This window comes from Oratosquilla oratoria, chromosome 17 (genome assembly GCF_046742065.1).
Source record: "Oratosquilla oratoria isolate Oo_2021 chromosome 17, ASM4674206v1, whole genome shotgun sequence".
NCBI classification, from domain to species: domain Eukaryota; kingdom Metazoa; phylum Arthropoda; class Malacostraca; order Stomatopoda; family Squillidae; genus Oratosquilla; species Oratosquilla oratoria.
In genome coordinates this window covers 61,851,355-61,995,533 of record NC_134793.1, presented here as the reverse complement: position 1 = coordinate 61,995,533, position 144,179 = coordinate 61,851,355, and the positions used below count along the sequence as shown (strand labels likewise).

At 40.5% G+C, this 144,179-nt stretch overlaps 1 protein-coding gene across 2 annotated transcripts; it reads right to left on the bottom strand.

Annotated features, from left to right (window-relative positions):
- Window positions 1–42,542: 42,542 nt before the first annotated feature.
- On the bottom strand, window positions 42,543–137,728 carry LOC143034672 (uncharacterized). Of its 2 annotated transcripts, XM_076201039.1 has the most exons (9): window positions 137,595–137,728; window positions 111,450–111,502; window positions 110,793–110,910; window positions 110,472–110,685; window positions 108,626–108,763; window positions 83,940–84,097; window positions 83,669–83,770; window positions 69,034–69,117; window positions 42,543–42,716 (listed from the first exon to the last, which is right to left on the bottom strand). In XM_076201039.1, the coding sequence occupies exons 1-9, from the start codon at window positions 137,645–137,647 to the stop codon at window positions 42,680–42,682; spliced, it is 957 nt and encodes a 318-aa protein (XP_076057154.1). In that variant the 5' UTR covers window positions 137,648–137,728; the 3' UTR covers window positions 42,543–42,679. The 2 variants fall into 2 exon arrangements, with proteins under 2 accessions (XP_076057154.1, XP_076057155.1); XM_076201040.1 differs by lacking the exon at window positions 69,034–69,117.
- Window positions 137,729–144,179: the final 6,451 nt, after the last annotated feature.

Below are 144,179 nucleotides of genomic sequence, written 5' to 3'. Positions count from 1 at the left end.
AAAATACATGAGTCTTTTTTTGGACAAAAGGTTGACATTCACTCATCACATGAGGTCATATGCAATGTTAAACAGCGACTTAATATACTAAAGGTCAGGTAAAATACTTTGGGTCTGTTTTTGGACAAAAGGTTGACATTCACTCATCACATGAGGTCATATGCAATGTTAAACAGTGACTTAATATACTAGAGGTAGTGTCTCACTTCAACTGGGGAGCAGATCATATAAATCTAATAAGGCTTTACCAAGCATTGTGTCTTAGCAAAATCGATTATGGATGTAAAATCTATGGATTGGCATGTAAAAGTTTATTAAAGAAGCTTGATGTAGTCCACAATATGGCTTTGCGGATTTGTTCGGGAGCTTATAGTACATCTCCAGTGGATAGCTTGTAGGTGGACACAGGAATTCTTCCCCTTTGTATTCCCAGGGAGGAATTAAGCCTTAGATATATATATCTCATGTGTTATCATCAAAACAAAATCCAAACTTCAAATATGTAAAGCAGCCGGTAGACAGAGCTCCAAGAAAAGGTACTCTGCCAAAACCTTTAGAAGTGAGATGTGAAGTTGGGGCAGAGGAGGTAGGAATTGTTCCTGTTACAATTGCTGAGGTTAAGCCTCCCAAATCCCTCCTTGGAACCGATCTCCCACTGTAATTTGTCCTTTTAAAAACAAGAAAAATAGAACTACTGTAGAGCTAAGGAGTGAATTTTTAGAACACTCATCAGTACATGCTGATTCAGTTTTTATTTATACTGATGGATCAAAATCCCAAGATGGCGTTGTGTCTGATAGCACGGTTTTAAAGAGGAAGTTGCCTAATTCTAGCTTGGTTTTTACTGCTGAACCCCAGAAAATGGAGGAACAGCAAAAGAGGAAGAAGTAGAGTTTGATGAGCAATTGATGGGAGACATGGTAGATAGGATTACGGTATCAGATGTTGAAGATACTCTAGTGAAAATGCGTAACAACAAAGCTACTGGATATGATGGTATACCTTGTGAAATATTTAAGTTTGGGGGGATGGCAGCAATTAATATACTCACTAGACTATTCATTGTAGCATGGGATGCTGGAGAAATACCACAAGACTGGAGTAAAGCTGTGATACACTCCTTCTTCAAAAAAGGTGACAGAACGAATTGCTCAAACTACAGAGGTATAGCTCTGCTTTTACATACAGGAAAAATTTATGAGAGAATTCTTGAGAAGAAATTACTAATTATAATGGAAGATGTATTACATGAAGCCCAGCACAGATTTAGACCAAGTCACGGGACGATGGATTTAGTTTTTGCCTTTAAAAATTATCTTGGAAAAATCCTAGGAATGGGACATCAAGAAGTATGTGGCCTTATTAGATCTAGAGAAAATGTTCAATAGAGTACCCAAGCAGATATTATGAAGGGTGATGAGGAAAGCCGAATATCAGATTCCCCCCAAACTGGAAAGAGCAATTAAAAGCTGGTATGTCAGCAACAAAACATTGGTAAGACCAGTTGCAAAGGAAGAAAAGTGGTTTGATGTAACATCTGATGTGAGGCAAGGTAGCATAATATCACCACTTCTATTTATACTGTTGTTGGATCAAGTTATGAAAGTGGTGGAGCAAAGAAGTGGAGACAGGGGGAACTATGCCACTTTTAGCTTTGCTGACGACGTGGGATTGGTGGAAGAAGATTTGCAGCAGTTTGCAAACATGATTAACCTCTGGAATAATGTATTAAAAGAACATGGCCTAAAAATGAACCTTGGGAAAATAGAGTTAATGCTAGCTGGGAAAGAATAGGAAGTGATTGACATACAAATAGAGGATGTGAAACTGAAGCAAATAACTGAAGTAAAATATCTGGGGTTGCATTTGATGAAGTTAGAAATGAGAAGACCATAAAAGATCATATTATCAGGTACAGTAAAAATGTTAACCTTCTCTATCCCCTACTTAAAGACTGGCATGTACAACACATTTTGTGCATATTCAAGGTCTAACCATAGCTTTAAAAAGCCATTTAAAGATGTTCAATTCCATGGTCTGAAATGTCCTCCTTATCATCCCCATAGTCTGATTGATTTGCATTACCTTAGACTGTATATTTCTCAAATCTTAGTTTACTATCTATGGTCACACCTAAATCTTTTTCCATCTCAGTCTTCTGTAGTATACAGTTCTCTTCTTCATTTACTCTTAGCATTATATACTGCCTTTCCTCTATTCTTTGTGTTTTTCCTTGAATCGCCATGTATTTACATTTATCAGGATGAAATCTTAACCATTTGTTCAACCATCTTGTATTGTGTTTAAATCTCTCTGTAACATTTTGCAATCTCCTGTTTCTCTACTTTTTCATATACCTTTACAGGTCTATGGTTACCGGCTTCTTTGCAGTTTCTTTTCTTAAAGATTGCATTTACATTAGTAGTCCTCCAATTATCTGGTATATCACTAGTTTGCAGTGCAATGTTGAAAATCAGTGTCATGGCATCAACAATTTCATACTTTAGTTCTTTAATCAATCTAGGGTGAAGGCTATCAGGCCCTGGTGATTTGTCTATCTTAATTTTATTCAAGATATCCATTACTTCATTTTTGCTAATGCTAACACCCTTCAAAGGATGCTCAATTTTCCATACAGTCAGGTTTGGTACATCATGAGCCTACTCTCTCACAAAAACCTTTGCAAAGAACTCTACTATTACTTCAGCTTTTTCCTGATCATTTGTAGTCATCTTCACTTGGCCATTTTCTTGTCTTTCTAAATCTGCAATATCTGAAGAAGTTTTAAGTCTTCCTTTAATGTATCTCCAAAATTTCTTGTTTTGTTTTGTATCTCTTGCTATTGCTAGTTCCTTTTCTCTTCTTATCTTTCTGGTTAAGCTTCTTACTTTATTTCTCTGTCTGGTGTAGTCTTGATATTTTTCAAAGCTTTTAGTTTCCATGTATCGCTGCCAGAGTCTATGTTTCTGACTTTGTCTACAGTTTTCTTATCTAACTGGGTTTCAAACTTCTTTTTTCTGTCTTGATCACTACATATCATGTTTGGTATGTACACTAATTCAGCTTCCATTGTAGTATCTTGCAGAATTCTCCACTGATTCTCCACAGACTTTCAGCATTTTAAGTCTATCAACATATTCTAAAATCATCTGCATCTAGCTCCTTTCCTATAAATGTTTTTGATATTTTGTCCAAATATGTCTGGTAACTGTAGAGGTCCATGGCATAGATCTATTAAAAATTTCAAGTCATCTTCTCTTTTCTTACCATCTGTGTTGGAATTTTCTTCAATTCTATGTACTACTAAATTGTTCTTCCTTAATTCTTCATATCTTAGCTCAAATCTAAGCTCTCTCTCCAATTCTAACTCATTCTTTGATGTAGTATCAGTGCTCCCTGTTGTATTTAAAGTAGAAACACGTACCTTTGCGGCCTTAGCCTCTAAGGAGTCCAGCCGCTTCTTAAATACCTTTCCTTTCCTCTAGATCCTTCTTAGCATTTTCTTTTACCATTGTTATTTGCTTTTCCAAGTTCTTTTGTTGGTTTACAAGTCCCTCTCTTGCATCATAATCTAATTCCATGTTAATCATGTTTCACTCTTTGTGTTTTGAAGATCCTAAAACATCATGCAACAAAGATGGATAGGAAACATTCAGGCTGCTCATCTACATTATCATACTTGCAGGTACATATGTATGTTATGATGTCAACACATCCAGCATAATGAGGATGGGATAGGAAACACACATGCTGCTCATTTAATACATTATCATACCCGCAGGTACGTATGTTGGAACAAGAAGGACAGGAGGAAATAGAAGGAAGGGTAGTGAATGGTGGGATGAGGAAACAAAGAAGGTTGTAGAAGAGAAGAAGCGAGCTTTCACAGATTGGTTACAAAATAGGACGAGGGAGTCATATGAGAGGTACAAAGAAAAGAGAAGTAAAGCAAAAGGTAAAGGAGGCAAAGAGGAGAGCAGATGTGAAATGGGGTAAGAGTATGACAGAAAATTTTGAAAGTAATAAAAAGATGTTTTGGAAAGAAATTAAGAGAGGAAGAGGAGGCAAATCAAGTAGAGAAGATAAGGTAAAAGGTGCAGATGGAGAGATGATAGTGGAGGAGAAGGCAGTAAGGGGAAGATGGGCAGAGTATTTTAGGGAGTTGCTAAATGTGAAGGAGGATAGGGAGGGAAAGATAGCTGCAGTGGGAAATACTAAGAGAATGAGTGTGATGAGTGAGGAAAATGGAGGAGAAATAAGGAAGGATGAAGTGAAGGCAGTTGCATGATGAGAGCAGGTAAGGCACCTGGTCTGGATGGATGCCATGCAGAATGTCTTAAAAAAGGAGGTACAGTGATGGTGGACTGGCTGGTGAGGTTATTTAATGTTTGCTGGAGAGAGGGTAGAGTGCCGGAGGACTGGAGGAGTGCCTGTATAGTTCCACTTTACAAGGGAAAAAGGGACAAGTGTGAATGAAGTAGGAGAGCAGATGTGAAGTGGGGTGAGAGTATGACAGAAAATTTTGAAAGTAATAAAAAGATGTTTTGGACAGAAATTAAGAGAGGAAGAGGAGGCGAATCAAGTAGAGAAGAAAAGGTAAAAGGTGCAGATGGAGAGATGATAATGGAGGAGAAGGCAGTAAGGGGAAGATGAGCAAAATATTTTAGGGAGTTGCTAAATGTGAAGGAGGATAGGGAGGGAAAGATAGTTACAGTGGGAAATGCTAAGAAAATGACCGTGATGAGTGAGGAAAATGGAGGAGAAATAAGGAAGGATGAAGTGAAGGCACTTGTTAAGATGATGAAAGCAGGTAAGGCACCCGGTCTGGATGGATGCCACATAGAATCTCTGAAAAAAGGAGGTACAGTGATGGTAGACTGGCTGGTGAGGTTATTTAATGTTTGCTGGAGAGAGGGTAGAGTGCCGGAGGACTGGAGGAATGCCTGTATAGTTCCACTTTACAAGGGAAAAGGGGACAAGTGTGAATGTAGTAGTTTAAGAGGGATTAGCTCGTTAAGTGTAGTTGGGAAGGCTTATGGGAGGATCTTGATTGAGAGGATTAGGAGAGGAAGAGAGGGAGTAATTGGTGAGGAACAGTGTGGATTTAGGACAGGTAGAGGTTGTGTAGATCAGATTTTTGTGGTAAGACAAATATGTGAGAAAGCTATAGGAAAGGGGAAGGATGTTTTTTGGGCTTTTATGGATCTGGAAAGGGCTTATGATAGGGTAGACAGAAAGGCACTGTGGGAGGTTATGCAGATATATGGGATAGGAGGAAAGCTTCTAGGAGCTGTCAAGAGTTATGAGAGTAGTAGAGCTTGTGTCAGGATTAGAAATGGAGAGAGTGAGTGGTTCGAGGTAAAGGTGGGACTTCTTCAAGGATGCGTTATGTCACCCTGGCTGTTCAACTTATACATGGATGGGGTGGTGCGAGAGGTAAATGCAAGAGTAGTGGGTCAGGGATTGGAGATGGTTAAAGAAAATGGAGAAAAGTGGGAGGTGAGACAGCTGTTGTTTGCTGACGACACTGCGCTTGTGGCAGGATCGGAGGAGGGATTGAGGAAGTTGGTGACAGAGTTTGGGAGAGTATGTGATAGAAGGAAGCTAAAGATAAATGTGGGTAAAAGTAAGGTGATGAGATGTATAAGGGGTGAAAGTGGCAGTAGACTGGAAGTGAGCATTAAGGGAGAGCGACTGGAGGAAGTGGATAGTTTTAGATACTTGGGTGCAAATGTGGCAGGAAAAGGTGGAGTGAAGGTGGAGGTAGAATGTAGATTGAGAGAAGCGGGTAAATGCCTTGGTGGATTAAAAAGTGTAATGAGGAAGAGACATTTGGGAATGGATGCTAAGAGGAGACTGTATGAAGGAGTGATTGTGCCAACAGCACTGTATGGGGCAGAAACATGGAACATAAGAGAGGAAGAGAAGGAGTTTCAATGTGTTTGAGATGAGATGTCTGAGAAGTATGATGGGGGTTACTAGGCTAGATAGAGTGAGAAATGAGGAGGCGAGGAGGAGAATGGGGGTGGAAAGGGAGTTGGGAGATAGGGTTGATGAAAGAGTATTAGGATGGTTTGGACACATGGAAAGAATGAGTGAAGAAAGACTAGTAAAAGAGGTATGGAAGGCAGATGTGGAGGGAGTGAACATGAGGGGACATCCTAGGATGAGGTGGATGAATGGGGTGAAGGGGGCTTTGGGGAAGAGGGGAATGTCTGTTGAGGAAGGACGGGAGAGGACAGAAGACAGGGGTGAATGGAGAATGGTTGTATATGAATGATGTTGTGATGCATGAGGTGGAATGGGTGGGGGGATGGGGGATGAGGTAGTATGTATTTACCTAGTTGTAATGTACGGGAGGGGAGCTATGCTCGTGGTGACCCGTCTTTGTATCTCTCTGCATCAAATTTTATATTAAAATCTTGTATAGTGTTTGCACATACTGTTTTGTTGTCTAATTTGTTCCATGTATTAATCGCTCTGTGTGGGAAACCGTTCTTTTTCAAGTTTTATCTATAGCTATCTTTTTTCAGTTTTTTTCCGTGTCCTCTCGTTTTACCGTTGTCCCACACTAACAGATCGTTCCTGTCTAAAACTTCCATTCCTTTCATTATTCTGTGGATAGTCAGCAAATCTCCTCTTTCTCTTCTTTGTTCCAGTGTTGGTAGGTTCAGTTTGGATAGTCTTTGCTCATATGTTAGTTTGGCAAGAGTTGGTGTTAGTTTGGTTGTTGCTCTTTGTAATCTTCCTAGTTTCTTAATATTCTTATTGGTGCTGGGTGTCCAAAGTGATGCTGCGTACTAAAGTTTTGGTCTTATTAGTGTAGTTAGTATTTTCTTTATCATTTCTTCATTCATATAAGTAAATGTCACTTTGATTGACCTCAATAAGTTGTAGGTTTCTTTGAATATTTTATTTATATGCTTATCAGGTTTCATGTCCTTTCCAATCATCACTCCAAGATCTTTTTCAGAGTTTGCTTTTTTTTTTTTTTCCAATTCTGTATTCTTTTGATATTCTGTTTTTACTCTTTCCAAATTCCATTATACTGCATGTCTTTATATTAAATTTCACTTCCCACTTTTGAGTCCAATTCCATATCGTGTCCAGATCTTGTTGCAATGAGTTGCAGTCCTCTTCCGTTTTTACCTTTTTAAGTAATTTTGCATCATCTGCAAAAAAATTCATATAGCACTCCACGCCTTCATTCATGTCATTAATGTATACGGCGAACATGATCGGGTCCAGTACCGATCCTTGCAGGACACCACTTTTTACTTCTTCCCAGTTGGTGAATTTTTCTCTAATTACAACTCTCATTTTCCTCCCAATCAGGAAGTCTTCCATCAATTCCAATAATTTTCCTCTGATTCCACCCTTTGATTCTATCTTATTTATTAATTTCTTAAGAGGTACCTTATCGAATGCCTTTTGCAGGTCCAGAAAAGCACAGTCCGCCCATCCATCTCTTTCTTGTATTATGTCTACTGATCTTGAGTATAAAAGCAGATCAGATTTGTTGTACATGATCTCCCTTGTCTGAATCCAAATTGATTTGGGTTCAGTACAGATTTTTCTTCCAGGTATTTAACCCATCTGTTTTTGACAACTATTTCACAAATTTTTGCTATTGTGCTTGTTAGCGAGACCGGTCTGTAGTTAGATGGATCTTCTTTATCACCTCCCTTATAAATTGGTACAATGTTTGCCTTTTTCCAGTCCAATGGTACTTTTCCTTCTTTAAGTGAGGATTTAATTATATTATATATTTTGTCAGTTAATTCTTCCATACATTCCTTCAGTATCCAGTTTGCAATTATGTCTGGGTCATGTGATTTTCTGACATCAAGGGTTTTAATTTGATCGCTGATTTCTTTTTGTGTTACGTTTATTTCTTTCATTGCTGGGGATAATTCTCTCTATCTACACTGTTAGGCGAGTTTTCTATTGTGAATACTGATCTGAAGTGGTTGTTCATAATTTCAGCCATTTCCAGTTCTTCTGTATTTTCCTTTTTATCTTGGCACAGTTTTTCTATTTCTTGTTTGTTTTTCAGTTTTCCATTTACATATTTGTAAAACAGTTTGGGTTCTTCCTTACATTTGTCTATTATCCTTTTTTCATAATTCCTCTTTTCATCCCTGCGTATTTTTAAATATTCGTTTCTTAGTTTGATGTACGTTTGCCATTTGCTTTGTTTCTTATCTCTTTTCCACTTTTTCCAAGCTTTGTCTCTTTTTTCCTTAGCTTCACTACATCTTTTGTTGTACCAGCTCTATATGTATGCCTTTTCCATTTTTTGTTGTGATGCGAGCAAAATCTGATGCAGCCCAAAGGGATTTCTTCCCGTCTTCTCCTTTTATGCATGGGGGGGATGGAGAGGGGGGGGGGTCGCCGATTTAATGAAGCGGCCTTCCTGTGGATGTGCTGTGTCTTGCGACACTGCCTCTGACCCAGGGCAGTGGACAAGATGCAGGGATGACCCGTCATCCAGGAGGTGCTAAGATAAGAGGGAGGTTGGAGGGGTGTGGAGTGTATTCAGGGATGGAATGGGTGGGAATGATTTTATGCCTTTTCCTTTTTGGCTACCTCCCTTGTAAGGGGGAAAAAGCCTTGGTATATGTATGTATGTACATATGTTGTGATGTCAACACATCCAACATTGGAGACAAATCAAGAGACGACTCCATGAGGCCAAACAATGACCCCAAGAGGCAGAGCAACAACCCCATGAGGTAGGGAGAAGACGAACCCGAGGTACAATCCCCACAAGGATACAAGGCGTGGACTGGCACCAAGGAGGCTTGGCAAGCTCACCAGTCAACAGAGAATAAGATGGTTTTGGACATCCTGGTTCCTCAGCCTTTTGTGGTCATGGTAGAAGCAGCTACAGAGGCTCAGTGATGGAAGAAATGCACCAAGTTTGAGTACTATCTTGTTGCCACAAGTATAAAAGACATAAGTCAAAGGAAAGCTTTTTTCTTGCATGTCACAGGTGAAGAAGTGCAAGACATTTTTGCCACACTAAAACCAACAAATAATAGTATAGAGGAAGCCAAAGTGTGCTTAAATCAATACCTTGGTCTACAAATTAACAAGTGGCACGAAAGGTTCCTATTTGGGGAATATAGACAGGAGCTAGGCAAATCAATAGATGCATTTATCATTAGGTTGCATGAGTTAGCACCTACATTGAATTCCATGACCCTAATGATGTATTTATAGATCAAATAATTGCCAAATGCAACTCCTTGGAGTTGAAGAGATTGCTGCAGGAAAAGGATTTAATGCTAAGCAAAGAACAAGAGATAGCTAGAGCTTTAGAAGGTGCAAGTATGCAAGAAAGTAGCATAGAAGGGAAACCTTGCTTAACCCAGCAGCACTTAAGCAAGCAATGGTACAACCAAAATCAAAACCAGTTTCAAAATGTTACCCACAGATAACCTAACCAGGTTCAGGGAAATAGACAGTCGAGTAGGATAGGTCCATGTAGCCATTGTAGTACAGAGGGTTATTACCCCAGTGAATATTATGTCTAGCCAGTGGGCAAAATGTGGCAAGTTAGGGCACTTTGATAAATTATGCAGAGCCAAGAAAGGGAATCTTAAATACAAACTGAAAAACAAGCAAGATTTGGAGAAATTAAGACAAGGAGGAGTTGAATATACAAAGGAAATAGAAATGGCGGAAATTATGAACAAGCATTTTAAATCAGTGTTTACAACCGGAAGTGGTCGAATGGAAAGAGAAAGTCCCCCCTATGAAAGAAATAGAAGTAACAAAGAATTAAATAATCACTTGAGTAATCTTGATGTCAGAAAATCGCATGGATCAGATGAAATAGCAAACTGGATTTTGAAAGAATGCAGGAATGAAGTGGCAGACAAAATACATAGCATAATAAGGAAAAGTTCCAAAAGATTGGAAAAAAGCTAATATAGTACCTATATATAAAGAGGGAAATAAAGAAGACCCTACCAACTATAGGCCAGTCTCTCTAACAAGCACAATAGCAAAAATTTGTGAAAGAATGATCAAAAGTAGATGGGTAAAGTATTTAGAAAAAACAAAACAAAAAACAAACAAACAAACAATGTGCTAAATCCAAGGCTAATAGATATAATACAAGAAAGAGATGGATGGGCTGATTGTGCATTTCTAGACCTAAAAAAAACTTTTGACAAAGTACCACATAAGAAGTTGCTTAAGAAATTATAAACCAAAGGAGGAATACACGGCAAACTGCTTAAATGGATGGAAGACTTTTGGCAAGAAAGAAAAATGAGAGTAGTGATAAGAGACAAACACTCAAATTGGGATGAAGTAATAAGTGGTGTTCCACAAGGAACAGTTTTGGCCCCAATAATGTTTGCTATATATATTAATGATATGGATGAAGAAATTGAAAGTTATATGAGCTTCTTTGCAGATGATGCAAAACTATTAAAAAAAGTGAACACGGAAGAAGATTGTGAATCACTATAGAGTGATCTAAATAAAGTATGGGAATGGAGTAGGAAGTGGGAGGTGGAGTTCAATACTAAAAAGTGTAGTATAATGGAATTTGGATCATGTAAATTGGGAGAAGAAAGTATAAAAAAGTTGAAAATGAGAAGGACCTGGGAGTCATTGTTATGAATAATATGTCACCTGAGAAACATATAAATAAGCTTTTTGGTGAAACTTATAATTTAATAAGAACAATCAAAGTGGCATTTACATACCTGGATGAAGCAATGGTGAAGAAAATACTAATCACTCTGATAAGATCAAGATTGGAATATGCAGCAACGATGTGGTCACCAAGTACAAAAAAAATGTATAAAAAAACTTGAAAGAATACAAAGGGCAATTACAAAATTGGCACCAACACTCTCAAAACTATCATATGAAGAGTGACTAGCAAAACTTGAACTACAGACACTAGAGCAAAGAAGAGAGAGAGGAGATTTGATAGCTATTTACAGAATCATGAAAGGCATAGAAATTATTGATAGAGAGGATCTAATAAAATGGGATGATAGAAATACAAGAGGACACGGAAAGAAAATCAAGAAAGACAGCTATAGAAGAGATCTGAAAAAGAACAGCTTTCCTCAAAGAGGAATAGACAGTTGGAGCAAGTTAGATGATAAAGTAGTGTGTGCAAAAACAATACATGAATTTAAAAATAGTTTAGATAAAATGAGATATGAAGACAGGACACTACGAGCATAGCTCCCCTTCCCGTAAAATACAACTAGGTAAATACAAGTATCAGACCCAAATGATCCATCAAACACCAGTGATAGTCAGACCAGGTCACATGACCAGGAAAGAGAATTTGCATTTCAAATTAATTTCATCAGTAGGGAAATACGATCATGATAATAGTACACAAACAACGAGCTAGTAGTTATGCAGATAGACATAGCAGCAAATACATCCATCATACCAGTAGTATTAGAGGAGGAGGAGTAGAGGAGAAGAAGAAAAACTACCATAGAAATAACACCTAGTAGCAAGGTATTTACAACAATCATTCTGTTGTTGTTGTTGTTCCCGAGACTGTCCGAGCAGTCCCGTCTCCCCAAGGAATGCCATAGCCGAAACTGGGTTTTCCCACAAATCCTTTATAGAGTGTATGTTGTGTTGTTTGCGTGCATGATTGTGTATAATGCAGTCTTCCATTATGTGTTGTATGGTATGGGGTGAAGTGTTACATCCTGGGCAGCTGTTCACAATGCGGTCATCCAGCCTCTTCTGGTAGCTTAGAAGTGCTGGGTGGTGGCCGCACCGCAGTCTGGACAGGTGGACTCTGTCCTTTCGTGGGAGAGAGGATTCAGAAGGGTGGATATCAGGGGGTCTGGTATGCAGCAGTGCGTTGTCTTTCAGTGTGTTAATGGAGCGGTGAGTGAAATGATTATGAATATGTTTCCGGAGGCTGGTATTTGGTGGTTGTGGAGGAAGAGAAGAGAGTATCTATGTGTGATACAGGTCTTTGGGTGTTGTTTTAATGTTTCTTGGTGTGTGTGGGTGTTCTGCTATGTAGTGTAGTGGGTGTGATGTGTTTGTGGTGGCTGCAGCAAGCGTTTGTGTGCCTCTCATGTCGAGGTGGTCCTTGACTTTGAGGACTTTTGTTTCATGGTGTAAATGGTCTGTAGGTGTTGTATTTGTGCAGCCTGTAATTGTTTTTAGGGCTTTGTTTTGTATGATTTGAAGGGTGTTGTGGTGTGTCTCACTGAGATTAGGAGCCCATGCAGGACTCGCATAATTCATCACTGAGCGTATGCATTGTTTGTATATTGTTGTATTAGTTTCTTTGTTCTGTCCAAATGTTGTTCCAGTGATTGACTTAAGTGCGTTAAGTCTAGGTGTGCATTTGTTTTTTATGTTTGTGATGTGTTGTTTGAAAGACATGGATGTATCGTATGTTACACCAAGAATTTTCAGTGTGTTTGTGTGTGGTATTAGAGTGTTGCTGATGTAGAGATGAGGTATGTATTTGTGTTCTTTTGTCCAGTTGGTGAAAAGTGTTGCTGTAGATTTGGTTGGAGCTATTTTGAGTCTGTTTGTGATGAACCATGTGTTGAGTGTATCAAGGTATGGCTGGATTATTTCTGCAGCTTTGTCTGTGTTACGATGTGTGCATGTGATTGTTATTTCGTCTGCGTAGGAAGAGATTTGTATTTCTGAGGTGTCTGGTGTGGGTAAGTCATGCATGTATAGATTAAAGAGCGTGGGGGATAGAACTGAGCCCTGTGGTACTCCATTCTTAATGTTTCTGATGTACGATGATTGGCCATTATATGACACGTAAGCATTCCTACCTGCCAGATAATTGGCCAGCCATCTTTTGGTGTTATTGTGCATGTCTGTGTTATATATTTTAATTGTTAGGTTGTGGCGGGGGATAGCATCAAAAGCTTTACTAATGTCTAATGTTATAAGAAGTATTCTGTGGTGGGGCCTATCTGAATTGATGCCATCTAAAATTCTTTGTGTGAGGTTTATCAGAAGAGTGTTTGTGGAGTGTTGTGGCCTAAAACCATGTTGTGAGTCAGCAAGGGGAATATGTGGTGTGACAAGTTTAAGTATTAGGCGTTCAATGACTTTAGAGGGGGTGCAGAGAAGTGTGATTGGGCGGTGCAATGTTGGGATTGCTGGGTCTTTGTTCGGTTTTGGAATGGTGATTATTTTACCATGCTTCCAGATGTCAGGTAGTGTTGTGTGAATAGCTGTAGTTTGCAACGTTTGTGAGTGCGTGTATACTTATGTTATCAGGGCCACAGGCGGATGAGTGCTTGAGATTATGTATTATGTAATTTGTCTGACTGTCTATGAAGGGTGTATAGTCTGAGTCTGTGGGAAAGTCTTTCTTACGTCGAATAGTGCGATAGTCGTCAGGGTGAGAAGTGAGATAGCTTGTCTGTCCAAAATGATTTATGAGTGTGTTTGCTTGTTGTCTGTTTGAGGGTAGATTGTCTGTTGTTGTGATTGTTGCTGTGTGAGAGCGTGTTGTGTTACTGTTGGATAGTGTAATGCTGTTGAGCGTTTCGTACAATTTGCTGGCGTTTGTTTTGTGATCAAGTGCATTGATAAAGTTTGTCCAATTTTGTGTTTTTTGTTTGTGTATTTTATTGGCAATCACAGTGTTTAGTGTTTGTATTTGGTATGCTATGTTTTGAGGGATGTGTGTGGGGGTATCGTGTTTAAGTGTGTCTCGTTGTTGTCTGATGAGGCCTTGATGTAACTGACTCAGCAAAGGTGGATGTTAAGTACGAGTCCCAGTTTGTGAAGGGTTTACCACTTACCCTTGTAAGGGGTATAGACAGACTTTAATGGGCGTCAATTGGCTGAGTAAAATCAAACTAGATCGGTCAAATACTTTTAAGGTTAAATTTTTTTTGACATGCTTCACTGACAAATTTGTTAATACAGTTCAAAAAAGTATTCACAGAAGGTGAAGGGACAGTAAAGAATGTGAAAGCTTCCCTGTCACTGAAGCCAGACACACAGCCAAAATTTTGTCCTAGGCAAATACCCTTGCTGTAGATGTGCTGTGTCTTGCGACACTACTTCTGACCCAGGGCAGTGGACAAGGTGCAGGGATAACCCGTCATCCAGGAGGTGCTAAGATAAGAGGGAGGGTGGAGGGGTGTGGAGTGTATTCAGGGATGGAATGGGTGGGAATGATTTTATGCCTTTTCCTTTTTGGCTACCTCCCTTGTAAGGGGGAAAAGCCTTGGTATATGTATGTATGTAAATGCTCTTTGCACTGAAGGCAGTTGTAGAACAAGATACACAGATCAGAAGCTACAGGAAGGTAAGAGTAACACACTCAGATTGAGGTACACCTCTAGTTCCAATAAAAAGGATGGAGGAATATGGTTGTGTGGTGATTACAAGGTAACACTGAACCCTTGGCTCCAAGTAACAGAGCACCCACTGCCAAACCCAACAGAAATGGTCTCTTGTTTGGGAAATTGCAAAATATTTTCAAAAATAGACTTAAAGCATGCTTTTCAGCAACTGATCATGGATGAGAAATCACAAGACGCGTGCACTCTTAGTACACACTTAGGACACTTTTGTCCTCAGAGATTGCCTTATGGATTACAAAGGAGGATCATTCTGACAGGAGACCTTTAGGTCCATAACTAGGTCAGATGCATTAAAAAAGGAGAAATAAAAATAATAATAATAAATAAATAAAATAAATAGAATAATATAAATGACAGTAATCAAATGAAAAATAAATAGGTAAAGTTAAATAATAAACAAACAGGTAAATAGCAAATAATAATAGACATGAATAATAATACAAAGGATTACAAAGGATTACAAAGGCGGAGCATGCCGACAGGAGACCTTTTGATCCATATCTAAGTCGGATGAAAAAAAAAAAAAAAATCATATTAGTAATAAAATAATAAATAAAAACTATAATAATGTAAATAACAAATAAAATACATAAATAAATGCATAGGTATAGTTAAAATGATAAACAAACAGGTACATACATACATACATATACCAAGGCTTTTTCCCCCTTCCAAGGGAGGTAGCCAAAAAGGGAAAGGCATAAAAACACTCCCACCCATTTCATCCCTAAATACACTCCACACCCCTCCCACCCTTCCTCTCATCTGAGCACCTCCTGGATGACGGGTCATCCCTGCACCCTGCCCACCGCCCTGGGTCAGAAGCAGTGTCGCAAGACACAGTACATCCACAGCGAGGCCGCTTCATTTAATCGGCGACCCCCCCTCTCCGTCCCCCTTTGCATATAAGGCGAGGACGGGGAGAAATCCCTTCGGGCTGCGTCAAAATTTACTCACACATACTACCCCACCCCCCACTTCCCCGCCCATTCCTCCTCATGCAGTCACAACATCATCCATATACAACCATTCTCCACTCACCTCTGTCTTCCGTCCTCTCCCTTCCTTCCTCAACAGACATTCCCCTCTTCCCCAAAGCCCCCTTCACCCCATCCATCCACCTCATCCTAGGACGTCCCCTCATGTTCACTCCCTCCACATCTGCCTTCCATACCTCTTTTACTAGTCTTTCTTCACTCATTCTTTCCATGTGTCCAAACCATCCTAATATTCTTTCATCAACCCCATCTCCCAAATCCTTTTTCACCCCTGTTCTCCTCCTCACCTCCTCATTTCTCACTCTATCTAGCCTAGTAACCCCCACCATACTTCTCAGACACCTCATCTCAAACACATTCAAACTCCTCTCTCTTCTTCTCTTATGTTCCACGTTTCTGCCCCATACAGTGCTGTTGGCACAATCACTCCTTCATACAGTCTCCTCTTCGCATCCATTCCCAAATGTCTATTCCTCATTACACTCTTTAAACCACCAAGGCATTTACTCGCTTCTCTCAATCTACATTCTACCTCCACCTTCACTCCACCTTTTCCTGCTACACTTGCACCCAAGTATCTAAAACTATCCACTTCCTCCAGTCGCTCTCCCTTAATGTTCACTTCCAGTCTACTGCCACTTTCACCCCTTGTACATCTCATCACCTTACTTTTACCCACATTTATCTTTAGCTTTCTTCTATCACATACTCTCCCAAACTCTGCCACCAGCTTCCTCAATCCCTCCTCTGACCCTGCCACAAGCGCAGTGTCGTCCGCAAACAACAGCTGGCTCACCTCCCACTTTTCTCCATTTTCTTTAACCATCTCCAATCCCTGACTCACTACCCTAGCATTCACCTCTCGCACCACCCCATCCATGTATAAGTTGAACAGCCAGGGCGACATAACGCATCCTTGACGAAGTCCCACCTTTACTTCAAACCACTCACTCTCTCCATTTCTAATCCTAACACATGCTCTACTACTCTCATAAAAACTCTTCACAGCTCCCAAAAGCTTTCCTCCTATCCCATAAATCTGCATAACCTCCCACAGTGCCTTTCTGTCTACCCTATCATAAGCCTTTTCCAGATCCATGAAAGCCCAAAAAACATCCTTCCCCTTTCCTATAGCTTTCTCACATATCTGTCTTACCACAAAGATCTGATCTACACAACCTCTACCCGTCCTAAATCCACACTGTTCCTCACCAATTACTCCCTCTGTTCCTCTCCTAATCCTCTCAATTAAGATCCTCCCATAAGCCTTCCCTACTACACTCAACAGGCTAATCCCTCTGAAATTACTACATTCACACTTGTCCCCTTTTCCCTTGTAAAGAGGAACTATACAGGCACTACTCCAATCCTCCGGTACTCTAACCCTCTCTCCAGCAAACATTAAATAACCTCACCAACCAGTCCACCATCACTGCACCTCCCTTTTTCAGACATTCTGTATGACATCCATCCAGCTGTAAAGATTCATCATCTTTACAGCTGCCTTCACCTCATCCTTCCTTATTTCTCCTCACTCATCACTCATTTTCTTCGCATTTCCCACTGCAGCTATCTTTCCTTCCCTATCCTCCTTCACATTCAGCAACTCCCTAAAATATTCTGCCCATCTTCCCCTCACTGCCATCTCTTCCATTATCAACTCTCCATCTGTACCTTTTACCTTTTCTTCCCTACTTGATTCGCCTCCTCTTCCTCTCTTAATTTCTTTCCAAAACATCTTTTTATTACTTTCAAAATTTTCTGTCATACTCCTACCCCATTTCACATCTGCTCTCCTCTTTGCCTCCTTTACCTTTTGCTTTACTTCTCTTTTCTTTTCTTTGTACGTCTCATATGACTCCCCTGTCCTCTTTTGTAACCAATCTGTGAATGCTCGCTTCTTCTCTTCTACAGCCTTCTTTGTTTCCTCATCCCACCATTCACTACCCTTTCTTCTATTTCCCCCTGTCCTTCTTGTTCCACACACCATCCTTGCACACTTTAAGACTCCCTCCTTGAACCATCCCCATTCCTCCTCCACACCCATCTCTGCTCTATCCTTTACTCCCTCCCACTCCTCCTTCAGCTTCTTTTCGTACTCCTTCTCCTTTTCCTTTTCATTCAAGGAGTTCACTCTTAAGAACCTCCCTAACTTTTGTCCCTTTCCTCCTTCTCCATCTATCCTCCACTCTCAGCTTACCTTCCACCAAAAAATGATCTGATATTCCCCCACCCTCTCCCCAGGTAAATAGTAAATAATAAATTAACATATAACTAATAATAAATTAAAATCACAGACAAATGATAAAACAAAAACAAATAATATAAGATAAATTATAATCATTACAGCATCTTACTTAAGTATTTATCTAAATGATTCTTAAAGCTTTGAACTGAACTACATTGTACTACCTGTGCAGGAAGTTTATTCCATTCATTAACTACACGGTTGGCAAAGTTGTTTCTACCTACTTCCAAATTGAATCTATTTCCGGACAGTTTGAGACCATTGTTTCTTGTCTGATTCTCATTCAATGTGAAAATTTTGTCACTTTTGATGTTGTCAATTCCCTTTAAAATCTTAAAGACCTGTATCAAGTCACCTCTGAGTCTACGCTTTTTTAGGGAAAACAGATTCATGTGCTTTAGTCGATTTTCGTATGATTTATTTTTGATATTTGGAATCAGTTTTGTGGCTCGCCGTTGTACTTTTTCTAGTCTGTCAATGTCTTTAACGAGATTCGGTGACCATACGGAAACAGCATATTCCAAATGTGGACGAACTAACGATTTATATAGCTTGTTAATGAGTGATGGACTTTTTAAATCAAAAGATCGCGCAATCAGTCCTAGAATCTTATTTGCTTTCTCAGAGGCTGAAATACATTGCTTGGATGATTTGAGGTCGTTACTGATAATTACGCCGAGATCTTTTTCACTATCCACTTTTGTTAACGAATTTCCAAATAACTTGTAATCGTACTTACTGTTATTTTTACCTATGTGCATTACCTTGCATTTACTTGTGTTATATTTCATTAGCCACTTTTCAGACCATTGCTGTAAATGATAAGCAAACAATAATAAACAGACAAATAATAATACATACATATACCAAAGGTTTTTCCCCACCTCCCTTACATGGGAGGTAGCCAAAAGACAAGGCATAGAAACCACTCCCACCCATTCCATCCCCTACATACTCCACTCAACTCTACCCTCCCTCTTACGTTGGCACCTCCTGGATGATGGGTCATCCCTGCATCTTGTCCACTGCCCTGGGTCAGAAGCAGCGTTGCAAGACACAGCACATCCACAGCAAGGGCGCTTCATTAATTTGGCAACCCCCCCCTCTCTGTCCCCTCATGCAGAAAAGGAGAAGACGGGGAGAAATCCCTTCAGGCTGTGTCAATTTATTTCTCATACATACTACCTCACCCCCCATCCCCCTCATCCTTCCACACAAATATAAAATAAATGGCAGGCATTATAGCATCTTGCTTGGGTATTTATCTAAATGAATCTTAAAGCTTCGAACTGAACTACATTGCGCTGCCTCTGCAGGAAGTTTATTCCATTCTTTAACTACATGGTTGGCAAAGTTGTTTCTACCCACTTCCAAATTAAATCTATTTCCTGACAGTTTGAGACCATTATTTCTTGCTGGATTCTCATTCGATGTGAAAATTTTGTCACTTTTGATGTCAATTCCCTGCATCAAGTCACCTCTGAGTCTACACTTTATTAGGGAAAACAGATTCATGCATTTTAAGTCAATTTTTGTATGATTTATTTTTTATATTTGGAGTTGGTTTTGTGGTTCACCATTGTACTTTCTCCAATCTGTCAATGTCTTTAATGAGATTTGGTGACCACACAGAAATAGCATATTCCAAATGTGGCCAAACTAACGATTTATATAGCTTGTTAATGAAAGATGGACTTTTGAAGTCAAAAGATCATGCAATCAATCCTAGAATCTTATTTGCTTTTTCAGAGGCTGAAATACATTTCTTGGATGATTTGAGATTGTTATTGCTAATTATGCTGAGATTCTTTTTACTATCCACTTTTGTTAACGAATTTCCAAATAACTTGTAATTGTACTTACTGTTATTTTTACCTATGTGGATAACCTTGCATTTATTTGTGTTAAATTTCATTATCCATTTTTCAAACCATTGCTGTAGTTTATGGCAGATTTTAAAAGGACTTAGCTACAATTGCTCATCCATTGCATGAACTGCTCAAAAAGAGAAGTGCCATGGTACTGGTCAGCACAATGTCAGGAAGCTGTTGAACAAATGAAAAGGAAAATATCTTCTCCATATTTTCTTGTAAATTATATATCAAAAGGATGTACCTGTCATATTGGTCTATGATGCATCATCAGTAAGTGTAGCCTTCCTGGTGCATACCATGCAAAATGAAAGTGAGAGACCAATAGCATTTGCTTCTAGGGTATTGAACAGAGCAGAAGCAAACTATCCTCAGATGGAGAAAGGGTTTAACATTAATGTATGGAATAAGGAAATTCCACAACAGTTTATACTAGTGACAGATCACAAGCCATTTTTGGCTATATTGGGTCCCAAAGTTTACCTACATTAGTAGCAGGTAGGTTACAGAGGTGGGCAGTTATACTATCAGCATACAATTATTCATTGGAGTACAGGCAAACTGCTCAAATGGGGAATGGAGATGCCCTCTCCACAAGGCTGCAGAAGTACATGAAAATAGCATTTTGTTGGTTGAAACATGTCATTTGCCTGTAAAGGCTGACACTAGCACAGAATACTTGTAAAGACCCAGTGTTGTCACAGATTTTACAGTCTTACTGCTGGAAGACCTTCAGTTATGAATGAGGCATGTAAACTATACAAAGGTGTGGTCAGAACTCAGCATTGAGCAAAATTGCATCTTAAAAGGTGCTTGAGTAGCCATACCACAATCAATGAGACAAAATATTACAGGATATTCATGCAGATCATTAAGGTTTTGTAAGATCTAAAGTCACTGCTAGATTGTTTGTATGGTGGCCAAGAGTTGACAGTGACATTGAAAATTTTGTAAAATATGTACAATGTGCAATACACCAGAATGAACCAGCAAGGTCCTGTTTGGATCCATGGGAATAACCCTACCCATGGCAAAGATTACACATAGCTTTATCCACTAATAGAGCTCTGATGCCAGTATTTGCCACACATGTACTGCTGGAATGCATTTATCTGACAATGAGCCCCAGTTTACTTCTCAGGAATTTCATGATCTCTTAACTGTAAATGGTATATCACACTTTGTGAGCACCTTATTATCCAGCCACTAATGGAGAGGGTGAAAGGTTTGTGCAATCTTTCCAAAACAATATGAAGTGTAGACAGGCCATCAAACATCACCTCATGTATATCCGTTTCTTTTAGCGTATAGAACTACTCCACATGCTACTACAGGAGTACTACCTTCACAGTTCTTGATGGGAAGAAGATTTAAAAATAAAACTGATTTACTGTTACCAAACTTTCAGAGTAAAATGGATCATGTAGGTTGGGAACAACTCAAGAGGCCAAAAGAAAGTAAGATTCCAAAGTCCTCACCAGTTGTGGTATAGTTTTATGGCACTGAGGAGAAATGGACTTCAGGTACAGTTACAGGTAGATTGGGGATCATGCATTATCAAGTACAAGCAAAAGGAAATTGGTAATGAGACATGTTAATCACTTCTTTCAGGTAGTAATAGCTATGATGCTTCTATATTAGTTGCTTAAAGCCTATGGCAGTTTCTGCTACCCCTGTACTACCTGTCAAGGCTAACAGTTACGCTCATGTCAATGAACCAGTTGCTTCCCCAGGTAATGCAGCTATCTTTCCCAAGGCTAAAAAGGGAGTTCCTCCCCCTCCTACTCACCTAGATCTGTACGCCATTAACATGTAATAGATTGGATTTCATATATTTTTGTATTCAGGGCTTCAACTTTTTTCAGGGGGAAGGAAGTGTTATGTATTAGAGATAACTGATACTCAAGCAGAGCTATTCGATCCAGTATAAATAGGATCAAATTAAATGGCCACAATACTCGTGCACTTCTCGGTATGTGTTGTATATTGTTTACCTCATTGTACTTATACTCCAACCAAAACAAACCACCAAAGAAACATGTTTTGAAGATCCTAAAACATCATGCAACAAAAATGGGATAGGGATAGAAAACACACAGGCTGCTCATCTAATACATTATCATACCCGCAGGTACGTATGTATGCTGTGATGTCAACATATCCAACTGGTTCCTCATTTATACGTTTCCCTTATAGTATACCAGACCAGGTGCCTTACCTGCTTTCATCATCTTAACAACTGCCTTCACCTCATCCTTCCTTATTTCTCCTCACTATCATTTTCTTCGCATTTCCCACTGCAGCTATCTTTCCTTCCCTATCCTCTTTCACATTTAGCAACTCCCTAAAATATTCTGCCCATCTTCCCTTTACTGCCTTCTCCTCCATTATATCTCTCCATCTGCACCTTTTACCTTTTCTTCTCTACTCGATTCGCCTCCTCTTCCTCTCTTAATTTCTTTCCAAAACATCTTTTTATTACTTTCAAAATTTTCTGTCATACTCTTACCCCACTTCACATCTGCTCTCCTTTTTGCCTCCTTTACCTTTTGCTTTACTTCTCTTTTCTTTTCTTTGTACCTCTCATATCACTCCCTCGTCCTATTTTGTAACCAATCTGTGAAAGCTTGCTTCTTCTCTTCTACAACCTTCTTTGTTTACTCATCCCACCATTCACTACCCTTTCTTCTATTTCCCCGTCCTTCTTGTTCCACACACCATCCTTGCACACTATATGACTCCCTCCTTGAACCATCCCCATTCCTCCTCCACACCTAACTCTACTCTTTTACTCCCTCCAACTCCTCCTTCAGCTTCTTTCCGTACTCCTCCTCCTTTTCATTCATAGTTCACTCTAAGAACCTCCCTAACCTTTGTCCCTTTCCTCTTTCTCCATCTATCCTCCACTCTCAACTTACCTTCCACCAAAAAATGATCTGATATTCCCCCACCCTCTCCCCTTAGCACATGTACATCCTTAACTCTTCCTATCATAATCCTATTTACCACTACATAATCCATTAGCGCTCTTGCGACACTGCTTCTGACCCAGGGCAGTGGGCAGGGTGCAGGGATGAACTGTCATCTAGGAGGTGCTCAGATAAGAGGGAGGGTGGGAGGGGTGTGGAGTGTATTCAGGGATGAAATGGGTGGAAATGATTTTATGCCTTTCCCTTTTTGGCTACCTCCCTTGTAAGGGGGAAAAAGCCTTGGTATATGTATGTATGTATGGAATACATATATATATATATATATATATATACCCATCTACCTACAATTCCACCAGGCAACAAGGGTGCCAGAATGTGCCAGACTCAATGCCCAGGCCTACACCTGGGGCATTCTGTGTTAACCTCTTGTATTGAACGGTTACACCCCTTTTTGGTGAAATAAGTATTGTGAATATCTTGCCACTACTAGCGTTTCACTCATCCATGCAGAGTTCCTCTCACCACATTTATCATGTCTGGGCAATGGGAAATATGTAATGCTTTTTTTCTTCTTCTTCCTCACTAAGAGAACGGGTAGTTCAGATTCCACCAATATTTAGTCCAGTGCAATACTGGGTGAATGAAACTTAAACTTACTTTTAATCAGAAATTATATTTATAATTCCCCCGAGAATCAGTTATGAAAATTTCACTAAAAATATTTGAATAACTTTGTGCTAGTAATGGTCTGAGGACATATGGTACTTGGAAATAAAGGAATTTTTTTTTTTTATTGAATATGGGGATAAATAAGCCAATCAAGTAAATTGTATAAGGAAATCAAGGAAGTGGGCCACTATGCATTAATGACCTGCCAGCCAGTCTTGAATCAAGGAAATTTTAATTATGCTACCATATATATATATATATATATATATATATATCACAGATTAACTACTACTATCAGACCTTGCCCAACACAACTTAACTTTGCATGAAATTTCACATTTACACGAATAGGTATAATATCACAGCATTTGCTGAACACAACACAATTCATGATAGCATGATTTATGTAGCTCACTGGGTTGTGTTGTGTGACAGTGTCCTCTTGGTGGCTGTATCATGCTGGGGCAATGGATCCCAAATTCACCCTATGTGGACACTGGATCACTGCAGGACTCTCCAAACAATTCCATTGTTTCACACATATTTTGGTGTATGATAATTACTGGGCGATGAATTATTAACACAGATTTCAAGGATTTCAATTTTCTAGTACAACTAATTGATATAGTTGTGCTAAGGTTTGGGTCCTCATGGGCTATTTTTTATCAATTGAGAAATATTTTTTTCTGTGGCCCAAATATCCAATTCACCATGTCCCAAACATCATAGGTCACACCCATGTCCAAAACATCCTAGATTCAGATGCTAGGCCATTGTCATTGTATTAGATTGATTGTTGGTTTAGATTAACAGGAGGCACCACTGCTCCCTTGGTCAGCATCTTGCCATTGTTGTGTATCATCTTATAATTCATATATGGGTCTGGGATAATGCCACCATCATCTATAAATTCCACATTAGTTTTCAATGAAAAATGATTGAATCCTTGATATAAATCTTCCAAATTTCAATACCTTGAAAGGTCAGTCCCCTGACTGCATAACTTGGATGGCTGCAAATAAATAAATCTCAAAAGCTGCCAGACTTGACTCACTATTGGTCAACCTTCACCCTGACCTCATCAAGGACATATAACCCGAGTCCCCCCTTTCCCTATTCCCCAAATGTACCCCTCTAAGCTATATTTACTCATGCATTCCACACTATGGATCAATCTGCTGAAGAGGACCACAGATAATGACCAAAATATACAGACCTTCTGTCTCTTATCTCATTCTCCTTATATGGGTCTTGTTTAAGGCATCCATGTGGGGTGTAGTTTTCTTTGGTTAAGGGAGTGTTGGTGCTTTGACTAAATTTTGTGAGGCCAAGAGTCGTTTTCTTTCCAAGTTGTGGACTTGACCTTTTCCTCCCTCATCTGAAGAATTTTGGAATTCCAAACCTCAGTGCTAAAGGAGAACCAGCTAATGACTTGAAGCTCAGTGGCCATTCTATCGAGGTGGCATCAATGGTTAGTCCCTTTACTGAGAAAAGGTAATTGCAAACACATAGGATGAAACCGCTTACATGTGAATGTGTGTGGGGGTTGTACATGATGGCTGAATGGCAACACAGGGCTTTGGTGGACCTGCAGAGGGCTGCTGCTCCCTCCCCTCACCTATTACTTGGTTTGTTCCATTTTGTGCATGCAGACTGTGTAACCTTGCTGGAGACAGTTTCCCAGTCAGGTGGAGAAAGGGCCACCATTTAAGGCACCTTTCCCCTACCACAGTGCACCATCATTGTGGGACTTTTGATTAGTATGAGGAAAAGTCATTGGTGACTTAGCATTGCAAGTCCATAGCTACCTCATACTTTGCACTGATTTCTTTGGTGGGAGTGGATCCCATGGGGGCACAAAGTGACAAGGAAGCAGTTCTCCATCCTCGGGGAAGGAGACCCTACAACTCCCCTCCCCCATGAAACCACCTCAGCTTATTTCTAAGGAAGAAAAGCGAACAAATTGTTCTTGTCAGCTTTATTTTTATAAATGAAATTAAATTTCTGGTTGGTTGTATTATGTACTAAAAACATCTGGATGCTATAATACAAGAGCATTACTATTTGAAGAAGACAGCAGAATCTGCAACTAAGCTAACCAGTAACAAATTATAATGATAGCTTTCTGCACACAACACACAAACAGAAAAAACTACAACTCAACTTCCATATAGTATTGTGCAAATCCATCTTAATTCTATTACAGATTCTGTGGTCACAAACTAGAAAAAATAAATAATAATGAAGAGAGAGAAAAAAAAAAAAAAAAAAAAAAAAAAAAAAAAAATCCTCCTCAAATTCCTTCAACATGGCAGAATGCAAGGACTGCCCATTCTACTGAGGTGTGAATCTGTAACTTGTCTCCATTATGTAACATGTTTCATTCCACTTACATAATTTTTTGACTCTACAACTAGTCATCCAAGGATGTGAGCAATGCATGGTTCTAAATTTACCTGTTATACAGAATTTTTACATTCTCTTTACAGATGAACTAACTGATCTAATCATGCAAACCATACCAATGTTTCAGCTTATCAAAATATTTTGCACCTATCTCTCTACCCAGGATATGAAAACTATAACCAAATAGCTGGCCAGTCATAATGTTCAGTTCTGTATATTATAATACTTACTTTAAATTAACTTGGGGAAAATGAACTGCTTACACATTCTTTTTTTGTTCAAGAGAATGTGTAGGCAAGCATAATAATGAACTTAATTTCATTTTACCATAATTATATTCACTTCAAAGAAGGCATCTTGATAGCCTTATTAATTACATTTTCTTTACACTACAGAATTACAAAAGTAATCATAAACAAAGGTGTTTCAAGTCTAATTATTACAATGCTAACTACACTATTGATATGTTTACCATATAATGGACACTTAAGTAAAAGCATGCATGATGTAGGTACTTATAAAGCAAGCCCCTTTTCTATAGGTGAAATGCAGCAAAATGTGCCTTAAATCTTTTAACCCCGAGATTAATTCGAGTCAAATCTCAACATTTAACAGTTTACCTTTTTCTGCATGCTATAAAATTTAATTTGCAACAAGGTGTGTATACAAGCAGCAAAACAAGTTATAAAAACACAAAAAGCATCCCATTTGTGGCATACAACCACCTTCACTTTCAACACTTGAAACTCTATTTTTAAAGGAGAGGCTACCATGGATTGGCTGACAATTAAAACACAAGGACAAATTTTCCATCCACTTTAATGTAAATAACTAAGGACAACATCAACTGCATTTATAAAAATACAATGCACCCCTTTAATGTTAAATGCAATTTATCTTGCCCCACAAATGAGAGAGAGAAAAACATATTGGTTATGTTTGTGTGTTTGTGTGTGTGCGTGTGTATTTTTTACCTAGTTGCATTTCACGTGATGAGAGCTATGCTCATAGTGACCCATTTTTGTATCTCTCCACATCCAGTTTGTTCTTAAAATCTTGTTTAGTTTTGGCACTCACTGTTTCCCCGTTTAGTTTGTTCCAGACAATCACTCTATGTGGGAAGCTATTCTTTAACAAATCTCTTCTGTAACTGTCCTTTTTTAGCTTCTCGTGTCCTCTTGTTTCTCTTCTGTCCCATTTTAATAAGTCGTCTCTATCAAGAACTTCCATCCCTTTCATAATTCTGTAAGTGGTCAGCAAATCAGCTCTTTCTCTTCTCTCTGTTCCAGTGTTGATAGATATAATTCATCCAATCTTTGTTCTTATGTCAAATTTGATAGTGTAGGTGCCATTTTTGTCGCTGCTCTTTGAATTTGTCTAATTTCCTATGTTTTTTTTGGTACTAGGTGCCTATAGTGTTGCAACATACTCTAATATAGGTCTTTTCAGTGCAACCATTATTTTCTTTACCATTTCTTCATCCATGTAATCGAAGGCCACTTTCATTGATCTTAACAAATTAAAAGTCTCTCCAACTAATTTATTGACATGTTTATCAGATGTCAAGTCACTTGAGATAATCACTCCCTGGTCTTTCTGCGTCAACTTTTTTTTTACTTCCTTGGTACCAATTTTATATTGACCCGATAATCTATTTTTGTTTTTTCCAAATTCCATTATACTACATTTCTTGATGTTAAAGTTCACTTCACACCGCTGACTCCATTCCCATATTTTGTCCAGGTCTTCTTGTAGGGATCTGCAGTCTTCTTCTGTGCTTACTCTCTTGAATAATTTGTATTTACCTAGTTGTATTATACGGGAAGGGAGCTATGCTCGTGGTGACCCGTCTTTGTATCTCTGAGCATCAAGTTTTTTCTTAAAATCTTGAATAGTGTTTGCAAGTATCTATCACTCTGTGTGGGAAGCTGTTCCTTTTCAGAGCTCTTCTATAACTATCCTCTTTTAGTTTCTTTTCGTGTCCTCTTGTTTTACCATTATCCCATATTGACAAGCAATTCTTATCTAAGACTTCCATTCCTTTCATTATTCTATAGTCAGCAAGTCTCCTCTTTTCCTTCTTTGTTACAAAGTTGGTAATTCTAGTTTGGACAGTCTGCTCATAATTCAGTTCGGAAAGAGCTGCTGCTCATTTTGTTGTTGCTCTTTGTATTCTTTCTAATTTTTTTATATTCTTTTTGGTACTGGGTGTCCATAGTGTTGCTGCGTACTCAAGTTTTGGTCTTATTAGTGTAGTTAGAATTCTTTTCATCATTTCCTCATCCAAATAAGCAAACGCCACTTTAATTGACCTCAATAAATTGTAGGTTTCTCCGAATATTTTATCAATATGCTCATCCAGTGTCATGTCCTTGCTGATCATCACTCCAAGATCTTTCTCCGAGTTTACTTTTTTCACCTCTTCTTCACCAATTTTGTAATCTTCCCTGTCTGAATCTAAATTGCCTTGGATTTAATATATTAGTATCCTCCTTCACTAATTTTAACTATTGTACTCATTAGGGACACCAGTCTATAATTTGTTGGGTCTTCCTTATTTCCCCCCTTATATATTGGCATTTTTCCAGTCTCCTGGTTGTTTTCCTTCTTTAGTGAGCATTCAATTATCTTGTATATTTTTCCTGTTAGTTTGTCTATACATTCCTTTAGTATCCACATGTGCATGTATTTACCTAGTATCTTACAGGAAGGGGAGCTACACTTGTGGTGTCCCATCTTTGCATCTTGCAGTATCTAGTTTGCTCTTAAATTCATGTATGGTGTTTGCACACTATTATTTCATCCAATTTGTTCCAGACATCCACCATTCTGTGTGAAAAGCTGTTTGTTCTTTTCCATGTCTCTTCTATAACTATCCTTTTTGAATTTCTTTTCATGTCCTCTTGTATTTCTATTATCCCAATTTAGTTAAGTCTTCTCTATCAAGGATTTCCATGCTTCTCATGACTCTATAGATGGTCAATAGGGCACCTCTTTGGTTGGTAATTCCAGCTTTGATAATCACTCCTCATATGACAGTTTTGAAAGTGTTGGGGCCATCTTCATAACTGCTCTTTGGATTCTTTCAATTTTTTTTTTATATTCTTTTTAGTACTGGGTGTCCATAGTGTTGCTGCATACTCCAGTCTTGGCCTTATCAGTGTGACTAGTACTTTCTTCACCATTTCTTCGTCCAAGTTTTAGGTTTCTCCAACAATTTTATTGATCTGTTCATCAGCTGTCATGTCTTTTGTGATAATTACTTCCAGGTCTTTTTCAGAACTCTCTTTACTAGTATCCTTTGTACCAATTCTTTATTGTCTTGATATTCTGTGATACTTTTTCCAAATTCCATTATGCTACATTTCTTTATGTTGAAGTCCACTTCCCACTTCCAACTCCATTCCCAATCCCTATTCAGATCTCTGTTATGACTTCCTTCTTTCACACACCTTCCCAAACTGTCACTAACTTCCTTAATCCCTCTGATCCCACCACAAAGTGTCATCAGTAAACAACTGAATTATCTCCCACTTTTCTCCATAATAATAAATATATACCATACATAAATATACCAAGGGCTTTTTCCCCTTTGCAAGAGAGGTAGCCTAAGTCAAAAGGCACAAATCCACTCCCACCCATTTCATCCCCACATACTCCACTCCCATTCACCACCACTCCTTCTCTCTTCTCTTGGCTCCTCCTGGATGATGAGTCATCCCTGCATCTTGCCCACTGCCCTGGGTCAGAAGCAATGCAGCTTGACACAGCACATCCACAGCAAGGCTGCTTCATCTAATTGGGGACCTTACCACTCCATCCCCTCATGCAGAAAACCAAACCTTTATATATATATATATATATATATATATATATATATATATATATATATATATATATATATATATATATACACACACACATCACTTCCTCTTTCTAACACCTCTCCTCAGAGACTCGTACTCCATTTTCTCATTTATTCCTACCCCATCCTTTTCAAACCTCTTCACCTTTCTATCCTTCTCTACACACTTCCTCTCCTCTTCTGATCACCTGACCAGCACTTCACTAGGCATTCAAAAATATATCTTTAACCAAAGGACATGTACACTGGGGGTTATCTTCCCTATGTATAATGATAATACAGGAGTCCCTCAAATAACGCGGGGGTTAGGTTCCTGAAATTACCGTGTATGATCATATCCGTGTATGCTGACTTTCCATATTAAATACCGAGAACCGTATGTATCTGTATGTGTACATGTGTGTGTGTGTGTGCGCGTGTATGTATGTGGCGTATGTTGTTTGTGCATATATACATGTGTGTATGTGGCGTATATGCATGTGTATGTGGCGTATATACATGTGTGTGTATGTGGCGTATACACGTGTGTGTATGTGGCGTATACACGTGTGTGCATGTATGTGGCGTATGTATGTGTGTGTGGCGTGCGTGTGTGTGTGTGCGTGCGTGTGTGTGTGCGTGCGTGTGTGCGTGCGTGTATGTGTTCGTATTTGTGTGTACACGCACGCACATTCACAACATACACTGGTTGTCTAACACGTGTCTACGTGTGCGTGTCTACACATGTCTACGTGTGCGTGTCTACACGTGTGTAAGCGTGTATATGTCTGTTTTTGATCTCCCAAACCACCACTGCCAGTAACAACAAGAACCTCATAAGAGAAATTAAGACACAACAAGCACAGTCATTATCAGACTTATCAGTTGTGTTCCAAACGAAAGAAACATTACACTTCAACAGGTTAGGGCGGTAAAATTTCACGATAGCACGGCGCATGTGGTGGAAGCGACAAGCTAAATCTTGTTGGCTACCCCCCTACTCCCCCTCTCCTCCCTCCTGCATCAGTACCCGGAAGTTGACACACAACCGCAGGCAGCCACCCACGGCTATCCCCTCACCCCACACCTGTTTGAGCAGTTCCCAGTGTACATAATGACCGCGTTATATGAGGATCGACTGTATATGGTAAAATAGAAAGCAGTCACTACAAATGTTTGCGATGTTGCCGCGTGTGTGCGTATGCATGCCCGACTTGGCGTGAATTTTAAAACGGTTTTCTACATTTGAGATGGTTTTGAAATAAAATCTGCGTATGATTGAATCCGTGTTATTTGAGGGACTCCTGTACCATTTTAGAGAGAAAGAGAGAGAGAGAGAGAGAGAGAGAGAGAGGGAGAGAGAGAGAGAGAGAGAGAGAGAGAGAGAGAGAGAGGGAGAGAGAGAGAGGGAGAGGGGAAGAGAGAGAGGGAATGGGAGAGGGGAAGAGAGAGAGGGAATGGGAGAGAGGAAGAGAGTGAGGGAATGGGAGAGAGGAAGAGAGTGAGGGAATGGGAGAGAGGAAGAGAGGGAATGGGAGAGAGGAAGAGAGAGAGGGAATGGGAGAGAGGAAGAGAGAGAGGGAATGGAAGAGAGGGAGAGGGAGAGAGAGACAGGGGAAGAGAGGGAGAGGGAGAGAGAGACAGGGAGAGATAGAGAGATATAGACAGAGACAGAGAGAACGAAAAAGAAAAAACTATAAGCCAGTTTTTCATCACATCAATGTTTTTGACACATGCTACTGATTTTTGGGTAGGGAAAGGATTCAATATACATGCTATGGTTTAGTTTTTGGGCAGGTATGGGTTTTCATATAGTGTCTATTTGCATTTCATCAGTTTAACAGCCACAGTTGCCTCCAGCTTCGTGAACTGAAAACTCGCTGCCCCCACAGATCTTGTCCATGTTGAATTGTTGGAGTCTGTTTCTGTCATTGGCTGGTAGTAGGAGGAAGAGGAGGGGAGGAGTCACTGGTTGCCAGCTCTTCTTTTGTGGAAAAAATGGAGGAAAAGTAGATGGAAGTTCATATGGTTCTTGGGCCCATTGTGGAAATCAAGTGCCCCACCCCTTAGGGCATGTCTATATAAATGCAGGGTTGTTGGTAGGATTAGAAGAAGGCAGTGGGGAGATGATTCTCTCCAACATCTATCACACAGTCACACCATGGTCCCTGCACTTAAAGCAAGGCTTCAAGCCTACACAACCCTTTCACTTGCAAGCACAAATATCAGTGTCCTATATTTCTACTAATATTTTAGCAGCTACAGAACCATTCTTCAACCTTAACAGTATATTATGTATTGACAATGAAAACACACCAGTGAGACAATTTCATTTCCAACATACATTTTTCCCATAGTGCAGTGATCATTAACTATTCAGTGCAAGATAAGGCTAATCAATTCTTACCTACTTTTACAGACCTTCTTTATGTACGAATGTTTCAAAAAGTATAAGCACATGTTTCCTATGCCAACTCAAAGTATTTGTGTTTACCCCAGGCTCTACAAATAATAGCTTTGGCACACTAGTCTCGGTACACTCTTAACCGCCATCATGCAAAGTTAAGACTACTACTAGCATCATGATCAACTTGCTTTCAGTTAGTTACTTTTATTAAAGTTATATAACTCTGAGGTCACTGAAAGCACACAATTACAAAATAAACCTATGCCCATAAATCAATAAAGATAGTTGACATTCTTAGCCCTATGCAACTATACTAGTAACCCACTGTAGACTTTAAAGTAACTTTAGGTTTCTTGTGTATAGAAGCCTACCTTTTTCATACTCGTTACTGGTGCAAATTACATTTTTTTTTTCTACCTTCTTCATACTCGTTACTGGTGCAAATTACTTTTTTTTTTCTAGTTTATCTATTAGTTCAGTTTTCTTCTTCAATGAAAGTGCTGCTTCCTCAATGTTGAAAAAAGTACAGACTGGTACATTAAAAAATGGACTTGGCCATTTAGTTATAGCACTAAGTTTGATACATTTGAAGTGATTACATATTTCTGACAGATTTACTTAGCTACATAACTGATACAACATTATCTAAACTATATCTGTCAAGTAAAGTTCATTATACTGTATGTATACACTTATGGAGATTCAAACCAAACAAGACAAAAAGATAATTTCCAAGGTATGTCCATAGAAGGGAGAGGGTGGGAGGGTCACCATGTAAGTGAAACAGCCCTGCTATGGACTTGCTGTGTCTTGCTAAATTGTTTCTGACCCAAGCAGTGGGCATGAAACAGGGATGACAATTCATCCACGATGAACTATGATAAAAGTGGGGGAAAAAAAAAAAAAAAAAAAAAAAAAAGTGGAATGGGTGAGTGAGTATGTGCTTTAACTTGGCTACCTCCCTTATAATGGGGAAGAAGACCTTGGTATACAGATGGATTGATGTCCATGGACAAAAATTTAACACTCAGGAAAGAAAGTACAGAGTAAATGAGAAGAAAAGAAAAAATATGAGCTCACAGTAGTTACAATGTACATGTGATATGGCTTGAACCGGCAAGAACAATCTCACATACTATACACACCCATGAAGTCTATTCTATGTGAAGACGACCCTTAGCACAGAAATACATCCGATTGTCCTGGGTATACAATGTAAATGACAATGTTTGGAGGGATGCCATCACCCTGTATTGAGTTTGCCATTTACACTGATGTTCAGGATGTGTTCTCAACAGCAGCCTTAGAATTTGGGTGTTTGCTAGCTAATACTATTAGGTTATCTGTATATGAGAGAGCAAACACTGATATGTTCTAGGTTCAGCATGGAGAGGTCATGCATGAAGAAGCTGACTGGTGTTGGCGACAGTAATGGTACCTGTAGAATACTGTTGTTTCAGTCTTCGAGTGGTGCTGGTTTCATGCCACTCTGCAATGATTACTCAGAGAGAAATTTGCCATCGATTTCTTGGTGTTGTTGTGCATGTTGGTTTCTTTGGTCTTCCTTGATACTGTGTGTCTTGGAAATGTGTCAAAAATGTACTGTCATCTTGTTGAATTTTTTCTGTTTATGTTTCTGTTTAAGTGTGCAAGGATGGTGTGTGGAACAAGAAGGACAGGGGGAAATAGAAGAAAGGGTAGTGAATGGTGGGATGAGGAAACAAAGAAGGTTGTAGAAGAGAAGAAGCGAGCTTTCACAGATTGGTTACAAAAGAGGACAGGGGAGTCATATGAGACGTACAAAGAAAAGAAAAGAGAAGTAAAGCAAAAGGTAAAGGAGGCAAAGAGGAGAGCAGATGTGAAATGGGGTAGGAGTATGACAGAAAATTTTGAAAGTAATAAAAAGATGTTTTGGAAAGAAATTAAGAGAGGAAGAGGAGGCGAATCAAGTAGGGAAGAAAAGGTAAAAGGTACAGATGGAGAGATGATAATGGAAGAGATGGCAGTGAGGGGAAGATGGGCAGAATATTTTAGGGAGTTGCTGAATGTGAAGGAGGATAGGGAAGGAAAGATAGCTGCAGTGGGAAATGCGAAGAAAATGAGAGTGATGAGTGAGGAGAATGGAGGAGAAATAAGGAAGGATGAGGTGAAGGCAGTTGTAAAGATGATGAAAGCAGGTAAGGCACCTGGGTTGGATGGATGTCATGCAGAATGTCTGAAAAAGGGAGGTTCAGTGATGGTGGACTGGTTGGTGAGGTTATTTAATGTTTGCTGGAGAGAGGGTAGAGTACCGGAGGACTGGAGTAGTGCCTGTATAGTTCCTCTTTACAAGGGAAAAGGGGACAAGTGTGAATGTAGTAATTTCAGAGGGATTAGCCTGTTGAGTGTAGTAGGGAAGGCTTATGGGAGGATCTTAATTGAGAGGATTAGGAGAGGAACAGAAGGAGTAATTGGTGAGGAACAGTGTGGATTTAGGACGGGTAGAGGTTGTGTAGATCAGATCTTTGTGGTAAGACAGATATGTGAGAAAGCTATAGGAAAGGGGAAGGATGTTTTTTTGGCTTTTATGGATCTGGAAAAAGCTTATGATAGGGTAGACAGAAAGGCACTGTGGGAGGTTATGCAGATTTATGGGATAGGAGGAAAGCTTTTGGGAGCTGTCAAGAGTTTTTATGAGAGTAGTAGAGCATGTGTTAGGATTAGAAATGGAGAGAGTGAGTGGTTTGAAGTAAAGGTGGGACTTCGTCAAGGATGCGTTATGTCGCCCTGGCTGTTCAACTTATACATGGATGGGGTGGTGCGAGAGGTGAATGCTAGGGTAGCGAGTCAGGGATTAGAGATGGTTAAAGAAAATGGAGAAAAGTGGGAGGTGAGGCAGCTGTTGTTTGCGGACGACACTGCGCTTGTGGCAGGGTCAGAGGAGGGATTAAGGAAGCTGGTGGCAGAGTTTGGGAGAGTATGTGATAGAAGAAAGCTGAAGATAAATGTGGGTAAAAGTAAGGTGATGAGATGTACAAGGGGTGAAAGTGGCAGTAGACTGGAAGTGAACATTAAGGGAGAGCGACTGGAGGAAGTGGATAGTTTTAGATACTTGGGTGCAAGTGTAGCAGGAAAAGGTGGAGTGAAGGTGGAGGTAGAATGTAGATTGAGAGAAGCGAGTAAATGCCTTGGTGGTTTAAAGAGTCTAATGAGGAATAGACATTTGGGAATGGATGCGAAGAGGAGACTATATGAAGGAGTGATTGTGCCAACAGCACTGTATGGGGCAGAAACGTGGAACATAAGAGAAGAGAGAAGGAGTTTGAATGTGTTTGAGATGAGGTGTCTGAGAAGTATGGTGGGGGTTACTAGGCTGGATAGAGTGAGAAATGAGGAGGTGAGGAGAACAGGAGTGAAAAAGGATTTGGGAGATAGGGTTGATGAAAGAATATTAGGATGGTTTGGACACATGGAAAGAATGAGTGAAGAAAGACTAGTAAAAGAGGTATGGAAGGCAGATGTGGAGGGAGTGAACATGAGGGGACGTCCTAGGATGAGGTGGATGGATGGGGTGAAGGGGGCTTTGGGGAAGAGGGGAATGTCTGTTGAGGAAGGGAGAGGACGGAAGACAGAGGTGAGTGGAGAATGGTTGTATATGATTGATGTTGTGACTGCATGAGGATAAATGGGCGGGGGGGGGGGGTAGTATGTGTGAGTAAATTTTGACGCAGCCCGAAGGGATTTCTCCCCGTCCTCGCCTTATATGCAAAGGGGGACGGAGAGGGGGGGATGCCGATTAAATGAAGCGGCCTTGTTGTGGATGTACTGTGTCTTGCGACACTGCTTCTGACCCAGGGCAGAGGGCAGGGTGCAGGGATGACCCGTCATCCAGGAGGTGCTCAGATGAGAGGAAGGGTGGGAGGGGTGTGGAGGGTATTTAGGGATGAAATGGGTGGGAGTGTTTTTATGCCTTTCCCTTTTTGGCTACCTCCCTTGGAAGGGGGAAAAAGCCTTGGTATATGTATGTATATATGTTTTGATAATGACCCATATAATGAACCTTTGCCACTTTTCCACACTGCTGTATAGCAGGAAATTGTGGATGTTGAGATCAGTTATGGAAGAACCGGGAAATGGAAACAGACCATTTGTTGGCCATGTGATAACAGGAGTGGATAATATGTCAAAACACAAAGTAGAAATTTCTACAAATTGGGTATGTATAAAAGAAAATTAATAGGAGCCTAATAAGGTGGTGTGGGCATGTGATGAGAATGGAATGAAATGGAATAAAAAATGTATGGTAGATAACAACAGGTGACTGAAGAGAATGATGACAATAGTGAAGTAATCTAATGTGCTGGCATGACAGAACCCTCCTTTACCACCTGTGACTCCCCAACAATACATACTAGATACCACTGATAAAGAGCTACCAGCCAGTGACAAAGAAACAGATCCACATTAATGCAACACAAGAAAGCAGGCCAACACTTCTTCCCAGTATGATATATGGGGGGGTGTTAAGGATCCTTACTGGATACTGTGGGGCAGCAGGTTTAACTTAAGACCTGAGGCATCACCAAAATATCATTCACACATAAGCACAGCCTACCCCCAATCTCCCACTCCCCTTCCTTGCATAACAGTATTGTCTATACACAGCCACTCTACACTCATCCCTATCTCTTGCCTCCTCCCCTTCCTTGCTCAACAGACATTCCCTTCTTTCTCAATGCCCCCTTCATTCCATCCATCCTCTGTCTTCCCCTCAAGTTCACTCGCCACCACCTCTGCCTTTCACACCTCTTTTACTAATATTTCTTCACTTATTCTTTCTAAGGATTTCTCAGTCTTCTCTTGGATGGGGATAGAGAGTGGGGTCACTGATTAAGTGAAGTGGCCTTATTGTGGATGTACTGTGTCTTGCTACATTGCTTCTGACCCAGGGCAGTGGGAGGGATACAGGGGTGGCCCATCATCCAGGAGCTAAGATGAGAAGGAGGAAAGGGTGATGGATCAGAGTGGATGGGGTAGGAGTAGGTACATGCCTTTGACTTGGCTACCTCCATTGTATTGGGGAAAAAGCTCTTGGTATACAGATAGAAGACCTGAGTCAACAATTATTACCATTAATGCACTTCTGAACATTGTGAATGGGTTAAAAATTATCTACATTCTATTCACTTAAAGTAAATAACCCCTCTTCCCAAACTGCATTTTTTTTATTTATTTTTTTATTTTTGCTTTCTTCCTTTTCACAAAAGGAAATTAGCAAATCCTTCAATATCCACACTCACCTCTGTTGTGGTATTGGAAAATTGTTTGACACATTTATACAGCAGACAGCCTGAATTGGGCCTTGGTCATGGATATTCTACATGAGAAAACTGGAGCAATGGATTGATTGAAAAGACACTAGCCTTTCCAGGAGTCTGCTCCTCAATATATTTATATGTCTGGTATTTGCCACAACAAATTTGACCAAAAAAAGTAAAAATGTTGATGGGGTAACTATCTATTATTGAGACCAAAGATCATTAGATGTTTAATTTTTGTTATTTTCTTCTTCTCTCCCTCATTTATCAATGCCTAAGCATAAAGATACAATACCATGACAATACGAGTGTGCAAGAATTTCTTTTACCTAAGGAAGTAGATCAGCTGATGTTAATGTTGTCTTTGTATTAATGTACATTCATTGCATTTTGCCACTCCCTCTCTCATCGTGTTTGTGTGATTTTATCAAGGCTTACATTCAAAGTGTTAAAAGTCATATGTAATCATGTATGAAATTGCCAATGGTCATGGCACAACTATGCTATCTTTCAACACATGTACTTTCATTAGTAAACACTACCTGCATTAGCTTATATTACAATGCGAGCTCTGTTTAGTATTTCATATTAATCTCATATCTAATTACTCTTCACTTCATATTACCAATGGGTTTCATGAAAAAGGGAGAGAAAGGGAGAAAAAAAAAAAAAAAAAAAAAAAAAAAAAAATATTATATATATATATATAATATATATATATATATATACACACACACACACACACACATAAATAAAACAAAGTAATAATAAATTACACCCACAAGTAAAACAACAAGAAATGAATCATATTTCAGACCACTGGGCATGTTTTTCCATTAATCTAAGTTGTTAGTTTTCCAGTACACAATGTTTCCTTATGTCAAGATTTATCAGGAACATAACTCAAATGTATTGTGTGTGTGTGTGTGTGTGTGTGTGTGTGTGCATTTACCTAGTTGTATTATACGGGAAGGGATCTATGCTCGTGGTGACCCGTCTTTGTATCTCTCAGCATCAAGCTTTTTCTTAAAATCTTGAATAGTGTTTGCACACACTGTTTCTTTGTCCAATTTGTTCCAAGTATCTATCACTCTGTGTGAGAAGCTTTTTTTTCAGATCTCTACTGTAATTATCTTTTTTTAGTTTTTTTTTTTCGTGTCCTCTTGTTTTTCCATTGTCATTCTTTTCTAAGATTTCCATTCCCTTCATAATTCTATAGATAGTAAGTCTCCTCTTTCTCTTCTTTGTTCCAGAGTTTTGTTTGTGTGTGTGTGTGTTCATGTGTGTGTGCTAGGTGGCCATAGTGTTGCAGCATACTCTAGTTTAGGTCTTATCAGTGCAGCCACTATTTTCTTTACTATTTCTTCATCCATGTAGTCGAAGGCCACTTTCATTGATCTCAAGTTAAAAGTCTCTCCAACTAATTTATTGACATGTTTATCAGGTGTCAAGTCACTTGAGATAATCACTCCCAGGTCCCTTTCTGAATCAACTTTTTTGACTTCCGTTACCAATTTTATATTGACCCGATATTCTATTTTTGCTTTTCCAAATTCCATTATGCTACATTTCTTAATGTTAAAGTTCATTTCACACCTCTGACTCCTTTACCTTTACCATACACCAGGTAGGGCCAGTGCCCTGTCAGTTGTGATGCCTCATGAAACTTCTCCACCAGGTACGATCCTCGTAAAGTTCCTCTTCTTCCACACTCCCTATTGTTGATCCTCTTGCTTCAATTGCTTCCCTCACTCCATCTCTCCATCTTTTTCTGGGTCTTCCTACCGGCCTCTTCCCTCTTGGATTCCATCGATAATATTTAGCAGGGTACCTTTCTTGACTCATCCTCAAGATATGTCCATACCATCTCAGTTTACTTCTTTCTACAAATTCTAATATTGATTCGATGTCCAGTTCATCTCTGATATCCTCATTTCTTAAGCGATCTCTCCATGTTACTCCCTTTATTAATCGCAACATTCTCATCTCTGCTGCCTGTATCTTGCTCTTTAATCTCATTGTTAGTGTCCAGGTCTCTGAGCCATATGTTAATACTGGCCTTAGTATCGTTTTATATATGATGACTTTAACTTTTGATGGTATGAGTCTGTCTTTTAGTAGTGAATACATTAATCTTAGATTATTTGTATATTTTTCGATTCTGCTTGTTTTCTTTCTCCATATAACACCACTCGTGTATTTGAACTCCCAAGTACTGAAAGTCTTCCACTTGTTTCAATTGTATTCCATCTACTTCTATCTCAATATCATCTCTCTCTCTCGCCACCATCATTACTTTAGTTTTATTTGCATTTATTATCATTCTTGACTTTTTCAATTCTTCATTCCATGCATTTAGGGTATCCTGCAATTTTGTACGAGACTTTGTGATTATCGCAATATCATCTGCATATGCCAATGTAGTTACCTCTCCCCCAAGTCTCAACCTCTTCATGCTCCTGTCCATGAACAGCACAAACAGTAAAGGAGATATCACACCACCCTGTCTTACACCCTCAGTTACGTCAAACCAGTTATCCTCTCTTAGCTGGGTCCTTACCACACTGACATTATTTCTGTAAAGACTCTTTATAGCTCTAATTAATGAGGGTTCTATCATGTATGTTGGGTCTTCTAAAGTATCCCATATTTCATTCCTTGGTAACCTGTCAAATGCTTTTTCCAGATCTACAAAAGCGATGTACACATGTTGGTCCCACTCTGACTCAATTCCCATGTTTTGTCCAGGTCTTCTTGTAGCAATCTGCAATCTTCTTCTGTGCTTACTCTCAAGTAATTTGGCATCGTCAGCAAAGAAGTTCATGTAACAATTCACTTCCTCATCCATATCATTTATATATATGGCAAACATTAAAGAAGCCAATACAGAGCCTTGCGGATGCCACTTAACACATCTTTCCAGTTCAAATTTTTGTCTCTTAAGTACCACTCTCATTTTTCTCCCACTTAAGAAATCCTTCATCCATTCCAGTAGCTTACCTTGTATTCCTATTATTTCAATATTTCTTATTAATTTTTTATGTGGTACTTTGTCAAAAACTTCCTGCAAGTCCAAGAATGCAATCTGCCCAGCCATTTCTTTCTTGTATTATTTCAATTAATCTCAATTAAAAGCATATTAAGTTTATGGTACACAATCTCCCACTTCTAAAGCCAAATTGTTTAGGGTTTAATATTTTATTCTCTTCCAAGTGTTTGATCCATTTGCTTCTGATAATTTTTCGCATATTTTGCTACTGTGCTTGTAAGGGATACCAGTTTGAAGTTTGTAGGATCTTCTTTGTTTCCTCCTTTATATATTGGTACTATGTTTGCATCTTTCCAATCTTGCAGTACCTTTCCTTCTTTCAGTGAAAAGTCTATTATTTTGTATAATATGTCCGTCAGTTCGTCTATACACTCTTTCAGTATCCAATCTGCAATTCCATCTGGTCCATGCGACTTCCTAACATCTAGGTTTTCTATTTGGTCTCTTATTTCTTTCTGTTACCTTTATTTCTTTCATTTTAGGGTATCTTTCTCGCTGTCCATCTTCCCAAATTTGTGAGCTCTCAAATGTAAAAACAGACCTGAAATGTCTGATCATAACTTCTGCCATTTCTGTGTCATCTATATATCTTTATCTCCTTCACACAGTTTTACAATTTTTTGTTTGTCTTTTAATTTATCCTTTACATATCTGTAAAACAGTTTAGGTTAATCCTTACATTGTTCATAGTTGCTTTTTTCTTTCTTGTGTATATTCACATATTCGTTCCTAAGTTTTATGTATGTTTGCCATTTGGATGTTTTTTTTTTTTTTTCATCTTTTCCAGGCTTTGTCTCTTCTGTCTTTAGCCTCACAGCACCTTTTGTTATACCAACACTTTATACAAATCTCTTTTTGCTTCTTCTTTGGTACATATTTATCAATTCCTTCCTTGTATTTTTCTTTAAATATATTCCATTTGTCTTCCATCTTTGTTTCCTCTTAGGAGAATTTATCCCAGTTTGTGTTTTGGAATTTTTTTTTCCAAGTTTAACAAAATCCATTCTGTTGTACATTAATCTTCCTTCTCTATGTTTTTCATTCCTTCTTACATCATTTTGTTCTTTTAACTCAAACTCTATTAGTATATGGTCACTCTTTCCAATTAGTGTTTTATACTATCATTGGCTTCAGTTCTGAGAGCCTTGTCTCTCTTTTTCCTCATCACTCATTTCCTTTATTATCCATATGTTTGAATTTCTCGCTGTTTGCTAATTTAACCATTTTTGATAGTACCTCATCAGCTATCATTTGAGTTCTTAGTTTTATTTTAAGAGGTCTATGTTGTTTTTATTTTGAGTATTTACCTATCCTGTGAATCTCATCAATTTTGTCAAAATTTTGTCCATCCTGAATTTCTTTCAGAATTTCTTTAGCTATTTCCTTTTCCTCCTTTTCTCTCTGGTATTTATACACATGTTTTTCTTGGATACCATGGACCACAATGCATTTACCTTTGTCAACTGTATCTCTCACCCAATTTTCCTTTTCTTTAATTACTTTCATAACTGTTTCTTTTGTATTTTCCTCCATCTGCTTTTGTACTATTTCTCTAAAGGATATTTTTTTATTTTCCTGTTCTTGTTTCCATTGCTTTTTTTATTTATTTCAAGGAGGTCTGTTTCTTTGATTGACTCTTCCACCTTTCCAGTCACTACCTGTAATTGCTCTTTGAGCTCCTTTTTCAGTTCTTCATTTTTATTTTTGTCCTCATTTTTCAGTCTTTCATTATCTCTTTTGAGCATATAAATTTCACTCTTTAGGTCACTTAATTCTCTAATCATTTGCTTGTTACTCTTACGCAAAGTAATCAATTCCCTAAGTACAGCTTGGTAGTCCAATTTTAAATCTATGATTTCTTCCAATAATTCATTTACTTCATTATTTCTTAATGCATTGCTATATCTAACTTCTCTATATCTATTTCACCTGGATTTCTTTGAAAACCTGAAAAACTGTTGTTCTTCCACCTTTGATTTATTCTTGGTGTGTCAATTAAACATGTCCTCTTGGGAATTACTCCTCTTGGCAATTCAACCTTACTTATATCCAGGCCTCTCTTCATTAGTTCATTTAATATTTTTTCATCTTTTTCTTTCTCCATTGTGCCAACTATACTTATTTCAAGAACTGGATTTAACCTTATCGGTCACACAAGAAACATAGCCTACACATCCCACACAATAACAACTAGTCATTTCCTTCGTGTCGGCGACAAAACCGCTAGATTGGTGCTCAATTGTTGCGCTTCCTTTTGCTTTGGTGTCTTGTTTACGTGTGTGTGTGTGTGTGTGTGTGTACACATCAATATTCACAAGCAAATGCTCACAACAGGAGCCATAAAACTAATAAAACCAAAGTCACACATCATTCTCTTTCCATCCTGAGGCACACTCCTTTATTTTTTCAGATATAAAATAAGAATGCTTACCTTTGACAATTAAAGACTTTGGCTGAATTTTTGCTACAATGCTCCACAACCACCAAAATGAGGAAGGGTCTGCTGAGAGGTTTGTCTAACCCCAGTAAGCATGAGCAACCTACCACCAAGAACTAACCAAAATTCATTTAATGCCACGTCCACAGCTGAAATGCCTTCAGCGCCTCGAGGCCTTCCTGTCATGAGAACGAGACCTGCCAAAGAGAAAAAAAGAAACAAAAAAAAAAAAAAAAAAAACATATGAGAATCACTTGTGGGAAATGATGAAAAACTTAAATTCCAATTATTGCTGTGATAAAAGGACATATCCTCCTGACTGAGTAAAAGCTTGCTCAAACCATTCATATCTATAAATACTCCTAGACAATTCTTCTATCTGGACACCTTTGACACAAGGTTCACCATATTACATTGTATCATTTTCTTCACAATTTAATATCTCAACCTCTTTTTTTATCCATCTTTCTTCCACATCTTTTACATATCTGCCTCAGTTCACCTATCTTATGTTGTTAATTAGTCATAGCATGTCATATGATATTCACTGAATAAATCTATACTAACAGCTTTTATTTCAACCCACTAGTGTACTTTGGTGGAAGTACCCTTCACACATCTCCCTACCCTTACTAAACAGGAAACCCTGAGTACTCCTAAATGAACGAATGAAAGGTGTATTTATTTACCTAGTTGTGTATTGTATAATGAATGATCAATAGTCTCCTTGGAGATGCATATCATCAAAACATTACTTAATGAATGATTGATGGTGATGTGAATCATTATCTCTTTTCAAAGAATTAGTAAGAACAAAATAAAACATCAAACAAAAATCCATCATTCTGATGAAATTATACAACAGGAACAGGAACTTGTTTACCTGAACAACTTGTGCTTCTTTACCAGATTCTACAAGTGTATATACATGACATGCATTTACAGTAAATAAAAAAAAAAATAAAAATAAATAGCAAAATGTATGGTCACTGATGAACAAGACCAGTGAAATTAGGTACATATACTAAAAGCCCCTTTCACCCTGATGAGGTTGTGTTTCCAAGACAATGCATCCACCCACCCTTCACCCATCCAAAAAGCAATTTGTTGTCCCTCCCATCTTAGCTGCTTGCAGATAAAGGGTCATCCCTACCCTCTGCCTACTGTTTGGGTCAGAAGCAATGTAGCAAGACAGAGCACCTCCATAGCAGGGCCCCACTGATGAAGCTAGTTCACCCCCACCCCAGCTCTCTGCCTCACCACATTTCTGTTGAATTTATATTTTGTACTATATCCTTAACCACTTCCATATGGTGACGCCTACGTAGGTGTCATGAGGAGCAAGTGGGTACACGATGATGCCAACGTCGGCGTCTTGATTATATTTATTGTAGTCGTACCTACGTAACCTCCATTCTCTCTAAACTGGCTTCATCATATTTTCTATGGTTATCAAAATTCACGGGTGAAAGAGAATGAACAATTGAGCACTGACTTTATCTTTTATAATGCGATTATTATGACGCAACATCGCATGTTGGGCAGCTAATGCTGCCAGACGTGCGATGTGCCCCGGAGTGAAGAGGTTAACATAAATTTACTAACAGCATAGTGTGTCATAATAATGATCAATCCTCTCTTATCTTCATATTACATTTTCTGGAAATGTGTTTTGACTCCTCTGCAGTTTGACCAAGGTCTTTATCTCTGACTACAACCTCGGACTTGAAATAATCACCCTCTAATCTACAAGATCCAATATTAATCATTCCTCTATTCCAAATACTTCCATATCCTGCTGCACCCTTTTATTCTATCTTCTTGATCTTCATGTCCTCCACCAGGCCCAGCACTCACTTCCTCCACCTCCCTTCTCATATGCCAAACCATTGCAACCTTATCGGTCTCACTCTTTCCTGTAACTCCTTCAGACCACTCCAGCCATACAACTCAGAACTCATTAATCAGATGCTCTCAATATATCCTCTTCTCTTCCTGTCATTGTTTATGTTTCAGAACCCTAAAACATAACTGATCTGATACACAATTCATAAATGGAATACTTACATTCACTAACTGGCTTACCATCCCTCCTTTCTTCCCATGCCACTGCTATTCTTGGTCTAACTGCCCTCTTCATTCTCATTTAACAGTCCAACTTATATCCCAGGTAACAAAACTTGTACTTCTGTTCTTCCCTCTTCTGTTCTGCCCTCTTTCCTCTACCTGTTATTTCCTCTTTGTCTGCAAACTGGGCACTGACAGTTCTGCACTCCATTTAAATTTCTTAGTCACAACCATCTCTGGTAACACCACTTGTTGCTCTCCACAGACAACAGTGAATTTACTCCTACTTCTCTACCACCATAACATCTTTTTGACTATATAGAGTGTTAGTGTTGTCACGATATTACCCCTAGCTAGGTGACACGGTACCCCTAGCTAGGTGACACGGTACCCCCATCTGGGTATCAAAGTACCCATTCACCTAAATGACACCCTTCCTACAACACTGCCATCCTACTCCGAAGAAACAAGCAGTCGGCCTCCTCCTCCACCCCCTACTTCGGCCGCTCCGCAGCCAAGTGGTAGTTCAGCAGTTGTCTGAATGACTACCCTCAGCCAATCACTGGCCAAGAAGTCAGCCTAGTTCCCCTATATAAAGCTAGGCATTCCCCACACTCGACAGACTCGCTTCTAGCTAGCTGCCAGCTTCGCCCCTCTGGATTCAAGAAATCATTGCTTGGACAACCGACGACTCGACGTGCCAGGTTTCAGTCTTACCCATTCTCAAACCCTCTACATATCTCATTCCCCGTTTATTCCTATTGTGTGTTAGGATTAATGTTATTATTGTTTTGTTAATTCATGTTGTATGTTTGATTATATTTCATACTGAAATATTAAATGGTTAATACTGTCCTCTGTCTTTTTGGCATACCAAATGTCTGATGCATTCTATATCCCCCTTCTAACTTTGTTGTGGCTTGGGCACTCGGTATGCCATTGTGGTTAACAGATATCTTTCCAGCCTGAGCCATAACAAGTGGCGACCAATGCCTAGGATCTCCGTAACTGTTCCACGTAACTACCGAGTAAGTTGTTACCTCCTCCCCCCTCCTTTTCATTAATCATCTTATTTTCAGGACAGTGCCTTAACATTTATTTTCAGTATTAAATATAATCATTATTCTAGATATTAAATGCAATTGTAATTCTAAGAGTCGAAAATTGACCAACAATGTTTAATTTTGTGAGTGTCGTTTAAAGTCTTATGGGAATAAACGACCCGTTTGGTACACACTGCAAAATTACTTATATTTAACAAACGGGACTAGCAGCTCTATAGAATTCATTCCCATTTAAGTGTTTAGCCCACACTAATGGATTCTATCAGTGGTTAGGATTTGATAGTGTTTCTTTCCACTCCTCCAGACTCATTTTGTTCGTGTATCGTAAGTATCAACTATCGCTCAAGTATCGGAGTATTCATCCTTACCCAAGTCTCATTTAATTTTGTTCAAGTATCTCTAGTTAGATGCCTGTCTCAATCGAATACTCTATCCAAATATCCCAGTATCCATTCAAGTCTCTATATCAAGTATCGCTCGCTATCGAATCAATTTCTATATAGACGAGCATCTTTTCACACGAACAAAATCATAGGCTAGATTGATGGGTATAACGGTAACCGGAATCAGAGGGCCTGTTTAAGTTATCGAAGGGCTATTCTTGTTTAAACCCACACGTCTTAGTCTATCAAGTCCTCAAGTCTCAGTAAAATGTTCAAATTGGAAGATTTTGTGGCTAATCCCTCGTATGTAACCTTACAGGGACAAGTTACAAAAGATGATTGGAAGGACATAGCAAGATACTATAACATAGACATTCGGTCCTCAAAGCCCAAAAGAGTAATAAAGAAAATAGTGGTAGAACAGCTGGTTCAATTAGGAATAATAGAGACAGGAGTCATAGAAACACAGACTACTCCCAATTTGACATTCCCAAAAGACCAAAATGGAGCAACGGCCAAGTCTCTTAGCCCTGGACAACCTCCTCCCAGACAATGCCCGACAACCCAACCAGCAGACAATATGCAACTGGAACAATTAAGACTAAAATATCAGTTTCAATTAGAACATTCAAAATTAGAATTGGAGAGAGAGAGATTATAAAAGGAAAGAGAATCAAAATTAGAATTGGAAAGAGAAAGATTAGAAAAGGAAACAGAATTGGAGAGAGAGAAATTACCATTGGAAAGAGAGATTAGAAATGGAAAAACCCTCAAAACTAAGGAAATCACAATACAAGAGAAAAGCAAAGAAAGAGAATTAGACATTCAGGAGAAAGGAGTACGACTGAATGTAGGTAATTTGTCTTCTTTAATACCTGCATTTTCACCAGAGGATGTAGACAGCTACTTCAAAACCTTTGAAGCTATAGCTCTCAAACAGGTGTGGCCCAAAGATGACTGGCTTACAATACAACTCCAAAATTAACAGGAAAAGTTCTTCAGGTGTACAATAGTTTAGACAGGCCCGACAATTACGATTTCGTTAAGAAACAGGTTCTACATGCGTATGCTCTAACCCCTGATGGCTATAGACAAAAATTCAGATCTTTAACAAAATCTCATGCCCAAACTTATGTTGAATTTGCCTCAGAAAAACTTAGTGTAAAAAATGGTTAGAAGCTATAAATGTAACTACCTTTTCAGAACTTCTCAATACTATAATCCTGGAGGAATGGAAAAGTAAAATCCCCTTTTACATTTTGAGATATGTAGAAGATAGAAGGGAAAAAGACCTGATCCTGGCCGCCGAGTTAGCTCATGCCCAAGCCTTGATGATAGAGACATGGGGAAGCGAAACTCGCAGGCAAAGCCCCATTGTGAGAACCTCTTCTGGTTATCGCCCTGAAGGAGCAGGTGGTAAAGTAGGAAGTAACATAAATTATAATCGTATTTCCCAGCCAGTACAGTGTAGTTATTGTAAAAAGACAGGTCACTCCATTCAAGAATGTAATCATCCAGGTTGTAAAGCCTCAAGCAAATTTAAAGATCACAGTGCCAAATCTAAACCTATTGCAGCCTCTAATGTTCATAATCCTCATACTTCTTTTGACCCATACATTTTCCAAGGAAAAGTATCTTTACATAAAGGTGGTCCTAATTACCCCATTACCATACTTAGGGATACAGGGGCAGCCTAGTCAATTCTCCTCTCAGATGTCATTCCCAATATATCCAATGCATTTACAGGTGAAAAAGTTTTATTGTCTGATCTTACAAGTCAAACTTCTTACCCCCTAGCAGAAGTTTATCTAGAATGTGCATTCCTTACTTCTCAAGTGCAAGTTGCAGTACGTCACGGATCCTTACCTATTCACGGGATAAAGTTCCTCCTGGGTAACGATCTCGCTGATACCCTAATCGTTCCCCCACCAAGGACAGTAGGTGAACCTTTACCTGCAAGTCCCACCCTTGAATTGGATGAGAGTTGTCCACATCTGTTTCCAGCCTGTGCTGTAACTCGATCCCAAAGTAAGGTAACTTCTTCTCCACCCTCACATTCCTCATCCTTACTCAAGTCCTTACCCACCTCTCCTCCGTCCTTTGGTAAGGAGGATTTAATCAACAAAACCCTAACCAAGGACGAACTCGTCCAAGCTCAACAAAAGGATGATACACTCTCCTACTTACTACACATAGCCACAACCAAAGCAGACATAGACACCACCCCTTGCTTCTATTTTCAAGATGGAATCTTGATGAGAGTATACAGACCCTCTGCCTATAATAAGCTACAAACATGGGCAGAAAAACACCAAATTGTACTCCCTCGCTCAGTCAGAAATAGTGTATTGAAATTAGCTCATAATGGTTTCGCAGGACACTTAGGAGTGAGGAAAACATACTTCAAAATAATTGATCATTTTTTCTGGCCAGGAATGCTAAGAGACATCTCTAACTTCATCAGGACCTGTCACGTCTGCCAGGCTGCGGGTAAGCCAAATAAAAAAATTCCTAAAGCCCCACTTAAGCATATATATATAGATTGTGTGGGACCATTACCCAAATCAAAAAAAGGGAATGAATACATGTTAACTGTTGTCGATGTGGCTTCCCGTTACCCGTAGGCATTTCCTCTTAAATCAATCTCAGCTCAATCAATCATTAAACCCTTTTTGTCAATGTTTACCTCTAAAGGAATCCCTAGACAAATTCAATCTGATCAAGGAACCAATTTTACTAGTTCTCTTTTCAACCAGGTCCTTACAGAGTTAGGGATAGAGCATGTTATATCCTCCGCTTACCACCCACAATCTCAGGGTTGTGTGGAAAGGTACCATCAATCGCTGAAAGCCATGCTGCGCAAATATTGCCTAGATACAGGATCCAGTTGGGACTCTAATCTCGATTGGATTCTCTTCTCCATCAGAGAAGCTAACCATGAGGCCATGGGGTTCTCACCCTTTGAATTGTTATACGGGCGATCCTTAAGAGGACCCTTAACCTTGTTCAAAGAACAATGGTTTAAGTCAAATCAAGAGAAAACTCATGTTAATTCATATATTGAGAATTTGAGAAATAAATTGCAGGAGGTGAGAGCTGTGTCCAAAGCCCATTTTCCCCAGTTCCAGAAAAGGAGTAAGTTGGAGTATGATAGAACCTCCAAAGTAAGAACTTTCAAGGTAGGAGATATGGTGTTAGCCTTTCTTCCTCCATCAACTAACCCTTTTCATAAAAAGTTCTTTGGTCCATATAAGATCCTAGAACAACAAGGACCTTTAAATTATATCATTGAAACTCCTGACAGAAAGAAAAAACAGCAGCTGGTGCACATAAATCTTATCAAACGTTACCTTTCCAGACCACCAGAGGAGGATACCCAGACCATGCCCATATCTATTGTGAATCCTGTAACACTGCCGAAGGACGAAGGCATCCCAACCACAGATTTCCCCCTGCCCAACAGTGCCTTCTCCAATAGGGAAACATTGCACCACCTGGATAAGTATCTCTCTGGGCTTCACCCAAGTCAAAAAACTCAATTAATCAGTCATTAGACGGTTTCCAGAAATTACCCTAGACCACCCAGGCTTATGCAATGTTTTCCAACATAATATCCAGTTAAAAGATACAAATCAAGTTCCCATTAGACAGCGTCCATATCCACTAAACCCCGAAAAGACTGAAATCCTTAAAAAAGAAGTCCAGTATCTCCTAGATCATGGTTTGGCAGAACCTAGCCATTCCCCTTGGGCTTCACCCTGCCTTTTGGTACCAAAGGCAGATAACACGTTTCATATGTGTACAGACTATCGTAAGATAAACAATGTCACCATCTGGGATGCATACCCGTTGCCCCTTATTGAACAGTTACTAGATATGATAGGTGATGCCCCTTTCATATCTACCATAGACTTGCTCAAAGGCTATTATCAAGTAGCCTTAACCCAAGAAGCGAAAGCCATCTCTGCCTTCATAACCCCTTTTGGTCTGTACCAATACAGAGTGATGGCGTTTGGACTTACTAATGCCCCTGCTACCTTCCAGAGGTTAATCAATGCTGTCATCCAAGGTCTACCTGGAGTAGGAGCATATCTCGACGATGTGGTAGTGGTAGCTGACAACTGGGAAGACCACTTGACCCAACTAGAGGGTCTATTCCATTGTCTGAAGGAGGCGGGCTTGGTGATCAACTTGCAAGTCCTTGTTTGCTCGAGGGACCGTGACTTACCTAGGCCACACCGTAGGTAGTGGTTCGGTGCGGCCCAAGAAAGCCAACGTAGAAGCGATCCTAGCCTTCCCTACACCAAGAACAAGGAAGGAGGTGATGAGGTTCCTTGGGATGGCCGGTTATTATCGCCGCTTCTGCAAGAACTCCACTGTCGCGGCTCCCCTTACTGACCTGACCAGCTCGGCCAAATCCTTCCAGTGGTCCCCATCCTACCAGACGTCTTTCGAGAACATCAAATCGTTCCTGACTTCCGAACCGGTGCTAAAGACGCCTAACTACCACCTACCATTCCACCTGCAAATAGATGCCAGTGGAGTTGGAGTGGGCGCAGTGTTGCTACAACCTGATCCTACCTCCACCATTCTCCATCCTGTGGCCTTCTTCTCGGCAAAGCTCAACAAACATCAAGAGAGCTACTCCACCATAGAGAAGGAAGCCCTATCCCTCGTCCTGGCAATCAAGAAGTTTCGGTGTTATCTCCAGTCATCAACAACACCCATCAAGATATTCACCGACCATAACCCTCTCGCTTTCATTCAGAAAGCAAAGCTGCAGAATCAGAAAATTCTTCGTTGGGCTCTAACCTTACAAGAGTACCATCTAGATATCCACCACATAAAAGGGCCTGACAACATCATAGCAGATACTCTCTCCCGGGCTCCAGTCAGCTAACCTCCTTCATGTTCCCCATCGGAGGTCTTCGGTGGGGGGGTGTCACGATATTACCCCTAGCTAGGTGACACGGTACCCCATCTGGGTATCAAAGTACCCATTCACCTAAATGACACCCTTCCTACAACACTGCCATCCTACTCCGAAGAAACAAGCAGTCGGCCTCCTCCCCCCACTTCAGTCGCTCCGCAGCCAAGTGGTAGTTCAGCAGTTGTCTGAATGACTACCCTCAGCCAATCACTGGCCAAGAAGTCAGCCTAGTTCCCCTATATAAAGCTAGGCATTCCCCACACTCGACAGACTCGCTTCTAGCTAGCTGCCAGCTTCGCCCCTCTGGATTCAAGAAATCATTGCTTGGACAACCGACGACTCGACGTGCCAGGTTTCAGTCTTACCCATTCTCAAACCCTCTACATATCTCATTCCCCGTTTATTCCTATTGTGTATTAGGATTAATGTTATTATTGTTTTGTTAATTCATGTTGTATGTTTGATTATATTTCATACTGAAATATTAAATGGTTAATACTGTCCTCTGTATTTTTGGCATACCAAATGTCTGATGCGTTCTATATCCCCCATCTAACTTTGTTGTGGCTTGGGCACTCGGTATGCCATTGTGGTTAACAGATATCTTTCCAGCCTGAGCCATAACAGTGTTCTCTCTCGTTACCATTTTATTTGTTTTCTCCAAGTTCATTTTCAATATTTTTATTTCATTCCTTCTCTCCATCTCTCAAGCATCTCCAATACTTCCTGATCCAATTCTGCCTTTAATACTAAATTGTCAGCATATACTAATTCCAATGGAGCTCCACTTCTGGCCTCAATATTTCTTACTATCCTTAAAATACCCACCACACTTCTCAAACTTTATCTCAAAAACCGTTCAGGCTTCTCCTTTCTGCCAACATTAAATTCCAAGTTTGCTTCACACTGTGTTGTGGGTGCAACCATCCACCATCATAATCACTCCTAATACAGCTTTTCACTCACATTTACTCTATAACCATAGGCTTTCTCCTCCTCATAATGGAGGTAGCTACTGTATATACTAGCATATAGGTTGCACTTTTTTAACTAAATATTTCACCAAAATAAGGGGTGTGACGTATCCACTTGACATTAATGAGGGACAGCACTACTCTGTCATTTAAGTTGCAACAATTAGCGATTTCAATTTGACAATGACATGGAATTTCAGTGGTGTTTACATAATATTCATCGGAAAGCTTTTCAAACTTTTTGTATGCATAAAATATATATCAAAGGTTCCTACCAACTCACTGCTTTAAACTGAACTATTGCTGCTAGAAAATCATATATCAATTACAATAAAATTGTAAAATATTCTTTTCCAACTCTTTCGTGTGTTTTATAGTGTTTATAAGCAATGCAACCTTGACCCTTTGTTTACCGAATGTTACTGTATATCACCTGTTTCACTCCTGGCTGGATTTCTGTGCACAAATTATGTTTTTGTAGCGTAACGTAACTTTAAATAAACTTATGATTTTCATAATAAAAAATTATTAGGAGTTGGGAGATAGGGTTGATGAAAAGAGTATTAGGATGGTTTGGACACATGGAAAGAATGGGTGAAGAAAGAAGAGATATGGAAGGCAGATGTGGAGGGAGTGAACATGAGGGGACATCCTAGGATGAGGTGGATGGATGGGGTGAAGGGGGCTTTGGGGAAGAGGGGAATGTCTGTTGAGGAAGGATGGGAGAGGATGGGAGAGGACAGAAGACGGGTGAATGGAGAATGGTTGTATATGGATGATGTTGTGATGCATGAGGTGGAATGGGCGGGGGAATGGGGGGTGAGGTAGTATGTGTGAGCAAAATTGAAGCAGCCCGAAGGGATTTCTCCCTGTCTTCTTTTATGCATGGGGGGACGGAGAGGGGGGGTTGCCGATTTAATGAAGCGGCCTTGCTGTGGATGTGCTGTGTCTTACGACACTGCTTCTGACCCAGGGCAGTGGACAAGGTGCGGGGATGACCCATCATCCGGGAGGTGATAAGATAAGGAGGGTGGAGGGATGTGGAGTGTATTCAGGGATGGAATGGGTGGGAATGATTTTATGCCTTTCCTTTTTGGCTACCTCCCTTGTAAGGGGGAAAAAGCCTTGGTATATGTATGTAAACTTCCATTAGGCCTACTGTACTGTTAGATCTATGGTAGATCACACAGAGTTTTAGGCCTAATAACTGCAAAGCCTAATCATGAGTACCAGTAAGAGAAAGAGCTATGAAGTAGGTTTTTAAGCCGAAAGTGGTGGATTACGCAGAAGACCACAGAAACAGATCTGCAGAAAGGGAGTTTGGGGTTTCAGAAAAGGTAATGCGGGGATGGTGAAAGCAGAAAGATCAGCTTAAAGAATTTTTCCTTAATACTGTTGTATAGTGTCCAGTTGACAGTTAAACTCATGATTTTTTTTGGTCAAGTTGACTATAACATTTTTGATGCAAGTGCATTTGTTTACGATAATTGTTTTAGAAATGCAACCATTGTTTATGTAAGTTTGCATTATGCGCACACGTGGCAGTCACACAATCTACGTGTTCTGATATTAAAATTTTGAGAGTAAAGTTTTGAAATATAAATATCTGATAATTGTCATGTTTGAATGGGTCTTGTAAATCGCCAAATAATAGTGCGACCTATCCATGGGTCAACCATAAATAACCACTTTGACAACCACAAACTAGCATTGCAACCTATACACAAGTATATATGGTAAGTCAAAAGTCGCACATCCACTCCCATCAACCACCCTTGTTTTTTTCTCCTCATGGATGAAGGGTCATCCCTGTCTCCCACCCACTGCCCTGGGTCTGATGCAATGCATCTACAATAACCTACCCTAACACCCTACATTTTGAAAGTAATAAAAATATGTTTTGGAAAGAAATTAAGATAGGAAGAGGAGGCGAATCAAGTAGAGCAGAAAAGGTAAAAGGTGCAGATGGAGAGATGATAATGGAAGAGAAGGCAGTAAGGGGAAGATGGGCAGAATATTTTAGGGAGTTGCTAAATATGAAGGATAGGGAGGGAAAGATAGCTGCAGTGGGAAATGCTAAGAAAATGACCGTGATGAGTGAGGAAAATGGAGGAGAAATAAGGAAGGATGAAGTGAAGGGAGTTGTTAAGATGATGAAAGCAGGTAAAGCACCTGGTCTGGATGGATGCCATGCAGAATGTATAAAAAAAAAAGGAGGTACAGTGATGGTGGACTGGCTGGTGAGGTTATTTAACCTCTTCACTTCGGGGCACATCGCACGTCTGGCAGCATTAGCTGCCCAACGTGCGATGTTGCGTCATAATAATCGCATTATAAAAAATAAAGTCAGTGCTCAATTGTTTGTTCTCTTTCACCCGTGTATTTTGATAACCATAGAAAATTGATGAAGCCAGTTAGAGAGAATGGAAATTACGTAGGTACGACTACAATAAATATAATCAAGATGGCGACGTCGGCATCATCGCGTACCCACTTGCTCCTCATGCCGCCTACGTAGGTGTCACCGTATGGAAGTGGTTAATGATTGCTGGAGAGAGGGTAGAGTGCCGGAGGACTGGAGGAGTGCCTGTATAGTTCCACTTTACAAGGGAAAAGGGGACAAGTGTGAATGTAGTAGTTTCAGAGGGATTAGGTTGTTAAGTGAAGTTGGGAAGGCTTATGGGAGAATCTTGATTGAGAGGATCAGGAGAGGAACAGAGGGAGTAATTGCTGAGGAACAGTGTGGATTTAGGACGGGTAAAGGTTGTGTAGATCAGATCTTTGTGGTAAGACAGATATGTGAGAAAGCTATAGGAAAGGGGAAGGATGTTTTTTGGGCCTTTATGGACCTGGAAAAGGCTTATGACAGGATAGACAGAAAGGCACTGTGGGAGGTTTTGCGGATATACGGGATAGGAGGAAAGCTTCTAGGAGCTGTCAAGAGTTTTTATGAGAGTAGTAGAGCTTGTGTCAGGATTAGAAATGGAGAGAGTGAGTGGTTTGAGGTAAAGGTGGGACTTCGTCAAGGATGCGTTATGTCGCCCTGGCTGTTCAACTTATACATGGATGAGGTAGTGCGAGAGGTAAATGCAAGGGTAGTGGGTCAGGGATTGGAGATGGTTAAAGAAAATGGAGAAAAGTGGGAGGTGAGCCAGCTGTTGTTTGCGGACGACATTGCGCTTGTGGCAGGATCGGAGGAGGGATTCAGGAAGTTGGTGACAGAGTTTGGGAGAGTGTGTGATAGAAGAAAGCTGAAGATAAATGTGGGTAAAGGTAAGGTGATGAGATGTACAAGGGGTGAAAGTGGCAGTAGTCTGGAAGTGAGCATTAAGGGAGAGCGACTGGAGGAAGTGGATAGTTTTAGATACTTGGGTGCAAATGTGGCAGGAAAAGGTGGAGTGAAGGTGGAGGTAGAATGTAGATTGAGAGAAGCAAGTAAATGCCTTGGTGAATTAAAGTGTAATGAGGAATAGACATTTGGGAATGGATGCTAAGAGGAGACTATATGAAGGAGTGATTGTGCCAACAGCACTGTATGGGGCAGAAACATGGAACATAAGAGAGTAAGAGAGAAGGAGTTTCAATGTGTTTGAGATGAGGTGTCTGAGAAGTATGATGGGGGTTACTAGGCTAGATAGAGTGAGGTATGAGGAGGTGAGGAGGAGAACAGGGGTGGAAAGGGAACTGGGAGATAGGGTTGATGAAAGAGTATTAGGATGGTTTGGACACATGGAAAGAATGAGTGAAGAAAGACTAGTAAAAGATGTATGGAAGGCAGATGTGGAGGGAGTGAACATGAAGGGACATCCTAGGATGAGGTGGATGGATGGGGTGAAGGGGGCTTTGGGGAAGAGGGGAATGTCTGTTGAGGAATGACGGGAGAGGACAGAAGACAGGGGTGAATGGAGAATGGTTGTATATGGATGATGTTGTGATGCATGAGGTGGAATGGGCGGTGAGGTAGTATGTGTGAGCAAATTTTGACACAGCCCGAAGGGATTTCTCCCCGTCTTCTCCTTTATGCATGGGGGGACGGAGAGGGGGGTTGCCGATTTAATGAAGCGGCCTTGCTGTGGATGTGCTGTGTCTTGCGACACTGCTTCTGACCCAGGGCAGTGGACAAGGTGCAGGGATGACCCATCATCCAGGAGGTGCTAAGATGAGAGGGAGGGTGGAGGGGTGTGGAGTGTATTCAGGGATGGAATGGGTGGGAATGATTTTATGCCTTTTCCTTTTTGGCTACCTCCCTTGTAAGGGGGAAAAAGCCTTGGTATGTAACACCCTACATCAGTGGTTCTTAACATTTTTTTAGTGCCCATACCCCTTGATATTTAAGAAAAATTTCTCATACCCCCAACCAATACAAATACAATGAAAACATGAAAAGGATAGTGATACAAACCTTGCTTTGCTTTCTCATTAATTACCATGCACTGGCTATCATGTCTCATACCCCAAGGTTCAAGGTCTCATACCCCTTGGGGGTACAGGTACCCCAGGTTAAGAACCACTGCCCTACATAATGCACATGTACATGAGGATTTTCTCCAATATAAATGAGTGCTAGTCAAAAATGCCAACCACACATCAATTCCACACCCATCCTATCTGTCTATATACTATTTACCAAGGACTTCTTTTCCCTTTATAAGGTAGATAGCTAAGTAAAAGGCACCCTCTCCCATCCACCACTGTTTACCTCTCATCTTAGCACTTCGTGGATAAAAAAAAAAGTTACAATAATACATACATATACCAAAGGCTTTTTCCCCCTTACAAGAGGTAGCCAAAGTCAAAAGGCATAATTCCACTCACACCTATTTCATCCCCACCCACTCCACTCCCATTCACTACTCCTCCCTCCCTCCCTCTTTTCTTGGCTCCTCCTGGATGATGGGTCATCCTTGCATCTTGCCCATTACACTGGGGTCAGAAGCAATGCAACAAGACACAGCACATCCACAGTAAAGCCACTTCATTTAACTGGCAAACCTCCCACCTCCATCCCCTCATGCAGAAAAAGAGAAGATGGGGGAGAAATCCCTTCAGGCTGTCAAAATATCATTCACACATAACCACTCCATAACACCTTATCCCCCCACCCACTCCCTTCTATGCATCACAGCATCATTCATACACAATCATTTTCCACTCATCCCTATCTTCTGTCTTCTTCCTTCCTTCCTCAACAGACATCCCCCTTTCTAAATGCCCTTTTTACCCCATCCATCCATCTCATCCTCAGTTGCCTCCTCCTGTTCACTCCATCCACCTCTGCCTTCCACACTTCTTTGACTCATCTGTCTTCACTCATTCTTTCTGTGTCTAAACCATCCCAATACTCTTTCATCAACCCTATCTCCTAACTCCTTTTCCACCCTGACTCTCCTCCTCACCTCCTTGTTTCTCACTCTATCCAGTCTAGTAACCCCTAGCATACGTCTCAGACATTTCATCTCGAACACATTTAAAGTCTTCCTCTCTTATGATCTAATAATGAAGATAATAATAAATGTTGCCTCAAGTTTTACTGAGGCAACATTGTTTTACTGACTGGAAACTACTGCCCTACAGTGGGTGGTAACAATCCTAGGGCCCTCCCACATATCTGCCTAAGGAGAAACATTGGACTGTTGTTTGCATTGTACTCATGCAGGACATAACTGACTTTGTAGTCAAAGGAGGGACGCAGTCACTACTGTACACTCTCCTTGTGTGATACCTGCCCTGGGTCACCAAAGCTGCTCCCAGGGATCTGCACCACCCACAGGGGTAGCAAGGGCTTCCTGTGCCCCCCCCCCTCTCCAATTCCTTCTATGATGGGGGTTGGTGGGGGGTCCCCCCTACAACATATGCCCCCTGATATCCATCCCTCTGAATCCTCTCTGGGGAGACAGGACATAGACCACCTGGCCAGGCTGCAGTGCGGCCACCATCCAGCCTTTCTAAGTTACCAGAAGAGACTAGACGACCACATCACAGATTGTCCAGGATGTAAAACTTCACCTCATACTATACAAAACTATGGCAGACTGAATTGTACACAATCTCACACACCAGCAACACAATATATAATCTATAAGGGATTTGTGGGAAAACCCCATTCCAGCCATGGCCTTCCTAAGGGTGACAGGACTGCTCAGCCAAACAGGAAACAACAACTCTCTTTATGTGGAAAGATGGAGGAAATACAATTAAAACTAACAGTTCTTGGATCTGATCAAGATACCTGACACAGGGAATGATGATGGGTTTTGAAGAACCCTTATCTCCAAAAACAATCACAAAGCAAGCATTCCATGATGCCAAATACTATACTTCACCATTCATACATACCAAACGCTCTTTCCCACATCTCCATTCCCATTCACCCCACTCCCTCCCTCTTATCTTGGCTCCTCCTGGAGCCATACTCCTATAGAAATCAATTAGGGGAAGAAATCACTGTACTGTCACATGAGCATTCATGTCACCATCCTGCACTAAAGCAGTACCAAAGCAGAAACAGCCTACAAACAAATCTCAATTACCTCAGATGCAATGATCACACAGAAGACACACACCACCTTATACTAAACTCTACGGCAACAGAAAAAAAAAGGCATAAAATCCACTCCCACCCATTCCATCCCCACATACTCCACTCCCATTAACACCACTCCCTCCCTCTTATCAAGTGACTTAGGGGCTTAATGTCTTCTCCAAGTGAGAAAACAGACAATAAATAAACACTCCCAACAACCAACCATGAATTTTGTAGTCAAAGGAGGGACGCAGTCACTACTGTACACACTCCTTGTGTGATACCTGCCCTGGGTCACCAAAGCTGCTCCCAGGGATCTGCACCACCCACAGGGGTAGCAAGGGCTTCCTGTGCCCCCCCCCCTCTCCAATTCCTTCTATGATGGGGGTTGGTGGGGGGTCCCCCCATGCAAATTGGTCCTGGAGCTGCAGCGTCTACGTCGTGGGACCACCCCCCAACCCCAAGAGTTGGGGGCCAAACGGCAGCAACCACCCCTGGCCACCGGCACTACGCAGGTGGCACCGATCCCCAAGAGGAGCTATGCCTACCTTGGGGAGTACCACAATCCTTTTTCCCAACATGCAATATTACGTTTTTTCTGCACCGAGGGGTGATTTTCCGGCGATCACCCCTCTTCTTCTACTTTTAGCTGGAGATGTAGAGAGCAATCCTTGGCCCACCACAAAATATACATGCCCGACATGCTCTAAACCCATTACTTCGACCAGACAGACAAAGGGCTCAGTTCAGTGCAATATGTGCAAAAACTGGGCCCACCTCACTTGTACAACACTTGCTGACACAAACCAATACACAAACACTTGGACATGTTCTACCTGCCCTCCAGTAACCCCACTCCCACCTCCCCAACCACAGCCACCACCTTCACCCACTCCCAATTTCCCTCTGCCCTTACCCCCGATTAGTACTCCCCCTCCTTTGTCCCCGATCTCTCCTTTCCCACCCTCTGACCCAGATCCTACACCTTCCCCACTACCACCCCAACCTCGACCCCAAACGGCAACATACAACACATACAAAACACACAACATCAACATATTACAACACAACATTGACGGTATTAACACGAAAAAAACATGAACTTGAACATTTCTTAAACAACACAACATACACATTGCGATTTTACAAGAAACAAAACTAAGACACTCACACAAAACACCATCATTTCATAATTACACCACCATCAGACAAGACCGGACTGACGGCTATGGCGGTGGACTCATCACCCTGATCCACCACTCCATCTGTTTTGTGGACACAAGTGCCACAACCAAAATTCTCCTCCCTACCACAGATAACACAACAGAAATCCAATCCATTCGAATCCGCACAGGCAACAAATCAACACTGACAATGTACATTCCCCCCCAATCATCCCCCACAGTTCCAGACACCTTCAGGCCTCCTTTTAGCCAACTAGCCTCAATCCCAAACCTGATCATGGGTGGAGACTTCAACGCCAAGTGGTCTGCCTGGTATGTCGACAACCCTGACACACACAGAGGGCTTGATATACAGACTCAGTTTGACTCATTGACTATCATGAACAACACACATAATCATACACATATCCCACACCAAGCCCTCTACACTCCCTCCTCTCCTGATATCACCTTTTGCTCCCCCTGCCTAACCCCAACATCATGGAGAGTGGTCGGAACCCTTGGTTCTGACCACCTTCCAATCATCATCACCACCAAAACAAGATGCACCCCAGTTGGCCACAGACACACTTACACCAATTACAAGAGAGCTAACTGGGAAGCTTTTATTGAAGAGACAGAACAACATTTTGAAACACTTAACAGTACACCAATCACAAACATAAACAATGCTGTGCACACTTTTAATACAATCATACAAAATGCAGACAAGAGATACATCCCTAGAGGCAACAGAAAATCACACAACCCCAAATTCACACCAGAAATCCAAAGCCTCATCAGACAACGTGACACACTTAAACACGGTACCCCCACACCTATCCCTCAAAACATAGCAGACCAAATACAAACACTGTAATTGCCAATAAAATACACGAACAAAAAACACAAAATTGGCAAAATTTTATCAATACACTTGATCACAAAACAAACACCAGCAAATTGTACAAAACACTCAACAGCATTACACTTTCCAACAGTAACACTACACGCTCTCATGCAGCAATAATCACAACAACAGATAATCTACCCTCAAACAGACAACAAGCAAACGCACTCATACGTCATTTTGCACAGACAAGCCATCTCACTTCTCACCCTGACGACCGACGCACCATTCGACGTAAGAAAGACTTTCCCACAGACTAAGACTATATACCCTTCATAGACAGTCAGACAAAACTCATAATACATAGTCTCAAGCACTCATCTGCCTGTGGCCCTGATAACATAAGCAACATCCACCTAAAACACATTGGACCACAAGGTATACATGCACTCACAAACATTGCAAACTACAGCTATTCACACAACACTATACCCGACATCTGGAAGCATGGTAAAATAATCACCATTCCAAAACCAAACAAAGACCCAACAATCCCAACATCGCACCGCCCAATCACACTTCTCTGCACCCCCTCTAAAGTCATTGAATGCCTAATACTTAAACTTGTCACACCACATATTCCCCTTGCTGACTCACAACACGGTTTTAGGCCATTACACTCCACAAACACTCTTCTGACAAACCTCACACAAAGAATTTTAGATGGCATCAATTCAGATAGGCCCCACCAAAGAACACTTCTTATAACATTAGACATTAGTAAAGCTTTTGATGCTATCCCCCGCCACAACCTAACAAATAAAATATATAACACAGACATGCACAATAACACCAAAAGATGGCTGGCCAATTATCTGGCAGGTAGGAATGCTTACGTGTCATATAATGGCCAATTATCGCACATCAGAAACAATAAGAACGGAGTACCACAGGGCTCAGTTCTATCCCCCACACTATTTAATCTATACATGCATGACTTACCCACACCAGACACCTCAGAAATACAAATCTCTTCCTACGCAGACGACATAACAATCACATGCACACATCGTAACACAGACAAAGCTGCAGAAATAATCCAGCCATACCTTGACACACTCAACACATGGTTCATCACAAACAGACTCAAAATAGCTCCAACCAAATCTACAGCAACACTTCTCGCAAACTGGACAAAAGAACACAAATACATACCTCATCTCTACATCAACAACACTCTAATACCACTAATACCACACACAAACACACTGCAAATTCTTGGTGTAACATACGATGCATCCATGTCTTTCAAACAACACATCACAAACATAAAAAACAAATGCACACTCAGACTTAACGCACTTAAGTCAATCACTGGAACAACATTTGGACAAAACAAAGAAACTAATATAACAATATACAAACAATGCATACGCTCAGTGTTGAATTATGCGAGTCCTGCATGGGCTCCTAATCTCAGTGAGACTCACCACAACACCCTTCAAATCATACAAAACAAAGCCCTAAAAACAATTACAGGCTGCACAAATACAACACCTACAGACCATTTACACCATGAAACAAAAGTCCTCAAAGTCAAGGACCACCTCGACATGAGAGGCACACAAACACTTGCTGCAGCCACCACAAACACATTACACCCGCTAAACTACATAGCAGAACACCCACACACACCAAGAAACATTAAAACAACACCCAGAGACCTTTATCACGCACAGATACTCTCTTCTCTTCCTCCACAACCACCAAATACCAGCCTCCGGAAACATATTCATAATCATATCACTCACCACTCCATTAACACACTGAAAGACAACACACTGCTGCATGCCAGACCCCCTGATATCCACCCTTCTGAATCCTCTCTCCCACAAAAGGACAGAGTCCACTTGGCCAGACTGCGGTGCGGTCACCACCCAGCACTTCTAAGCTACCAGAAGAGGCTGGATGACCGCATTGTGAACAGCTGCCCAGGATGTAACACTTCACCCCATACCATACAACACATAATGGAAGACTGCATTATACACAATCATGCACGCAAACAACACAACATACGCTCTATAAAGGATTTGTGGGAAAACCCAGTTTCGGCTATGGCATTCCTTGGGGAGATAGGACTGCTCGGACAGACAGTCTAGGGAACGACGACAACAACAACAACCAACCAAATTCTATACTACACCAAACTCTCCCAGAAATCAACCCTGTGGCCAAGACAAGCAACAATTGCAGTGACAATATCTAAATTCAGATTACCACTTTACACCAAAACAGTCTATATACCAATGGCCTCCTCCCCCTTATAAGAGAGGTAGCCAGCCAAGGCATGCACCCACTCCCATCCATTCCACCACCAACTGGGCCTAGGAACAGACAATTGCAACAACAAAGATAAGTATCACCCAATGCTATACTGTACCTCACTCATTGAAGAGAAAATAAGAAAATACAAAATCTTTTCATTGTGCAACTTATAGGCTGAGCTATTGGCTGTGGCTAGCTTCCTGGGAGCTGTGGGTTTCTTTTTACATAGAACCAGTGCAATAGATTATCATCCTGGCTAATAAATAATTTCATAGTATTGGGTAGGTTGTACACAACTTTTAGCATTTTTTTTTTTTTTTTCTTAGGAGAAAAACAGGCAACTGAATGCTTAATTTTGAAATATTTTACCAGGTCTTTCTTCCACTTAAATATGGTCTCCCTGTGAAATAAATCTTTACACAATATTGGCATAGAATCTTGCTGGCGGAGCATATTAGGGTGTCGCTACTTGCATTAGAGGTCGAGGTGATGGCGGTTTGAACCCTGCCACTGGAGAGCTGAAGTAAGGGCATGGCCCATTAAATTCCAACCTAACAAAGTCCTCTGTAAAGGGTATCATCCTAGCCTTGCAATGTTAAACTGAATCAATCTCTCCATCATTCATATGCATCATGACCACAACTGATGTCAGCACTTTACTGCATCCCACCTGATACTTCTCTCCATCCTGAATACTGCACATGGGAACACTTTCAAATTAGCACCACCCCACCCAACCTCTTGCAGGACCACCACAAGCAGGTACTTGTCATTGGTCCCTCACTGCAATAACACCAATGGGCATGAAGACAATAGAGGCAAAATGCTCCAGATACCATTAGAGCAGAGTGAGCACCTCATCCAACACTGCCCCACACTAGCCATACCCAAACAACAACACCATATTTCTTTTGTCTTCCTTGAGTGACTTATGGGCCAATATGTAGCTGTTGCCAGATACACAGCAGTCGTAAGTCTCCTGCAAGAGATCTAGGGCAATAGATTGGATGATGAACTGATTGTAAGAACCCCTTTCCCTAAATGCATACTGGTATTGCCACATTCACCCAATGAGGAGAAAAACAGCAAAAATTATTCTTAATTTGGTCAATGCCAAACATTCCCATTTGGTAGTAAAATTCAACTTTTGAAAAGGTTTAAAAACTCCCTAGCCCGGGTCTCCTTACTCTCCCTGTATCCTTCCTTAGTCCAAATGAAATTTCAATTTTCTTTCCATCTGTAAAGACCAGAACTGAAATACAATATACAACAAATACCCAATGGAGTTAGCTACAATTATAATTAAACTTTCACCCCTTGTACATCTCATCACCTTACTTTTGCCCACATTTATCTTTAGCTTTCTTCTATCACATACTCTCCCAAACTCTGTCACCAATTTCCTCAGTCCCTCCTCCGATCCTGCCACAAGCGCAGTGTCATCAGCAAACAACAGCTGGCTCACCTCCCACTTTTCTCCATTTTCTTTAACCATCTCCAATCCCTGACCCACTACCCTACCTCTCGCACTACCCCTCCATGTATAAGTTGTGAAAGTGGCAGTAGACTGGAAGTGAGCATTAAGGGAGAGCAACTGGAGGAGGTGGATAGTTTTAGATACTTGGGTGCAAATGTGGCAGGAAAAGGTGGAGTGAAGGTGGAGGTAGAATGTAGATTGAGAGAAGCAAGTAAATGCCTTGGTGGATTGAAGAGTGTAATGAGGAATAGACATTTGGGAATGGATGCTAAGAGGAGACTATATGAAGGAGTGATTGTGCCAACAGCACTGTATGGGGCAGAAACATGGAACATAAAAGAGGAAGAGAGAAGGAGTTTCAATGTGTTTGAGATGAGGTGTCTGAGAAGTATGATGGGGGTTACTAGGCTAGATAGAGTGAGGTATGAGGAGGTGAGGAGAAGAACGGGGGTGGAAAGGGAGTTGGGAGATAGGGTTGATGAAAGAGTATTAGGATGGTTTGGACACATGGAAAGAATGAGTGAAGAAAGACTGGTAAAAGAGGTATGGAAGGCAGATGTGGAGGGAGTGAACATGAAGGGACGTCCTAGGATGAGGTGGATCGATGGGGTAAAGGGGGTTTTGGGGAAGAGGGGAATGACTGTTGAGGAAGGACGGGAGAGGACAGAAGACAGGGGTGAATGGAGAATGGTTGTATATGGATGATGTTGTGATGCATGAGGTGGAATGGACGGGGGGATGAGGTAGTATGTGTGAGCAAAATTTGACGCAGCCCGAAGGGATTTCTCCCCGTCTTCTCCTTTTATGCATGGGGGGACGGAGAGGGGGGGGGGGTCGCCGATTTAATGAAGCAGCCTTGCTGTGGATGTGCTGTGTCTTGCGACACTGCTTCTGACCCAGGGCAGTGGACAAGGTCCAGGGATGACCCGTCATCCAGGAGGTGCTAAGATAAGAGGGAGGGTGGAGGGGTGTGGAGTGTATTCAGGGATGGAATGGGTGGGAATGATTTTATGCCTTTTCTTTTTTGGCTACCTCCCTTGTAAGGGGGAAAAAGCCTTGGTATATGTATAAATAAACTAGCTCAACAAAAGTTCACAAAGAAAACATAGCCCCATACCAGGTTAAGATACCAAATCAGTCCAGTACATATATGTCCAAGATGCAAGCTCATTTTGTTTACAAATAATGAAAACTTCCTGCCGCTTTCCCAACCAAAATATAACATCCTGCCATTTTGCCTACCAAGTAATAACAACTTCCTACTGTACAAACCATGTGGCATGGAGCACACTTTGTCTCACACACAAAAAGAAATAATGGATCATTTAATGTACCTTGATGTCAGGAAATCACACAGCCCAGACGGAATTGCAAATTGGATGCTAAAGGAATGTAATGAACTGATGAAAAAAATGTAATACAAGTTGCTCACTCAAAGGAAAAATACCAAAGGACTGGGAAAATGCCAATATTGTACCAATACATAAAGGAGGAAACAAGGAAGATCCAACAAATTACAGACCAGTCTCTCTTAATAGCACTGTAGCCAAAATTTGTGGAAAAGTTATTAAGATGGATAAAACATCTGGAAGAAAACAATATAATAAACCTGAGACAATTTGGATTTATACAGGGAAGATCATGTGCCACAAATTTGATTTGTTTCTACTCAAGACTAATATATATAATACAAGAAGGGGATGGATGGGCTGATTGTGCTTTCCTAGACTTACAAAAAGCCTTCAACAAAGTACCACATAACAAATCAAGAAAACTGGAAACATAGGAGGGATACAAGGTAAACTACTGAACTGGATGGAGGACTTCTTGCATGAAAAGTAAATGAGGATAGTGCTTAGGGAATGGAGTCTGAGATATGAGGTGAACTTCAACATTAAATAATGTAGCATAATGGAATTTGGAAAAAGTAAAAATAGAGTTTCGGGACAATATAAGATTGGAAACAAAGAAGTAAAAAAAAGTCGACTCAGAAAGGGACCTAGGAGTAATCATCTCAAGTGACTTGACACCTGATAAACATGTAAATAAATTAGACTTATAACTTAAGATCAATGAAAGTGGTCTTCGACAACATAGATGAGGAAATGGTTAAAAAAAAGTTTTTACACAGATAAGACCGAAACTAGAATATGCTGTAACAATGTGGGCACCTAGCACAAAGAACATAAGAAAATTAGAAAAATCCAAAGAGCAGCGACAAAAATGGCACCTACACTGTCAAATTTGACACATGAACAAAGGTTGCAGAAATCACATTTGTCAACACTAGAACAAAGAAGGGACAGAGGCTATTTGTTGACCATTTTCAGAATAATGAAAGGGATGGAAATTCACGATAGAGACGACTTATTAAAGTGGGACAGAAGAGAAACAAGAGGACATGAAAAGAAACTGAAGACAGTTACAGAAGAGACCTGAAAAAAAAAAAACTTTCCCACATAGAGTGATCAATGTCTGGAAAAATTGAACAGAGAAACAGTGAATGCCAGAACTATACATGATTTTAAGAATAAACTGGATGTGGAGAGATGTGAAAACTGGTCACTATGAGCATAGCTCTCGTCCCATAAAATACAACTAGGTAAATACAAAAAGATAATATCCTGTCAATATAAAATTGGAAACAAGGAAGTCAAAAAAGTCAATCCAGAAAGGGACCTGGGAGTGATTATCTCAACTGACTTGACACCTGATAAACATGTCAATAAATTAGTTGGAGAGACTTTTAACTTATGATCAATGAAAGTGTCCTTCAACTACAAGGATGAAGAAATGGTAAAGAAAATAGTAGTTACACTAATAAGACATAAACTAGAGTATGCTGCAACATTATGGGCACCTAGCACAAAAACGAATATAAGAAAATTAGAAAGAATCCAAAGAGCAGTGACAAAAATGGCACCTACACTATCAAATTTGACATACGAACAAAGATTTGAGAAATTACATCTATCAACACTGGAACAGAGAAGAGAAAGAGGTGATTTGTTGACCATTTACAGAATTATGAAAGGGATGGAAATTCTTGATAGAGATGACTTATTAAAATGGGACAGAAGAGAAAAAGGAGCTAAAGAAACTAAAGAAGGACAGTTACAGAGGAGACTTGGGGAGAGGGAGAGGGAGAGAGAGAAAAAAAAAAAAGCTTCCCATATAGTGATTGATGTCTGAGCTTCCCATATAGTGATTGATGTCTGGAATAAACTAAATGAAGAAACAGTGAATGCCAAAACTATACAAGATTTTAAGAATAAACTGGATGCGGAGAGATACAAGAATGGGCCACTATGAGCATAGCTCTCGTCCTGTAAAATACAACTAGGTAAATACACGCGCACACACACACTGGAATACGCAGCGACACTACAGACAACCAGTACTAAAAAGAATATAAGGAAATTAGAAAGAATACAGAGAGCAACAACAAAGTTGGCACCATCTCTTTCCAAATTAACATACGAACAAAGATTATCCAAACTGGAACTAGCAACACTGGAGCAGAGAAGAGAAAAAGATGATCTAGTGACTATAGAATTATGTAAGGAATGGAAATCCTTGATAGGAATGATTTACTAAAAAATGACGATGGAAAACAGGTCATGAAAAGAAACTCAAAAAAGATAACTATAGAAGAGATATTAAAAAACAAAAACAAAAAAGTTTCCCGCACAGAGTGCTGGAATAACTTGGATAAAGAAACAGTGTGTGCAAATACTATTCACGATTTTAAGAAAAAACTTGATGCTGAAAGACACAAAGATGGGTTACCACAAGCATAGCTCCCTTTCCATATAATATAACTAGGTAAATACACACACACACTTTTGTATCTTTCAGCATCCAGTTTGATCTTAAATTCTTGTATAGTTTTTGCACTCACTGTTTCTCATTCAGTTTGTTCCAGATATCTATCACTCTGTGTGGGAAGCTATTCTTTTTCAGATCTTTTCTGTAACTCTCCTTTTTAAGTTTCTTTTCATGTCCTCTTGCTTTTCTACTATCCCACTTCAGTTTGTCATCTCTATCAAGGACTTCCATCCCTTTCATAATTCTGTAGATGGTTAGCAGGTCTCCTCTTTCTCTTCTTTGTTCCAGGGTTGGTAGTTCCAGTTTGGACAATCTTTGTCCCTATGTCAATTTAGCGAGTGTTGGTGCCATCTTTGTCATTGCTCTTTCAATTCTTTCTAATTTGTGTTCTTTTTAGTACTAGGTGTCCTTAGTGTTGCAGCGAACTCCAATTTTAGTCTTATCAATGTAACTAATATTTTCTTTACCATTTCTTCATCCATGTAGTCAAAGGCCACTTTCATTGATCTTCATAAATTGAAAGTTTCTCCAACTAATTTGTTTATATGTTTGTCTGGTGCCATGTCATTGGTGATAGTTATTCCTAGCTCCCTTTATGAGTTGACTTTTTTAACTTCCTTTGTACCAATTTTATATTGTCCCGATATTCTATTTTTGCTTTTTCCAAATTCCATTATACTACATATCTTGATGTTGAAATTCACTTCACACTTCACATGCAGTGATTACAAGTTAAAAAATCACTAAATATATTTCAAAAGAATTTCTGATTCTGTTATGACATAGCAGATATCACAAAGGGTGGTTAGACCCCTATGGCCCAAAACAAATCAACTAAACCACCCAGAAGTGGTAACTTTGAGCACCACCTTTTATTCTGACATTCTTAGCAGAATATACACTATCCTTTCTTTGCCCCAGTGTTACCTCGACCGGCTGTACGATCTGGAGAATGACTTCCGGCTTCGCCTTCCACTTCCTCTGCATATGTGAGTCGCACGATCACTTGACCTACAAGCAGCAAATTATACACTAATTCAAGGGTAGTGACATAATCACCATATATAAAAGCACAAAATAATATATAAATGAATAAAAATAAAAAATAAAGCATAAACATGCACCAGAACACTTTCCCCCTTATATGGGGAATGGACAAGTCAAAGCATGCAGTCAAACCACACCCAGCCTAACAATAATTACACACAATGTACCAAAAAGCCTTTTCCTTTTGTAATGGAGCCCTAAAAAGTAAAAATCCAAATACATACATACACCAATGGCTTTTTCCCCCTTACAAGGGAAGTAACCAAAAAACAAAGGCATAAAATCCACTCCCACCCTTTTCATCCCCACATATTCCACTCCCATGCATCCCCCTCCCTTTCTCTTATCTTGACTCTTCCTGGATGATGGGTCATCCCTGCATCTTGCTCAATACCCAGGGTCAGGAGCAATGCAGCAAGACACAGCACATCCACAATATGGCTTCTTCATTTAATCAGCAACCCCCCCCCATCCCTGTCCCCTCATGCAAAAAAAGAGAAGACTGAGAGAAATCCTTTTAGGCTGTGTCAAAATATCATTCACACACATTCCCTTATCACCATCCCCCACCCATTCTCATGCATCACAGCAACCTCTATACACAACCATTCTCCATTCGCCCCTATCTTCCATCTTCTCCCTTCCTCAATAGACATTTCCCTTTCCCAATGCTACTTTTACCCCATCCATCCATCTCATCATTGCTTAAAAGTGGCAGTCTGCCGACAAGATTGACTAGATAAACACCATATGAGGACGGAGCCTTTATTTGTACGACGTTTCGCTTATTACAGCTTTTTCAAGTACAAGTTGAGATACAAATGCTTGAGATTAAATAAGGGGAAAGGAGGGAACGGGGGGAGAAAAAGGGGGGAAGGAAGGAAGAGGAGGAGGAGGAGGAGGAGGAGGAGGAGGAGGAGGAGGAGGGTGGGGGGATTGGACACTGGGAAAGGATGAGAATGCTGGCCCAAACGTCCGTGAGCGAAATGTCCACAAAGGGTGGTTTAAATATTTAATATTTTGCTGGCCATGGGTATTAGGGGAATAATGTGAGGAGATATGTTAAACATGCCCCTGTTTTGTTCAATAGTGTTCGTTCCTTGAATGATTGCTGCTTCTAAACACTTCCTGCGGATTTTGTCTGGTTCCCGCATCAGCAGCTCTGCATTCTTCCAGTCCATAAGATGGTTTTCCTTGTTTCTAATACCCATGGCCAGCAAAATATTAAATATTTAAACCACCCTTTGTGGACATTTCGCTCACGGACGTTTGGGCCAGCATTCTCATCCTTTCCCAGTGTCCAATCCCCCCACCCTCCTCCTCCTCTTCCTTCCCCCCCCTTTTTCTCTCCCCGTTCCCTCCTTTCCCCTTATTTAATCTCAAGCATTTGTATCTCAACTTGTACTTGAAAAATCTGTAATAAGCGAAACGTCGTACAAATAAAGGCTCCGTCCTCATATGGTGTTTATCTCATCATTGGTTGCCCTTTCATGTTCACTCCTACCTCTGCTTTCCACACATCTTTTACAAATCTTTCTTCACTCACTCTTTCCAGGTGTTCAAACCATCACAATACTCTTTCATCAACACTATCTCCCAACTCCCTTTCCACCCCCGCTTTCCTCTTCACCTCCTCATTTCTCATTCTATTTACCCTAGTAACCCCTACCATACTTCTCAGGCATTTCATCTCACATTCAATCTCCTCTCTTCCCCATACAGTGATGTTGGCACAATCACTCCTTCATACAATCTCCTCTTTGCATCCATTCCCAAATGTCTATTTCTAATTATACTTTTTAATCTCCCAAGGCATTTAATTGCTTCCCTCAATCTACATTCTACCTCCATCTCCACTCCTCCCTTCCCCACCACATTCAAACCCAAGTATCTAAAGCTATCCACTTCCTCCAGTCTCCCTTAATACTCACTTCCAATTTGCTGCCACATTCTCCCCTTGTACACCTCAACACCTTATTTTTACCCACATTTATTTTCAACTTCCTTTTTTTTTGCACACCATGCCAAACTGTCACAAACATTCCTCCTCTGATCCTGCTACAAGCTCAGTGTCATCAGCAAACAACAACTAGCTTATAAGAACATAAGAATGTTTGAGACTGCAAGAGACCATAAGGCTGCATTTCCACCGAGCGAGTCAGGGCCGATTCTCGTCAAATGCTGTTAATTCGAATTGCTGGAGGAAGACTTTGTTTGCAACATACTAGACTTCCCTAAAAATATTTCAACAATCTGTCTAACATTTGTAAAGGTATAGCTCCTTTCATTTCGCCATTCGGTTTCTCAATACGTGACGCAAAGCCAAATTGACATTTGAAGATTGAAAAAATGAAAGATTGTAACCGAAGTCGTTTCTACTCAAACGAACTCGCAACGGTTGATGAGAATCTGACGAGACTCGCTAGGTGGAAACGCAGCCTAAGGCCTATGCTAGGAGTTCCATGTCTATTACCATATGTCATCCTTATCTATAAAGTTGTCTAATCATTTTTTTAAACAATCGATAGTATCAGCACTCACAACATGGTTACCAATTCTATTCCATTTGTTGACCACCCTATTAGTAAAGCAATTCTTTCATATTTCCTTCTTAAATCTAAATTTGTCCAATTTAAATCCATTACTGTGAGTCCTGCCCTGTTGCCTTAATATGATGACTTTGTATGTATAACCCTTTTTAAAGACTTTGATCCACCTAAACACCTATATTAGATCACCCTGCACTCTGCATCTTTCTAGAGAGTTAAAGTCCATTAGAAAATCGAACTTTTTTTAGTTTGGGGTGAAAGTGGCTGAGATTTTTTCCTAGTAATTGTATTGTCTCAGAGAACATACCACCGAGTTTTCAAGTCATTTATGCTTATACTTTTTTTATTGTGATTTTTTTTTTCTATTTTCGAGGGGTAATTTTTGAAAATTTTGAAATTGATTCAGGGGATAGACCTTTGACTGGATATTGATTACTTTTTTGTCTTTATAATGGGCTAAGATAGATGAAGAAACGGAGGCAGAATTATGACGTTCTGATCAGTCTGTTATGAGAAAAAATCCAAAGTATGTTGATGGAAAAAAAAAAAATATATATATATATATATATATACACGTGGAGTTAAAAACGACAGCATTGTTGTAGTTCAGTTTTTTCTTCGTATTCTCGATTTTCCTGATAAGAGATTTTCCATTAACTGGGTGAATTGAAACTAGGTCTCTATATTCTTCCATTTGTTCTTATTTGACATCGACGTTTCGTCTTAAACAAGACATTATCAAGATATAACTGAAATAACAAAAATTACATGGTAACAGTAAAGGTACTAGACAATATCAAGATATAACTGAAATAAAAATCACATGGTAACAGTAAAGGTACTAGACAATATTAAGATAAAACTGAAATAACAAAAATTACATGGTAACAGAAATAATAAAGGTGACAGATATGCGAAAATAAATACAAAGACTCACATTTAAAGGGAGCGAAGAGAGGGAGAAGTATATATACTTCTGTCATCCCCGATTGTCACACCCTTCTCCCTCTCTTCGCTCCCTTTAAATGTGAGTCTTTGTATTTATTTTCACATATCTGTCACCTATATTATTCTGTTACCATGTAATTTTTGTTATTTCAGTTTTATCTTGATATTGTCTAGTACCATTACTATTACCATGTGATTTTTGTTATTTCAGTTATATCTTGATATTGTCTAGTACCTTTACTGTTACCATGTAATTTTTGTTATTTCAGTTATATCTTGATAATGTCTTGTTTAAGACGAAACGTCGATGTCAAATAAGAACAAATGGAAGAATATAGAGACCTAGTTTCAATTCACCCAGTTAATGGAAAATCTCTTATCAGGAAAATCGAGAATACGAAGAAAAAACTGAACAACTACAACAATGCTGTCGTTTTTAACTCCACATGTATTACTGAGAACCTGCTCCCCCCCTTTACTAATATATATATATATAATCCTGCTAGTCCTTGACAGGACATAAATCTGCCTCCAAATGTTCTCCCAATTATGCTGAATCCGAAAAGGATTTGCAGTTGAAAATCAGTGAAGGCGTCTTGGATATGAATCAAGTTAAATGTGCAAAAATCAAGTTTTTCAGGAATGAGCGTCAGTTTTTTTGTTCATGGTTACTGGTCCCCTTTCATTATTTAGGATGTTATGGTGTTGAAAGGGTATCATAGGCACCACCCTACTCTTTGTTGCATGCTTTTGATTAATTACAGGTTTATATGATGAATCCAGTTAGTATTCACCAGGGTTATATTGCTCAGGTTCCAAGCGTGCACTTTTCCTTTTCTTGGCGCGATGCATCTTTGGTGACAGACGATCTTTATCTGCCATCCTAAGCTGTTTTATGGCATCACTGGTTGTTTTAGAGGAAATATTTTCAGTTTTTTTTTTTTTTTTGTGTGATTTTCTGATGGACGATTCATACTGTATGGTATGCAGTCAGGTCCCTGTTGCCATATCGTATGCTATTATCATACAAAAGCATTAATATTGTGCAAAATACACAGCTTCTTTTGTTAGCAAATATATGTAACAACAGAAAACGTAATATGCAGTACGCAGTGCACATGACCCAGCCACATTAGGGTGGGGGGGTACCGTATTATATTTTTTTTAGATAGTAAAAATCAAGATACAGCTTCCATACTCAGCCACGAGATAGCTTATGAGCAACACTTTTAGAGGAAATATTTTCAGAATTTCATTTTTTTTTTTTTCGTGATTTTCTGATGGACGATCCCCTTAAGGTGCCTAAGCCTCTCTTCCTAGAGTAACTTTTTGAGCTTATTATCATTTTGGTCATTCTCCTCTGTACTGATTCTAGTGAAATGTCCATTCCATAAGATGATGACCAAAACTATACCGCATAGTCGAGGATAGGTCTAATGCTAGTCAGAAAATTACCTCTGTATTTCTATTCACAACCACCCTAGCAATGAAACCTAGTACTCTTTTAGCTTTATTCCTGACACTAAAGCAGTGTTTCCTGGATTTGAGGTCAGGACTCACTAGAACTCCCAAGTCCCTCTCTTACTCAGTTTTCTTTAACCATCTCCAATCTCTGGCTTATTACCCTTGCATTTACTTCCTGTACCACGCCATCCATGTATAAATTGAACAGCCAAAGCAACATAACACATCCCTGGCAAAGTCCCACCTTTACCTCAAACCTCTCACTCTCTTCATTTCTGATTCTAACACAGTGTCTACTACTTTCGTAAAATCTCTTGACTGCTCTTAACAGCTTTCTTCCTATCCCACATACTTCCCACAGTGCCTTCCTGTCTATCCTCATAAGCCTTTTCCAAATCCATAAAGGCCCAAAAAACATCTTTACCTTTTCCTATAACGTTCTCACATATATAACCTTACCACAAAAATCTGATCCATGCAACCCCCTACCTGTCATAAACCCACACTGTTCCTCACCAATTACTCCCTCTGTACCTCTCCTAATCCTCTCCCATAAGTTTTCCCAACTACACTCAAGAAACTGATCCCTCTGAAACTACTACACTCACACTTGTCCCCTTTTCCCTTGTAAAGTAGAACTATACAGGCACTGCTCCAGTCTGAATACAAATCCAAATACAAATGAGTATATACTCAAACCAGTGATGCCACCCATAACATAAATCAACTGTAAATTGATAATATTTATCTATTACAATGGTTTTCAAACTTCTCTGGCCCGAGCCTTGTTCACTGTCAAAATGTCATCTACACCCCCTGCATGTTTAATTCAAAAGGAAAAAAATTTATCCTTATGGTTAAACTGATCTATGTCATCTATGGAAGTGCAATGTGCTGTAGATAATGTAATAAGTAGAAAATTACAATTGTAGTTTGTAAAAAGATTAATTCCAACAGTCTGCATCTAAATATACATGCCCCCCCCCAAAAAAAAAAAAAAAAAAAAAAAAAAAACTGCTGATAGCAAGGGATCCAGCTGTGGAGATCTGACTGATACAATCTTGAATAATCAAAACCCACTCAGTCCAGGAGATATTCATCAGCCTACATTCCACAGCCCAATTCTCTTACACAAGAGACGTGGAGCCACTACGAAACCAACCATGGCCACCAATTCTGTCCAGAACTCACTCTGCAACAGATTTTTTTTTTATGCTGTTCTCTGGAGTCAGTGCAGGACAGTGCACCATAAAGTGCTTTGTATCTAAGGTGATTGTATCTATAGAAAAGGGTGTCTTCACAAGGCCAATTCTGTGATGCTCTAATGCAGGGTGGGACCTTGAATGTAGGTTTGCCAGAGTAATTCTTGCTTGTCTTGGAAGTACATATATACATATATCACTGGGTATTTCTTTACAAGAGAGGTAGCCAAAAAACAAAGGCATAAAATCCACTCCCACAAATCCCATCTATATATACTCCACTCCCATTCACCCCCTCCTTCCTCTCATCTTGGCTCCTCCTGGATGACATGTCATCCCTGCATCTCGCCCAATGCCCTGGGTCAGAAGCAGTGCCGCAAGACACAGCACCTCCACAGTAAGATCGCTTCATGCAGAAAAAGAGAAGACCGAGAGAAATCCCTTTAAGCTGGGTCAAAATATCATTCACACATACTCCCACACCCCCCATCTCCCACCCACTCCTTCTATGCATCACAGCATCATCCATACACAACAATTCTCCACTCACCCCCCCATCTCCCTTCTATGCATCACAGCATCATCCATACACAACAATTCTCCACTCACCCCTATCTTGTCTTCTCCCTTCCTTCCTCAACAGACATTTCCCTCTTTCCCAATGCCACTTTTACCCCCATGCATCTCATCTTTGGTCGCTCCCTCATGTTCACTCCTTCAACATCTGCCTTCCACACATCTTTACCATTCTTTCTTCACTTATTCTTTCCATGTGTCCAAACCATCACAATACTCTTTCATCAACCCTATCTCCCAACTCCCTTTCCACCCGTTCTCCTCTTCACCTCCTCGTTTTTCACGCTATCCAGCCTAGTAACCCCTATCATACTTCCCAGGCACCTCATCTCAAACACATTCTAATTCCTCTCTTATGTTCCATGTTTCTGCCCCATATAGTGCTGTTGGCACAATCACTTCTTCATACAATCTCCTATTAGCATTCATTCCCAAATGTCTATTTCTCATTACACTTTTTAATTCCTCAAGGCATTTACTTGCTTCCCTCAATTTACATTCTACTTCCATCTCCACTCCTCCCTTTCCCGCCACATTTGCACCCAAGTATCTAAAGCTATTCACTTCCTCCAGTCTCTCTCCCTTTATCACTTCCAATTTGCTGCCATTCTCCCCTTGTACATCTCATCACCTTGTTTTTACCCACATTTATCTTCAACTTCCTTTTGCACACTTTTCCAAACTCTCACTAACTTCCTTAATTACCCTTTTGATCCTATTACAAGTGCAGTGTCATCAGGACACAAATGGCTTATCTCCCACTTTTCTCCATTTTCTTTATTCATCTCCAATCCCCATCCCATTACACTTGTGTTGTACCTTTCACACCACCTCATCCATGTATAAATTGAACAGCCAAGGCGACATAACACCCCCCTGGCGAAGTCCCACCTTTACCTCAAACCACTTCCTCCATTTCTGATTCTAACACAGGCTCTACTACTCTCATAAAAACTCTTGACTGCTCTTAACAGCTTTCTTCATGTCCCATATATCTACAATACCTCCCACAGTGCCTTCCTGTCTATCCTGTCATAAGCATTTTCCAAATCCATAAAGGCCTAAAAAACATCCTTACCTTCTCCTACAGCCTTTTCACATAAATCTGATACATGCAACCCCTACCTGTCCTAAACCCATATTATTCCTCACCAATTACTCCCACTTCCTCTCCTAATACTCTCAATCAAAACCTTCCCATACGTCTTCCCAACTGCACTCAACAAAGTGATCCCTCTAAAACTACTACATTCACATTTGTTCCCTTTTCCCTTGTAAAGTGGAACTATATAGGCACTCCTCCAGTCCTCTGGCACTCTACCCTCTTTTAAATAAAGTTTAGACAACCTCACCAGCCAGTCCACCATCATGGTACCTCCCTTTTTTAGACACTCCGTATGTAATCCATCAAACCCAAGTGCCTTACCTGCTCATCATTTTCATAACTGATTTTGCCTCATCTTTCCTTATTTCTGCTCCATTTCCCTCACTCATTGCAGTCATTTTCTTAGTGCTTCCCACTGCAACTATCTTTCCCTCCCTAACCTCCTTCATATTTAGCAACTCCCTCAAATACTCTGTCCATATTCCTTTTACTGCCATCTCTTCCATTATTATCTCTCCATGTGCAAATTTTACCTTTTCATATCTACTTAATTTGCTTCCTCTACCTCTTAATTTCTTTCCAAAACATCTTTGTATTACTTTCAAAATTTTCAGTCATACTCTTACCCCATTTCACATCTGCTCACCTCTTTGCCTCCTTTATCTTATGCTTTACTTTTCTCTTTTCTTTGTACCTCTCATATGATTCTCTCATTCTATTTTGTAACCAATTTGTGAATGCTTGCTTCTTCTCTTTTACAACCTTCTTTACTCCAACATTCCATTACTCACTACCCTTCTTTCTATTTCCTCCCATCTTCCTTGTTCCACACATCATCTTTGCACAGCTCAAGAGTTCCCCCCTAAGCCATTCCCATTCCTCCTCCACTCCTAGTTCTACTCTATCCTTCACTACCTCCCACTCCTCTCTCAACTTCTAGTCCTCTTTTTCTTTCTCATTTAAGCAGTTTACTGTAAGTACCTCCTTTTCCTCTTTCTCCATCTATCCTCCACTCTCAACTTACCTTCCACCAAAAAATTATCTGATATTCCCCCACTCTCTCCCCTTGGAACATGTACATCCAAACCTCTTCCTACAGTATTATACTCCTGGTTACCACTATGTAGTCCATTAACACCCTATCTACCACCCTTCCATCCACCACTCTCCCATGTGAACTTCTGCTTGAACTTCCTACATACATATACCAAGGATTTTTTCCCCCTTACAAGGGAGGTAGCCAAAAAGTAAAAGGCATAAAATCATTCCCACCCATTCCATCCCTATATACACTCCACTCCCCTCCATGCTCCCTCCTGGATGACAGGTCATCTTGACCTTCCTAAACACTGTATTTGCTATCAACTCTCTAGGCACATCTCCACCATGAACTCTCCATTATTATTTTTTTTTTTTCTGGAACTCCACACTTCTCGACCACTCCATCTAGGGTGTGGCAGGTATTTGAGAACACACCTTATCAGTGACGTAGTATTCTAGATACAATTTTTTTTTCCTAATCCAGGCTGAACATGGCAGAACAGAGGATCACTCAAGAAATGAAGAGGCATGCTGTAATCACCTCCTTGGATGCAGGGCACTCCGACTCCAAGATCACTGCATTGCTGAATGTTGCCAGGTCGTTTGTTTTCAAAGTTCAGTGAAAGCTTGATTCTGCCAGTGCCGATGTGGTAACAGTTTCTCACTGGAAATGACATTGCCAGCACTCAGACAGTATCAGGACAACTGAATTCATCAGTTCTGTCCAAGCTGCCATCGATGAGGACCCTAGGAAGTCCATAAGGGCACTGGGCAGGGAGTTGCACGTTGATGAGGCCACCATCTGACGTGTGGTTCATGAAGACCTCCGTTACATGTCGTACATGATGTGGAGAGGACAGTTCATGTCCCAGACAACCAGGGAGAACCAAGGGACCAGGGCCAAGAGTCTCTTAAACAAGCTGATACATCCGAAGGAGCCAGGAATGCTGTGGTTCTTCTCCAATGAGAAAAACTTTGTCCAGGACCAGGTGAACTGCAGAAATGTTCAGTTGCTGTGTCAAACCGCCAAGGAGGTTCCGCCTGTCATCCACACAAAATTTCCAGCCTCCGTAATGGTTCTGGGTGTTGTAAGCAATGAAGGCAACATGATGCCTCCACATTTCTTCCATCAAGATCTTCGAGTCAACGCCGCTGCTTACACCAATCTTTTAGACACAGTTGTGAAACCATGGATTACTACTGTAGCACATGGAAGGCTGTACATTTTCTAACAGGACTCCGTTCCATCGCATATGGCCCACACCACCCAAGAATGGCTGGCCAACAATTTTCACGACCATGTCAATCCCAACATTTGGTCCCCTAGCTCTCCTAATGTTAATCCTTTAGACTATTACATCTAAGGCATTGTTGAGGGGGCCTCCAATATGCATCCACACAACACTGTTGTAACTCTCCAGCAAGCTATTGTAGCTGCAACGGCAAACATTCCCAAGACCCACCTAATTACTGCCTGCCAGCGGTTTAGACATCATCTTGAAGTTGTTATTGCAAATGATGATGGTTTCATTGAATGAATATATGTATTGGGTAGGTATTCACCTGTACAGAAGAGTAAATGGTACTGGAATGCTCCATCTACAATGTTATTCTTTTTATTCTACAGACATTTCTTTGTTCTCAAATACCTGCCACACCCAGTATTGGTTTATTTCTTACCCTAGCATTAAGATCTCTCACTACCACTACATAAACATTTCTCCCTAATCCCTCTATGCACTTTCCTCTGTACTCTTCTCACTACCTGGCCTATACGCACTTACAAAACCCACATCTCCCTTCTTAGTTTCACCTTCATCCACATTAACCTTGAAGAAACCTTCCACTCCACCACATGTTTACCTGTCCGTTCGCTTACTAGTACAGCCACCCCTTCACTCCAGACACCCTCCCAAACTCACTCACCCCTCACTTTCAATTTAGTTTCACTCAGTGCCAACACATCCATCTTCTTACAAACATACTATCTCTTCCCTTTTACTCTCATCTGTACCACATCCACACACATTAAAAGACCCAAACCTTAGGGTTCTGTTTGGAAAACTCCTACCAGAACCTCTTATGCCTTTGCCTTTTTTAGGAATGTCCCCTTTGGCGCTACAGGGAGAAGGATGCCTAGTCCTATCCTTGTCCTGTTTTTGTTGTCTTTTACAACTCAAGTGGCTACCTTGGTGGCAGTATTCTTTTCCCCCACCACAGGGTTTGGAGAAAAAGGAAATGAATATTCAGAGAAGTGGTACAGGACAGTATCAAGAGTGGGGGACAGCATAACAGAGGGACAGTCACAGTATGATATGGCATAATTTCTCTATGAATAGAGATTTTCTCTATCACAGACAAAATGACGTGTGGCTCAGGTCTGTATGAGCATCCCATATAGACCCTAAAGTATCAGCTGAATACTACTGAGCAGCTTTTAACGCCACAATAACTTAGAGCCAATACTCCAGACAGGGGTCTTGGGAATGATTACAACAAAGTGTATTACTTTACCTATTACATACATACATGCATATACCAAAGGCTTTTCCCCCCTTACACAGGGGGTAGCCAAAAAGAAAAAGGCATAGAAACCACTCCCACCAATTCCATTTCCTATATATTCCACTCCCCCTCCACCCTCCTCCTGGATGATGGGTCATCCCTGCACCCTGTCCACTGCCCTGGGTCAGCAGTAGTGTCGCAAGACCCCGCACATCCACAGCAAGGCCTCATCATCAATTCGGTAAGCTCCCCTCTCCATCCCCTCATGCAGAAAAGGAGAAGATAGGGAGAAATCCCTTCAGGCTGCGTCAATTTTTTTCTCTCGTACATACTTCCTCACGCCCCATCTCCCCCCCTCATGCATCACAGCATCACCCATACACAACAATTCTCCATTCACCCCAATCTTCTGTCCTCTCCCGTCCTTCTTCAACTGACATTCCTCTCTTTTATAATGCCCCTTTCACTCCATCCATCCATCCATCTCATCCTAGGACGCCCCCTCATATTCACTCCTTCCACCTCTTTTACTAATCTTTCTTCACTCATTCTTTCCATGTATCCAAACCATCCTAATATTTTTTCATCAACTCATCTCCCAACTCCCTTTCCACCCCTGCACTCCTCCTCACCTCCTCATTTCTCACTCTATCTAGCCTAGTAACCTCTATCATACTTTTCAGGCATTTCATCTAAACACATTCAAACTCCTACCTTCCTCTCTTATGTTCAATGTTTCTGCCCTGTACAGTGCTGTTGGTACAATCGCTCCTTCATATAACCACCTCTTAGCATCCATTCCCAGATGTCTATTTCTCATTACACTTTTTAATCCACCAAGGCATTTACTCGCTTCTCTCAATCTACATTCTACCTCCACCCCCACTCCCTTTCCGGCCACATTCGCACCCAAGTATCTAAAACTATCCACTTCCTCCAGTCTTTCACCCTTTATGCTCACTTCCAGCCTGGTGTCACTCTCTCCCCTTGTCCATCTCATCACCTTACTTTTGCTCACATTTATCTTCAGCTTCCTTCTTTCACACACCTTCTCAAACTCTGTCACTAACTACTTCAAACCCTCCTCTGATCCTGCTACAAGCAGTGTCATCAGCAAACAACAACTGGCTCACCTACCACTTTTCTCCATTTTCTTTAACCATCTCCAACCCCTGACCCACTACCCTCTCACACCACCCCATCCATGTAAAGATTGAACAGCCTGGGCGACATAACACATCCCTGAAGAAGTCCCACCTTTACCTCAAACCATTCACTCTCTCCATTTCTAATCCTAACACAAGTTCTACTACTCTCGTAAAAACTCTCGACTGCTCATAACAGCTTTCCTCCTATCCCATATATCTGCAGTACCTCCCACAGTGCCTTCCTGTCTACCCTGTCATAAGCCTTTTCCAGATCCATAAACCCCCCAAAAAACATCCTTACCTTTTCCTATAGCTTTCTCACATATCTGTCTTACCACAAAAATCTGATCTACACAACCTGTTCCTCACCAATTACTCCCTCTGTTCCTCTCCTAATCCTCTCAATCAAGACCCTCCCATAAGCCTTCCCAACTACACTCAACAAGCTGATCCCTCTGAAACTACTACACTCACACTTGTCCCTCTTTCCCTTGTAAAGCGGAACTATATGGGCACTCCTCCAATCCTCCGGCACTCTACCCTCTCTTAAACAAATATTAAATAACCTCACCAGCCAGTCCACCATAACTGTACCTCCTTTCTTCAGACATTCTGCATGGCATCCATCCAAGCTAGGTGCCTTACCTGCTGTCATCATCTTAACCCCTTCCATACGGTGCCGCACACGTAGGCGTCATGAGCAGCAAGTGGATTCGCGACGCTGCCATATCGGCGTCTTGATTATATTTATTGTAGTCGCCCCTGTGTTTTTACATTCTCCCAAATGTGCCCTGAATCCAATTCTCTGTGGTTTCAAAATTCGTGGGTGAAAGAGAGAACAATCGATATAAGCCGTGACTATATTTTATGATGCGAGTATTATTACGACACGTCGTACGGCTGGCATTGGCTGCTGCCCGCGAGATTTAAGTCCCGTAGTGAAGTGGTTAACCACTTCCATACGGTGACGACTACGTAGGCAGCATGAGGATCAAGTGGGTACGCGATGATGCCGATGTCGGCGTCTTGATTATATTTATTGTAGTCGTACCTACGTAACCTCCATTCTCTCTAAACTGGCTTCACCATATTTTCTATGTTTATCAAAATTCACGGGTGAAAGAGAATGAACGATTGAGCACTGACTTTATTTTTTATAATACGATTATTATGACGCAACATCACACGTCGGGCAGCAAATGCTGCCAGACGTGCAATGTGCCCCAGAGTGAAGAGGTTAACAGTTGCTTTCACTTCATCCTTCCTTATTTCTCCCTCATTTTCCTCACTCATCACTCTCATTTTCTTAGCGCTTCCCGCTGCAACTACCTTTCCCTCCCTATCCTCCTTCACATTTAGCAACTCCCTTTACCTATTACCAAGTGAAAATAAGACCACATAAGACCTTTTTTCTCAATATTCACTCCCTACAGGACATACCATTTGCCCAAGCTCATCATAATCACAATAACTCTGGTCTCAAGTTTCACTGGCAGGAGATCCTGCAGTCCCATAGTGGCTGGCAGTGGTCCTTGGGCCCTCCCATAGACTTTGAGAGATGCTGGACTGCTGGCTGTACAGTATCAGTATGGGTTGGTTATTATGTCAATGCCTTATAATAGTTGGGGAGTAGTCACTAACTCTCAGATCTCCTTATGTAAATTGGTTAAGGAAATACTGTTGGCCAAGTGTCAGCCCCTTTGATGGTGTACTTTTGGACAGATGAGGGTGTTGATGGGTTTTGAAGAAAATGACAAGGAGACTCTCTCTGACATCCATTTTCCAGGACTATCATCTGCAGGTACCCATCATTGGTCCCCCAAGCAAATACTCAACATAATCTAAATATGTCCATTTCCGCTGCATTTATGGCAAGCCTGGCTCACTGGTTGATAAAGTGTCTCACTTCCATAAAAAAGAGGAATAACAATAATAAAAATTTGATAATGACCTTTTTTTACCCAATTACCCTTTTACCTTGACCTGGATCGCCTCCGTTTGTTGCGGGGTGACTGTGATCTGGATCGTGACCTACTGCTCCACCTTCGTGACCTAGATCGAGAGCGTGAAGAGGAGGTTCTGACAAAACAGAAAAAGTTATTAATCAATATATATCAATACGAACAAGATAAATATGCAACACCAACATGCTAATAAATTAAGTGTAGGCATGAGAAACCAGAGGCTCTAAAAAATATATTCATAGATTGATCCATTATCCATACACAAATCTGAACACTCAACTGACCTTGAATGGGAAGACCTTGATGAATTAGAGCATGACCTCGAGCTACTTCGACTATATGACCTCCCTGATCTTGACCTTGACCTGGTGCTCTTAGAATCCCTTCGAGATCGTGATCTTGATCGAGATCTAGACCTAGATTTTCCTCTGCCATTCTTATCCTATGAATACACATACTAATATTATTGGAAAGTAGATACATACACACACACACAGAAAATACAAAATTGGGACGTAGATAATAACAAGCAATCTCCCCACATGTGTGAGTTTACATCACGAAAAGAAATATCAGAACATTTATCAAAACTGGACGTCAGAAAATCACATGGCCCGGATGGTATTGCAAATTGGATTCTAAAGGAATGCAAAGAAGAACTAACGGATAAAATACACATCATAATAAATAGCTCACTCAAAGAAGGAAAGATACCTAATGACTGGAAAAATGCTAACATTGTACCAATATATAAAGGAGGAAACAAGGAAGAACCCACCAACTATGGGCCAGTATCACTAACAAGCACTATAGCCAAAATTTGTGAGAAAATCATCAAGAATAGATGGGTAAAACATCTGGAAGACAACATATTAAATCCAAGACAATTCGGGTTCAGACAAGGAAGATCATGCACCACAAACTTAATATGCTTCTACTCAAGGCTAATAGACATAGTGCAAGAAAGAAATGTATGGGCTGATTGTGCATTCCTAGACTAGCAAAAAGCCTTTGACAAAGTACCACACAGAAAATTACTAAAAAAAACTGGAACACATAGGAGGAATACAAGGGAACCTACTAAAATGGATGGAGGACTTCCTGACTGGTAGAAAGATGAGAGTAGTGCTCACAGAAAAATATTCAGATTGGAAAGAGGTGATCAGTGGAGTACCGCAAGGATCTGTACTGGCACCAATAATGTTTGCTATCTATATGAATGACATTGATGAGGACGTGAACTGTTACATGAGCTTTTTTGCTGACGACGCCAAACTGTTAACCCCTTCCATACGGTGCCGCACACGTAGGCGTCATGGGGAGCGAGTGTATTCGCGAGGCTGCCATATCGGCGTCTTGATTATATTTATTGTAGTCGCCCCTCCATAATGACATTCTTTCTAATTCTTTTGTAATCGCATTTTCTATGGTTATCAAAATTCACGGGTGAAGAGAGAACGATCGATATAAGCGGTGACTATATTTTATGGTGCGAGTATTATTACGACACGTCGTACGGCTGGCATTTGGCTGCTGCCACCGAGATCTAAGTCCATGACGCCTACGTGTGCGGCACCGTATGGAAGGGGTTAAGGAAAGTAGAAACTGATAAGGACTGTGAAGCACTGCAAGAAGACCTGAATGGGTATGGAACTGGAGTCAGAAATGGGAAGTGGACTTTAATACTAAGAAGTGTAGCATAATGGAGTTTGGAAAAAGCAAAAACAGAATATCAGGAAAATATACAATTGTAACCAAGGAAGTAAAGAAAGTAGGATCCGAAAAAGATTTGGGAGTAATCATCACGAACGACTTGTCCTATGATAAACAGATTAACAAAATTGTTGGGGAGACTTACAACTTGCTAAGATCAATAAAAGTGGCATTTGCATACTTGGACGAAGACATGATAAAAAAATATTGGTTACATTGATAAGGCCTAGACTAGAGTATGTGATGACATTGTGGTCCCCCAGTACCAAAAAGAATATAAGGAAAATAGAAAGAATCCAAAGAGCAGCTACAAAAATGGCACCTGCACTTGCAAACCTATCATACGATGAGAGATTGGCTAAACTGGAGTTACCGACACTGGAGCAAAGAAGAGAGAGAGGTGACCTACTGACCATCTACAGAATCATGAAAGGCACAGATACTTGATAGAGAGGACTTACTTAACTGGGACAAGAGAAACACAAGAGGACATGGAAAGAAAATAAAAAACATAGCTATAGAAGAGAACTGAAGAAAAACAGTTTTCCACATAGAGTTTTGGACACTTGGAACAAACTGGATAATGAAATAGTATGCGCAAAAATCATTCATGAGTTTAAAAGCAAACTAGACACTGCAAGTTACAATGGCGGGACACCACAAGCATAGCTCCCCTTTCCGCAAAATACAACTAGGTAAACACACACCACACACACACACACAAAAAAAAAAAAAAAAAAAAAAACTACACTAATAAAACCAAAACTTGAGTACACAGCAACACTATGGAAACCCAGTACCAAAAAGAATATAAAAAAATTAGAAAGAATACAAAGAGCAACAACAAAACTGGCACCGACTCTTTCCAAAATGACATATGGACTGTCCAAATTAGAATTACCAACTCTGGAACACAGAAGGGAAAGAGGAGACCTATTATCTATAGAATTATGAAAGGAATAGAAATCCTAGATAAGAATGATTTATTGAAATGGGACAATGGAAAAACAAGAGTACACGAAAAGAAACTAAAAAAGATAATTACAGAAGAGATCTGAAAAAATACATATTATATATATTTTCCCACACAGTGATAGATACCTGGAACAAATTAGACAATGAAAGTGTGTGCAAACACTATTCAAGATATTAAGAAAAAACTTTATGCTGAAAGATACAAAGACGGGTCACCACAAGCATAGCTCCCTTCCCGTATAATACAACTAGGTAAATACACACACAGAAGACTGAGTAGAATTATGGACATAGAAAAGGAGATGAGATCATGGAATCAAGAGATTATGGAGCTAAAGAAAGAAATCATGCACCTAAAGAATGAGTACAACGACACCTACAATGAACTGTGGGGGCCAAACGGCAGCAACCAGACGTGGCCACCAGCTCTACGCAGGTGGCACCGATTCCCAAGAGGAGCTACGACTGCCTTGGGTAGTACCACAATCCTTTTTCTCAACATGCACTGTTATGATTTTTTTGCACCAAGGGGTGATTCTCAGGCGATCTTTCCTCTTCTTCTACTTTTAGGCAGAGATGTAGAGAGCAGTCCTGGGCCCACCACAAAATATACATGCCCGACATGCTCTAAACCCATTACCTCGAGCAGACAGACAAAGGGCTCAGTTCAGTGCAATATGTGCAAAAACTGGGCCCACCTCACTTGTACAACACTTGCTGACACAAACAAATACACAAACACTTGGACATGTTTTACCTGCCCTCCAGTAACCCCACTCCCACCTCCCCAACCACAGCCAGCACCCTTACCCACTCCCAATTTCCCTTCACCCTTATCCCCAATCAATACTCCCCTTCCTTTGTCCCCAATCTCTCCTTTCCCCCCCTTCTAACCCAGATCCTATACCTTCCCCATTAACACCCCAACCTCAACCCCAAACGGCAACATACAACACATACAAAACACACATCAACATATTACAATACAACATTGACGGTATTAACACGAAAAAACATGAACTCAAACACTTTCTTAAACAAGACAACATACACATTGCAATTATACAAGAAACAAAACTAAGACACTCACACAAAACACCATCATTTCATAATTACACCACCGTCAGACAAGACCGGACCGACGGCAATGGCGGTGGACTCATCACCCTGATCCACCACTCCATCTGTTTTGTGGACACAAGTGCCACAACCAAAATTCTCCTCCCTACCACAGATAACACTACAGAAATCCAATCCATTTGAATCCGCAAAGGCAACAAATCAACACTGACAATAGTTAACATGTACATTCTCCCCCAATCATCCCCCACAGTTCCAAATACCTTCAGGCCTCAATTTAGCCAACTAGCCTCAATCCCCAACCTGATCATGGGTGGTGACTTCAACGCCAAGTCGTCGGCCTGGTATGTCGACAACCCTGACACACACAGAGGGCTTGATATACAGACTCAGTTTGACTCACTGACTATCATGAACAACACACATAATCATACACATATCCCACACCAAGCCCTCTACACTTCCTCCTCTCCTGATATCACCTTTTGCTCCCCCTGCCTAACCCCAACAACATCATGGAGAGTGGTCGGAACCCTTGGTTCTGACCACCTTCCAATCATCATCACCACCAAAACAAGATGCACCCCAGTTGGCCACAGACACACATACACCAATTACAAGAGAGCTAACTGGGAAGCTTTTACTGAAGACAGAACAACATTTTGAAACACTTAACAGTACACCAATCACAAACATAAACAATGCTGTGCACACTTTTAATACAATCATACAAAATGCAGACAAGAGATACATCCCTAGAGGCAACAGAAAATCACACAACCCCAACTTCACACCAGAAATACAAGGCCTCATCAGACAATGAGACACACTTAAACACAATACCCCCACACCTATCACTCAAAACATAGCAGACCAAATACAAACACTAAACACTGTGATTGCCAATAAACCTATCACTCAAAACATAGCAGACCAAATACAAACACTAAACACTGTGATTGCCAATAAAATACATGAACAAAAAACACAAAATTGGCAAAATTTTATCAATACACTTGATCACAAAACAAACACCAGCAAATTGTACAAAACACTCAACAGCATTACACTATCCAACAGTAACACAACACACTCTCACGCAGCAATAATCAAAACAACAGACAATCTACCCTCAAACAGACAACAAGCAAACACACTCATAAATCATTTTGCACAGACAAGCCATCTCACTTCTCACCCTGACGACCGACGCACTATTCGACGTAAGAAAGACTTTCCCACAGACTCAGACTATACACCCTTCAGACAGACAAAACACATAATACATAATCTCAAGCACTCATCTGCCTGTGGCCCTGATAAAATAAGCAACATCCACCTAAAACACATTGCACCACAAGCTACACACGCATTCACAAACATTGCAAACTACAGCTATTCACACAACACTATACCCGACATCTGGAAGCATGGTAAAATAATCACCATTCCAAAACCCAATAAAGACCCAACAATCCCAACATCACACAGCCCAATCACACTTCTCTGCACCCCTCTAAAGTCATTGAACACCTAATACTTCAACTTGTCACACCACATATTCCCCTTGCTGACTCACAACACGGTTTTAGGCCACTACATTCCACAAACACTCTTCTGATAAACCACACAAAGAATTTTAGATGGCATCAATTCAGATAGGCCCCACCACAGAACACTTTTTATTACATTAGACATTAGTAAAGCTTTTGATGCTATCCCCCGCCACAACCTAACAAATAAAATATAACACAGACATGCACGATAACACCAAAAGATGGCTGGCTAATTATCTGGCAGGTAGGAATGCTTATGTGTCATATAATGGCCAATCATCGCACATCAGAAACATTAAGAATGGAGTACCACAGGGCTCAGTTCTATCCCCCACACTCTTTAATCTATACATGCATGACATACCCACACCAGACACCTCAGAAATACAAATCTCTTCCTACGCAGACGACATAACAATCACATGCACACATCGTAACACAGACAAAGCTGCAGAAATAATCCAGCCATACCTCGATACACTCAACACATGGTTCATCACAGACTCAAAATAGCTCCAACCAAATCTACAGCAACACTTCTCACCAACTGGACAAAAGAACACAAATACATACCTCATCTCTACATCAACAACACTCTAATACCACACACAAACACACCGAAAATTCTTGGTGTAACATACGATACATCCATGTCTTTCAAACAACACATCACAAACATAAAAAACAAATGCACACCTAGACTTAACGCACTTAAGTCAATCACTGGAACAACATTTGGACAAAACAAAGAAACTAATACAACAATATACAAACAATGCATACGCTCAGTGATGAATTATGCGAGTCCTGCATGGGCTCCTAATCTCAGTGAGACACACCACAACACCCTTCAAATCATACAAAACAAAGCCCTAAAAACAATTACAGGCTGCACAAATACAACACCTACAGACCATTTACACCATGAAACAAAAGTCCTCAAAGTCAAGGACCACCTCGACATGAGTGGCACACAAACACTTGCTGCAGCCACCACAAACACATCACACCCGCTAAACTACATAGCAGAACACCCACACACACCAAGAAACATTAAAACAATGCCCAAAGACCTGTATCACACACAGATACTCTCTTCTCTTCCTCCACAACCACCAAATACCAGCCTTCGGAATCATATTCATAATCATATCACTCACCACTCCATTAACACACTGAAAGACAACACACTGCTGCACGCCAGACCCCCTGATATCCACCCTTCTGAATCCTCTCTCCCACGAAAGGACAGAGTCCACCTGGCCAGACTGCGGTGCGGCCACCACCCAGCACTTCTAAGTTACCAGAAGAGGCTGGATGACCGCATTGTGAACAGCTGCCCAGGATGTAACACTTCACCCCATACCATACAACACATAATGGAAGACTGCATTATACACAATCATGCACGCAAACAACACATCATACACTCTAAAAAAGGATTTGCGGGAAAACCCAGTTTCGGCTGTGGCAATCTTTGGGGAGACAGGACTGCTCGGACAGACAGTCTAGGGAACGACAACAACAACAACTGTGGGACTTCCAGAAAATGTGAAAATAAATAATGAGATAAGCAAATTGAAAAAATAATTCAGGCTCCATCAAATTTTTTTCATACATACTTCCTCACCCCTATCCCCCACCCACTCCCCCTCATGCATCAAAGCATCATCCATACACAACCCTTCTCCATTCATCCCAATCTTCTGTCCTCTCCCATCCTTCTTCAACAGACATTCCTCTCTTTTGTAATGCCCCTTTCACTCCATCCATCCGTCTCATTCTTGGACGCCCCCTCATATTTACTTCTTTCACCTCTGCCTTCCACACCTCTTTTACTAATCTTTCTTCATTCATTCTTTCCATGTGTCCAAACCATCCCAATACTCTTTCATCAACCCTATCTCCCAGTTCCCTTTCCACCCCTGTTCTCCTCCTCACCTCATTTCTCACTCTACCTAGCCTAGTAACCTATATCATACTTCTCAGGCATTTCATCTCAAACACATTCAAACTCCTTCTCTCTTCCTCTCTTATCTTCCATGTTTCTACCCCATACAGTGCTGTTGGCACAATCACTCCTTCATATAACCTCCTCTTTGAATCCATTCCCAAATGTCTATTTCTCATTACACTTTTTAATCCACCAAAGCATTTACTTTCTCTCAATCTACATTCTACCTCCACCCCCACTCCTCCCTTTCCTGCCACATTTGCACCCAAGCATCTAAAACTATCCACTTCCTCCAGTATCTCACCCTTAATGCTCACTTCCAGCCTGCTGTCACTCTTTCCCCTTGTACATCTCATCACTTTACTTTTGCCTTCATTTATCTTCAGCTTCCTTCTTTCACACACCTTCTCAAAATCTGTCACTAACTTCGTCAATCCCTCCTCTGATCCTGCTACAAGCGCAGTGTCGTCAGCAAACAACAACTGGCTCACCTACCACTTTTCTCCATTTTCTTTAACCCCTTCCATACGGTGCCGCACACGTAGGCGTCATGAGGAGCAAGTGGATTCGCGACACTGCCATATCGGCGTCTTGATTATATTTATTGTAGTCGCCCCTTGTTTTTACATTCTCTCTAATCTGCTCTTAATCCCATTCTCTGTGGTTTTCAAAATTCACGGGTGAAAGAGAGAACGATCGATATAAGCCGTGACTATATTTTATGATGCGAGTATTATTACGACACGTCGTACGGCTGGCATTGGCTGCTGCCCGCGAGATTTAAGTCCCGTAGTGAAGTGGTTAACCACCTCCAACCCCTTACCCACTACCCTTGCATTCACCTCTCGCACCACCCATCAATAAGTTGAACAGCCAGGGCGACATAACACATCCCTGAAGAAGTCGCACCTTTATCTCAAACCATTCACTCTCTCCATTTCTAATCCTAACACAAGCTCTACTACTCTCGTAAAAACTCTTGGCTGCTCTTAAGGGGGTACGCGACACCTGGAGGTCATTTTCTAAAATATTTAGAGTAAAGAGCTGAAACTTCTCAGGTAAATAGGTATCCATATTGCCTACATTTTAGGTGAAGCAGAATGATGTATGTACACATGTACGTATACCAGTAGCGACATTTAAAAGTGCACAGCACCATAATACGTGGACCAATTTGTTTTATATTTTGGCTATGATTAGTCAGTAGGCACACCTAGGGCCGGTCATTGAGTAATTGAACAATTTCCTTTATACTTTTGCATACAGGCATTTCAATTTTAATGTCTGGCAAAAATCGTGAAAAATACAATTGTTTTGCTCGTTTCCATTATTACTCCGAACTCTTTCATCCTATTCAAAATATTCGAACGATCGGCCCTAGCAGTTACTAAAAGTAATATTCCCTGTAAGTTTCATCTAAATCTGATGTATATTAGATTTTTTATGATTAAAAAAAAGTAGAAAAATATCGAACGGAGATATGGCAACTTGAAATATGAATATATCTGTAACTTGCTTATAGTTTCACCAATTTGACTGATTTTTTCATGGCTTAATTCTTATTATATAATAAGTACAGTAAAAATTATCAACATATTTTAATTATAAGTACTTTAAATACTGAAAAACTAAAGTATAAGTATGTCACAGTAGTGACGACGCACAGACGACAACATCATATAATTTGCTTTTTTGCACCTTTGGCGGTTTCTTCATATGAAACCTCTCTGCTGGGGGTCTTCAGGGTATCTAAATCATTGGAAAGAGGTTTATTTTCCAGTAGTGGGCGCCTTCTCTTTCCTCATCAGATTCCCCTCGCCAATCTATGTTGGTAGGGCACCCCCTCCAGCATCATATGATGTCCCTTCTTCTTTCTTCTTCCTGTATAGCCTTGATCTTTTTCCTCTTGCTTTCTTCTTTGGATTTAATCTTCCTCTTTGAATTGTTTAGTCTAATGTTGTCCTTTACCTCTGTCACTGTCACAGAGGTGCAGGTGAGGGCGGTGGTGGAGTGAGAGGTGGTGAGATCTTTAGTTGTCTTTGACTGCTTGCCATCTTTAACTGCTGTTTTTTGTCATTGTGATGTTCTTTTGTTCTTTTTGCTACCCATGATGACTGTACTAAAGAGTAATATGTACTAGCTAAAGTAATAGATTGCAATGAGAGCTCATGAGACATGCGTACTTCCCTTTTCAGAGCTAGCCGGGAACTAACGCTTAGTTTCGCACAAAGTTGGCGAAATATTCTCCCTCCACCTTCCTCCCTTCCCCTCCACAATAGTATTGGCCGTTGATACACTGGGCGAGTGTAAATTCAATCAAATTTCAACGTTATTCGCTGCGCCTGAAGGTCCTAAGTGGCACGCCTCCCTCTAGTGTGGGTTGCGCCTTTAAATCTGTCCCTTTAAACCTCACCCAGGACCTTTAAATTGTGCGCGGCTGGAAAATTATTTGTCGGGATTTATTTCTAAGTGGTATACGAACATTTTGAACACAGTTTTGAAAAATGCCATATCTTGACCAAATTCACCCCTCCAGGTGTCGCATACCCCCTTAACAGCTTTCCTCCTATCCCATATATCTGCAGTACCTCCCACAGTGCCTTCCTGTCTACCCTGTCATAAGCCTTTTCCAGATCCATAAACCCCCCAAAAAACATCCTTACCTTTTCCTATTGCTTTCTTACATATCTGTCTTACCACAAAATTTGATCTACACAACCCCTACCTGTCCTACAACCACACTGTTCCTCACCAATTACTCCCTCTGTTCCTCTCCTAATCCTTTAAATCAAGACCCTCCCACAAGCCTTCCCAACTACACTCAACAAGCTGATCCCTCTAAAACTACTACACTCACACTTGTCCCCCTTTCCCTTGTAAAGCGGAACTATACAGGCACTCCTCCAATCCTCCGGCACTCTACCCTCTCTTAAACAAACATTAAATAACCTCACCAGCCAGTCCACCATAACTGTACTTCCTTTCTTCAGACATTCTGCATGGCATCCATCCAACCCAGGTGCCTTACCTGCACTCATCATCTTAACACCTGCTTTCACTTCATCTTTCCCTATTTCTCCTCCATTTTCCTCACTCATCACTCTCATTTACTTAACGCTTACCACTGCAACTACCTTTCTCTCCCTATCCTCCTTCACATTTAGCAACTCCCTAAAATACTCTGCCCACCTTCCTCTCACTGCTTTCTCTTCCATTATCATCTCTCCATTTGCACCTTTTACCTTTTCTTCTCTACTTGATTCGCCTCCTCTTTCTCTCTTAATTTCTTTTCAAAAGATCTTTCTATTACTTTCAAAATTATCTGTCATACTCTTCCCTTATCTTTACCTTGTACCTCTGATATGATTCCCTCGTCCTAATTTGTAGTGAATCTATGAATGACTGCTTCTTCTCTTCTACACCCTTCTTTGCTTTCTCATCCCACCACTCACTACCCTTCCTTCTATTTCCTCCTGCCCTCCCTGTTCCACACACCATCTTTGCACACCTTATTACTCCCTCCTTCAACCATCCCCATTCTTCCTCCATTCCTTGTTCTACTCTTATCCTTCACTCCTTCCCACTCCTCTCTCAGCTGCTGCTTATACTCATTTTCCTTTTCTCTCTCATTTAAGCAGTTCACTCTAAGTACCTCCCTATCTTCTGCCCTTTTCCTCTTCCTCCACCTATTCTCCACTTCCAATTTACCTTCCACCTTAGAACATGTACATCCTTAATTCTTCCTACCATACTCCTGGGTCACCACTATATAGTCCATTAATACTCTATCTACCACCCTTCCATCCACAACCCTCTCATATGTGTACTTATGCTTGACTTTCTTTCTAAACACTGTATTTGCTATCATCAACTCTCTTTCAAGACACATCTCCACCATCAATTCTCCACTACAATTTTAACCTGCAACTCCATACTTCCCAATCACTCCATCTATTGGTTCATTTCCTACCCTAGCATTAAGGTCTCCCAAAACAATTACATTGACATTTCTCCCTAATCCCTCTATGCACTCATTTATATCTATCCAAAAAGCCTCCCTTTCCTCTACACTCCTCTCACTACCAGGCTCATACACACTTACAAAAACCCACATCTCCCTTCCCAGCTTCACCTTCATCCACATCAACCTTGATGAAACCTCCTTCCACTCCACTACATGCTTACTTATCTCTTCACTTACTGGTATAGCCACCCCTTCTCTCCCTCGTCCCCTCTTCACTCCCAAACTCACACTCGCCCTTCCCTTTCATCTTAAGTTTCACCCTAAGCCAGCACATCCATCTTTCTTGTCACAAACATACTGCCTATCTCTTCCCTTTTACTCTCATCTGTACCACATCCATGCATATTAAAAGACCCTAACCTTAGGTTACTGGTTGGAAAACTCCCTGACCCTCTTAGGACTTTCCTTTTTTTTTTTTTAGGAAATGTCCCTTTGGGGCTACAGGTAGCAGGACTCCTAATCCCAACCCCTGTCCCATTTTTTGTCACCTTTTATGAACCCAAGTATCTAAGAAAGAATTAATCAAAGTAAAAAGTAAAAATGAAAGGAGACATAAATACACCAAAGGCCTTCTCCCTTACAAGGGAGATAACCAAAAAACAAAGGCATAAAAACCACTCCCACCCATTCCATCCCCAATACACTGTCTGCAATTATCTAAAAGAAATTCTGGAAATATTAGTGTTAAAAAGGTCTCTTTAATAAACCTGCACTCTTCTTCTAAGTATTTTGCACTACATATCCTAAGTGCCCTAAGGAAAAAGGACCAAGAGAGGAGTAGTAATAGACTTTTTCCTTAGGGCACTTAGGATATGTAGTGCAAAATACTTAGAAGAAGAGTGCAGGTTTATTAAAGAGACCTTTTTAACATTAAAATTTCCAGAATTTCTTTTAGATAATTGCAGAAAGCAGGCCGCTAAGATTCGGGAAAGCCATAGGCAGCAGGACAGCACAACAAGACGTCTCGTGTTGCCAAAAAGTGACGTTGCCACCAACCTGACACATCTTTTAAGAACCACCAACTTGGAAGTAGTGTGCCAGACAAGCAGAACGATAAAAGACATCACGAAGACAAAAATACACAACAACCAGACACCGGGGACCAAAGCCGGTGTTTATCGTATTCTGTGTTCAGGATGTGATAAAGTTTACATCGGAGAAACGTCACGCGACCTGAATACACGAATACATGAACACTGTTACGACGTCAGGCATGATGTCACCACCAATGCATGTGTGACACATAGAAACAAGGAAAACCATCTTATGGACTGGAAGAATGAGCTGCTGATACGAGAACAAGACAAAATCTGCAGGAAGTGTTTAGAAGCAGCAATCATTCAAGGAACGAACACTATTGAACAAAACAGGGGCATGTTAACATCTCGCCTCACATAATTCCCCTAATACCCATGGCCAGCAAAATTTTAAATATTTAAACCACCCTTGTGGACATTTCGCCCACGGACGTTTCGGCCAGCATTCTCATCTTTTCCCAGTGTTCAATACCCCCCCCCCCTTCTCCTCCTCTTCCTTCCCCCCCCTTCTTCTTTTCTCTCCCCGTTCCCTCCTTTCCCCTTATTTAATCTCAAGCATTTGTATCTCAACTTGAACTTGAAAAAGCTGTAATAAACGAAACGTCGTACAAATAAAGGCTCCGTCCTCATATGGTGTTTAACTCGTAAAACTTTCCCTTAATACTTACTTTCATTCTGCTGCCACTTTCTCCCCTTGTACATCTCCTCACCTTACTTTTACCCACATTTATCTTCAGCTTCCTTCTTTCACCCACTCTTCCAAACTCTGACACTAACTTCCTCAATCCCTCCTCTGATCCTACTACAAGCACAGTGTTGTCTGCAAACAACAACTGGCTCACCTCCCACTTTCCTCCATTTTCTTTAACCATCTCCAATACCCCATCTGGGATATTGGCTGCTTGTTATTGTGGCAAAGTAGCATGCAGTTGATACTTTAAGGTCTATACGGGGTGCCCCTATGGACCAGAGCCACATCATTTTGTCTATGATAGAGGAAAACTCTGTGCATAGAGATATGATGACACTTTTATATTACGACTGTCCCTCCGTTATGCTCTCCCCCAACCCCTTGTTGCTGTCCTGTACCATTTCTTTGAGTATTCTTTTTCTGTGGTGGGGGAATTCCCTGTGGTGGGGGAAAAGAATACTGCCACAAAGTATTTCCACTTGGATTGTAAGAGGCAAGAAGAAAGGGACGGGGAGTGGGACTAGGCATCCTTCTCCTTGTAGCCCCACAGGGGAAATTCCTAAAAGAAAAAGTAAAGGCATAAGAGGGTCTGGGAGTTTTCCGACCAGCACCCTAAGGTTTGGGTCTTTTAACCCCTTCCATACGGTGCCGCACACGTAGGCGTCATGGACTTAGATCTCGGTGGCAGCAGCCAATGCCAGCCGTACGACGTGTCGTAATAATACTCGCATCATAAAATATAGTCACCGCTTATATCAATCGTTCTCTCTTCACCCGTGAATTTTGATAACCATAGAAAATGCGATTACAAAAGAATTAGAAAGAATGTCATTATGGAGGGGTGACTACAAAAATATAATCAAGACGCCGATATGGCAGCCTCGCGAATACACTCGCTCCCCATAACGCTTACGTGTGCGGCACCGTATGGAAGGGGTTAATGTGCCTGGATGTGGTACAGATGAGAGTACAAGGGAAGAGATAGGTAGTATGTTTCTGAGAAGATGGATGTGCTGGCCTTGAGTGAAACAAAGTTGAAAGGGAAGGGCGAGTGTAAGTGGGAGGTTATCAGGAGTGAAGAGAGGGCGAGGGAGGGAAGGGGTGGCTATACTAGTAAGTGAAGAGATAGGTAAATGTGTAGTGGAGTGGAAGGAGGTTTCCTCAAGGATAATGTGGATGAAGGTGAAACTGGGAAAGGAGATGTGGGTTTTTGTAAGTGCATATGGGCCTGGCAGTGAGAAGAGTGTAGAAGAAAGGGAGGCCTTTTGGATAGATTTAAATGAGTGCATAGAGGATTTAGGGAGAAATGTCAATGTAATAGTACTGGGAGACCTTAATGCTAGGGTAGGAAATGATCCAATTGATGGAGTGGTTGGGAAATGTGGAGTTCCAGGAAAGAATCGTAGTGGAGAGTTGATGGTGGAAATGTGTCTAGAGAGTTGATGATAGCAAATACAGTGTTTTGGAAGAAAGTCAAGCATAAGTACATATGGGAGAGGGTGGTGGATGGAAGGGTGGAAGATAGAGCGCTAATGGATTATGTAGTGGTAAATAGGATTATGATAGGAAGAGTTAAGGATGTACATGTGCTAAGGGGGGGTGGGGAGATATCAGATCATTTTTGGTGGAAGGTAAGTTGAGAGTGGAGGATAGATGGAGAAAGGAAAGGAACAAAAGGTAGGGAGGTGTTTAGAGTGAACTCTTTAAATGAAAAGGAAAAGGAGAAGTACAAGAAGAAGCTGTAGGAGTGAAGGATAGAGTAGAGCTAGGACTGGAGGAGGAATGGGGATGGTTCAAGGAGGGAGTCACAAGGTGTGCAAAGATGGTGTGTGGAACAAGAAGGATGGGAGGAAATAGAAGGAAGGGTAGTAAATGGTGGGGTGAGGAAATAAAGAAGGTTGTAGAAGAGAAGAAGTGTGCTTTCACAGATTGGTTAAAAAATAGGACGAGGGAGTCATATGAGAGGTACAAAGAAAAGAAAAGAGAAGTAAAGCAAAAGGTAAAGGAGGCAAAGAGGAGAGCAGATGTGAAATGGGGTAAGAGTATGACAGAAAATTTTGAAAGTAATAAAAAGATGTTTTGGAAAGAAATTTAGAGAGGAAGAGGAGGCAAATCAAGTAGAGAAGATAAGGTAAAAGGTGCAGATGGAGAGATGAGGGTGGAAGAGAAGGCAGTAAGGGGAAGATGGGCAGAATATTTTAGGGAGTTGCTAAATGTGAAGGAGGATAGGGAGGGAAAGATAGCTGCAGTGGGAAATACTAAGAGAATGAGTGTGATGAGTGAGGAAAATGGAGGAGAAATAAGGAAGGATGAAGTGAAGGCAGTTGCATAATGAAAGCAGGTAAGGCACCTGGTCTGGATGGATGTCATGCAGAATGTCTTAAAAAAGGAGGTACAGTGATGGTGGACTGGCTGGTGAGGTTATTTAATGTTTGCTGGAGAGAGGGTAGAGTGCCGGAGGACTGGAGGAGTGCCTGTATAGTTCCACTTTACAAGGGAAAAGGGGACAAGTGTGAATGTAGTAGTTTCAGAGGGATTAGCTTGTTTAGTGTAGTTGGGAAGGCTTATGGGAGGATCTTGATTGAGAGGATTAGGAGAGGAAGAGAGGGAGTAATTGGTGAGGAACAGTGCGGATTTAGGACGGGTAGAGGTTGTGTAGATCAGATTTTTGTGGTAAGACAGATAAGTGAGAAAGCTATAGGAAAGGGGAAGGATGTTTTTTGGGCTTTTATGGATCTGGAAAAGGCTTACAACAGGAAAGACAGAAATGCACAGTGGGAGGTTTTGCAGATATACGGGATAGGAGGAGAGCTTCTAGGAGCTGTCAAGAGTTTTTATGAGGGTAGTAGAGCTTGTGTCAGGATTAGAAATGGAGAGAGTGAGTGGTTCGAGGTAAAGGTGGGACTTCATCAAGGATGCATTATGTCGCCCTGGCTGTTCAACTTATACATGGATGGGGTGGTGCGAGAGGTAAATGCAAGGGTAGTGGGTCAGGGATTGGAGATGGTTAAAGAAAATGGAGAAAAGTGGGAGGTGAGCCAGTTGTTGTTTGCGGACGACACTGCGCTTGTGGCAGGATCGGAGGAGGGATTCAGGAAGTTGGTGACAGAGTTTGGGAGTGTGTGATAGGAGAAAGCTGAAGATAAATGTGGGTAGAAGTAAGGTAATGAGATGTACAAGGGGTGAAAGTGTCAGCAGACTGGAAGTGAGCATTAAGGGAGAGCAACTGGAAGTGGATAGTTTTAGATACTTGGGTGCAAATGTGGCAGGAAAAGGTGGAGTGAAGGTGGAGGTAGAATGTAGATTGAGAGAAGCAAGTAAATGCCTTGGTGGATTAAAAAGTGTAATGAGGAATAGACATTTGGGAATGGAGGCTAAGAGGAGACTGTATGAAGGAGTGATTGTGCCAACAGCACTGTATGGGGCAGAAACATGGAACATGAGAGAGGAAGAGAGGAGTTGGAATGTGTTTGAGATGAGGTGTCTGAGAAGTATGATAGAGGTTACTAAGCTAGAGTGAGAAATGAGGAGATGAGGAGGTGAGGAGGTGAGGAGGAGAACAGGGGTGGAAAGGGAGTTGGGAGATAGGGTTGATGAAAGAGTATTAGGATGGTTTGGACACATGGAAAGAATGAGTGAAGAAAGACTAGTAAAAGAGGTATGGAAGGCAGATGTGGAGGGAGTGAATATGAAGGGATGTCCTAGGATGAGGTGGATGGATGGGGTAAAGGGGGTTTTGGGGAAGAGGGGAATGTCTGTTGATGAAGGACGGGAGAGGACAGAAGACGGGTGAATGGAGAATGGTGGTATATGGATGATGTTGTGATGCATGAGGTGAAATGGGTGGGGGGGTGAGGTAGTATGTGTGAGCAAAATTTGACGCAGCCCAAAGGGATTTCTCTCCGTCTTCTCCTTTTATGCATGGAGGGACGGAGGGGGGGGGGGGGGGTCGCCGATCTAATGAAGCGGCTTGCTGTGGATGTGCTGCGTCTTGCAACACTGCTTCTGACCCAGGGCAGTGGACAAGGTGCAGGGATGACCCGTCATCCAGGAGGTGCTAAGATAAGAGGGAGGGTGGAGGGGTGTGGAGTGTTTTCAGGGATGGAATGGGTTGGAATGATTTTATGCCTTTTCCTTTTTGGCTACCTCCCTTATAAGGGGGAAAAAGCCTTGGTATATGTATCTCCAATCCCTGACCCACCACATTTGCATTTACCTCTCACACCCTATCCATGTATAAGTTGAACAGCCAGGGCAACATAACACATCCCTGGCAGTCCCACCTTTACTTCGAACCATTCATTCTCTCCATTTCTAATCCTGATACACGCTCTAATACTCTCGAAAAAACTCTTGACTGCTCTTAACAGCTTTCCTCCTATCCCATATATCTGCAGTACCTCCCACAATGCCTTCCTGTCTACCCTGTCGTAAGCCTTTTCCAGATCCATAAAACCCAAAATAACATCCTTACCTTTTCATATAGCTTTCTCACATATCTGGTCTACACACCCCTACCTGTCCTAAACTCACTGTTCCTCACCAATTACTCCCTCTCTTCCTCTCCTAATCCTCTCAATCAAGATCCTCCCATAAGCCTTCCCAACTACACTTAACAAGTTAATCCCTCTGAAACTACTACACTCACACTTATCCCCTTTTCCCTTGTAGAGTGAAACTATACAGGCACTCCTCCAGTCCTCCAGCACTCTACCCTCTCTCCAGCAAACATTAAATAACCTCACCAGCCAGTCCACCATCACTGTACCTCCTTTTTTAAGACATTCTGCATGGCATCCATCCAGACCAGGTGCCTTACCTGCTTTCATAATCTTAACTGCCTTCACTTCATCCTTCCTTATTTCTACTCCATTTTGTGAGAATAAACACCTTGTGAGATCGAAACCTTTATTAGTACTACGTTTCGCTTGTTACAGCTTTTTCCTCACTCATCACACTCATTTTCTTAGCACTTCCCACTGCAACTACCTTTCCCTCCCTATCCTCCTTCACATTTAGCAACTCCATAAAATACTCTGTCCATCATCCTCTTACTGCCTTCTCTTCCATTATCATCTCTCCATCTGCACCTTTTACCTTATCTTCTCTACTTGATTCACCTCCTCTTCCTCTCTTAATTTCTTTCCAAAACATCTTTTTATTACTTTCAAAATTTTCTGTCATACTCTTACCCCATTTCACATCTGCTCTCCTCTTTGCCTCTTTACCTTGTGTTTTCTTTCTGTTTTCTTTGTTTCTCTCATACGACTCCCTCATCCTATTTTGTAACCAATCTGTGAAAATTCTCTTCTTCTCTTCTACAACCTTCTTTATTTCCTCATCCCACCACTCACTACCCTTCTATTTCCTCCCATCCTTCTTGTTCCACACACCATCTTTGCACACCTTGTGACTCCCTCCTTGAACCATCCCCATTCCTCCTCCACTCCTTGTTCTACTCTATCCTTCACTCCTTCCCACTCCTCCTTCAGCTTCTTCTTGTACTCCTCCTTTTCCTTCTCATTTAAAGAGTTCACACTAGACACCTCCTTACTTTTTGTCCTTTTCCTCTTTCTCCATCTATCTTCCTCTCTCAACTTACCTTCCACCAAAAAATGATCTGATATTCCTCCACCCTCTCCCATTAGAACATGTACATTCTTAACTCTTCCTATTATACTCCTATCCACCACTACATAGTCCATTAACCCTATCTACCACCCTTCCATCCACAACCCACTCCCACGTGTACTTATGCTTGACTTTCTTCCGAAACACTGTATCTGCTCTCATCAACTCTCTAGACCCATCTCAACCATCAACTCTCCACTCTGATTCTTTCCTGGAACTCCACATTTCCTAACCACTCCATCAATTGGTTCCTTTCCTACCCTAGCATTAAGGTCTCCCAATACCACAACACTGATGTTCCTCCCTAATCCCTCTATGCACTCATTTATCATCTTTTTTTCTGAAGGATCTTGCTAATTTTTTTCTGTGTGATATCTAGGTCTGAGGAAACCTTCACAGCTTGAGTTTTATTCAGATCTGACATTAGTTTTTTATTTTTTAATAAAAAACGAAAAAAATACCATATTTTTGGGCTTTTCAAATCCTATCTCTTACAATTTTTATTCGATGTCTTCCATTTTACAGCAAAAGAATCTTCTACATATATAAAAAAACAAAATAGAAAGTTTTTTTAATATCTTTGTTTAACGCCGAGGAAAAAAATATATTAAATTAACGGAAAAAACGCAAAATTTTGACTGACACGTTATTAAAAAATTTCTATTTAACATATGCAAAAAAACTCTTTTATTTTTTGTCATTTATCTAGCTATCAATAGAGATCTCATATGCAAAAATCAGTTGAAAATTGAGGGAGGAGATACACTTTGTGTATCAAAAACTTACATTTTTCAGAAACGAGTGTTAAATTTTTTTTTTCCTTAGTTTGACTAAATTTTACATTGGACCTCCTAAGACCCATTGAAAACAGGTTCCATTGTATTTTCATGATGATTTTGCATCTTTCAAGTAACTCGGGCACTTTGTACCCTCCTACAGTGTAGGATATTATTCACTCAAAATGAGGGTGTCATAAGCCGCCACCTCACTCTGTCGCAAAGTTTGAGTTCTTGGTCTAGAATGACCCAGCAAGGTAGTCTGATTGCTGGGATTCAGCTCTCTTTCTTTTCTTGGGTTTCCTTTCTGGTGTTGGAACAGGCTCTTGCTGCATCAGGGACATCACTGTGAGGTTTGAGACTCTAAACCCAAGGTGTTGCAGCAAGGAGGCATCCTTGTAGCCACTTGTTAGCAAACAGTTGTTTGCGTAGAGACAACGTGTCTGATATAGGTGTAGAGGACAGAGAATCAGGTGCTGAGGATGTGGATGTAGATGGCAGGGAGAGAGCTGCTGGAGGGAGTACTAGTGGTGGTGGCAGAGGTGGTGATAACAAAGTTGATGCTGGGGTTCTTTCTTTCTCCCCTCGAGTTGCTAATGTAGACGTTCTTATCTTCTGCAAGTGTGCCTTTTGTTTGGATAGCTTAGGCATGGCTAATATCTTCAAATATCTCTTCACTGAAAAATAGATGCGAATTTCACACGGCAAATTAGTGAACGCGGCAAGCTAACGTGTACATGTCCTTTACTTTGTAAGGCTCAGGCCACTGCCAGTTGTGCAGGCTGAACTTCCTCACACCACATACTCACGTGCATGCCGGACGTAAGAGAAAACTTTATGAGTGCATCAAATGCAAAAAAATAGAGTAAAATATGGTCAAAACGTATGTAAACAATGGTCGTGCACAGCATGTGGCTGCCAGGGGGAGGGAGGGTAGGCCCTTTAAACCCTTTAAAAGTGGCGGTACGATAAAAACATTTTACCGGCATCTAGAGCAAGATCCCTACTATGTATTTATGCAATAATTTTTCTTTTTTTCTTAAATCTATCCAAAAAGCCTCCCTTTCTTCTATACTCTTCTCACTACCAGGCTCATATACACTTACAAAAACCCACATCTCCTTTCCCAGTTTCACCTTCATCCACATTATCCTTGAGGAAATCTCCTTCCACTCCACTACACGTTCACCTATCTCTTCACTTACTAGTATAGCCACCCCTTCTCTCCCTCGCCCTCTCTTCACTCCTGAGAACCTCCCAACCACACTCCTAACTCACACTCACCCTTCTCCTCATCTTAGTTTCACTCAAAGCCAACACATCCATCTTTCTTCTCACAAACATACTACCTATCTCTTCCCTTTTACTCTCATCTGTACCACAACCATGCACATTAAAATACCCTAACCTTAGGGTGCTAATTGGAAAACTCCTAGACCCTATTATGCCTTCTCCCTGTGGGGCTAAAGGGAGAAGGATGCCTGGTCCCAATCCGCGTCCCATTTTTCTCACCTTTTATGATTCAAGTGTTCTTGGTGGCAGCATTCTTCCCCCACCCCCCAACCACAGGGTAGGTGAAACAAGGAAATGAAATTCAGAGAAATAGTACAGGACAGCAACAAGGGGTTGGGGGACAGCAGCAGTATATTAAAAGTTTAATCATTTCTCTGTGAGCAGTCATCCTCTATCACAGACAAAATGATGTGTGTCTCTGGTCCATAGGGGTGCACCATATAGACCCGAAAGTATCAACTGCATGCTACTTTGCCATAACAACATGCAGCCAATACCCCTATCCTGATATTCTTTTCTTGCTTTTTCCAAATTCAATTATAGTGCTCTTCTTGATATTGAAAACTAACTCCCATCTCTTGCTGCACTCTGAGACTTTGTTCAGATCACTCTGTAATGAGTCACAGTCTATTTCAGAGTTTATTCTCTTAAATAATTTTGCATGATTCACAAAACAGTTCATGTATACAAGGTAACAAGCTGCTCACTCAAAGGAAAAATAATGGAAGACTGGGAAAATGCCAATATCATACCAATATATAAAGGGGGAAACAAGGAAGACCCAAGAAATTACAGACCAGTCTCCCTTACAAGTATAGTAGCCAAAATTTGTGAAAAAGTTATTAAAAATAGATGGACAAAACATCTGGAGGAGAACAATATACTAAATCCGAGACAATTCGGATTTAGACAGGGAAGGTCATGTACCACAAATGTGATTTGTTTCTATTCAAGACTAATAGATATCATACAAGAAAGGGACTGATGGGCTCATTGTGCTTTCCTCAGTTTACAAAAAGCTTTATATAATATACCACAAAAAATTATTAAGAAAACTGGAAACCATAGGAGGGATACAAGGAAAACTATTGAAATGGATGGAGGATTTCTTGCATGAAAGAAAAATGAGAGTAGTGCTCAGAGATGAGAGGTCTACTTGGAAAGAAGAGATTAGTGGTGTCCCACAGGAATCAGTATTGACTCTGGTGACATGGATAACATGCATTTAGATCATTATTACATACCAATACTATGCATTTAAAAACTTTAGTATTTGCTAGTAGCCTAAGTACCAATCCTGTTGTGAGATGTGAACATGTACCGGGCATATGGCATCAGCAGTGACTGTGAGAGACTACAGACGTAGTAAAGTTTGTTCATAATATATTTTTTTCTATCATCATTCTACACGTAATTCTAATGTATTTTAGTACCTTTTCAAAGCGTAACCGACAGTGTCTTTGTTTTGGTACATGCAATGCGTGGTGCATGTTCACATAGGCAAATCATTCCTAGCTGGTGTCATTCTATGTGAATTACCAGTAAGTATGACCTCTTATATATTGTTACCTTGAAAGAGTTGTTTTGTGGTGTAGTACTAATCATTACTTTGGTTACGTGTTCCAAGATGTCTGGGGTTTGATTTTAGGACCTCTGTTACCATAGACTTACCACCAACCACTGCCTCAATGCCCAATCTTGGCCTCATGGGATGCAGGCTCATTTCCTGACACTTTTTTTTTTTTTTTTTTTTTTAAAGGTGCATCTTATGAGCCATCAAATATGGTACTTCCATACTGATGCCATGTACATCTCATCACCTTACTTTTACCCACATTTACCTTCAAATTTCTTATCGCATAATTTCCCAAACTCGATCACCAACTCCCTTAATCTCTCCCCTGACCCTGCCACAAGCAGTGTTATCAGCGAACAACTGGTTCACTTCCCACTTTTCCCCATTTTCTTTAACCATCTCCAATCCCCTGCCCATTACCCCCCACACCACCCCATCCATGCATACACTGAACAGCCATGGCAACATGACACAGCCCTGGCACAGTCCCACCTTTACCTTAAACCATTCACTCACTCTCTCCATTTCCAATTCTAATGCCACGTCCACACGGTCGAGCATTGTCCGCCGGGCACGAGGGCTTTGCTCAACAACGGGCAGTTTCAGCAGGCAAACCATCAAACTGTCTGTTCCCAGCGCCATAAGCGGGTAGTGGATGGAGGGCTGATATCGCTGCCAAACACACGAGGTGAGGTGCGAGCAAAGTTAGCAAACCCGCTCAGTACAGACCAAAGTTTCCTTACCACCATGTCCACACCTAGTACTAGTGTATACTGGTCTCGACAAGGCATGCTATTGGTGCTATGCTTTTTCACATATTTGTCTCTTGCCTTTGTATATATGGCTCCACTTTCGAAAGGAGAACAGAAAAGCTGTTTATGTTCATTCTCATGTAATTGCAAAACAATTGTTCATTTCTATCCTGCAATTCACATAGGATTGTCCCTGAGCTTCCAATTAAATCACGTCTTTGTAACCACTCCCGGCACCAGACATGTCTCCGTGATTTCTTTGATTTTCTTTTTAATGCAGGCAGCAATAATAATGCTGTAAAGTGCTACCTTCTTTCCAAGTATGGAGGGAACCATGGTTATCGTACCGCACCGAACCGAACCACTCACTCCCAACCTCTGCTTGCAGCCAACTAACCTCCAACCACCATCGTCAGCCGTGTGTACACCTTCGCGGGCAGAGTCTGCGGACTTTACCCGGTAAGGGCAAAGTCCTCTCCTTATATATATATATATATATATATATATATATATGTATATTTAATATATATGTATATTTAATATATATGTATATATATGTATATAAGTCCTCTCCTTATATGCATGGGGGGACGTAGAGGGGGGGTCGCCGATTAAGCGAAGCGGCCTTGCTGTGGATGTGCTGTGTCTTGCGACACTGCTTCTGACCCAGGGTGGTGGGCAAGGTGCAGGGATGACCCGTCATCCAGGAGGTGCTCAGATGAGAGGGAGGGTGGGAGGGGTGTGGAGTGTATTTAGGGATGAAATGGGTGGGAGTGTTTTTATGCCTTTCCCTTTTAGGCTACCTCCCTTGAAAGGGGGAAAAAGCCTTGGTATATGTATGTATGTATGTAACTCACATGCATTACCTACTCTCATCACTTTAATAATTACTTGCACCTCATCTTTTCCTCACCCGTCAATGTCATTTTCTTATCACATCTCACTGCTACCACCACTCCCTATGTTCCTCCACATTTAGCAGCTCCCTAAAATACTATGCCCATCTTCCCCTTACTGCCTCCTCTTCCATTATCATCTGTCCATCTGCACATTTTACTTTTTCTTCACTACTTGATTCACCTCCCCTTCTCTCTTTAACTTCCTTCCAAAACATCTCTTTATTTCTTTTAAAAATTTGTCATACACCTGCCCTCCTTTATCTTTTGTTTTGTTTATTTTCTTTTTTTCTTTGTACAACACGTATGCTTCTCATCCTACTTTGCAAACAGCCTGTGAATACTCACTTCTTCTCTCTTACAACCTTCTTCACTTCACCATCCCACCATTCACTACCCTTCCTTCTATTCCTCCCATTCTCCTTGTTCCACACACTATCTTTGCACACCTTGCTCCCTTTTTGAGATACCCCATTCCTCCTCCACTCTATCTTTCAACATTTTCCACACTTCTCTCAGCTTCTCCTTGTACTCCTGTTCCTTTTTCTTCTCATTTAAACAGTTTCCTCTAAGCACCACTCTACCTTCTGCCTTTTTCCTCTTTCTCCACCTGTCCTCCACTCTCAACACACCGTCCACCAAAATATGATCTGATATCCCCCACTCTTTCCTCCAAGAATATGGACATCCAAAACTCTCCCTACTCTTCTCCTGGATACCACTACATAGTCCATTAAAGCTTTATCAATCACCCTTCCACCCACCACCCTCTCCCATGCATACTTATGCTACTATTTTCCAAGGAAAAGCTCTATGTTTGTATTTCCATTTTTGTAAAACCTGTTACATATCTCAAACATTTCATATAAAACCAATTAATTTTTTTCCTGTCATTTCCTTTAATTGAAAAATAAAAATAAAGTAACTATTAAATACTTCATTTCATATGGGTCCAAGTGTTTATCAAGTTATGCAGGAAATGAAAAACACAATGAAATTAGCAATATGTACAGTACCTTTGAACTAGTATCCTCTTCATCATCAGAGTCACCCCAAATGTCATACTTTGATAAGTCACCATCCTCATCTTCATCGTCATCATCGTCGTCATCATCTACTTCACGAGTATCATTCTTCGTACTGCTTTCACTTTTCTGTGCCAAATGTTAAATCATAAATAATTCATATACACTGTACAAGAATGTGTGAAATGACCTGTAATGGATATATGTATAAGGAGGTAAGTCAGATATCAGGGAGGATCATTTCACAGCCACTTGCCTCTAATGTCCATCAAAACACACTACCCTGAGCCCCAGATAGCTTACTACAGGTACTCCTCATTTAACGACGACAATTGGGACCAGCGCGCCGTCGTTAACCGAATTGGTCGTTAAGCGAAAGTGTATACATATACGTACATGTACTGTATGTACAATGTCCAGCAATACATGTATCTTTATTTTTGTGTATTTTCCCTCTTTTATACAGTACATTAAAGCTTTATTTACTGTTTATTTACGGTGGTTAGGTTCCTAAAATTACCGTATATGACCAAATCCGCGTATGCTGACATTCCATATTGAATACCGGGGTATTTTTTTAGTTTCGACCATGGGCGCAATATAGCAATAGAAAATTAATTATTAATTTTGTAAATTAAAATGTATCAACATAATATGCAATTTTGTGGGCGGAAATGAAAGTAAAAAATATCTTGCTACAAGAAAATATGCTAATGAACGAAGTCTGTAGCATGGGCTTGGGACGCCATCTTGTCGTCTGCCAACGTCTCTCACGACGATGACAACGAGGACAAGCCGGATGACATTTAATTTGCAGGTAATGATTTATTAAACACAGGTTAGGTTAGTTTAGTTTAGGTTAGACAAATTAATTTATCATCCTTTCATTTCTTCGACATCTGCATCTATCATAACAAACATGGTGTACCATTCGTCTGACATGACTTCGTTACTTACGAAATCTGTTTTAGCATTTTTTTTTCATTTCCGCTCACAAAATTGCATATTACATTGATACATTATAATTTACAAAATTAATAATTAATTTTCTATTGTTATATTGCGCCCATGGTCGAAACTAAAAATTTACCACTACCGGTATACACTGTACCCCAGGTAGTTTTTGCAGCTTGCAGGATGGTAATGTAGACCTAAGCTTCAGAACACTTTACCTCACAGCTAATATCCACCATACAAGTTCATTTATAACATCATACAAATTTGCCTCAGCCAACTTAATTATCGTACACGACGCCGTAACTTCGGGAGATTTACGTTAAACGACGTCATAAAGCCCGTCGTTACTCCGAGTTGTCGTTAACCGAGTAGGTCGTTAAACGAGGAGTACCTGTAATAACATCTTTACTCGGTGGACCAAAGACTTGAATTCAATCCTGAAGCAGACAAATAGGTGCTGATTCTAAGGCTTCACATGTACATGTTTTCTCCTTGGGCTGAAACTAACCACCACCCTTTTTCAATTCCATTCACATCTCTTATACACTATTAATACTGTAAAGTAACAATCTAATTGCAGTTCACAATGAATTAAAGGGATTGTGTTAGGAATACACTGTTATAGGACACCTTTGACCTGTAGCCAATGACACCTGCTATGATGTATAAACCTCTACCTTTTATCTAGTTGCTATCATAGCTATTTAAGAGAAGGAAGCTTTCACACATTTTGTGGTGCATTGTGTCATATGATTTACTGTACTTCTGGGTCTCTAACCCCTGGTTATCATCAATAGTGTAAAGAAACTAGACCCTTTGTCTCTCAAACTACTTTAATATTGTACAGAATAATACAACATTCAGTCACCAAACTACTTACTTTTACAGGACTTGAAGAAGGCTTATTTCTGAATTTCTTTTTCTTCCTTCCAAATTCATCAAATTCATCATCAGACTCTTCCCTCTGAATATATTCTACCCCTTCTCGTTCATTATAACCACCTCCATATCCAGTACGCTCTTCCATTTCTCCAAATTTTGGGGCATTGCACATATTACACGTTTGTCTCCGGGCCCAATTAACATTGCCACATCTGTAAAAGAAAACAATATTGCTGTATTTTTGAAAAACTACATACATGAAAAATTACACATTGTATAATACAGCAAAGTAGCAGCATCCATAATACAGTATACTTACTTACTACACTGCCAATCATCCGCACTAAAAAGGCCATGAGACTTTTCAGCTGCAGCCTTACCAATCTCCACCCCAAGCTGCCTTCTTTTCTCACTTGCACTGATACTGCTGCTCCTCTCTTTTAAATAAAATATAAAATAGATATACATACCTCCATCAAAGGCCCTTTTACCCCATTATAGGGGAGGGGGAGGCAAGTTAAAGCATACACCCATCTTAGCTATTTGTGGATGAAGGGTTATCCCTGTGCTGGCCTAATCATGTCAAAGGCAATGCAGCAAGATGCAACACTTCAATACCACAGCCTAACAGCTGGAGCTGGTTAAACCCCACTGCTGCATTCTTTAGTGAACCCACCCCTCCCTCCAATCCACTCAGAAATTTATGAACAGACAAGAACACCCCTTCAAGTTGCATCATTACAAGTACATATACCTAGTGTTTTTCCCCTTTAAATTATTTTTACTGAGTGTCCTTCGACCGGCTCACTTCTTTTGAAAGAGGGAAGAGGTCTTATACACTACAGTACTTATGCATGGAAGGCATAAACACGAATATCTACTACATTATGAAGCGTATTATAATAATTGAATTACAATGACAATGAAAATTTACAAAAACAGTCTTCTACAGGTAACAAGATTAGTAAATATTTACCTTTCCCACACCTATTGCATGTGTTTCTCCTGGCAAAGTTGACATTTCCACATCTGAAAAAGAGGCCAGCTAATTAATCATCAATTTGATACATTACATTCAAGTAATGCATCAAGGGTTTTGATTGAGAGGATTAGGAGAGGAACATAGGGAGTAATTGGTGAGGAACAGTGGGTTTAGGACAGGTAGGTTGCATGGATCAGATTTTTGTGGTAAGGCAGATATGTGAGAGAGTTTTAGGAAAAGGTAAGGATGGTTTTTTTGGGCATTTATGGATTTGGAAAAGGCTTATGACAGGGTGGACAGGAAGGCATTGTGGGAGGTATTGCAGATATATGGGATAGGAGGAAAGCTGTTAAGAGCAATCAAGAGTTTTTACAAGGGTAGTAGAGCCTGTGTTAGAATAGGAAATGGAGAGAGTGAGTGGTTTGAGGTAAAGGTGGGACTGTGCCTGGGATGGGTTATCTCATCTTGGCTGTTCAATTTACACATGGATGGAGTAGTGCAAGAGGTAAATGCAAGGGAGATAAGCTAGTTGTTGTTTGCTCACAACACTGCAGTTGTGGCAGGATCAGAGGAGGGATTTAGGAAGTTAGTAATAAAGTTTGAGGTGTGCAAAAAAAAAAAAAAAAAAAAAAAAAAAAAGAAGTTGAAGATAAATGTGGGTAAAAGTAAGGTGATGAGATCCACATGGGAAGAGGATGGCAGCAAATTGGATGTAAGGGAGAGACTGGAGGAAGTAGATAGCTTTATATACTTGGGTGTAAATTTGGAGGGAATGGGAGTGGAGGTGGAGGTAGAATAGAGATTGAGAGAAGCAAGTAAAGGCTTGAGGGATTAAAAAGTGTAATGGAAAAAAGACATTTGGGAATGGATGCTAAGAAGAGATTGTATTTACCTTGTTGTATTATACAGGAAGGGGAGCTATGCTCGTAGTGACCTGTCTTTGTACCTTGCAACATCTAGTTTCTTAAATTCTTGTATGGTGTTTGCACACACTATTGTTTCATCCAATTTGTTCCAGACATCCACCATTCTGCGTAAACTATTTTTTTTTTAATCTCTTCTATAACTATCCTTTTTGCATTTCTTTTCATGTCCCCTTGTTTTTCTTTTATCCCACTTTAATAAGTCTTCTCTGTCAAGGAACTCCATGCCTTTCATAGTTCTGTAAATGGCCAATAGATCTCATCCTTTTCTTCTTGTTCCAGGGTTAGTAGTTCCAGTTTGGGCAATCTTTTTGTGTATTTCAATTTTGAAAGTGTTGGGGCTATCTTTGTTGTTGCTCTTTGGGTTCTTTCTAACTTCCTTATATTCTTTTTGTACTGGGTGTACATAGTGTTGCAGCATACTCCAATCTTGGTCTTATCAGTGACAAATATTTTTTTTACCATTACTTCATCCAAGTAATTAAAAACCACCTTTATTGATCTTAGTAAATTGCAAGTTTCTCCTACTATTTTGTTTATATGCTTGTCTGGGGACACTTCTTTGGTGATAATTGCTCCTAGGTCCCTCTTGGAGCTAATTTTCTTTACTTCCTTTGTAACATTTTTATATTGTCCCGATATTCTTTTTTTTTCTTTTTCTGAACTCATTATACTATATTTCTTAATGTTGAAGTGCACTTCCAACTTTTGGCTCTATTCCCAGACTTTGTCCAGGTCTCTCTGTAGCAATTCACAGTCTTTTCTGTACTTTCTTTCTTTGGTAGTTTTGTGTTGTCTGCAAAGAAATTCGTATAACATTCTACACCTTCATCCATGTCATTTATATATACAGTAAACATTATCAGGGTGATTGTGCTGACAGCACTGTATGGGGGCAGAAACATTGAACATGAGAAAGTTTAAATGCATTTGAGATGAAATGCCTAAGAAGTATGGTAGGGGTTACTTGGCTGGTTAGAGTGAGAAATGAGGTAAGGAGCGAGTGGAGTGAAAAGGGAGTTAGGAGATAGGGTTGATGAAAGACTATTGGAATGGTTTGGCCATATGGAAAGAATGAGTGAAGAAAGATTAGTAAAAAAGGTGTGGAAGGCAGTGGTGGAAGGAGTGAATATGAGGGGGAAACCAAGGATGAGATGGATGGCATTAGGAAAAAGGGGAATATCTGTTGAGGAAGGGAGAAGACAAAAGATAGGGGTATGTGGAAAATGGTTGCGTATGGATGAGGCTGTGATGCATGGGAGTGGATGGGGGATGGGGGGTAAGGGAATATCTATGAATGGTATTTTAACGCAGTCTGAAGGGATTTCTCCCCATCTTCTCTTTTTCTGCACAAGGGGACAGAGAAGAGGGTTGCTGATTACATGAAGTGGCTTTGCTGTGGATGTAATGTGTCTTGCTGCATTGCTTCTGACCAAGGGCAATGAGCAAGATGCAGGGATGACCTGTCATCTAGGAGCCAAGAAAAGAGGGAAGGGTGGTGAATGGGAGTGGAGTGGGGATGAAATGGGTGGGAGTGGATTTGTGCCTTTGATTTTGGCTACCTTCCTTGTAAGGGGGAGAAAGCTGATGGTAATACATATGTACTACTCTGGTTACCAAGTTGGTTGAAAAGTTATCAAACGTAAGCAATATATATGATGTAAAACAGGTTCATGAATATCATAGATCTAAGGGCATCATCTCACTCATGAAAATTAAAAAATGTCAGTGTTGGTAAAATCTGTAATACTCTAATCAAAAGCAAGAAGTGTAAAGCAACTGGTTTTGACTTAATCCCAGCATTATTTATCAAGGATGGTGCCAATGCTATTACACATGTAAATTTGTCACTTGATCAAGGTTTAGTGCCTGATGAATTTAAACATGCACTTGTTCCTCTGAACAAAAAATCTAGCAAAACAGAAGCCGGTAATTATAGGCCTGAGTCTATTCTCAGTGTCATGTCAAAAATCCTAGAAATAGTATACAATCAATTGTACAAGTTTCTACAGGAAAACAACCTACTCTGAGATTCAATCTAGATTTAGAAAATCATATTCACTGAAAACATGTCGGACTATATTAAATCAGAATTTGATAAAGACAACCAGTGGTACAGTGTTACTTGACCTACAAAAAGCATTTGACACTTCTGGGTAAACTCCACACCAAAGGCCCAGACATGTGTAAAATGATTCTCCTCATACTTTTGCTCTAGAAAACAGGTGGTTGACAACAAATCTGTCATATCTGATGAATAATGCAATGTGGTGTTCCTCAAGGTTCCATCTTGGGACTACTGTTATTGCTCATTATGTGAACAACATGGAGTCTGCAGTTAACTGCAAACTTTTGTATACAGATGATTCAACATTGCTGTATTTATATAATGTTAACACCATTGAAAATGTACTCAGTTTGGACCTTGAATCTGTTAGTTAATGCTTTATAGACAGCAAGTTATCTCTGCACTTGGGTAAAACTGAGTCTGGTTTATTTAGTAGAAACTACATGTTAAAATAGTGCTCAAATTTGAATGTTACCTACAATGGAATCAATGTCACACCCAAAAAGTGTAATATCCACAAAAAAAAAAATTGATCAAAATATGACCTAAGCTGCAATGGCAAATATGGTAATCACTAAAGTTAATGCCAGACTAAAGCTAGTGTAAAGAATCTCCAGTTGTCTAGATGTTAAAACCACCAAACTATTGGCCTCTACACTTGTGCAGTGTCACTTTGATTATGGCTGTTATTTGTGGTATGTCTATCTCAACATCTAAAACACAAACTACAAATCTGCTAAAACAAACTCATCAGGGTGCTCAAACATCCTGGAACACATCTTGATGCATCTATTTTAGTCATCTTAACTTGTTTACAATGGAAAACAGAACTTTTTAACTACCTCTCATATGCACAAAATTGTACATGGCCAAACACAATGCCTTAACAAAACCTATTCCACATACAATCAGTTCACTCTAACAATACACAATCTGGTGATGCCTGTGTTATACTACCTCATTTTTGTTCAATTTTGGGCAGAAGTTCCTTCAAGTTCACAGCTTCAATTTTATGGAACAAGACTGGTGCATCAATCCATTCAAAATTATGTCATTCAAAGTAACTCGAAGGAAGTTTCTTTTAGATGCATACTTGTATAGCAGTCATAGTATTCTTGTCTAAAACCCCAACACTTAGGGTTTTTGTTGGAAAACTCCTCCCAATCCTTCGTATGCCATTGCTTTTTTTAGGAATGTCCCCTTTGGGACTACAGAGCAGGATACCTAGTCCTATCCTCTGTCCTGTTTTAGTCACCTTTTCAAATCAAGTGGGAACACTTGTTGGCAGTATTCTTCCTCCCCTACCAAAGGGCCAGGCAAAAATAAAGTAGCATCATTTCTCTATGAGTTGATATTTCCTCTAACAAAGACAATATAATGTGTGGCTCTGGTTCATATTGGTAGCCCATATAGATCCTAAAGTATCACTTGCATGCTAGTGAGCAGATTTTTACTTCAATAACATGCACCCAATACCCCAAACAGTATACAGTGGTACCAGGAGAAACATACAAAGAGTTTTGGAAGTACAGTACATGCTCTTGGGTGAGAGTGAGGGAATATCAGATAATTTTTTGGTGAAAGTTATGTTGAGAATGAAAGATGGAGAAAGAGGAAAAGGACAGAAGGTGGGGCAGGGCTTAGAGTACATACATATACCAATGGCTTTTTCTCCCTTACAAGGGAGGTAGCCAAAAACAAAGTAAACTGCTTAAATGAGCAGTACAAAAAGAAGCTAAGAGAAGAGTGGGAAGAAGTGAAGGATAGAGTAGAGTTAAGAGTGGAGGAAGAATGGGAATGTATCAAGAAGGGAGTCACAAGGTGTGCAAAGAAAATGTGTGGAACAAGGAGGATGGGCGGGAATAGAAGGAAGGGTAGTGAGTGGTGGAATGAAGCAAAGAAAGTTGTAGATGAGAAGAAACGAGCATTCACAGATTGGTTGCAAAATAGGACAAGAGAAACATACGAGAGGTACAAAGAAAAAAGAGAAGTAAAACATATGATAAAGGTGGCAAAAAAGGAGATATGTAAAATGGGGGAAGAGCATGACAGAAAATTTTGAAAGGAATAAAAAGATGTTCTGGAAGGAAATCAAAGGAGGAAGAGGAGGCAAACCAAATGGAGAATAGGTAAAAGGAGCAGATGGTGAGATAATGAAAGAGGTAGTAAGAGGAAGATTGGCAGAGTATCTTCGGGAGTTACTAAATATGAAGAAGGACAGGGAGGGAAAGGTGGTTGCAGTGGGAGGCACCAAGAAAATGAGTGATAAATGAGGAAAATAGGAGAAAAAAGAAGAGGCGAATGTTAGATGGGTGTCATGGGGATTGTCTAAAAAAAGGAGGTACAGTGATGGTGGACTGTCTGGTGAGGTTGTTTAATGTTTGTCTAAAAGAGGGTAGAGTGCCAGAGGACTGGAGGAGTGCCTGTATAGTTCCACTTTACAAAGGGAAATGGGCAAATATGAGTGTAGTAGTTTCAGAGGGATCAGTTTGTTAAGTGTAGTTGGGAAGACTTAATGGAGTATTTTGATTGAAAGGATTAGAATAGAGGGAGTGATTGGTGAAGAATAATGTGGGTTTAGGATAGGTAGGGGTTGTGTGGATCAGATTTTTTGGCAAGATATGTGAGAAAGCTTTAGTAAAGGATAAGGATGTCTTTTGGGCCTTTATTGATTTGGAAAAGGCTTATGACAGGGTAGACATGAAGGCACTGTGGGAGGTTTTGCAGTTATATGGAATAAGAGGAAAACTGTTAAGGGGAGGCATCAGAGAAAAAAAAAAAAAAATCTAACCAAACCTCAATTTTTTTCCTTTTAATTACCCTGAAATCTGTTGTTTTCAGCAAAAATGGCATTGATACCACAATTCCTTCAGTGTTTATTTGCATTCCATTTAAAGGCCCATGCGCCATAGGCCACATGGTTTATCACTATTCACAACACTGGTCTTTTTTTTTTTTGTAATGTATAGTAATATGAAGCAAACTGTCAACTTAGCCACCATGAACATTGTGTGGCTTGCACTACATATTCAATATCCTGGGATCATTCGATATGACAAAAGCTTCAGGACCTGAGGTGACCTCACACTGGATACTTAAAGAATGCAGCAAACAACTAGCGGAAAAGATCCACTGAAAGAAGGCACTGTGTCACTTCATTGGAAAAGGGCAAATGTAATGCCAACTCACACAGGTGGAAACAAGGAAAAATCACCAAATTATAGGCCAGTATCACTAACCAGCACAACAGTGAAATTATTTAAAAGGATTGTGAAAGATCAATGGACCAAATTTCTTGAAGATGAACATTCTAGCAGCCACTCTGTTTGGCTTCACATCTGGAAGGCTGTGTCAAACCTTTTAAGCTTTTACTCAAGAGTGACTCATGTGCTGCAAGAGAGAGAGGGGTGGATAGACTGGGTGGACTGCATGTACCTGAACCTAGAGAGGGCATTTGATAAAGTACCTTACAGTTGACTTATGTGGAAACAGGAGCATGTTAGAAGACTGAGAGGCAAACTATTAGCATGGATTAAAGACTTTTTGAAGGAAAGATACATACATATATACATATACCAAGGCTTTTTCCCCCTTACAAGGCAGGTAGCCAAAAAGGAAAAGGCATAAAATCATTCCCACCCAGTCCATCCCTGAACACACTCCACACCCCTCCACCCTCCCTCTCATCTTAGCACCTCCTGGATGACGGGTCATCCATCCCTGCACCTTGTCCACTGCCCTGGGTCAGAAGCAGTGTCACAAGACACAGCACATCCACAGCAAGGCCACTTCATTAAATTGGCAACCCCCCCTCTCTGTCCCCCCCATGCATAAAGGAGAAGATGGAGAGAAATCCCTTCGGGCTGTGTCAAAATTTGCTCACACATACTACCTCACCCCCCATCCCCCCACCTCATGCATTACATCATCATCCATATACAACCATTCTCCATTCACCCGTCTTCTGTCCTCTCCCGTCATTCCTCAACAGACATTCCCCTCTTCCCCAAAGCCCCCTTTACCCCATCCATCCACCTCATCCTAGGATGTCCCTTCATGTTCACTCCCTCCCCATCTGCCTTCCATACCACTTTCTTCATTCATTCTATCCATGTGTCCAAACCATCCTAATACTCTTTCATCAACCCTATCTCCCAACTCCCTTTCCACCCCCATTCTCCTCCTCACCTCCTCATTTCTCACTCTATCCAGTCTAATAACCATCATACTTCTCAGACACCTCATCTCAAACACATTCAAACACAAGGATATTAGTAAAGAACAAGATGTCAAGCTGGAGAGTAGTGACAAGTGGTCTTCCAAAATCTTCAGTGTTTGCACCATTTATGTTTCTTGTCTATGTTAATGGCATGATGGAAGGAACAACAAGCTATTGCCAACATGCTTGCAGATGATGCTAAAATCATGAGAAGAGTGAAAAACGAGGACAGAAGAATACAGCAAAAAGATCTAGATACTGTACTATTTTTGCATGAAGCCAAAAATGAGAAATGAAGTTCAATACCAAAAAGTGCAAAGTACTGGAAATGGGCAATAGCACCCAAAGGCCATCCTTAAACTATTCCTTGGGATGTGAACATTACAAAAGCAAAAGAGGAGAAAGATTTGGGTGTTAATAACAGACAACCTGTCACCTGCTACATGTATCAGCAGGATTGTGGGACAGACGTATGGACTACTACACAAGATTAAAATGGCATTCCATTATATGAACAGAGATGGTGAAAAAATCATCAGAACCCTGATACGTCCTTACACAGAGTGAGATTGAGATAATACAATGGGCAGCAACCAAACTGGTCCCCAGCCTTGCAGAGAAACCATACAAGGGAAGAATAAAGGTACTGGATCTGCCAACTTTGAAAGATCAAAGAGAAAAAGGTGACACAATTATAGTATTCAGGTCACTAAACGGGATAGATTACATTGATAGAAGAGATCTCCTGATTAAAGATGGGAGGGCTTTCAGAGGTCATGAAAGTAAGTTATGACCACATGTCAAAAGGATGTGAAGAAACAGTTTTACACATAAATATGTGGAATAGCTTAGGTGATATGAGTGATGTGCCAATTCCATTCACTCTTCCTTGCCGATGCCAATACAGATTCCTATTCACTCTTAGTTGCTGATACAAATACCTATGCCAATGCAGATTCCACTTTATAAAATTAGAGTATATAAATTTTTAATATAATTAAACTATGATTTTTACTTGCTTTATAATCTAAGTGGGTTTATACGTGCCAGTCGAGCTGTTGGATGCTAATAATTCGAACTTAATGAAGTGCTTATTGATTGACCACTTTATGATTATCAATGTATGATTGTATTATTTTCTGTTGAAAAAAAAAAAGAGGTTAAAAATTACCTATTTCATAGATTTTAATGTAACTACTAACTTCATGTAACTTAAAGCATTTAATGCATGGTTTTAATAAAACACATATGCAGAGTATAAAATTTAATAATCAATTTCTTAATCCTAACTTAACAGTAAAACTTAAAACCTAATCCAGTCTCTACTATCTAATATTTGACCCATGGAATGCGGGAAATGGCTTAAATATATAATTTTTTCAAAAGCTGTGTCTGGGCATTTAAAAAAAATCAAAACTTTTTTTTCGACATGCTGATTCACCTGAGTACTGCCGTATTCAATGGGTTGTTGTTGTCGTTCCCTAGACTGTCTGTCCAAGCAGTCCCATCTCCCCAAGGAATGCCACAGCCGAAACTGGGTTTTCTCACAAATCCTTTATAGAGTGTATGTTGTGTTGTTTGCGTGCATGATTGTGTATAATGCAGTCTTCCATTATGTGTTCTATAGTATGGGGTGAAGTGTTACATCCTGGGCAGCTGTTCACAATGCGGTCATCCAGCCTCTTCTGGTAACTTAGAAGTGCCGGGTGGTGGCCGCACTGCAGTCTGGACAGGTGGACTCTGTCCTTTCGTGGGAGAGGATTCAGAAGGGTGGATATCAGGGGGTCTGGCATGCAGCAGTGTGTTAATGGAGCGGTGAGTGATATGATTATGAATATGTTTCCGGAGGCTGGTATTTGGTGGTTGTGGAGGAAGAGAAGAGAGTATCTGTGTGTGATACAGGTCTTTGGGCATTGTTTTAATGTTTCTTGGTGTGTGTGGGTGTTCTGCTATGTACTGTAGCGGGTGTGATGTGTTTGTGGTGGCTGCGGCAAGTGTTTGTGTGCCTCTCATGTCGAGGTCGTCCTTGTCTTTGAGGACTTATGTTTCATGGTGTAAATGGTCTGTAGGTGTTGTATTTGTGCAGCCTGTAATTGTTTTTAGGGCTTTGTTTTGTATGATTTGAAGGGTGTTGTGGTGTGTCTCACTGAGATTAGGAGCCCATGCAGGACTCGCATAATTCATCACTGAGCGTATGCATTGTTTGTATATTGTTGTATTAGTTTCTTTGTTTTGTCCAAATGTTGTTCCAGTGATTGACTTAAGTGCGTTAAGTCTAGGTGTGCATTTGTTTTTTATGTTTGTGATGTGTTGTTTGAAGGACATGGATGTATTGTATGTTACACCAAGAATTTTCGGTGTGTTTGTGTGTGGTATTAGAGTGTTGTTGATGTAGAGATGAGGTATGTATTTCTGTTCTTTTGTCCAGTTGGTGAAAAGTGTTGCTGTAGATTTGGTTGGAGCTATTTTGAGTCTGTTTGTGATGAACCATGTGTTGAGTGTATCAAGGTATGGCTGGATTATTTCTGCAGCTTTGTCTGTGTTATGATGTGTGCATGTGATTGTTATGTCGTCTGCGTAGGAAGAGATTTGTATTTCTGAGGTGTCTGGTGTGGGTAAGTCATGCATGTATAGATTAAAGAGCATGGGGGATAGAACTGAGCCCTGTGGTACTCCATTCTTAATGTTTCTGATGTGCGATGATTGGCCATTATATGACACGTGAGCATTCCTACCTGCCAGATAATTGGCCAGCCATCTTTTGGTGTTATTGTGCATGTCTGTGTTATATATTTTATTTGTTAGGTTGTGGCAGGGGATAGCATCAAAAGCTTTACTAATGTCTAATGTTATAAGAAGTGTTCTGTGGTGGGGCCTATCTGAATTTATGACATCTAAAATTCTTTGTGTGAGGTTTATCAGAAGAGTGTTTGTGGAGTGTAGTGGCCTAAAACCGTGTTGTGAGTCAGCAGGGGGAATATGTGGTGTGACAAGTTGAAGTATTAGGCGGTCAATGACTTTTGAGGGGGTGCAGAGAAGTGTGATTGGGCGGTGCGATGTTGGGATTGTTGGGTCTTTGTTTGGTTTTGGAATGGTGATTATTTTACCATGCTTCCAGATGTCGGGTATGTTGTGTGAATAGCTGTAGTTTGCAATGTTTGTGAGTGCGTGTATACCTTGTGGTCCAATGTGTTTTAGGTGGATGTTGCTTATGTTATCAGGGCCACAGCCGGATGAGTGCTTGAGATTATGTATTATGTGTTTTGTCTGACTGTCTATGAAGGGTGTTTTGTCTGACTGTCTATGAAGGGTGTATAGTCTGAGTCTGTGGGAAAGTCTGTCTTACGTTGAATAGTGTGTCAGTCATCAGGATGAGAAGTGAGATGGCTTGTCTGTGCAAAATGATTTATGAGTGTGTTTGCTTGTTGTCTGTTTGAGGGTAGATTATATGTTGTTGTGATTATTGCTGCATGAGAGTGTGTTGTATTACTGTTGGATAGTGTAATGCTGTTGAGTGTTTTGTACAATTTGCTGGTGTTTGTTTTGTGATCAAGTGTATTGATAAAATTTTGCCAATTTTGTGTTTTTTGTTCGTGTATTTTATTGGCAATCACGTGTTTAGTGTTTGTATTTGGTCTGCTATGTTTTGAGGGACAGGTGTGGGGGTATCGTGTTTAAGTGTGTCTCATTGTCTGATGAGGCCTTGGATTTCTGGTGTGAAGTTGGGGTTGTGTGATTTTCTGTTGCCTCTAGGGATGTATTTCTAGTCTGCGTTTTGTATGTATTAAAGTGTGCACAGCATTGTTTATGTTTGTGATTGGTGTACTGTTAAGAGAAAAAAAAAAAAAAAAAAATTGTTTTATTGCATAAATACATAGTAGGGATCTTGCTCTAGATGCTGGTAAAGTGTTTTTTATTGTACCGCCATTTTTAAAGGGTTTAAAGGGCCTACCCTCCCTCCCCCTGGCAGCCACATGCTGCGCATGACCATTGTTTACATACGTTTTGACCATATTTTACTCTATTTTTTGCGTTTGATGCACTCAAAGTTTTTCTTACGTCCGGCATGCACGTGAGTATGTGGTGTGAGGAAGTTCAGCCTGCACGACTGGCAGTGGCTTGAGCCTTACAAAGTAAAGGACATGTACACGTTAGCTTGCCGCGTTCACTAATTTGCTGTGTGAAATTCGCATCTATTTTTCAGTGAAGAGATATTTGAAGATATTAGCCATGCCTAAGCTATCCAAACAAAAGGCACACTTGCAGAAGATAAGAACGTCTACATTAGCAACTCAAGGGGAGAAAGAAAGAACCCCAGCATCAACTTTGTTATCACCACCTCCGCCACCACCACTAGTACTCCCTCCAGCAGCTCTCTCCCTGCCATCTACATCCACATCCTCAGCACCTGATTCTCTGTCCTCTACACCTATATCAGACACGTTGTCTCTACGCAAACAACTGTTTGCTAACAAGTGGCTACAAGGATGCCTCCTTGCTGCAACACCTTGGGTTTAGAGTCTCAAACCTCACAGTGATGTCCCTGATGCAGCAAGAGCCTGTTCCAACACCAGAAAGGAAACCCAAGAAAAGAGCTGAATCCCAGCAATCAGACTACCTTGCTGGGTCATTCTAGACCAAGAACTCAAACTTTGCGACAAAGAGTGAGGTGGCGGCTTATGACACCCTCACTTTGAGTGAATAATATCCTACACTGTAGGAGGGTACAAAGTGCCCGAGTTACTTGAAAGATGCAAAATCATCATGAAAATACAATGGAGCCTGTTTTCAATGGGTCTTAGGAGGTCCAATGTAAAATTTAGTCAAACTAAGGGAAAAAAAACTTTAACAATCGTTTCTGAAAAATGTAAGTTTTTGATACACAAAGTGTATCTCCTCCCTCAATTTTCAACCAATTTTTGCATATGAGGTCTCTATTAATAGCTAGATAAATGACAAAAAATGAAATAGAGAGTTTTTTTGCATATGTTAAATAGAATTTTTTTTAATAATGTGTCAGTCAAAATTTTGCGTTTTTTCCGTTAATTTTTTAATATTTTTTTTCCTCGGCGTTAAACAAAGATATTAAAAAAACTTGCCATTTTGTTTTTTTAAATATGTAGAAGATTCTTTTGCTGTAAAATGGAAGACATTGAATAAAAATTGTAAGAGATAGGATTTGAAAAGCCCAAAAATATGGTATTTTTTACGTTTTTATTAAAAAATAAAAAACTACTTGTCAGATTCTTGCTTTAGAAAGTGGACGTGTGTGGACATGGCTCCCATATATCTGGGGATTTTTCACGCGAGGGGGAGTGCCAAAGGAGGGGATAGGTTTCTAGTGACTCGTGAATGGTTAATCTAACCATGGCTCTCAATTGCAGTGACTAGCTGAGCCAGTGGCAGCCACAATTAGGAAAACAAATTTGAAATTTGTATGGAGGAAACGACATGCCCGATGGCCGTGTATATAAGTTGAACAAAGGTGCCAGTGTTGGAGAGGGTCATAAACCATACCCCTCCCCCTCCCCCAACCGCACCTCTCAAACCGAGTAAAAGGCTATGGTCGGATTGACTCTTCCTCCTCCTCCCTGCTCTCCCCTCACCTAGTCTCCTCCTCCACCCCTCCATCTCCCCCTCCCTGCTCCTCCTTCCTTCGCATCCAACGCAAGCATAACGGTGTGTATGGTATTCGATCTGTATGCCTCGTCCAAGATAATACTAGCTTTCATGTTGTCACCTGTATTATAAACTAACGTACATACTTTATTCGAATACATACCATCATGATGAAGGGTAAAGTTGGCATCATTTTGGCCCTCCAGGTATTAGTGATTGTAATAAACTTTTCGGGTCGGTTGAGAAGTTCAGAGGTTCCAAAATACGATCATTAGGTTCAAGATCGGATTGAGATCTATTTAACTTGTGATGGGTGTTGCAAACACTTTGGATTTGGCCGATGGATTATATACACCTATCGCCCACTTCCGTTACCAAGCGCGGCAACAAGGTCAGGGTCGGAACGCATTCTTGCACTTCCGCAGTAAACATCATCAAACCCGGAAGCAACAGTGTTATAATAGCAATATGTTTGCTATTATCTGGTGACATTCATCAATGCCCTGGCCCTGAGCAGAAAGAGCCAGTCTAGACTCCCATGTACGTGTTGTGAAGTGGGCGTGAGATCCAACAGTAAAGCACAGTCCTGTGACCAACGTGACAGAAGGACACACATTCGTTGTTGTGATTTCCCTGCTGACCGATATGAGGAGCTACAGTTAAATGGTGAGGACATTTAGTTTATTTGTCCCAGTTGCTGTTTGTCTGCACTGCCTGGTGTAGTGGATGACACTCCTGGATCAGACCCAGATTATACACACGCCACAGTACCTCAGACAGAGTCCGTTACACAATCTCAGTCCGCAGAGATGGATGCCAAGCTGTCCTGTTTGTTGAGCAAGGGCCTACAAATTGTTCACTTGAACGTTTGCAGCCTGATGTAAAAATTGGACGAGGTACGAGAGATTGCCCGTAGGTCGACCCCTGCAGTATTATGCTTCACCGAGACCAAGCTGGACGATACGATAGCGGATCCGGAGGTTGAGATCAACAACTACACCATCGTGAGGAGAGATCGTAACCGGGTTGGTGGCGGCGTGGCTGTCTACATACACAACGACATCGCGTTTGATCAGTGGACAGATATGAACAGTGAGTTAGAGGCTTTGTGGATAAACATTCTCTTGCCTAAATCTAAGCCTATTCTCGTAGGTGCCTGCTATAGACTGCCCTGGCAACATGACTTCTATAGTAAGCTTGGGGATGTGTGTTCCAATGCCACAGACTTTCTGAACAAAGAAGTGATTATAACTGGTGACTTGAATACTCATGTAGAATCAACCTCGAATACTCTGCATAATGCTCCAAAGTCATTCTGTTCAATGAATGATCTGAAACAAATTATCACAGAACCCACCAGAGTATGTGCCACTGCTGAATCTATTATTGATTTTATTTTGGTATCAGACAAGCACCCGGCTTCGCCGTCCCTGGCTTTGCCAGGGGTGCTTGGCCTGCGGCGCTGCTCGCTTCGCTAACGGGTACGCCCCCTGAGATACCCTGTCCCTGAATTTCTTGTATTAATGAAGGTTTTACAAATAAAAGATAGATTTTTACAAATAATTTTATTTAACATCAAATACAAATTTTGTACACCATTATTGCTTCATTTTCTTTCTTGGAGGGCCATCATCTTTAATATCTGAGTCCTCTTCCGAGTCGTAGACGCTTCCATCACTGTCCTCGAATATTTTTCCGTCATCATCGCTGTCGTCACTCAAAGCCTTCAAAACCTCCTTCATCATCCTCTTCATGTTCTCCTTATTCCTTTTCTTTTCATTTTCAAATTCTTTTTTCTGCTCTTTCATTTCCTCTCTGATACTCTGGATCATTTCAATAAATTCTCCAGAATCACTGTTTTCTTCCCCATAATTGGACTCGGGAGGCATGATCATGTTGATGGCGTCTATTTCGCTGATTTTGTAGGCGGACTTTGGTATTACAGTGATTGATTGATGCGGTTCTTCTTCTGCTATTTCGACTTCTGTTTCGTCGTCGTTAGACGTTTTCTTATATGTCTCCGGAGAAAAGTTCTTCTTTCGCCAGCTCGCGTTTTTCCATTCTTAGACGTAGTCTCTCGTCTTTTCTTTGTTCTTCGAGACGTTTCTTCTCTAATTTTTTACGGTGTTTCTCCTCTTTCAATTGTTGCTCAAGTCTTTTTTTCTCCAACCGTTTAACACGCCTCTCATCCCTTCCCTTTTTAAGTTCCATCAGTTTTTGCTTTCTATCCAGCTTTTCTTGCTTTTTCCATTCCTCTTCCTAGGCGGCTTTCCGCTTTTCTTCTTCAATCCTTTCTTGGAGCCTCTTTTTTTCAGCCTCTTCTTTGACTTTCTTTATAGCGTACTTGTTCTTCTTCTCTTGACGCTTGTAACTCTTAAAAATTGAGTCGATATAGTGCATTTGGTAATTTCTGTGATCACCCCCGCCTCCATGTTTTATGAAACTCTTGTAGCCCTCGAAATAGTTCTTGGAAAAACCATCGAATTTACTCTTTTCGACGTCTCCGTTAAACAGTTGTAAATCGCCAAACATTTCATCTGAATACGAAAAGTCTTCATTTTCACGTATGGTGACATTAAACTGAAGAACTTTTAAATGGAACTCCTTTAAAGACTCTATCACAGAAAAGCTTTTGGTTTTTCTGTAAAGACCCGGAAAGGTTCTAGCGTGTTCTGCTCGAAGCTATCCAAGAAGTCTTGGGTCAAATGAAATTTTAAGTGATATGTTATTATAAGAAGTGAAATGCTGAAGATTGTGACATCATGTCGTCATTACTTGGAACACTACGTCATGTCTCTTCCTCTGATTAGCTGGGACCCGGAAAGGTTCTGGCTTGAGAAGCGTTACAAAATCACCACGTCAACACAGGGGCGCGAGGCGTTTTGCAAAACCACCCAAAAGTCAGAGAACCCATCCAATTAATTTTTTAGTAGTACTAAGATGTTCAGAAAATATGTTTTAGTGGAGTAATTGACATTGGTTTGAGTGATCATAGAGCAACGTATTGTATCAGGAAGGTTTCCAAACAACAAATCAATCAGCATAATACCATAAAAGTTCGTTCTCTTAAGCATTACAGCAAGGAATTGTTCTGCGAAAGGTTGTCCGCGGTTAACTGGTTTTCAGTCGTCAATTGTACAGATGTTGATCAAGCTTGGATTAATTTTAAAGCACTGTTCTTGGGTGTATTAGACAATTTAGCTCCTGCAAAATCCATCAGAATAAAACAACGTTCCGAGCCGTGGTTTTCTGGTGACATCTTGAAAATGCTATGTATAAGAAGTTACGGAACGAGGTTCAGGTTATGGTAGACAGAGCTAAGGTAGGATATTACAAAGATTCTCTTCAAACCAACAAAAACAATCCCAAAAAACTATGGCAAACAATCAAACAGTTAGGTTCTTCCAAAAATCCAAAAGTAGTAACATTGGTCTTAATGTTAATGGGATTGTTACTTTCGACAAAGTAGCAGTGGCTCAAAAATTTAACTCCTTTTTCACCACCATTGCTACCACCTTCGTAAGTAATTTACCAGTACCTTCAGGTCTTTTTGGCCAAGACCACATTAATAATTATTATTGGAATCAGGGTGTAACCCATGACACCTTTGCTCTGTCTACAGTTGCTAAGGTAGATGTGTATAAAATGTTGAAGACTGTTAACAGGTCTAAGGCTATCGGACTAGATAATATTCCAGCCAGATTTGTGAATGACTCAGCTGAGCAGATTGCTCCCTGTATCACTCACATAATCAATGTTTCGATTCAACAGGGCAAAGTTCCCAAAGATCTTAAATTAGCAAAAGTTATTCCTTTGTACAAGAAGGGTAGCAAAACAGAATCCGGTAACTATAGACCTGACTCAGTGCTCGGTATTATATCGAAAGTCTTGGAAAGAGTTGTTTATAACCAGGTTTATGAATACATTCAAAGTAATAACTTGTTCTATGATTTACAATCAGGCTTTATAAAATCATATTCTACTGATATGTTTGATTAATTTGACTGATTATATCAAAGGTGAAATTGATAGAGGTAATTACTGTGGAATGGTTATGCTAGATCTCCAGAAAGCTTTTGATACTGTAAATCATGATATTCTATTATTCAAATTACAAGCGTTAGGTTTCAAATCAGATGTTATTAATTGGATGAGGTCTTATCAAACAGGTCAAGAACAGATTGTGAATGTAAATGGTACAACATAAAAAACAGCACAAATAACACGTCGTGTCCCACAGGATAGCATTTTAGGTCCGCTGTTGTTTCTTTTGTATGTGAATGACATGAAAGCTGCTGTGAACTGTAAACTGCTGTTGTATGCCGATGATTCAGCCTTACTAGTTTCTGGCAAAGATGTAAATAGGATTGAGATGTTACTCAGTGAAGAGTTATTGAATGTCAGCAAGTGGTTGATGGATAACAAATTGTCTCTACATCTAGGTAAAACAGAATCTATTCTCTTTGGCTCTAATCAAAAACTCAAAAATGCTCTCAACTTAAATATCCAATGTAATGATACTAGTATTCAACCTAAGTCTGTTGTTAAATATCTTGGAACAGAAATTGATCAAAATGTCTCGGGAGAAGTTATGGCAGAAAAAATAATTAAGAGTCAGCTCCAGAACAAAATTTTTGGCAAGAATACAAAAATACCTAGATGTAGAGACAATGGTACAGTGTCATATTGACTATGCTTGTTCTTCCTGGTATAGCAACCTATCTAAAAAATCTAAGAGTAATCTTCAAATATGTCAAAACAAACTAATCAGGACTGTTTTGAAACTCCATCTGCATACTCATCTAGATTATACGCATTTTAAACTGTTAAATTGGTTACCTGTTGAGAAACGTGTTGTTCAGTTAAAGCTTAATCATGTTCACCAAATTGTAAACAACTCTTGCCCCAGTTATTTGTCAGATACCTTTACACTTGTTAGAAATGCTCGTTCCCTGATAACTCGTTCTAGTAGGTCATCTGTTATTGTACCTAGGTTTAATAGTTCGTTAGGGAAAAGTACATTCAAATACACTGGTGTTATTGCTTGGAACTCCTTACCGACCAACATTCAATCAATTGTATCTAAAAGTAGTTTTAAAAAATCAGTTAAATGTTATCATTTAGACACTGTTCTTTCTGAAGAATAGTTTATATGTTTAATTTACACTTCTTATAATCCTAATTTACACTTCTTATAACCTAGCTTTTACTATGACAATCTTTTCCTAGTTTTTATATGAGGACCACAGTGGAAATAAGTCTCTTGACTTTCTGTGCCATCCTCGGATGTACAATTATATGTACTATGTATAATATTGAGTCTTATATGTATTGTACTTATTGTATGATTGTATCCGAATAAAATTCAATTCAATTCAATTCAGATCTGAATAAAACTCAATCTGTGAAGGTTTCCTCAGACCTAGATATCACACAGAAAAAAACAGCAAGATCTTTCAGAAAAAAAAATTTTGGGCGGGGGGTCCCCTTAAGTGTTTCAAAATGTTATTGTCTCTTCAGTAAAAGCTTCCCAGTTAGCTCTCTTGTAATTGGTGTATGTGTGTCTGTGGCCAACTGGGGTGCATCTTGTTTTGGTGGTGGTGATGATTGGAAGGTGGTCAGAACCAAGGGTTCCGACCACTCTCCATGATGTTGTTGGGGGAGCAGAAGGTGATATCAGGAGAGGAGGGAGTGTAGAGGGCTTGGTGTGGGATATGTGTATGATTGTGTGTTGTTCATGATGGTCAATGAGTCAAACTGAGTCTGTATATCAAGCCCTCTGTGTGTGTCAGGGTTGTCGACATACCAGGCCGACGACTTGGCGTTGAAGTCACCACCCATGATCAGGTTGGGGATTGAGGCTAGTTGGCTAAATTGAGGCCTAAAGGTGTTTGGAACTGTGGGGGATTGTGGTACTCCCCCAGGTAGGCGTAGCTCCTCCTTGGGGATCGGTGCCATCTGCGTAGAGCTGATGGCCAGGGGTGGTTGCTGCTGATTGGCCCCCAACTCTTGGGGTTGGGGGGTGGTCCCATGACGTAGACGTTGCAGCTCCAAAACAACACCTCACAAACATAAAAAACAAATGCACACCTAGACTTAACGCACTTAAGTCAATCACTGGAACAACATTTGGACAAAACAAAGAAACTAATATAACAATATACAAACAATGCATACGCTCAGTGATGAATTATGCGAGTCCTGCATGGGCTCCTAATCTCAGTGACACACACCACAACACCCTTCAAATCATACAAAACAAAGCCCTAAAAACAATTACAGGCTGCACAAATACAACACCTACAGACCATTTACATCATGAAACAAAAGTCCTCAAAGTCAAGGACCACCTCGACATGAGAGGCACACAAACACTTGCTGCAGCCACCACAAACACATCACACCCGCTACACTACATAGCAGAACACCCACACACACCAAGAAACATTAAAACTACACCCAAAGACCTTTATTACGCACAGATACTCTCTTCTCTTCCTCCACAACCACCAAATACCAGCCTCCGGAAACATATTCATAATCATATCACTCACCGCTCCATTAACACACTGAAAGACAACACACTGCTGCATGCCAGACCCCCTGATATCCACCCTTCTGAATCCTCTCTCCCACGAAATGACAGAGTCCACTTGGCCAGACTGCGATGCGGTCACCACCCAGCACTTCTAAGCTACCAGAAGAGGCTGGACGACCGTGTTGTGAACAGCTGCCCAGGATGTAACACTTCACCCCATACCATACAACACATAATGGAAGACTGCATTATACACAATCATGCACGCAAACAACACAACATACACTCTATAAAGGATTTGTGGGAAAACCCAGTTTCGGCTGTGGCCTTCCTTGGGGAGACGGGACTGCTCGGACAGACAGTCTAGGGAACGACAACAGCAACAACAACTGTGGGGGATGATTGGGGGGGAATGTACATGTTAACTATTGTCAGTGTTGATTTGTTGCCTTTGCGGATTCAAATGGATTGGATTTCTGTAGTGTTATCTGTGGTAGGGAGGAGAATTTTGGTTGTGGCACTTGTGTCCACAAAACAGATGGAGTGGTGGATCAGGGTGATGAGTCCACCGTCATTGCCGTCGGTCCGGTCTTGTCTGATGGTGGTGTAATTATGAAATGATGGTGTTTTGTGCGAGTGTCTTAGTTTTGTTTCTTGTATAATTGCAATGTGTATGTTGTCTTGTTTAAGAAAGTATTCGAGTTCATGTTTTTTCGTGTTAATACCATCAATGTTGTGTTGTAATATGTTGATGTTGTGTGTTTTGTATGTGTTGTATGTTGCCGTTTGGGGTTGAGGTTGGGGTGTTAATGGTATAGGATCTGGGTTAGAGGGGGGGGAAGGAGAGATTGGGGACAAAGGAAGGGGAGTATTGATTGGGGATAAGGGCAAAGGGAAAATGAGAGTGGTAAGGGCGCTGGCTATGGTTGGGGAGGTGGGAGTGGGGTTACTGGAGGGCAGGTAGAACATGTCCAAGTGTTTGTGTATTTGTTTGTGTCAGCAAGTGTTGTACAAGTGAGGTGGGCCCAGTTTTTGCACATATTGCACTGAACTGAGCCCTTTGTCTGTCTACTCGAAGTAATGGGTTTAGAGCATGTTGGGCATGTGTATTTTGTGGTGGGCCCAGGATTGTTCTCTACATCTCCGGCTAAAAGTAGAAGAAGAGGGGTGATCGCCGGAAAATCACCCCTCAGTGCAGAAAAAACATAATATTGCATGTTGGGAAAAAGGATTGTGGTACTCCCCAAGGCAGGCGTAGCTCCTCTTGGGGATCGGTGCCACCTGCGTAGAGCTGATGGCCACGTCTGGTTGCTGCTGTTTGGCCCCCAACTCTTGGGGTTGGGGGGTGGTCCCACGACGTAGACGCTGCAGCTCCAGGACCAATGGGTTGATAGTCAAAGTTAAACATTCACAAATTGAAGGTCAACAGCATCAATTTCTCCCCTGCTTCTGGAGTCAACAATATATATGGTATGAGGTGTAGACATTGCCACCAATATTGAAGAGGTGTTCACTCTCCACTGAAGATGGTGAGGAGCACAGCATTTTGTTGGCAACTTTTCCAAGTTCAGGATATGAGTTGTGGTTGTCTCTCCACCAACTCAAGGAATCAGTCGCATGGTTCCAGTGGGAGGGAGCGAAATTTATCAATTTTGCTTTGTAGTGTCAGAAAAGATCATCTTCTTAATTTTTTTCTTTGAAGTTTCACTTTGTCCAAATTTGACTAATGTGATTGTGAATTGACAGCAAATCACCTAAACATGAGTCAAAGTCATAGCTGGCATTGTCAAAACACAAAGATGTATTGTTACGTATTTACTTGTCAAAATACATAAAAAAATTCTTTATAAAAGATTCGTATGGCTATAAATTGCTGCGGAGTAAATCTGTCCACCAATTTTTCGCACTTATAAGCGGGTAAAATCGACAGAGTCCAGACACCCAGATGATTTACTCCCATATTACTCTTGCTTAATTTCTATTGTAGAAACTTAGCTGTTAAAAAAAAAAAAAAATTAATTTTATTTAAGAAATACAAAAACAAAATTAATATAATTTGCTCTAACATTTACTCTGACCTGTGCTGCTATTTCAAATGTTTCTTCGGTCGTATGTCCTCATGTCTGCAGATTTTATCACCTCTGCATAATATTTTCAAAATGTGTGTTATGGCACTAGACAGCAGTGTAGGTTTATCACTACCACAGCATATTCCTAGCCACCTCATTCACTATGGTTGTGATGCTATGTGAAAATGAAATAAAGCAATGATTATTTGGTAGTGGTATCTCATATAGCAAAAATGTGCTGCATGGCCCTATGCCATCAGAACAATGAATAATAGCTGAATCACTGAATTGGCATCTGCAAAATATTGCCAATGCTGAATCCCTTTCTTAAAAAAAAAAAATAGGTGGGGACGAAATGGGTGGGAGTGCAATTATGCCTTTTGGCTTTGGCTACCTTCCTGTTAGGGGTAAAGAGGGTAAATTTTTGGAAGTGCACACCTACACAATATAGCAATAGAAAATTAAACATTTTGTAAATTATAATACATCCACATAATATTTTCTTAGTGGAAATCAAGGTATTTTTTTTAGAAATCCACACCCACACAATAGTAATAGAAAATTGAATAATAGTTTTATAAATTATAGCACATCAATGTAATATATGTTATTCTTGGTGGAACTCGTTAATAGATAGTTGCTAAAAGCTATAAATAAACAAACGAAGTTGTGTAGACTCCTTTAGATGCCATCTTTGTTTTGATAAACTTGGAGGTCAGAAATGACAACGACGGCCTGATGACCTCTAGAATTACAGGTACTGCATTACTAAATGCAGGTTAGGTTTGGTAGGCAGGCTTGGTTAAACAAACATGGCATCTTAAGTAGTCAAAGTGGCTGTGTTTGTTTGTTAATAGCTTTTAGCAACTGTTTCTATTATTGATTTCCACCAAGAATAACATATATTATGTTGATGTATTATAATTTACAAAATTATTTAATTTTCTATTAGTATATCATGTAGGTGCGCACTTCTAAAAATTTACCGAAATCAATACTAGAAAAGGTTGCTAAAAGCAATACACTTAGAAACAGAGCCACTGGGGCTGCTTGAGACGTCATCTTTGTTTTGATGGATGCAATGGTTGAAGAAATTCAAGTATGATAAATTCATCTATTCTAACCAAACCTGCATTTAGTAATGCAATACATGTAATTCTATAGGTCATCCTGGTCGTCGTCATCAGGGATATTGGCAGCTGGTTTTGGTATCCAATTGGACTACAAGGTGCACAGCTTTAAGAAATGTTAAGTGCTGATGAATGTACTGAGGGCATATTCCAGATCCTATGGTCATAGTTTCATTTGATAGAGTATTTACTTTTAGCAGGACCCGACAGACAACAGTGTCTATCCTATGAGTGCAGCTTCATTCAATAGTGTATTTGCTTTTAGCAAATTTTCTTTATTATTGATTTCTTCCCAAATTACTATTTAATTTTCTAATACTATATAATGTAGTTGTGCACTTCACAAAAAATACAGGTAAAAGCCCTGGTATATATTTGTCATTGTCCAGTCTTGAGGACCACAATGGAAATAAGCGTACATGCTTTTTGGGTTATCCTCGGCAATTTGCATTTATTATTCCGAACTATGTGGTCTTGTCATTATTTGCACTTCATGTACATTGATTCATTGCCAAATAAAGTCTATCTATCTATCTATACATACATACATGCATATATCAAGGCTTTATCCCCCTTATAAGGGAATTGTATTTATAGTTTTAGCATCTAGGCAACTTTTGTGTGCTTCAAATTTAATATTGGTGTAAAACTACTACATGTATTACAGTATTTCCTATTTACATTTTTGTATACTTTTGTTATCTTTCTTAAGGGATCTCATTGGAAACAAGACCCTTATTGGACTTCTTTGAGTTATCCCTAGTATATCACTATATTCTTACTTGTGACTCAGTCTATATCCTATTCAGTTGATAAAGGCACTTGTTGATCAAGCACCACAAACTCTATTCACTTCAAAGGTGCAGGAAATGGTACATCATTTACTTGTAGAAAATGCTGGGGGGTCACGTCCTCAACATTGGGGTGACACTCAGCCAAGAAAAGATGAGAGGAAGATCTTGCCATGTTGAAGGAAATGCCAGCAGCACAATAAACACCATATCACTGTAAACAAACTTTTTCAAAGTGGCTCCCCAAGCTCTTCAATAATCTCCCAAACTACCTGAAGAACACCACATCCTGCACAGTTGAAGCATTCAAAAGAAGGCTGAATGCCTTCCAACATGAAATTGGACACATCTCCCACAAAATCCTATAATAATATGTTGCCCTACTACAACATACTGGTACATCATAAACCACTTCACATGGCCAAATTTGGATACAACAATTATGTATGAAACAAATTATGAATACATACTTTAATAACAAGTTTCCATTTTCTGGATACCCAATGGCATATTGTAGTTTTCCTACTGGTGCACAATTCCTTCACACACAATGGTACCTGCATTTTTAATGGTCTCACTAATTGCCGAACAAACCGATAAAAGCCGAACAAACCAACAAAACCCAAACAAGGACGGTTTTTGCTCAAATGCACACTTCTATATATATATGGTTGCATTATTTGAACTATTTTCTTTAAAATGTGATTTCCATGTAATATGATCAAAGAGAAGTTACGTTTTTATCCAGCCTGTCCTCAATGATCATTGGTGGTATGGATCAAACTTCACTCTATTAAGTTTCTTACTATTGTGTTATTAGTGTAATAGACTGCATATAGTTGAATTATTTCAACTCTTTTCTTCAAAATGTATGATTTTCATATAATTTGACCAAAGAGAAGTTATGTTTTTAGGGTAAAATTTTACTTTCGACCTTTGTTGGAATATAGCAATACAAAATTAAATAGTAATTTTGTAAATTAAAATGTATCAACGTAATATGCAATTTTGTGTGCGGAAATGAAAATAAAAAAAGTTGCTAAAACAGATTTCTTAAGTAACGAAGTTGTGTACTACGAATGGTACGCCATGTTTGTTATGGTAGATTCCGACGTCGGAGAAATGAAAGAACGATAAATTTGTCTAAACTAAACTAACCTAACCGGTAAAATTTTACTTTCGACCATTGGAGGAATATAGCCATACAAAAGCTGAGAGAGTGGTTGAAAAGCCCACCAACGTCTCTCACGACGACGATGACGAGGACCAGCCGGATGGTATCTAATTTGCAGGTAATGATTTATTAAACACAGGTTAGGTTAGGTTAGTTTAGTTTTAGACAAATTTATCGTCCTTTCATTTCTCCGACATCAGCATCTACCACAACAAACATGACGTACCATTCGTCGTACACGACTTCGTTACAAGAAATCTGTTGTAGCAACGTATTTCTATTTTCATTTCCGCACACAAAATTGCATATTACGTTGATACATTTTAATTTACAAAATTACTATTTAATTTTGTATTGCTATATTCCAACAAAGGTCGAAAGTAAAATTTTACAGTTTTTAGCTTCTGCAAAGTTACCGACTGGTGGTTACAAATTTACCACTAGCCTGCCATCTATGTTCTGCGAGTGCAGATCATCACTGAGCGTCAGGGTTGCCAGATTGGCATTTTTAATGCCAAATTTTGCATTTTTGGCATGTTTTTACTGTGTTTGGCAGGAAAATTTGTAGGGTGGCATTTTGGGGGGGTGTTTTTAAATACCCGGTCGTGATTAGAGATCATTCTTTTACTTGTATCAAGAATTAAATGATGATGTATATGGCTGGACGAATAGTAGCTGTGGTCGGTAATTTAGCAGAGGATAAAAAACGTAACTTCTTTTATCATATTACATGGAAATCACACATTTTAAAGAAAATAGTTCAAATAATGCAACCATATATATATATAGAAGTGTGCATTTGAGCAAAAACCGTCCTTGTTTGGGTTTTGTTGGTTTGTTCGGCTTTTATTGGTTTTGTTCGGCAATTAGTGAGACCCCATTTTTAATAGTATCCATCAAGAGATTCGAGGCCACACAGGCACCTCCCCAGAAAGATTCACAAGAAGACCTGACTAGTGGCTGAGCACAGTGACAATACCAGATGAACTGCCAACACCATGATACTCAAACTCCCACCTCAACATCCTCCCAGAAATCACACACACGGCAGGAGATCAAGACCCTGGAACCAGTCGAGTTCCACCTCAGCTATGCCTATAACAAGCAAAATTCTCCTAAGTAAGTATCTCATTATCATGATTTTCCTAACTATTGAACACTGCACATACCTGGCAGTTGCTTGATAACTATGCAACTTAATAGCTCGCTTTTAGTTACGCTGCAGGCCACTAATAGTATGTCAATTAATATTCTGTCTCTTATATAACACAAAGAAACCATCACATCTCAAACAATATCATATACAAATTTGAAAATCGAAGATGCTAAACAAGTAAACATCACACCTCTCAAAAGTTGTTAACAATTATTCTTTCAACTCGTGTACAAATATTTTGTGTCCTAAATCACAAAACTGTACTTAACAATGAATAAAAAAAAAATACGCTCGTTAACATGCACATTCTCTTGCATTGTTTCATTCAGTCATTGCGCAGGCATTTTGCCAAACCAAAGTGGAGGTACACCTACGGTTACCATTGTTTATTTTTCCTAAATCTAGTTTTCACGTCTCTTATATCAAATACATTCCATATATATATACTTTACCTTGAATCTGGACATGTCCAGTCTCCTTCCGAAGGTTTATATTTGCTAGACATTCTCAAATTCCTTAAAAACAATGTGCTGTTTACTCTAGTGTTCTGCTACCGTAGACCTGCTAGGGTGACGGTCGAACTAACTAGATTTGGGGAGCATCGAGGAATGAACACAGGAGATTTGCAAAATACAAAAAATCACACAAAAATAGTTAGATTATATTTACTAAATCATATGATTTACTAGATTATAAGAGCATCAATATGGCTACCATTTTTTATATTTTATCTTGAAGAGAATTACACATTTAAACGATAAACAGATGAGGAAAAATCACTTTGCAATAATATTTGTGAAACAACTGAAGTAATTGTATGTATACGTATAAAAAGAATAGTAAACACATGACCCCATGTAATTGAAAAACTTTTTTATTCACAATATCAAATGCAATATTCATTATAAATAACGGATACGATATTATACTTACGTTTGTGAGACACTTCTACGACGCACATGGTTATACCAAATTTAATCTCCCTATTCTGTTGTGCGGATTCTTGAAAAGCAAAATCTTATTCATTCACACATGTAATGGTTAAATGAAATAACCATTCACATAAATATATGAATCAAGTTAAAATATTTTCAGGTTTTTAGTACAAATTCTTATGAGAACATGGCGATATAATTTATTAAGTCATTGTAACGCTTTCCAACAAATTAAATATGTGTTGTTTTATAGTGAAAAACTTGTACTTCGATAGATAAGCCACGGAAAATTAATAAACGAAGAGTATAAAGATACATCTGTCGGAGCACATGACACTGTAGTGTTCTGGTATGGAGGGCAAACAAGGAATGGAATCAAAGCAGTGTATTTTCTCTTTATTGGTTGAATCAGGCGAGAATGTGGCGAGTCTGAAATCTGGAGCTGGAGGTCCTCAATCCGGTGTTAGGGGAGAGAAGATCTTGGAGCTTGTCCTCGATCCGATGCTAGGAGAGAGAATCAGAGAAGGCCTTGGAGTTATTTTGTACGAGCTGTTGCTATTGCTGGTGGTGAGGCTATCTAGGAAAGATCATTCGCTCACGCGGAATCGGTTTGTGTATTTACCTAGTTGTATTTTACGGGAAAGGGAGCTATGGTAGGGGAAGAATGTCTGTAAGAAAATTAAAAGATGGTAGTGCATAAAAGAGGGCTATTGCCAATAAGCGCTTTTTGCATGGGCGATAAACTAAGGCCCCTTTCACACTAGGCAATTAGTGACCGTCACTAGTGGCGGTCACTAGTAGCCTAGTGTGAAAATCTCGGGCAACTGCAAACAACCAGTGACTGTCACCGAGTTGTAGAATCCTTTCTCATCGTCTCATTAGTCGAAAGAATGGCATCAGTGGAGGAGGTGCTACTGTTGGCTTTGCTGGTCAAGAAAAAGAGACGGTCGGTGACGGCAACTGCCAGTGACGGTCACTTGTTACCGGAGAGGGCAACAGCCATAGCCTGTTGAGCAACCGGGCAACCGCAGTGACGTAGTGTAAAAGTCTCAATTTAAAATAATGGTAGGCAACTAGTGGCGGTCACTAGTTGCCTAGTGTGAAAGTGGCCTAAGGGGCGAATGATGATGGTGGCTCGGGAGAAACGGGCAGGGAGCTTGGACGGCGTTGCCGACGCCTGTGATTAAAATCACCAAAAGTTGAGAAAATGGTAGGAGTCGCAGTAATGGAGAAAGGTTGAAAAAAAAAACGGAAAAATATTTAGTGGGAGGTAAACTGAAATGAGAAGATGTAGTATGAGAGAAAGTTAAAAAGGAAGCGAATTCTAGTCGAAGCAAAAGTACGTGTAGATGTTTGTACGTGGGGCGTAGTTATGTTCGTGAGAGATGTGTGCATGTATCTTACGAGAAGTGAGTAGGGTTCACTTTCCGCGTGTGGCGATGCTGATTAACCCCAAGCTAGGCAGCACGTTCCCGATTAACCCCGTGTGAGGCTCAGCGTTCCTGATTAACCCCAGGTAAGGCAGTGGGCAGTATTCGAAGCGTAGTCAAGAGAGTGGATCCGATGGCAGTGTGATGGGGGCTGTAGAATGTGTGTTCTCTACGTTGGAATTGGTGGTGATTGAAACTCAGGCCGAGTTCTTGGTCTTAATCGGTTCTGTTCTGTTCTATTACATTCGGTTGTCGTTCTTGTTCTAACTACTACATACACAGCAACACCCCCAGGAAAGCTCGGAGGTTGCCAGAAACATATACACATACAAAATATTTACAAGGGTTGTCAATGAGGAATACTGAAACCCCAAGAATATTTTGTTGTCAAAAGGGTGTAGTCAAGAAAGATCGGTTAGCTTGGTCTAGAAGTCCCTAGGGAGCTTCGTAGCTTTCGTCGAAACCATATCTTGTAGCATATTGTGCGTGCGCGCGTGCACGCCGGTATCGAAGGGAGACACAGCTACGAAGTTGCGCAAGTCATTGAAGTGTTGTAAATGTTGACTATAACAGGGCCGGTGGGCGAGTGTTGGTTTATCTCTTTTCTTCCAAGCACAACTCTGAAAGCAGAGAATTACGTGACTCGGGGAACGCGTGTATTTGTCAGAACTGTAAACCCACTCGCCAACATCTGAGAAGAGGCCAGGCGTGTGCGGCTGGTCGACAGGAGAGGTCAGGCACCTCCTCCCCCACGACCGGCCGGCGAAGAATTATGAGCGTTGGCTGAGAGAGCTCGAGTGAAGGGCGACGACCGACCTCTGCTGAGCCAGCGAGTGTGTGTGTGTGTGTGTGTGTGTGTGTGTGTGTGTGTGTGTGTGTGTGTGTGTGTGTCTTTTCTTCCAAGCACAACTCTGAAAGTATAGAATTACGTGACTTGGGAAACGTGTGCATTTGTCTTATGTGTAAACCCGCTTGCCAGTGTCAACGAAGAGGTCAGGTTTATGCCAGACCGGTCAGCAGCCAAGGAGAAAAAATCTCCTCCGCCGCAACCGGTCGGCGAAGATTGATGGGCGCTGTTGAGAGAACTGGAGCGAAGAGCGATGTTTAACCTCTGCTGAGTCGGTGTTGGTTATGTGAGGCTGTCTTGCCCTCCGTTGGCAAGAGGCCGTCTTTTGAACCTTGTTAGCGGCTCACAGTCAGGTCCCAGTTCCTGACTAGTCTTCTGATTGGCCGCCTTTCCTTTGGCTATGGGCCAATTGCGAGCTCTGGTGAGTGCGCGCGCTTCCGTTCGCGCTCGTGACGTTATCTGTGCCGTCTCGGTCTGCGTGGGAGACGGTTGTCTCGGATGCAGCCTGTGTTGGATAGAGTACCGCCACTACACACACACACACCCCTCTTTGGAAGCGAGGAGCGCGGGGGGTAGGGAGTCACATGAGTGGAGTGGCAGTAGCGGGCAGGCCTTCTGACCAGGAGGCCGGAGCGGGTGACTGTGCCATCGAGCGAGATCTCTGGAGAGGATGGGCTAGATAATGGAGAAGAAGGCAGCAGCCGGCTGTAATAGTGATCATAGGTTTGGCAAGATGCTGGACATGGAGATGTGGGGATAGACGGTCAGATGAGTGGAGTAAAGGTGAAAGCGGAAGTGAGTCGCGGGGGTGGAGGTAATGTGTTGAGGATTAGGGGAAACGATTATGGTGGTATGAGGGGATGGGCTGGTTTGCTGTGGGCTAGTGGCAGGGATGTGTTGTAAGAGGGAAAGGAGGGTTGGGATGGGAAGATGGAGGGAGGTGACCTAGTTTGAGCCCGTCGATGGAAATGCGGTCTGGCTTAGAACCTCGGTCAGTGAGGAAGTGCTTCGCTGACCTATTGATGACCCTGTAGAGTTCATCACACGGGCGCTGGACAGGGGCTCGTCTGAAGTCCCGCCTGACGAAGACATGATCCGCTGACTCGAGAGATGGGGGAACATAATCTGGGTTTGTGTGTGTCGTCCGTGGTGGTGGTGGTGGTGGGGTGTGTGTTTCTTGGCAAAGGTCTCCCAGAGTAGTTGAAGGAGGGTGTGTCGATCGGGGTCTCCGACAGCAGGGGTGGCTATCTCCCCGGGAAGGTGAAGGTCCTTTGCATACACTAGCTGGGACGGAGACACGTCGCCGTCAACCTTGGAAGTACTACAGATGGAGAGGTGCACGAGAGGAAGGGCATAGACCCAACCATATGAGGGTTGATGTGACTCTTTCAGCTGGCGGTGGAACTTTTCCACGAGTCTGATGTCTTGTGGGTGGTATGCAGTGGTCCGGTTGCGGTGAGTGCCCCGGAACTGGAGGAGTCTGGACCAGAGATAATATTCAAACTGGGTGCCCCTGTCGGTGATGGTGAGAGGGGCGCCGAGTCTGGATACCCAACCTAAGAGGGAGGCACGGGCGGTTGTCTCAGCAGAGATGTCAGGGAGAGGAACTGCTTCCGGCCACCTTGCGTACCTGTCGATTCAAGTGAGTAGGTAACGTATGCCACGAGAGGGAGATAGGGTGCGGGGAAGCGATGGAGTGAAGCATGTACGTGGCGCATCACCTTTAATGACTGACAGATAAGACAGGTACGGGTTCATTCTCTGACGTCTTTGTTGATTCCAGGCCAGACGACGCGATCCGTGAGGAGACGTTGTGTTGCCCGAATTCCAGGATGACTGTGGTCGTGGAACGCCGAGAACACATCCTTGCGATGACAGGCCGGGATGAATGGTCGGGGTTTGCCTGTAGATATGTCACACCACACTGGTGCGGGAGTATTAGGAAGCTGTCGAAGCTGCAGGGAGGATGTGTTATCCAGGCGGAGGCGATGGAGTTCTTCGTCGTTAGTCTGGGAGGCTGCGATGAGTGCATAGTCGATGCGTCGGTGGTCAGGGATGACGCTACAGGTGATCCTGGGCAAGGCATCGGCTACATAGTTATCTTCTCCCTTGATATATTCGATGTGAGTATCGAATTGGGACAAGAATGACAGCTGCCAAGAGACTCTCGGTGAGTGGTGATCCGATACCCTATCCAGTGTGTTGGTGAAAGGCTTTTGGTCGGTAAGAATGGTGAAAGGGCGTCCTTCTAGAAGGTAGAGGAAGTGCTTGACGATCGAGACAATGGCACTGTAGCGGATTTGGGAAGTTTCCAGCTGTTTGGAGAAAAATGCGATCGGCTGGAGCTGTCCGTTGACCTTCTGTTTGAGTGCCGCAACTATGGCTGTAGAGGAGGCGTCATTGGTAAGGGTGGTTGGGAGCATTAGTCACCGGGTAGGACAGGCGGGTTACGTTTGCCAATTCAGCCTTAATCTGCCTGAATGCTTGAGTTGATTCAGGAGACCACCTAACGGGTAAGACCAACCGCTTGGAACAATTTTGTTAAGGTTGTTCAGAGGTGCAAGTTGGGTGGTTGCATTGGGGATGAATCGATGATAATAATTGACGATCCCTAGGAATTGGCGTAGCATTTTGACTGATGATGGTATATATATATATATATATATATATATATATATATATATATATATATATATATATATATATATGTATGTATATTTTATATATATACATATATATATGTATATATATATGTATATATATAATGTATATATATATACATATATATATACATATATATATATTTATATATATATATGTAAATATATATGTATATGTATATATATACATATAAATATACATACATATATATATATATATGTATATATATATGTATATATATATATATATATATATATATGAACATATATATATATATATATATATATATATATATACATATATATACATATACATATACATATGTATACAGTATATGTATATATATCTATATCTATCTATCTATCTATATACAAATATATATATACATATATAATATATATATATATATATATATATTTACGTGTGTGTGTATATTGGACGTCGTTGTATATATATATATATATATATATATATATATATATATATATACATATATATATATATATTTATATATACACATATATATTTATATATACACATATATATATATGTATATATATATGCATATGTATATATATATATATATATACACATATATATATGTGTATATATATCTATACATATATACACACACATATATATATATATATATATATATATATGTATATATATCTATACATATATACACACACACATATATATATATATGTATATATATATATATATATATATGTTTCATTAAAAGTGATGGCTAGTTGTGCATTAATAATTTTCTTAATGGTATTTTCCATATAAGGATTTGTTTTCCTTAGTAAGGAAATTTATGACTTGGCTGTATGTAGTCATATTAGCTAGATCGCGATTTCGGGTTCAAGACCCTTCTTCAGTAGCTATAGGGATAAGAATTAATCCGAATATTCTAGTAAAGATCTAAGTTTTATACTAGAGTTCCTATACTTGCTAATCACTGGGGGAGGTCACCTGGTGTTACGGGCAGGGACGAAATGTCACGTGCGCTAGGGAGCCTCCGGGTTTGTGTTGTGGCGGAATGTGGCGTTTTGTCTCGTAGTTGGACGAGTGGCGTTTTGTCTCGTATTGGCGTTTGTGGTGTTATGTCTCATGTTTTTATTTGTAACGGTTTGTCTCATGCTTGGAAGGGCTCTA

What these genes read in the sequence shown, in the direction of transcription:
- LOC143034672 (XM_076201039.1), bottom strand. Translation starts at nt 137,647, where the DNA reads ATGTCTAGCAAATATAAACCTTCGGAAGGAGACTGGACATGTCCAGAT. An exon ending in TCAAGGTCTTCCCATTCAAG is followed by an intron (nt 83,771 to 83,939) that starts GTCAGTTGAGTG and finishes CTGTTTTGTCAG; the next exon opens with AACCTCCTCTTCACGCTCTC. An exon ending in CGGAGGCGATCCAGGTCAAG is followed by an intron (nt 69,118 to 83,668) that starts GTAAAAGGGTAA and finishes TGCTGCTTGTAG; the next exon opens with GTCAAGTGATCGTGCGACTC.